The sequence below is a fragment of the Schistocerca cancellata genome, chromosome 7 (genome assembly GCF_023864275.1).
Source record: "Schistocerca cancellata isolate TAMUIC-IGC-003103 chromosome 7, iqSchCanc2.1, whole genome shotgun sequence".
In the NCBI taxonomy this organism is placed as follows: Eukaryota; Metazoa; Arthropoda; class Insecta; order Orthoptera; family Acrididae; genus Schistocerca; species Schistocerca cancellata.
In genome coordinates, this window is record NC_064632.1 from 395092531 (window position 1) to 395236709 (window position 144179).

Here is a 144179-nt window from a genome sequence, read left to right on the forward strand (position 1 = left end):
TAAAAGTGAACGGGGCTATTCAAGGGAAGATGTGTTGGAAACAATAAGTAAGTGTAAGTCTTCTTTCCTAATGCACTGGAACATAAACGGCCTAAATGCAACATATCCTCATGACAAAACGACAAAAATTGACAAGCTGCAAATTATTCTTTCACAAGGAAGAAATACCAAAGTTGTTAGCCTAAATGAACACTGGCTCATGAAAGAGTCAATCACACTTTTAAATAAGTTAGAAAACTTGAGGATAGCAAGTTGTTTTTGTAGGCAAAATAGTACTCGTGGAGGCTCCTGTATACTGATTAACAATTCATTGGAATATAAAGAAAGAGGAGATTTTAAATTTCTAAATGAAGAGCTTGTATTTAAAAGTTGTTGTGTAGCACTAGAACAACAGAATATCATCATCATCTCCGTATACAGAATTCCAGGTAGTGAGGTAAATACCTTTTTCTTAGATAAATTCCAGTGTCTCCTAAATAAACTCACTAAAGAAAATAGGAAAAATATTGTAATTGTTGTTGATTTTAACATAGGTACAGCAAGCAAAATAAGCATGTCAACTAAGTTTATTGACAATTCAAGAATATGGCTTTAGACTAAATTTCACTGACTTCACTAGAGTAAATGAGCGAACAGCAACAAGCATAAACAATATTTTAACAAATTATACATTTGAAGACACTGCCAAATTCTCTTGAACCTAGGTATCTCAGATCACTCTGTTCTGCTTATAGAATTAAACTTACAAAAAATAAATAGCAAAAAAAAGTTCACATAAGAAAACATAAAGTTGTTCTCTTAGAGATTAAATGACATAGACTGGCATTACAACAAGAAAACTCATCTGCAGAAAATTTTGGTAAGTTTTTAAACAGCTCTTTACATCCACCCATAGCTTGCGCAAGGAGGGCAATAAATAAACTTAAAGTGGATTACCTTCACCATAAAAATATCTAGCAGTAGAAAGAGAGAGATACGTGCTGAGCTGAAATCAAATAAGAGTTCTGAGTCCATAAACTATGTTAAAGCATATAAGAAACTACACTCCTGGAAATGGAAAAAAGAACACATTGACACCGGTGTGTCAGACCCACCATACTTGCTCCGGACACTGCGAGAGGGCTGTACAAGCAATGATCACACGCACGGCACAGCGGACACACCAGGAACCGCAGTGTTGGCCGTCGAATGGCGCTAGCTGCGCAGCATTTGTGCACCGCCGCCGTCAGTGTCAGCCAGTTTGCCATGGCATACGGAGCTCCATCGCAGTCTTTAACACTGGTAGCATGCCACGACAGTGTGGACGTGAACCGTATGTGCAGTTGACGGACTTTGAGCGAGGGCGTATAGTGGGCATGTGGGAGGCCGGGTGGACGTACCGCCGAATTGCTCAACACGTGGGGCGTGAGGTCTCCACAGTACATCAATGTTGTCGCCAGTGGTCGGCGGAAGGTGCACGTGCCCGTCGACCTGGGACCGGACCGCAGCGACGCACGGATGCACGCCAAGACCGTAGGATCCTACGCAGTGCCGTAGGGGACCGCACCGCCACTTCCCAGCAAATTAGGGACACTGTTGATCCTGGGGTATCGGCGAGGACCATTCACAACCGTCTCCATGAAGCTGGGCTACGGTCCCGCACACCGTTAGGCCGTCTTTCGCTCACGCCCCAACATCGTGCAGCCTGCCTCCAGTGGTGTCGCGACAGGCGTGAATGGAGGGACGAATGGAGACGTGTCGTCTTCAGCGATGAGAGTCGCTTCTGCCTTGGTGCCAATGATGGTCGTATGCGTGTTTGGCGCCGTGCAGGTGAGCGCCACAATCAGGACTGCATACGACCGAGGCACACAGGGCCAACACCCGGCATCATGGTGTGGGGAGCGATCTCCTACACTGGCCGTACACCACTGGTGATCGTCGAGGGGACACTGAATAGTGCACGGTACATCCAAACCATCATCGAACCCATCGTTCTACCATTCCTAGACCGGCAAGGGAACTTGCTGTTCCATCAGGACAATGCATGTCCGCATGTATCCCGTGCCACCCAACGTGCTCTAGAAGGTGTAAGTCAACTACCTTGGCCAGCAAGATCTCCGGATCTGTCCCCCATTGAGCATGTTTGGGACTGGATGAAGTGTCGTCTCACGCGGTCTGCACGTCCAGCACGAACGCTGGTCCAACCGAGGCGCCAGGTGGAAATGGCATGGCAAGCCGTTCCACAGGACTACATCCAGCATCTCTACGATCGTCTCCATGGGAGAATAGCAGCCTGCATTTCTGCGAAAGGTGGATATACACTGTACTAGTGCCGACATTGTGCATGCTCTGTTGCCTGTGTCTATGTGCCTGTGGTTCTGTCAGTGTGATCATGTGATGTATCTGACCCCAGGAATGTGTCAATAAAGTTTCCCCTTCCTGGGACAGTGAATTCACGGTGTTCTTATTTCAATTTCCAGGAGTGTATTTAAGAAGGTTGCAAAAGCAGCAAAGGAAATGGCAAACACTAAATTCATTAAAAAACACACAAATAAATCCCAGGCTGTATGGACAGTAGTCAAGTCTGAACTTGGAATCAAACCTAGCAACCAGGAAATCTCAAAAAAGGTAAAAAACAAAATAATTGTACATCCTGCTCAGATATCAGAAAATTTTAAAAAATTCTTCATAAATGTAGCAAAAACTGATGTTGATGTGGACTCTTATCAAGATAATGTACATTTGTTTGACTCAAGTCAGAGCAAGAAAGAGAGCCTAATTAAATATAACAAAGTAGCAGTAAAAGATGTAGAAAAAGCTGTACTAACCCTAAAAAATAAAAATTCAGGGGGATGGGATGAAATACCTGCCAAAGTCATTAAAGCAGCTACAAATACAATAGCACACCCAGTACACAAAATAATTAGTCAATTTCTTGAAGAAGGGTACTTTCCAGAATTTCCAAAATGTGCAGAAGTCAAAGCAGTATTAAGAAAGGCTCCAAAGATGATATGGGAAATTACCGTCCAATTTCCCTTCTTACTGTGTTTTCTAAGATATATGAAATTATTGTTGCAATTCAAATTCAAAATTTCTGCTACAAATACAATGTAATCTCAAAAAATTAATTTGGATTCCAGAAAGGCAAAAGTACAATTCATGCAATCAATGAATTTGTGACTAAAGTTAGTTCCACTTTGGACAAGTTACAAAAAGCTGTGGGAATCTTCTCTGACTTATCCAAAACATTTGACTGTGTGAATCACTCCTTAATGTTATATAAAATGAAAAAAAAAATAGAATTATGGGTAGTGCCTTACAGTAGTGTGGTAGTCATATCTAATGGAGAGAAAGCAAAGGGCTGTCATAACATCAAGCAAGGGGATATTCTCCTCAAAGTGGAGAAGCATCTCACAGGGAGTACCACAAGGCTCAATTCTGGGCCCAATCCTCTTTCTTTTTTATGTAAATGACTTACCCATAAATATAAATTATCATTCAGTTTTATTTGCTGATGACACATTGGTACTGGTAGAAAATAAAAACACAGAATAAATTCCTGAAAATGTTATAGAAACTCTAGAAAACCTAGATGTTTGGTTCCATCTAAATGGCCCAAAGCTAAATATTTCAAAAACACAGCTGATGCAATTTAAGACAAAACAATATTGAATAAATAATATTCACATTATGCACAGAAGCCAGGAGCTGAATGAAGCAGAGCATGTTAAATTCTTAGGAATGCAGTTGGACAGAAACCTATCGTGGTCCTCACACATAGATTATCTAAAAAGTAAACTAAATGGCCCGGTGTTTGCAATGACTATCTTAGACTTCAGTTTATGAAGCGGTGACCAACTATTCTTAGTGACATACAGCAATAGGATTGGAGGAGGAGAATTTGCGCGTCTTCTGGTAGGAGAATGTATGGAGGGCGGGGAATTTTGCCATTGGTGTATGGACGTGCTGACGCATTATTATTCATCTACATCCACGTCTACATGGTTACTCTACAATTCACATTTAAGTGCCTGGCAGAGGGTTCATTGAACCATTTTCATACTACTTCTCTATCATTCCACTCTCGAATGGTGCGTGGGAAAAGGAACACCTAAATCTTTCCGTTTGAGCTCTGATTTCAATTATTTTATTATGATGATCATTTCTCCCAATGTAGATGGGTGTCAACAAAATATTTTCACCTTCAGAAGAGAAAGTTGGTGATTGAAATTTCGTAAATAGATCTCGCCCCAAAGAAAACTGCCTTTGTTTCAGTGACTGCCACCCCAGCTCATGTAGCATATCAGTGACACACTCACCCCTATTGCTTGATAAGATGAAATGAGCTGCCCTTCTTTGCACTATTTCGATGTCCTCGTCAATCCTACCTGGTAAGGATCCCACCCCGCACAGCAATATTACAGCAGAGGACGGACAATTGTAATGTACGTGGTCTCTTTAGTGGGTTTGTCGCATCTTCTAAGTGTTCTGCCAACAAAGCGCAGTCTTTGTTTTGCCTTCCCCACAGTATTATCTATGTGGGCTTTCCAATTTAAGTTGCTCATAATTATAATTCTTAGACATTTAGTTGAACTGACAGCCCTTAGATTTGTGCGATTTATCTTATACCCAAAATTTATCAGATTTCTTTTGGTGCCTAGGTGGATGACCTTGCACTTTTCTTTGTTTACAGCCAATTGCCACTTTTTGCACCATACAGAAATTCTCTGTAGATAATTTTGTAACTGGAATTGATCATTTGATGATTTTACTAGACGGTAAATTACAGCGTCATTTGCAAACAATCTAAGGGGGCTGCTCAGATTATCACCTAAATCATTTATTATGTAAATCAGGAACAGCAGAGGGCCTATGACACTACCTTGTGGAATGCCAGATATCACTTCTATTCTACTTGATGATTTACTGTCTATTACTACGAACTGTAACCTCTCTGAGAGGAAATCACGAATCCAGTCACACAACTGAGACGATACTTCATTTGCACACATTTTTATTAATAGTCACTTGTGAGGAATGGTATCAAAAGCTTTCTGGAAATCTAGGAATATGGAATCAATCTGAGATCCCTTGTCGACAGCACTTGTTACTTCATGGGTTGCACAATAACGATATTTTCTAAATCCTTGTTAATTATGTATCAATAAGTCATTTTCTTCAAGGTGATTCATACTGTTTGAGTGCAGCATATGCTCCAAAATCCTACTGCAAATTGAGGTCAGTGATATGGTCTGTAATTCAATGGGTTACTCCTATTTCCTTTCCTGAATATTGATGTGGCCTGTGCTACTTTCCAGTCTTTAGGAACAGACCTTTTGTCAAGTGTGCGGTTGTATATGATTGCTAAGAAAGGCACTATTGTATCTGCATACTCTGAAAGGAACTTGATTGGTATTCCATCTGGACCAGAAGATTTGCCTTTCTTAACTGATTTGAGTTGTTTCGCAACACATAAGATATCTACTTTTATGTCACCCATGCTAACAGCTTTTCTGCTTTCAAATTCTGGAATATTGACTTTGTGTTCTTTTGTGAAGGAATTACGGAAAACTGTATTTAGTAACTCCGGTGTAGTGACACCATCATTGGTATCATTTCCATCGCTATTGCGTAGTGACAGTATTGACTATTTTTGGCACTGGTGTACTTTACTTATGACCAGAATCTCTTTGGGTTTTCTACGATATTTTGAGACATTGGTTCATTGTGGAAACTATTAAATGCCTCTTGCATTGACATCCGCACTAAATTTTGAGCTTCCATGAATCTTAGCCAATCTTGGGGACGGTAGAATCATGACAAAAATATTAACTTTGCAGAAAAAAATTATCAGAAACATATGCAGTCCAAAGCCAAGAGAATCTTGTTCATAAGAGATCTTAAGAGACTAAGTGTTTCCTCATTGTATCTGTATGAAATAATTCTTTGCACAAGTAATAACCCTAGACTCTTTTTGTCAAATAATTTCCAGCATAGTTACAAAACTAGAAACAAAGAAAGCTTCATGCTACTTACACACAGACTTAATCTTTTTGCACAGCTCCACAATATATGGGAATGGAAGTATACAATAAACTAAAAGACACAAATTTTAGAAAGGTCCAAACTGAGGCAGTAAAAAGAGAATTGTATAGCACCCTGGTGCAGAAATGGTTTTACTCTGTTGATGAATTTTTTAATGATCTCACCATCTGAGCAGGATAAAAACAATGATAATAAATACTATTCAGATTTTATTGTGATTATATAAAAATATTGTATTTCATGTATAATTTATCATAGTTACAAGCTGACAAGTCTCCTGTACATAAAATCAATTATTTATCATTATGAGACAATAAAATTCTGATTCTGATACACAGGAAGACTAGAGAACTGATCTGACAGATTCTCACAGAAAAAAAACATCTTAATTGAAGTTGCTTGATTAAATATCTGATCTTTCAGAAGTATGTACTGGAGTTTGACAAAGAGGTGGTCTCTCCCCACATCTGTTTAACATTGTATTAGACAAAGTCATAAGAGAATGAGAGAAAGAAATTTTAGGTATAACCATCAGGATTTCAGGACGAGAATCAAAATGAAGTGCCTGACTTTTTCTTATGATCTAGCTATCTTCACTAAGGCTAGTGAGGAAACAGGGAATGCCATATAGAAGTTACATGAGCATCAAACAAAGGCCTGCAAATATCATATTAGAAGATTCATTTTATGGAAAATGTAGATAAAAGTATCAGAAGATTCACACTACAAATTAAATATGGGACAATTTCATATGTGCCTTCTTTTCAATATTTCAGAGAAATCAAAGCACCACCTGGGCTAAACAGTAAAGCCAGTTTAGAAAGAGCCATCAAATTCTAGAAAGCATGCAGAATAACATGGAATAACTACAACAAACGAATGATATCCCGTAATGTGAAACTTGGGCATTACAAGACAACTGTCTTGCCTGAAGTACTATATGCCTCAGAAACTACATCTCTAGGAGAGCATTAAAAAATTAATGAAATTGCAAATGGAGAGTGAAAAATTATAAGAAAAATTTAGGTCCCACTAATACAAATGGCATGTGGATTAAAGGAAATACTACACATCTATACAAAGCAGTGGACAAGTTCTCTGATGCAATATGTAGAAGATGGTTGAAATTGTATGGACACATCTGCAGAATAGGCACCACTAGCTTAACAAGAAAACTGCTTAATATAAAAAATTCAAAAAAAGGTAAAAATCACTTGGTTAGAAGAAGTTAAGCAGGACTTATGAAAAGTGAATGCCGCAGAAGATAACATCAGGGAATACACTAACACTTTGGAATCCTAAGTTGCAAATCACACAAGAGGGAGGGGGGGGGGGGGGGGGGGGGGAGGCACACTGAAAAATAGTGGACACAAGAACACAAGAAACAATACAGGAAATTCATTAAGAGATTTTGGAAAGAGGATAAGAAAGAGATGCTGTCAGATCAAGCTAAAAAGTTTGAACATACTCTTCAACTGGGTGTAACAAAGAAAGAAGAAGAATACTAGAAGGAGAAATGATTTTACAACCCACCACTCACCCTTAGTGTGACACAGAAAGGAGAGAGGCACTCGTCCATAAAAATCTTTGACAATCTACCTGGTGATATAAATATTTTAAGGGATAATAAAATTACAGTCAACATGAATGGAAGTAATATCTGCTTGACAACTCCTATACTACAGAAGAATTTCTGAACAGAGTGTGTATGTGTATGTGTATGTTTAAGAGAGGGACACATTGAATATACTTTCAAGATGGACCCAAGTCTCACTTAGGCACTGGTCCATAGCTGTAGGCATAATATCTCCTGAACTATGTGTTGTGCAACGACATAATTTAGCAGCTACATTCAGTAGTACAAGTGTTTATTTTTTCTGCAAAATTTGGTACAAATAGATTTAGTAGTGAAGAAATGATAAATTAAAAAGAAAAAAAAGAAGAAGAAAGAGAGAGAGAGAAGTGCAAGTAGGACTCACCTTCTGAGGGTTCCGTACAAACTTAATTACATATATAGGTAGCTCATCTGTATGTTTTGATGAGTGAGTTTGCAAGTATCAAGACAAATACCATAAATGATCAAATCTTTTGATTTCAATGACTGCTGAGGGACCATAGCCATGAATCTCAACTTGATATCTCTACCCATTTTTGAGAAAAATAGGTCTTGACAAATACCTAGTACCTTCTGACTTCACTGACTTAGGGGATTAAATTTCTTACACAACAATGGGACCATGGACCGTAGTATTTGACATTAACCTGGTTTTAACTGAGGGAAAGATGGACAACAAATGGCAAAAATATTTTTTAATGTGATATAATTACAAATCAACATTTTTCAGATTTTTTCCTTTACTTATCCTGTGAAACCTTGCTTTTTGCCAAATTTCAAGACACTAGGTCAGTGGAAAGTAAACTATAGTTACATATACCAATGAGTGTACCTGCATTATTATATTAGTGTGTGACACATAGCTAAGGAGATATGACTCATAAACATTGAGAAAATAGCTTTTCCATAACACTGAGTACAAATTACTAAGACCATACTTATCCAGTGTTTGAGAATAAGAGCACTTAGCAACTTCCAAAAAATTTTAAACATATGTAATCCAAAACTTTTTAAAGCTATTTCTCGCTTACATGTGTAACATCAAGTATTTATCACATAAATTAACTCATCTGTAAAGTAACCAGAAGCTTGAAACTGTTTTATGCATGGTAGTTTGATTCTTTAAATAAACAGGGCTTTGCTGGCATTGATAGATAATGTGAGGGTACAGTTGAACACATAATTTAAACTTTTTAAATTTATTTTTTAAATTTTTTAAAATTTTGTGGGACCACAGTAATCTATTAACGGAATGTAAATTAAGTGAATAAAACTTAAATGAATTAATTATGTTCTTAGAAGAGGAGTTTGTGGCACAACTTGGCTACAGGGTGGCGCACGAAATGTGTTACCATTTTGTTTTTGAATATAAACTTTATCGTCAATACAATCTGAAAGGAACATATACTACAATGAAGAGCCATCCGTGGAGATTTGTTCTAACTCAGCACATGCTCAATATGTCCACCATTTCGTTTCCTAACTTCCTTCAAATGAACACTGAAGTTACTGATTAACCTACGGCACAAGTCTTCCGTAATTTCACTGCAAGCTTGAAGAATAAGTCTTCTGAGCTCCATTAAATCACATGGACGTTTTGGGAAAACTTTTTCCTTTAGGTACCCCCAAAGAAAAAAGTCACATGGATTGAGGTCTGGACTATCGGGGGGCCAATTTTGTCCGTCACTGAAGCGACCTGGATATTTGAGTGAAATGATCCACATGTCGAAATGCTTGTGTAAAAACTCCAACACAATGTTTGCGGTATGTGGCCTTGCTCAATCTTGCATGAACCACTGCGTGTTGAAGGGCCAGGCAGCAGCAAGAAGCTGTGGAATGAAGCTATTGTGAAGCATGCTCAAATAACGCTTGCTGTTCACAGTTTCTTCAAAGAAAAAGGGTCCATTAAGTCCGTGACTGGAAATTGCTGCTCACACTGTAATCCTCAGAGCATAATGTTGTTGTTCATGAAGCACTTGTGGGTTTTCAGTGGCCCAAAAGCATACATTTTGTTTGTTAACCACACCATCTAAATGAAAATGCGCCTCGTCTGAAAACCAAACGTTGTTGAGAGTTTCTTCCCTATCCACCGCCCACTGAGCAAACAGTAGTCTCTGCTGCTTGTGTTCTTCAGTGAGCTTCAGTGCACAGATCATCTTGTATGAGTACATATGGAGGTCGCTTTTAAGAATGCGTTGAATGGAGCGTCTAGATATTCCCAGTTGCACTGCTGCCTTTCTACACGATTTCCCGGGACTTCTCTGTACAGCAACTCATACCACTTCGATATTCTCCGGTGAACAAACAAGCTCAGGCTGAGGTCGCTTCGCTTCCAATACTGTTCCTTCCTGTACAAATTTATCGTACAACCTGTGGATGGTCTTCTTGCAAGGGACCCATTGTGTGTTAAACTGTTGTCGAAAATGCCTCTGACTCACAACAACGTTTTTCATTTCATGAAAAAGTAACACAATTGCCGATTGTTGCTGTGTTGTCAGTTCTCCATTGTCAGCCATTGTGCTTACTAGTCTCCTAGTGGCAGTATCATGAATTACACTTCATTTCATAACTCATTTGTTTTTCCAAGCTCTGCTGGTACTGCTGTAGAGATCCCAGCGGGATATCTAATGTGCGTCATAAATTGTGAAAGGAACAATTGGTAACAAATTTCGTGTGCCACCCTGTAGAAGAAGGGATCGGTTGGTAGGACATGTTCTGAGGCATCGAGGGATCACCAATTTAGTATTGGAGGGCAGTGTGGAGGGTAAAAATCATAGAGGGAGGCCAAGAAATGAATATACAAAGCAGATTCAGAAGGATGTAGGTTGTAGTAGGTACTGGGAGATGAAGAAGCTTGCACAGGATAGAGTAGCATGGAGAGCTGCATCAAACCAGTCTCAGGACTGAAGAACACAGCAACAACAGTGATCTTCAGTCTGAAGGCTGATCGATTGTAGCTCTCCAAACTGGTCCACCTTGTGCAAATCCTTGCATAACTACACTGCAACGTACAACCACTTGCACATACTCATTGTGTTCGAGACTTGGCTTCCGTCACAAATTTTAACTTCCTACACTTCCCAAAGTTAAATTTGTAAACTCTGTCCACAGGCCATGGCTGGCCAATTGGTACCAGCCTACTGCCATCTCATTGTCTGCCAATGGCATTATTGGTTGGGTGTATGGTGGGAGTTGGGATCAGCACACTGCCCTCCTAGCCACTGTCATTTTTGTGACTTGGAGCCATTACTACATGGTCAGGTACCTTCTCAACTGGCATCACTAGGCTGAGTGCACCCTGTTTCAATACTCCTATTAAGGAAATATCCCTGACAGTACAGGGGATTGTACCCACATCCTCCTCATGGCAGTTAGCCACACTCACCACTCAGCTATGGAGGTGGACCTTCTCTCAGTTACCAAATTAATTATCCCTTGATATCTCAAAGTGTATCATATCAAACTATCCCTTCATTGATCAGGTTGTTCCATAAAGCTCTTTTCACTCAGGATAGACACAAAATCTTGACTCACCCCAATAGTATAAGTGTATATGCCTCCATGCTCCATAGACGATGAAGAGATCTGGTTGGCCAGTTGATCTGAGAAGACTCACAGACATAACTGCCTCAATAACAGTAACATATCAAATAATGTGCTAACCAATGTGTTCATTGTCATTAGAAAGAATGTGAGTATCACAGATAAAAGTCCCCATTCTACATACACAAAGCCTTGGATGGAATCACAGGGTCAATGAAATCAATCAAGTAACTATGAAAAGGAATACTCCTAGTTGAGACAAATAGAGCAACAAAGCTCTACGGTTAAAAAATGCACAGGGAATATGCTATAACCATGGCGCTACACATTTCATTTAATTACTATAAAAGTTTCATATGGGGTACTGGTGGAAGTAAAGCTGTGAGGACTGGTTGTGAGTTGTGTTAAGGTAGCATAGTTGGTAGAGCACTTGCCTGTGAAAGACAAAGATCTTGAGTTCAAGTCGCAGTCAGTCACACAGTTTTCATGTGCCAGGAATGCCCAGTCTTTTCTGAAAAGAAAAAATTCCAGAGAATTAAGATCACTCAGCATATGCCATACAGTGGGACAAAAAAGATTTGTAACACAACACTGGATCATATAATAATGAAATCATTTGGCTCAGCAACTGAATGACCCACTGCTGAAACTGATGTGGGCACAAAAAGAGATACCACAGCTATTGTCTCCAACACCTACACTTATCAATGTAATTGTGGAGCTGCCCCCGTCAACAATACAACAGTGAAGGCACAACCAAGATATTGACTATGAAAGAACCACTGCTTTTCAGGCAAGCATTTCCCCTCAGCAAATTAACAGCCAAATTCACAATCAATCTTAAAGTGAAACTAAGCCTCTTGACTACCCAAAAATTGTCACAAAGTAGACACCTAGAAAAAGGAACTGCCAAACCCAGAAGATCAGCCTCAAACCATCTGACTACACATCATTTGTATTTGACTGATGATCTACAAGATTACTTTTCAAATAATGAATTATGGATATTGATGTCTGCTCCAGTGAATCCAATTAAACCCAACTCTAAATGAGATATCAATCCATGGTTAAAGGGCCACAGGCATCAATACACAAGCTGCTGCAATCTTTATCCATCTCTTGGGCAAAAGTAGAATACCCCTCCCAAGAACCAAAAACCATGTGGTGTGAGGAAGAAAAAAATGTAAAACAAACACTGACTTGGCAACTACAATGTCTCCAGCTACAACTCGTCCTAAATGTGAATATGAATATGAATTTTGACAGTGCATCACCCACCAAGATGGTGCAAGAACAACAGTAAGGGGCAGTCAGATGAAAATGAGACAGATGGAGAAAAAGTAAGTAAACCAAATATTATTTCAAAAGCGATCAACATAACTGTTAATACATTTATCCTACTGTGAGACAAGATGGTCAGTACCACCATGGAAAAATGTCTGCAGTTATCTATGGAACCATGATCGTACCCAGGCAAGCAACTCTTCATCTAAGGCAAATTGAGAGCCGTGACTGTCTTTCTTCAGGCTCACATGTTGCCAAGATTCATTTGACTACACTGCAAAAGTTTTGCTGGGAAGCCCTTACACATCCTCCAGACAGTCCTGATCCCTCCCCATGTGATTTCCGTATTTTTGGAGCCCCAAAGACAGACATTCATGGCCTTTGATTTGTTTTGGATGAAGAGGTGTATGCCTGGATACAATCATGGTTCTGTAGGTAAACAACATTTTTGCATCAAGTAAATGATCACCTCTCTCATGGGGGGGGGGGGGGGGGGGGTAAATGTATTAACAATTATGGCATTTACTTTTGAAATAATAATTATATTGTAATTATAATACTGCTACAGTGAAACTGCAATGGCTATTTCTACCATCTAGTTTAGTCTTACCACTTATCTAAATGTCTGCAGCCAATCTGATTATAGTCACTGCACTACAGGAAACTGTTTTTCCCAGATGATTGTTACCCTATCATCAGAAACTGCAATGCATACCATGAGAACCATGCAAATACAGACAGAGCATCTAGAGGAGTATGTTCATTAGCAGGTGCAGCTTGTAATTATAGGCTCTAAGGTGAAGCTGCCCTGAAATATATATTAAAATAAGTTTCTGAATAATGTATTACAGAATTTAAATTTCAGAATGTGTTTCACATATTTTGCACACTGATTGACCAGTATTATGTAACTACTGGTCAATCTTTTTGGAACTGTTGATATGTGATGTCATCTGGTGTTTTTCAAACAGGTAGTAGGTAGTATTAAGGCTGCAACTAGAAATGCTGCTTAGCTCTATGTAGCAGAGGTTTGGTGGCATGGCTTGCTGGGAGTACAGCTCTTATGAGCATCCCAAAGACTCTGGTGTTTCAGCTGAAGAGTCTCCTACCAACCTGCACACAATATTCACATTCCACTGGTTACATCAAAAGGGAATGAACCGGGTTGCTAGAAATTCACTATCAAATCTCTGTCTCTTTCCAGAGAATACATGTTTGGCTAGAGTGTGATATTGTCCCCTCCCCCCCTCCCGAAATTTTGGCTGTGGTGACAGACTGATACATAGCGTAGCCCATCTAGGTTAGTTCTGATCGATAAATGTTCTGCCTTCTCCAATATAGAAACCATGAGTCACACCTGTTCATTAGTATGTGTTCAGTGAAGAATTGCCCTTAAGTACTAAAGTAGAAGCAGTTGCGGCACAGCTACCAGTTACCTGTCAAGGTAACAGTGCAAAATTTATCTGCCACTAGACAAGGAGCTCTCCCTCCAAAATGTTATTGACCTAGTAGACCAGCTACCATCACCAATGCTACTATTAAGATACCTCCACAACACCACAAAATCAGCCCACTGCAGCACCACACATGGCACATATTCCAGTTAACAAATCAACAGCTTTCTGCCCAGTTTACTATGCTAGAATACCTATGAAGACCTATGCAAAAGTGATTATTTCCCAGTGATTTCCCTACCCTTCTCAACTTCCAACAAGTAAAATGCTCACCATGCTGGATATTCTGAAAGTTAAACTGACCAGTCTTTAGCTTCAAAGTAAAACTTATTGCTGATCTTTTAACTAGAACAGACAGTCAATACAGAATGTCACGAAATATATTTTACGTATTGCAGAAAAGACAGATACTTCCTTTTTGGGTTCCCCTTACTGGAAACTTGTACCTTGTGGATAGGTGGTCAGAAGACATTGTAGTCACTGTCAGGGAACACGGATTAGCATTTCAACAACAAGAATGTCATTCCTCCACAACTAAGCCAATTTTAAAAGAATGTCAGGAATGTCACATTACCTAGTAAAAAAGAAAAAGAAGAGTCGTTGGGAACAGTATGTATCATCAGTGAGTGTTCATATTTCATCATGTATATGGCAAGCTACATCAGATCAGAGGCCACCAGCTTCCCACAATCACAGTGTGAATCTCCACCAACAGCAAAATATCACCAATTTGTCTTGACATTGCCAAACACCTCACCCTGAATTTTGTCAGAATGTCTGCATTCAGCAGTTATCTTCCTACATTCTTACGTCATAGGGTCACATTGGAATCTATCAACATTTCATTTTGCTCACAACATGTAGCGCAGTACAGTGACCCATTCAGCAGATGAGAGCTTCTCAGTACACTAACTCAGCACAGACATATATCACCAGGGACAGATAGGATCCACAATCAGATTATAAAACACCTTAACAAAAAGAGGAAAACTCACATTCTCAAAATTTTGAACCATGTATGGCAAAAGGAGAAAATCAAATTCCAGTGACAAGAAATTACCAGCATCCCCATCCTGAAACTGGAAGATCCACACCTTTTGCACAGTTATAGACCAATCAGTCTGACAAACAGACGGTGCAAGCTATTGGAAGAAAGATAAACTAACCCCAACTCATGTGGGCTCCTAGCCCTGTACTACTGTGGCTTCTTTTAATTCTGATCTACTATCTAGCGCATTTGAACTGCACAGTTAGAGATGATTTTGTACATTAATCACAGTGTGCCTGGATTTGCACAAAGAATGTGAAACCACCTGGTGCCACTACATCCTGACCACACTCCATAGACAGCATTTCAGGGTCACCTGTCAACCTTTATCAAGAACTTCTTATTTATATGATTGTTCCATGTACATATTAGAGCAAGCCTCAGCAAACATCACACATAGGAGAACACAGGTCCCTAGGGATCAGTCTCGAGTGTTGCACTCCATCATGATCAAACGCCCAACACCCTCAATGGTCACCATTATCTCACCAGTACAATTTGTAGATGACTTCTGCGTACACTATAGTGCCACATCAATGTACATTGCTGAACGCTAGCTCCAGAGAGCCATTTGAAAGGCACAAACAAGACTGGGTCCAGAAACATGGTTTCAAATTCTCTGCATAAAAAATCCAGTTTATGCATTTCTGTTGGCTGAGAACAGCTCTTCCTCACACTGAACTAACTAGAACTGTCTGAACAACGCTACTACTGTGTCTTCTCTTTGGTAGCAAACTGCAATGCTATGCCAACTGAAAATAAACCTGCTTGATGAAACTCAGCGCACTGCAGTTCCTCAGCCTCACCGACTTGGGGAGGGGGGATGGGGACAGATACATATTTCTCTTATGATGTTATAAGTTGCTAGTTCTGTCATGCATAGACTCTAGGTGCATAACATATGGATCACAGCTGTGTTGGTATTATGCTGCTTGACCCTGTCCACCACATCATGGATTGATGACTGGAGCTTTTTGCACAAGCTTCATCAACAGTTTTCTAGCAGAGGCTGGAGTATCAGCACTAAAAGTCAGGTGACAGGAACTAATGTTATTCAGTACTGTTCCATACTATAAGTGCAGGCTATTTACAAACTGAGCAGACAAAACAGATTGAGTACAACTGAAACCTCTGAGAAACAACCTCTGGAGGTATGTGGAAGAAGATCTCTTTCTGCTATATCTCCAAAACAAGTTACTCAGTCTATGATATGTCTAGATTTGTCCCACAGGTCAAAGAAGAATACCAATCTAATGACCTTCCATTGACAGTTTTGCTCAGTTCTCAGTGATTACCCCAACTCAGAAACTATCTACACTGATGGCTCCAGGATTGACCAGCAAGTGGATTTTTCTTTTGCTTGCAGTGGTGAGTCTGAACAATACTCTTTACCAAATGCATGTAGTGTGTGCCACATAAACACTCAGGAGAGTATGAGCTTCTTAATAAGATGTGAATCAATGCACAGTTTACGAACTATTGACCTATGTTACACACATAACGTTCTTGCATACATCATTCAGGACCAGCTAGCACAGCTTCATGATGTTGACCTTCATGTCAAATTCATTTGGAATAGGCCAAGCAATCTAATCTATTGGAACCCCTCCATTGATGTACAATCCAAATTAATACACCCAATCCTAAAAGGAATGCCAAATCACAATACCTAGCAAGAACTCATCCTTGGGAACAGTCAACAAATTCTGCTTGTAGTGGTCACCAGCTACCCTCTCCTGCCCCTCTCTCCTCCCCTTAGTCCATAGTCCACCATGTGCTACTACCACAACACATCAGAAAGCCAGACATCATACTTATTGTCCTAGACATTGGTCTACTTCAGTATCACCACAACAGATGGTCTTCTGTAATGGCAAACAAAGTATTTTTTTCCTCCGCATCATCAATAGCTTTTTGAACATTAAGTCATCAAAGGGAGCAATGAAAGTGCAGTTTGGTCCCACAAAACAACTGTCATTATCATCATCATCATCATGAGTTTATGAAGAGTTTGAAAAATGTAAGCTGGGATCACAAAAAAATTAAGGGAGAAGTAAATTTAAATGTGATGGCGGACTGAAGTTTTGTACTAGTTAAGAGGAAGAAAAGAAAAATAAGAGAATGTGGATTAGAGGAAAAGAAAGAAAGGTGAGCAACATAGTGAAATTTTGCAGAGAGTACATTCTAATTGATGCTAATACTTGGTTTAAGAATTATGAAATAAGGTTGTTGTGTACTTGGAAGAGACATAGCGACACCACAAGGCTTCAGATGGGTTCTATAATAGTTGATCAAAGGTTTTCAATGTCATTAGCCACATTTAGGCATTGAAATGAATGAATGATGACAGGTGCAAATTTTGGCAGACTGGGACATGAACCCAGATCTCCCACGTAACATGAGCTGTCGTTTTAACTACCTTGGCCATCCAAGCACTGTTCCCTCTGTTACACAAATTTCCAGCGTCTTACTATTAGCATAGTATCACCTACCTGTGAAACTCGTATATACATGGTGCAATGACTGAAGATCCTTTTTGTGCTTCTCTGCATGTCGCAATGAAGGGAGATGACCTAAGATGCATCCATTCAGTGTGGATTCACATCAAGCCTGATCTGTGCTGGGAATCTGAAACTGAGTAAGATTTTCAGGAGAAGATGTGGACTCTGGCCATAATTTATTAGTTACAAAATTCAGATTAAAGCTTAAAAAATTGCATAAAGTTATGAAATTAACTAAAGGTAACTGGATATGTTGAAATAACCAAATACTGTTTGGAGTTTCAAAGGCAGCATTAGGCAATGACTGACTGAAATAGTTGAGAGAAATACAATGTCAGATAAATAGAAATGAAAGAAGAGGAACTGCAGACAAGATCTAATAGGAATCCTTATTGCGAAGCTTATTTTAATTGATGAAAGAAGAAAATATAAAAAGGCTACAGATTAAGAAGACAAATAAAAATACAGATGTCTAAGAACGAGATTGATGATAAGTGCAAAATTGAAGAGCAGGAATGGTTAGAGGAGAAGCACAAAACTCTGGAATCATGCATGACTGTAGACAGTATAGATGCCATTATGGGTAAGTTGAAGAATCCTTTGGTGAAAAGAGAAGGAAACATCAGTGGATCTCTTATGAGGAAAATCATGTTCCTTTGTATAGCAAACAGAAGATCCTTTTGGAGAGGAGAAGAAACACAGAAAGAGCACAGTTGTTCTGGATAAAAGTCAAAAATTTGCAGAGATCGTGAGAGAAAACCAAAATGGCCAAGAAGGGAAAATAGCCAAGAAGGGATTTGGGCTTTGGAAACTTTTCAAAACCAAGAAAACATTAGGGAAAATACCTCCTCACAGCTGTTGTTGGAAGTGGGGAACACATTACTGCCAAATAAAACAGAAACAGCTATCTTGTTGTACCTTATAATCAGTAAGAATGTAATCTTGCCAGTGCGTGTTCATGAAATTACAAGTATGATAGAAATATGTGTAGGAGGCAGTATGGAGATAACAACAGAACAAGAACAGAACAGAGGAGCGAATATGGCAGACACTAACATGACTAATGGCAGGCATATTGTTTATAACTAAGAAAAATCATCAACCCAGTGCAAATATATAGTGAATGCAAAAACACAATCAAACTGTCAAGACTAGAAGAGGATAATACTGTAATGGTAACTTTCAGGCATGTCTTGAGAATTGCTCATCTATACAGCAAAAGAATAACCTTCCCATCTCCAGAATTCACTGACAGAATTCAGCTAAAAGCAAGAACTTTACCAACAGAAATATGTGACATTTGGGATCTGTGAAGAGAAATTTCCATTGGATGTTGTAAATTATTGGAGCTCAGTCTTGTCTATAGTTATAGTGTTCAAATTCCAGGCCAAACTATTTTTATTGCAGATTATCAATGCCCCAGTGTGATGTATGCAATAGCCATAGATGAATGAGTTAAAAATAACTCAGAAAATAGACATGAGTTTTGCATCTGTAACACAGGACTGTAGGAAAATCATAGATTGTCTGTATCCAGGGGCTCAAGACAAGAAAAGAGAAAATGCCATTCAGGCTAGCAACTGCACATGTGATAAAGGAGGGTCAGACCCTATGGCAGCAATTATAGTTTTTATGACATACACTGAAATAATGAAAATTAGTTGGCTCTGTGCCAGTCATGCTGTAACTATAGAAGTAATGGACCAGGCTGGACATTTCACAAATACATATTTGCAGTATTGTCACAAGGGACAAATATAATCAGAGAAACTAAATGCTGAAACTGCTGTAGGTAAAAGCACAAATCAACTAGCAACAAAAGAAAAATAACTGCTTAGGTTCAGGAAAGAAACAAATGACAACCATTTAGAGCTGTAAGATTTAATACAGGAACTAGATTTACAAATTGTCAACATACCTCTAAACCCTCCCACACTTCACAACAAAGCTGCTGCCTCAGATGTTGACTTAATCCTAGACAGTTGTGAAATGCCCATAGGAAGGATATGCCATGGACAGTGGGAGAAAGTCTTACAGTCAGTGACTATAACCTTCTGTTGCACAACCACAGAAAATTCCACCAGAAAATAATTGGTGCCAAAGAATATGAGAGGCAACTATGAATTTATAGAAATACCAGACAAATATACAAAGACTTATGGAAGCACAGGAAGGGACAATGATGTGAATATTTTGTTAAAGAATGCCTTAACCAGTGGATAAGACCATGGGTGACCTTATATTTTGTCACCAGGTTATATGGTGTTCCACAAACATTAAAAATTTGTATTTGTAATGTTTGTGGAACACCATTTAACCTGGTGACAGAAAATATAAGGTAATCAGTGGTCTTATCTACTGTGAGAAACAGTGGAATTTGTAAACAGTGCTTTAGTGTCATCATTATCTCCATAGAAAAATATGTCATGGAAATTTTGATGAATATTGTGTGTGAATTTGAGACTTTATGATTACCTGAAGTATTACCAGAAGTCTAAGAAATGAAAAGATGTGGATAAAAATTCTAGAACTCACTGGGGATAGAACCCTAGACATTTTGATCTGTATACCACTTTATTATATTAGATATTACTCCACTTTGGGGGATTTAAATTGTTTTGAGGATGTGGTGATATGTACTCTGGGAGCCAAAGCATGTTTTGAATTTGACACTTGTCTCTCTGTTTTCACTTGTTGTCTGGAACTAGGTGATAGTCTTGCTTGTTCACAAGTACAACAAATTTAGTGAACCCAAATATTCCTGAGCCAGTCGTGAAGAGTGGCAATTGCTGAAGAATTGTCCATGAAAGGTAGTTAGCAAGGTCAAGACCTAGTGTGGCAAGAACTTTTAATTTTTATGTAATTGGATTGAACTTCTCTAATTTTTTGAACATTCTCCAAACTTTGAAACAACACAGATCACTTTTTTATTAAAATAATATTAGCATTGTCAGTAATTGTATTATAGCTACATTAATTAGTAAATATGATACAGATTTCCAGAATTAAATTTTCACTCCACAGCAGAGTGTGCACTGATGTGAAAATTCCTAGCATATTAAAAATGTATGCTAGTCAGACTTGGAATGGGACCTTTATCTTTTGTGGGCAAGTGATCTACCAACTGAGCTGTCCAAGAATGATTCCTGACCCTGCTCGCAGCTTTACTTGCACCAGTACCTCATCTCCTACCTACCAAGCTTCACAGGTGTTTTTCTGCAAAACTTGCGTGACTAACATACATGGAAAAAAGAATATTGCAGAGACTTCGCTAGGCTAGAGCCTGGGGATTGTTTCAGAATGAAGTTTTCACTCTTGTGTTGGAGTGTGTTCTGATTTGAAACTCCATGATACTTACTGATGAGAATGTATACAGAAAAGATTATAATTTGGATGATACTGTGTTTGCCAGGCTATTTTTATAATAAGATCAATTGCCAATTTTAGGATATAAAAATCAGTAACATAAAAAGTCTTACATATTTTCATCAATGACATAGCACAGTGAGGTAAAATGATTCATTTCTCTTAAAAACACGTATTACATGTAACATCTGTTTAAGCGATTAGTATTGCTTCGTAATAGAGTTAGCATTTAGAGAAATTTGTTATTAAATTTATGTATTATTGATATGTCATGAAGAATATGGTTTTAGAAGAAAAAATAATTTGAAATGAAATAATTATGTATCAGTACTCTGCCATACAACTTTGTTACTCTAGGAAACAAAACGTTGGGTAGAAAATTAAGTTGATTTTTGTTGTTGATCACTAGTTGTATATAATAGGCAAGCTTTTAAATAATGGAATAAAGTAAGCAAATACAGATTTGTACTTTGTGGGTATGCAACAAAATATAAATTTTAATTATGTAAACATAGCTGTTATATAAACATCTTAATGTCTAAGTTTGATGTGTTACCTGCAACATATAACTATCCAACTAAATTCCCCTGTAATTTGCTTGTAAATGGCTAAGGTGTAATGTAAGTTACATTACTGTTTCTATCTCCACATTTAACATGAGTCAAAAACTGGAATAGGACTTTATTTTGTGACAGTTAACTGTGTACATTATTGCATTTGCTGCCTCCACCAAATTTCATTTGAGAGGATAATATAATAAAATCTCAACTTTGAAGTGTGTGCTTTTTACATCTGTATTTTTTTAAACAAGAAAACACAATTTGGCTGTCATTTTGTAACAGGGCTGGCTGCCACAGTGCGGGTCCTGTATTAGACAGTCAAAATGTATGGAATAGTAGAGAAGATCTGTCTAATATGGCAGCTTACAACAAGAGAAAAAATATAAGAAAATCTGTTCGCTGCCAGTCAATGCCAGCCACATCAAATGTTACAAGTTGCCAGGTAAATAAATAGACAGTAATCAAATCATGAATAATATTTCAGTGTGTATATATTGCTGGTGTGTATTTAGCATGCCCTTTTAAAGAAATTTGGGATAGTATTTATCATGAATATAGATCAAAGAAAAAAGATCAAATTACATGAAGCATAGTGGGCAGTCAACTTAATCAAACTAGTATACATGCCACATCTACATCTCTTTATCACAAATAATAATTTAATTTGTTGTCAGATGGAAGCTTTCATTCTACTTTTTGTGTTATTGTCACCACATGTCACAGAATTATGAAGAAATTTCAAGAAAAGTTTATCTTGTTTAGCAGTGTTTTTGTTCTGCCTACCTGTGACACAACATCTCCACTATATGGTCAGTAGTACTCTACCCTTGTCATAATATTGTCTTTATTCTATCCTGGATTTTCCACTGTTTGATTTTACCTTTGATTCATTTATTCATACATCATGTACTGTGAATCCAATCATGAAAGAGAGTCTCCAGGGATGTGGAACAAGACAAATTGTAAATTAGCAGGCAGAAGAAGACAATGTTGGCAACTTATATAATATATACTAACATCAGATTATGACTAATGCTAGTCTGCTCGCACAGACAACTGTGGGAGTTACTTCTAGATCATTTTATATATGTAATTTGGGAGATAAAACTATTTTTTTTCGAGAGCAACTGCTGTTTCCCTTAAACTACTCAGCTGCTGTTCTTTATTTAATACTTCAAAACAAAGCCTTATTCAATTTTCCACTGCCCACTGCCTGAAATGTGTACTGCATTTACTCGAATCTAAGCCGCATTCGAATCTAAGCCGCATCTGAAAAATGAGACTCGAAATAAAGGAAAAAAAAAATTTCCCGTATCTAAGCTGCGCCTGAAATTTGAGTCTGATAAGTGCCGTTCTCTTTGTTATAGATGTTTACGTCACTCCAAGCTGAAAATGCATTCGGCCCTATTGCACTGTGTCATGCATTGTTTGTTGCATTCTGATAATGAGCGTTTACGACCTGTCGCCTCTCACGGCATGGCTTGCTTTTGTGCATGCTAACGCTGTTTACAATAAATAAATAAATAAATAAATTTTAAAAAAAAGGGAGAGGAATCGTCTAATTAGCGAAACAATGGCAAGAGACTGCTATTTGTTGTTACTTACACTGCTGCTTTCTTTGATAATGATCAACAAGAACCAAATAATAGACTGCGTATGATAGAAGATGTTCTGAACGAGAGTCTAGTGAAAATTTTTTTCTGTTTGAAAATCTTTGCAGACGCCTCTGTAGTACATTACATTCTGCACATTAATTAGAGTCATCTTAGATTTAAAAATCTAGTTAATTGCCGTGCTTCATTTCTGACTGTATCACTATTAGGCATAAGAATAATATGAAAATGAACATGACATGATATGTATATTCTTCCACGTTTGCTGTTGTCACGCTCTAGTTTCATAGTTTATTAGGCAGTCAGGATTTAAATGAGATAGCAGCACACAAAGAATACATGGCAAAATGTTTATATTCGTGTTATTCTTATGGTGAAGAGAATACTGCATGTGATTCACAATTCATAAAAGTTCCTATTACCAACCATGTCTTCTCTTAGGTAGGAAAAAATTCAGAACGTAGAGTTGGCCATATTGACAAACATCCCAAACGGTTTTGCCAGTCGGATTTTCGTAGTACATTGAAATGCTGCTACATTCGAAGATGAACAATATGGAATATGTATTTACTTCGTTGGATAATGTATGAAAATGCAGTGGTTGAAACTCGGGGTGGAGAAAAAAAGCTCGTTTTCCACCTTTTTTTAAATTTATTTACTGACGCAGAGGTTTTGGCGCCAGTATTAATCTTTGTGCCTGCAAAGCATGCCTGTGTAGTGCTACATATATTCGACGGCAGAAGTTAGTTGTGGCGGCACCTACCAACATTTTTCAGAACTTCACTTACTTTGCACTCGATTCTAAGCCGCAGGCGGTTTTTTGGATTAAAAAAAAGAAAAAAAAAAAAAAAAGAAAAAAGAAAAAAGTGCGGCTTAGATTCGAGTAAATACGGTACACTGGCATCTTCTTTTCAAGGTTTAGCCTGTTGCCTGTTCCAGATTCACAAACAAAATCATCCTCATCTATTTTGAGGTCTTCCAGTATCTCTTTTCCCATTTGTCTTGTAGTTCAGGATTCTTCTGGGGAATTCTGTCACCTGACATTCTCATGAGGTGTTGTAAACTTGAAACAAAAAGGTCTCACTGACACTACTTCCTGAGGCTCATGTAGAGGCAGTACATGCTCAATTGCTGCACCATCTGCAAAGGCTTAATGATTCATATGTGTGTGAGCACTGGAGCAACTAATTTTTTGTCTGGGGAGCTAATGGTGGTGAATTATGAAATTTCTGGATACGTGAGTCTAATGGATTGTCTTCAGTGGCTTAGGAAAAATTAACTGAATTTAATGAAATACTCATGAATTTAACATCATCTCTTTCAAAGCTGCTATCTTCAGGGAACTAAATATCATGTGCCTTCATTTTATGCTTATTAATGCTCTAAATTGCCCTTGATGTTTTCTTGGAAGATTTGACTTATTGTGTTTAGTACATGGTTGCAGCCTCCATGATGGCATACTGAAGAATTCTGCAACATTGTTTGTAGTATTCCTTTAAGTCATAATTAGAGCTAGCTCTCTCTATTAAATAAGTCTCTGTGTACCAGGCCCAAGGTTTATTGATCTTAGGTGTTAGCGACCATTTCTTTGAACTTCCACTGTAATTGCCCTGATATGTTGCAGATGAAAACTGGATTCATAGTGTATAAGAGGTACCCAATAAGTAATGCAACACATCTTTTTTTTCTCAGCCAGTTTCAATAGGAAATATGTGGAATTTGTTGTGGAAAATCATGAAATATTCCTAGTTCAGCCCCTATAGTTGTATGAAGTTCAAATAGGTGGTGGCACTATACATAGTCTTCAAAATTGGCGTCTGTAATTGAGGTGTGTCCCAGGTGGAGAGCTGTCATTGAGTTTCTTTTGGTGGAGCATCACAAATATTTATAGACATTTTCTATGGAGACCTGGCGGTGTCGAAAAGCATTCTAGGTCACTGGGTGAGGCATGTGTCATCATTTCAAGGTCACGCAAACATGTCTGATGTCCCATGTGCCAGCCATCTGCACATATCTGTGACTCCTGCAGTGGCAGAACATCCGGACTCTCTCATTCAAGGTTATTGACATATCACAATCTAACACCTTGCTGCACAATTAGACATCTCTGTTGGTAGGCTAACACAGTCATCCACCTTTTGGGGTACTCAAAGGAGTGTGCTTGCTGGCTTCTTCACCACCTAACAGAAGACCTTAAAGAGCAACAAAGGACCATTTGTTGTGTGTAATTGCTTGTATGTTACAAGGCTTATTGTGACATTTTTTGTTGAACATCATCACAGGTGATGGAACATGCATTCATTACTTTGAAGTGGAAACAAAACAGCAATCCAAGGAATAGTGCCACAGCCACTCTCCTCTGAAGGAAAAGTTCTAACCCACACCCTACATTAGTAAAGTCATGCCGACAGCCTTCTGGGACTCTGAAGGGGTTATTCTGTTTGATGCCATCCCTCATCATGCAACAATCAACTGGGAAGTGTTTGTGCTATCCTTAGCAGATTGGCATTCCATGATAGTGCAAGGCCTTACACAAGTCTGTGCAACCAAGAGCAGCTCACAAAACTTCATTGGACTGTTCTTCCTCATCCACCCTGCAGCCTAGATATTGCACCTTCTGACTTTCTTGTGGTTGGTCCAATGAAAGATGCACTCTGCAGGGAGCAGTACATGGATGATGGGAGTTACTAATGCAGCAAGACATCGGCTGCAACATCAACCGGTAGAGTTGTTCCGTGTGGCCCTCCCAATAAAGTGGTGTAAGGCCATTGCATTTAATGAAGATTATGTTGAAAAATAAAATTCTGCAGACAAAAGAGTAAGGAATAATATGGTGTATCAGAATCCTGAATAAAACCAACCTGCTTTCAGAATAAAAATGTATTGCATTACTTATTGAATGCTCTTCATAATAAGAATATTTTTAGGGTAGAATTAAACTGGACATATTCTTCACAGAGTTCTTGCCATGTTAAATTTGACCTCCATTGTCTTTGTCAGGAGATATTTCAATAGGCTGTGCCTAATAGCTCACTGAAATATCTCGTGACAGCAATGATGAAGAAAGTCATTGAAAGCCTGAGACTGATTAGTATGACATGGCAAGAACTCTTACTAAATGAACCTGTTATGAAACATGCTGCTCTTCTCTGGATCTTCTTTGTTTCATCTGTTAGTCCTATCTGTAAGGATCTCATACTGAGAAGCAGTATTCAAGTGATGATTGAATGAGTATTTTGTAAGCTACTTCCTTTGTTGATGGATTACATTCCTAAGGATCCCTGCCGTGAATCACAGCCTGCCATCTGCTTTACTTGCAGTTGATTTGATGTGGTTATTCCACTTCATATCACTTTATACACTTACTCCTGGATATTTTATGCAAGTAACTGCTTCCAGTGATGTTCTGCAATTGTGTAATCATACAATAAAGGGTCCCCCTGCCTATGTATTTGAAATACATTATATTTGTTTATTTTGAGGGTCAATTGCCACTCCCTGCACCAAGTGTCGATCCTCTGCAGGTATTTCTACATATTGCTACAATTTTCTAGCCTTGTGACCTCCTTTTGTACAACAGCATCATTCACAAAAAGCATAATGGCATTTCCAATGTTAGCTACCAAATCATTTGTGTATAGTTTGAAAAGTAATGATTCTGTAACACTCCCCTGGGGCAATCCTGAAGTTACTTTTGTATCTGGAGACTTCTGTCTGTTCAGAGTGACCTTCTGTGTTATGTTTGCTGGAAACTCTTCAAGTCAGTCACACAGTTGTAGATTGTTCATTAGGTGGCAGTGTGGAAATGTATTGAATGTCATCCAGAAGTCAAGGAACATAGCATCTACCTGGGAAACTTTATGTAGTGCTTTCTGGGTCTCGTGCATGAACACAATGAGCCATATTTCACATGATCATTGTTTTCAGCACCCATGTTGGTTCCTAAAGAGACTTTTGGCCTTCAGAACTGTCATAATATGTGAGCATAAAATGTGTTCCAAAATGCTGTAAATGGCTGATGTTAGAGATATAGACCTGTAGTTCAGAGCATGTGATTGATAACCCTTCTTGGAAATGGGAATAACATGTGCTTTTTTCCATTCTTGAGGACATACTCTATGTAGAATCATATTGGTATTCTATAAGGTCCAGTGGCCTTCCCCCTGTTGAGCAGTTTAGTTGCTTTTCTATCTGATTGTCACTTATTTCAGTGTCAGTCATTTTGTCCTTTGTGAAATGAATTAATGGAGGCACTGCAGTGTGATCTTTGTCTGTGAAACAGTTTTAGAGAAAGACATTTAATGTGAATATTTCAACCTTTTCTGTGTTGTCCTCTGTCTCAGTGCCACTGTGAGCTAGAGAGTGTCTGGACAAACCACTTTGATCTATTTAGTGAGTTAACATAGGACCAAAACCTGTTAGGATTGTGTGTCAAGTTGGTAGATAGAATTTTACTTTTGAATTTGCTGGACACTTCATGCATGGCTTTCCTTGTGCTAAAGTTGGCTTCCTGTAATTTTTTCTTCTTCCTGTGTGTGTGTGTGAGGTTTTTGCTACATTTCAATTTGCAGTGAGCTCTCTTTGCTTTTGTAGCAGTTTTCTAACAAGGCTGTTGTACCATGTGTGTGTGTGTGTGTGAGGTTTTTGCTACATTTCAATTTGCAGTGAGCTCTCTTTGCTTTTGTAGCAGTTTTCTAACAAGGCTGTTGAACCATGGCGGGTATTTTCCATCCTTCACAACTTTGCTTAGCACTTACCTGTCTGCCACTTTCTGTGTGTAGGGCATGCTTGACCTTGTCATGGGAACCCTACAAATATCCACTAGATAGCAGAGGTTGAGATATTTGCATCTGATACTGTCATAGAATCATCCAAGCCTCTGGTTTAAACTTTCTACTTTGGTCCAAACCAGAGGAACATGATTGGTTCTGGGAATGATACTGGAAAAAGATAGCTCTGCTTGACCCCCATAAATAGAATAGACATAAGGTTTTTTTCCTGAAATTCCCACTATTTTCCTGAGGGTCACTCCATCAATTGCTGAACACTGGAGCTCTCTGTGACAAACAGACCCATCCCCTGTACTTGTCTAAACCTCTCAGGGTGATTGTCCACTGTCCCAACAGGCAAAGCATCCCATGCTGATCAGATGTACCTTCTTCAACAGGTGATACTTCAAACATGTTTTTAAGATGTAAGGGGACAACCTTGTGGCTGGTATCCAGTTTTTCCTTGTGCTCACAGATTCACGACCCCACCAGTGTTTGCCAATCACAATCAGGTAAATGTTGACCAGCCGGTATGTGCAGGTTGAAGCAATAGCATCAGGGATTCCAGGGAATGCTAAAGGCTCCAGAGATGCTAAAGCATTCATCTCAGATGCCCCTATGTCACTGCAGCTCAGGGCAGCAGTCTGAAGCATGATAACTGTCACCAACCCCAGCTTCCAGCTGTTTATGGTCAACAGCCAATTCCCCATGCATCCTTACACAATGAGTGCATTCCCTATCCAAGTGTAATCAATTATTGCCTGAACCACAGGCAATATAACCATAACCTAGGATACTGAACTCACTCAACACAAGTGACTGAAAAATTCATGCATTACAACAGAAATGAATAGAAATACAAAATACTGCTAAAAATGGATACTGTTCACTTCTGCTTGGGAGCCAGTAAGAATAACACCAAACTAAATGAAGTACACAGTCTGTGTACAAACAATAAGGTAGTGCTACTGCTGCTCACTCCATTCTCTAAGGAGGCTGGAGCTCTACTCTAACCAGCAAACCACTGTGATGTGTGCGACAAAGGTTAGTTCCCATTGTACCACTTATTAAGTTGTCTTCTTGTTCTATTCACATACGAAGTGTGGCAAGAATGACTGCTTAAATGCCTCTATACATATGGTAATTATTTGGGTCTTGTCTTCACAATCCTTATGGGGAAATAATAGGAGTCAGGTGTATATCCATAGATTTTTCACTTAATACCAGTCTTTGAAACTTGGTTAGTGTGCTTGAGGGCCACAGTTGGTATCCATTTTTATAAGCATGTAAGTTCATATTTTCCAGCATTTCCATGGTGCTCTCCTGTGCGTGAAACAAATTTGTGACCATTCATGCTGTCCTTCTTTGTTTACCTTCAGTATCTCTAGTTAATTATACTTGGCAAGGGTCCCACACAGTTGAGCAGTATTCTAGGATAGGTCACATAAAAAATTTTTAAGCAATCTCATGAGTTGATTGATTACATTTTCCCAGTATACTACCAATGAAATGAAGTCTTATCATCTGCTTCACCTGTGATTAACACTTGTATATTTGTATGATGTGACTGATAAAGAGTCATTGATATTTTCATCATGGTATATTACATTTTTGCATGTTTTGAAGTGCACAATTTTACATGTCTGAATGTTTGAAGCAAGTTGCCAATCTTTGCACGACTTGGAAATCTTATCAAGATATAACTGAATTTTTGTCCAGTGTTTTTCAAACAGTACCTCATTAAAGACAACTGCATTATCTGCAAAAAGCCTGAGATTTCTATTAATATTTTCTGTGAGGACTTTGATTTACGACTTGAGCACATCCCTTAAACATACCTGTAGCTGCTTTTACATCTGTCAATGACTTTTTATCCAAGTTAACATGCTGCATCCTCCCTATCATGGAATCTTCAATCCATTCAAAAATTTTGATATCCCTGATGACAGTACTTTTGTTAAAAAATGTTGGTCTGATACTGAATAAAATACTTTTTGAAAATCAGGAAATAGTACAGGTATATGATTGTCCTGATCCATGGCTTTCAGAATGTCGTGTGACAAAAGGGCAAGTTGAGTTGTGTGTAATCAATTTTTTGGTATCCAATCTGGTTGATGTAGAGATCAATGTGCTTGAGATACCTCATAATGTGCAAATAAATAGAGGTGCTGTGCAAAGGAATTTATAACATCAGTAGGCAGATCATTTCCAGAAAGAGGGGGGCACACACACACACACACACACACAAACACACACACACACACACACACACACACACACAGTGTAAACACATCAGAAGTTATTTTTTGTATGTCCATCCTTTTGACTGGAGGTCTGGGGGACTACGGCTGTTCACTATTGTAAAACAGTGAAATACCTACAGCCATCCTTGTGCTGTCATTTATTGTGGAGCTACCAGTTCTGGCACTTCACTGCACCATCTTTAGGCCTTAGTTAATTTTAAAGGGGTTATCATGATCCGTATATATGATGCATCAGTGGCCAATATAACTTGTTTACACAGAATATATCTGACTGTGAGGTCATCTCTCCACCCGTCAACAGTTGACGGAGTAGATTTGTTGATTCAACACCAAACCTAACCTCATTTAACAATAATAAATCTGACAGAGGAACATGAGTGAAGAGAGAGACAGCATCCGAACTTGTAAACGTATCAGAGTCATTCAGATGCATTCCCTGTAATCAATGTAAGAAAGCTGCCAAGTTCTTAATGTGATGCTCAAACTAATATACTAGTGGGTTATACAGGATAGCACAGTGTTTTGTTGCATGATATGTCAGAGCACCAGTGCTACTCACAATCAGTCTAAGAGGCATCCCTTCCTTTTGGGCCTTTGGAAGGCTATATGTGCTAGGGGACAGCACAATAAGAATTAATACTCTAGAACAGGAACTTTTCTCCAGGAGACTGTCAGTCATTTCCATAATTTGTTTTGTTGGGCTAGCACTGATCCTGCGATATGCTGAATCAAATAGTAAACACTGATCTTTTGAACATAATCCTACCTGTTCAACACAACTGTAACATTGTCCGTGTCCATGGGTAAAATGTTCCACTCATAAGTGAATGTAATGCAGCCCTTTAATGTTCCTGTCTAGTTTTATTTTTGTAATTTGTGTTTATTGTTGTGGTGAATTAAATATAATTGGATATTTTTTGTTATTGATAATTTTTCTTTTAATTTAACTCAGTTTAGTTTTGAATTTGCTGTTTAGTGATTAGTGCTCAAGAATCAGTTTATTTATCTTCTTATCAATCTAGTTCTGTTCAAGACTCAATTTATTTAGCTTTTTACCATTCTAGCATTTTTGGCATTGTAGTTTTAATTTAAACAATTATATCATATTGTTCAGTTGCTAGAGTAAGATTATTATCTTTTTATATTTTTTTGAGGGTAGATTGTTTCCTACTTTACTTTTCATTCTAGGTTGAAGTTATCACATGAATGGATACAGACTGATGTCTTTTCAATTTTTTGTACTGTAATTGCTGGTTTGCCATAGTTATTACTTGTATTTAAGTTTATGACTTTCGTGATATATTTAATTTCCTTTATTATCTGATTTTGATACTTATCATCTTATATTTTCATAATTTTAGCATTTTTAGTAAAGACACCAATATTTTTAGTTCATCTTTGATTTCCCAAGGTTCTTGTAGAGGCTCCAATTTCTCGTAGTCTAATCCTTGCCAGTGTTTTACTGAAACTAGGTGGATATGGTACTTTTCATGTAATTAAGTTTATTTTTTATTTGAATGTAAAGTTTAATTGCTTTGTTTGTCTTTAGGTGTACTAGGTGGTTAATTGTTAGAATTATTTGTTTAAAAAATTATTTGTTTAAGGTTGATTTAAAGCCTTTAATTGCTTGTTCTTCTGTTACTCATATGAGGATGGTTACTGTTAGTTTAATAACTATAAATTGGTAGGTCTCTACAGACTCACTGTCTTTAATAGTTGGTTATGGTTTCTGTTCTTCTGGTTTATTTTGTTTATTAAATATGATTTATGAATGTATGGGTGGATAAAAAATCTACTACCATGTGATGGCAGGAGAAAACACATATAAAAGTTAAGAAAATGTGCAAGCCTTCAGAGCTACTGGCTCTTGTGCAAGCTTTCAGAGCTTGTGGCTCCATCTTCTGGCAGAAGGGTTGAAGGAAACGAAGAGAAATAACCAAAAAGGACTGGTGAGATTTAGGATATGGGGCGAGTTACAGAAAAGTCATCAAGAACCCTGGCTCAGGGGAGACTTACCGGATGGGATGAGAAGGGAAGACTCCTGTCCATTATGTGTTCCCTGACCTAGCGTTCTGGGTGGCTTCTCTGTAACTTTCCCCATTCCCTAAACCTCACCAGCCCTTTCCCATTATCCCTCTTCCTTTACCTTCAACCCTTCTGTCAGAGGAAGGAGCCACTAACTCTAAAGCTTGCACATTTCCTTAACTTTTATATGTATTTCCTTTTGCAGCCACGTGATGAGTAGATTTTTTTATCAACTCAATTACATTATATTTTCAAAAATGGATTATTTTCATTGATTTTTGAACGTTGTGGTAGATGAAGTTTATTGGTTAATAAGGATCCAATTAATCTAGTGTAGCACTTTGATGGTTCCTTTTGAGATAATTAACTATAGATACTCCCTATTCTTTAAATTTAGCAGGTAAATTAGGTTTATTAAATAGATTTATACCATGATCTTCTTTTAGATTTGTAGTATTAATTTCTTTTAGAGCTGTTTGTACATTGTATATGTATTCTTGGTCTCAACATATTTCTTATTATGGTGGTATATATTCTTCTCTTGGTTATTTGCATGAATATCATCTTTTATTTTTTAAACATTCTTAGTTTGAAATGTGAATTTTTCTTCATTTTATTTTGTTTATGTATTTTAATAAAAGTATTGTCTTGTGGGATGATATGAAGTTCTTCATCTTAGACTGGTGTTTATTTTATGTTTGTTGATTAAATTTTTCTTTGTTTTTGCGTTGAACTCTAATCTTTAGTTTATGTATTTATAGAGTTTTTGCTGAATGGGAACTTCTTAAATTTGAGGATTTTAAAGTGGTAATGACTTTAATTTTACACTGGATATCTCTTATTTTTATATCTTTTCTCAAACACTGAAGTGCCAAAGAATCTGGTATAGGCATGTGTATTCATATACAGAGGTATGTAACAGAGTTTATATGACACGGGATAACTGGGAGATCCAGAAAAACCCAGGAATTTTTTCATCTGGGAGAAAACTAGGAAAAACACAGGAATTTTTTAGGATCGCTGGAATTTTTTGTTTTAGATTTCAGTTAAATTTTTGTAATTTTGACTGGTAATAAACAATACTCTAACAAAGGATATCACTGTACCCCACTCCTGCAGAATAATACTGCAGCATTAAAGTATGAATGCAGAAAAAAAAGGTGCCATATCCAACAACAAAACACAGTGCTCATACAAGTGTCGGCCACCAGCAAAATGTGTCAAAGGCTTTAGGGAGACTATGGAATGCTTCATAACAACAAATTGCCTCTGGTGAGTGTTGTATACGTTAGATTCGTTTGAGCAGTTGTGAACAGGCTCATGCATGTGCGCAGTTGAGTCGGGCATGTGTTGCATCTTCTCCCACTTCTGGCTACAGAACTGTAGCTGTTAGCTGTATAAGCAGTAGCAGCAAGCAGCAAGATGCTACTTGGAAAAATTTTACTGGAACGCGCAACCTACTAGATTCACTGGGGGAAAACCGAGTTATCTGCCCTGTGTGGCAATTACAGGGAGGGGGGGGGGGTCGGGTCGGTCGCCAAATTCATATTCTTGAGGAAAAAAGACCTTGTCTCACAAAGCGCCTAATATCCAGCACATGTTGGTCTATCAATCATTCTTATGATTTTGAAACACGTCCCTGTTGCTGTTTGATCATATTCTGAGTTTATTTCTGGATTAATCATAAGTTGATTTTTGGATGCATGCATGTCTCTGCCAGGGAATCTCCATCACATCTAGAAATAAACTTTCCTGCAGACAGAAGGGGACGGGGCTATACGAGCTCAGTGGAATAAAGGCGAACAGGTGAATGCTGATTGCTGTTTGTTTATGTGTTGACTGGGTTTGTGAATGATCAGCGTTGTTATAATTACCAGCAAAGTCCATAGATTCAGACTACCAGAGTGGGAATAAATGACTAACAGGAATAAAAAATAAGAAAGATTACATATTATCTTCTCGGTGCATCCAAGAAAATGAAATTTTGACAGAAAATTTTTGGCCAAACCACTACACTAGTAAGGGGCAGTTGTACAGACACTGGTAACAGCTGCCTAAGTTGTATTCTTGGAGTAGTGCAGAAAATGTGTTGTACAAACACCTAATAATGCCTAACTGGAGAATATGACACTGACAGCAATAGTTACAGGATTAATGAAGACAAGATTTTTTGTTAGAATGAGGAAGCAGAAGAAATGGGGACATCACACAAAGTATGGAAGAATATGATGATTTCAAATTTATATAAAAATTTCATACTACTATTTTTGGATATCATGCTCGAGAAACTGGAGCATATGAATGAAAAGTGAAACTATTTCCAAACATACAGCTTTTTGCTTGCAGTAGGCCTAACAGGCATTTGATATTGGTACTTCATGAATTATATTCTATTGTGTTATAAAAACGACCCTTTGTACCAAAACAGTCTAATTTATTTGGAATTTATTACAATTTGCTACAATAGTAGATTGACCTATTTCATTTTATCTAGCAGAAAATTGCAAACTACATGTAAACAGATTGAGAAACCACACTATACTCCATTCACCGAAACAAGAGACGTACTGTAAACACGGCAAGGCGCGTGACCACAGCGCTGCTGTCGAGGGGTGTACAAGGCTGGGGCACCAGAAATTAAAAAATGAAAGTCATGTTTTTTATAATTTGGCACCTGAACATGATAAAGTGATCCGAGAACTACCTTCCGACACCTTTATTTACATTACATTAAAATTTATTGTCACTCAAAAAGAGAAATATTTAAGCTTTCAGGAAAAGTTGTTTTTTCGCGTTACTCTATATTCATGTGTGTTGCACAGCAAAATAATTTTATAATTGCCTTCAGTGCTATATGTTGATGACGTCTGCAAATTTTCTGCCCAATAGAGTCAGTAATAGTGAAGCAATGAATTAAAATCTCACGTCTGATATAGAACTTTTACCAAATCATCATCTGAAATATAGTAAGCGACAAACTTTTTCCCTTTAAATTCTTTTGTGGGGTTGTAAGCGAGAAAAGTTTCAGAAGTTATGAATTTAATTTTGTAGTTTGTTCGAATGTGATGGGTGCAACCGTTTGTCTTTTATGAACAATACATTGTGTGGTTCGCAGGCGCGGCGCTCAGTCAGTGTGGCCGCCTCAGTTGCAGGTGTGAGCTCGTTAGTGGGTGTTGTACAGCGACGATTTCAGCATATCTTATGTTCATCTGTAAAGACGCTTGAAAGACTAGTTGTTGATTATTAGAGTAAGTATATGTGTTTGTAGTCATGCTGAGCATTCACTGTTTATGTGTGCATCCAATAGCATCACATGGTTTCTTATTTTATATATTCACTTATTTCATTAGCATCACATACGGCTGTCCTTATTAAGTCATCCACGGATTCAGCGAGCAAGGTCGACGTGTCAGTTTTGAGTCCACCAAAGAAGCGAGCAAAAAAGAAATCATTAAGTTCTGAGAAGCACATGGTGCTTAATGTGTATAAAACGGAACTTTTACATCCAGAGCAGTCGATGAGTGATATTGTTTCGAAAACAGCTGCAGCTACAGGTGTTGGACGTTCTTCAGTGTATCGTGTGATAAGTGAGTACAAGGCCACACACTCTTTGAAGTCTACCAAGAAAGGAAAATTACGACAAACTTTCTGAAAATGTTGATGACTTCGATAGAAATGTGATACAAAGGAAAGTACATGAATTTTTTTTTCGTAACGAATTGCCATCAATTGACAAAGTGGTTACAGTCATGAATGAAGATGCAGATCTGGCCAATTTTCAGAGAACTACATTTTAAAAGTTATTGAGAGAAATGAATTTCATATATGTCTGGCGTGCACGCGATAGCATGCTAATAGACAGGGATGACATCTTCTTATGGAGGCGGCGTTATCTTCGAACCATTAAATGGTTGCGAGATGAAGGCAGACCCATATACTATTTGGACGAGACGTGGGTTAACGCAGGACATACCTGAAGTTATGTCTGGGTAGATGACACTATAAATTCCTCAAAACGAGCGTTTCTGTCCGGGTTATCCACCGGAAGCAAGGGCCCATCAGGTAAAGGGAAACGTCTGATTATCGCACACATTGGCAGCAAAGCAGGGTTCGTTGAAGGATGTTTGTGGACTTTCGAATCCAAAAAAAGTGGAGATTATCATGAGGAGATGTGCGCCGAAACCTCCGAGAAGTGGTTTCAAGATGTTCTTCCTTGGCTTCAGGAAAATGCAGTTATTGTTCTTGATAACGCGCCGTACCATTCTCGGAGAAAAGAAAAAGTTCCCAATGCGAATTCCAATAAGCATGAAATATCAGAGTGGCTAAAATCTAAAAACATCCATTTCAAAGATGGTATGTTGAAGAAAGAACTTTTAGATATAGTTAAAAGTCACAGAACAGCGCACAATGAATACGCAATAGATGAAATGGCGAATAATGCAGGGAAAACAGTTCTCATAATTCCTCCGTACCACTGTGAATTAAACACCATCGAGTTAGTGTGGGCCAGAATCAAAGGCAATGTTGCAGTGAAAAACAAAACATACAAAATGCCGGAAGTAAAAGTACTGCTAGAAGAAGCAGTAAGAACAGTGACTGCAGAGGATTCGAACAAATGCGTCCTCCATGTCGTAGAAAAAGTGCAAACTCAAATGTGGAAATTAGACTGCATTATAGAGGAGAGAGAGGAGCGGTTTGTTATAAATCTCAATGAAAACAGTTCAAGTTCGACAGAGTGAACCTTGTTTCGTCCTTTCTCATTATTATTACTGGTATTGTTATTAAAATTAACAATTAATTGTGTTTTAATGGAGCGTTTTGTTAGCAACCTGAATGAAAATAAATCTGCTTCAACAGAATGAACTCAGTTTAACATTATTTTAACATTATTGTTAAATTTATTTCGTACATTGTTGCTCAGGTTTCTCACGGTCTGCTGTGACAGCTCGGCAGCCAGCCGAACGCCGCCAGCTGCAAAGCATGCGCCAAGGATTTTCCATACCCCTACGTATCACGTGAACACCGAATGCTTTCTCTGGAAACGAGCATAGTCGCTCACGTGACACTGTTTATGTTTCGTCCCAGCTCTCGGTGAATAGACTTTAGTCTTGGATATTATTTGTATTATGTTTTCCAGTATTAGACAATGCCATTTCGTTTTTTCATGTAGCAAAACGTTTGACAAACTTTGATTATGTAATAGCTTCATTTGCAGAAAGGAAAGCATGTTATATAAAGCTGTAGCAAGATTAGAGAGAAAAAATGCTAGGACTTAGGGATTGAAGAAATTTGTACTGTCTTGCTTTTTTGCTTGTCTCATGTCTGCTTGTTTTATGTATTCTGTATTTAATTTTATATCACACAAGAAAACAATTTATTAGGTAATAGGCAATAAGGAGTGCAAATTTTAATTTCCACTGTCCTGAATATAGTTTGATGGCATCCATTACAAAATATTACACATTTGAATTCCACAGAGTGAAGTACAGTGACGTGTGATAGAAGAAAGCTATGTGAAGAGACGTAGCATTGCACTTTGGCACACTTCAGATCAAATAACACATCTTACATTTCTTTGAACACGTTTGTTTTTTATATCAGACTCTTCAGAAAGATGTGCACTACAAAATGAACATATTTTTGAAAAGTCGATTTTTTTAAATTTTTGGCATCCTACCTCAAATGCTCTAGGGAGAGGGGGTGAGGGGGGGAGGAGGCACCAGTATCTATATCATTGACACGGGGCTGATGCACAGAGCAGTTTGAGTTGTAGTGGGAAGGTGGATAGTCTCCATGTGCCCTGTGTTTACGTTTAGTGATTTCGCTGTTTCTTCTTCATTTATTGCTCTCACATCAAATGAAAACAAAACGGATTTCTGTGGCCGGTAGCTGTTAAGTGAATTAAAATACATTCATATAATTATGGAAGGTTAAAATATGTTATTAGTTTCAGATTTTATTTACACCATACTGATAGTCAAGCATTAATCGCCTTGCAGAACAGTGAAGTTATTTTTGTCAGTTTGCTAAAGAAATTTGGCTTTTATTCATCTTCTGCTGAGGCAGTCAATTTATTTGAAGTGAAGTGTTTAATTCCACACTATTAGCTAGTTTCCTCTGTTCACTGCATATAAAAAGTGCCTGTTTTCATCTTCTAACATGTGTGGCATTATGCCATGATAAATAACCAAAGATAAGATAATACAGGTAGTCCAAGAAAATTTACATCCAAATCAGGATACATGAAATGCACTCTCAGCCGAATTATGAATTGTAGCATGGTTCATGATATTCCAGTGCTCTTGGAGTATCCTCTGATGTCTTGTTTCTCTTACGACATAATGTAAGCCCTCATAATGTTTTACACATAACAAACATATGGGCTTCCTGCGTCATTGTAGCTGTGCAAGCGCAGTGTTGGCTGTTATCTGGTACTCTCTGGCAATTGCTGGTACAAATCTATTTATAACAGGTCGCAGGAAAATGTTGTGAATATCTGTTTGAAAAGCATTACTTTCAAAGTAAATTTCCTTTTACGCAAAATGAAGTATGTGTGAGAATGTACGATGAATTTCTTAAATCACAGTGCGTTTGACTCTCATTTAAAAATCAACTCTTTGAGGACGACCATGAAGAAAAATTTTGAGACAGGGCAGACATTTATGTCATTATTAACAATTTTACTGGCACATTTGTATGATGTATCTTAAAGTGTAACAGGTGCAAAAAAGATCAACATTATGTTTGAAAGCTTAGCTTCCTTTGAAGCTTATTAATCTTCGCAACCAATATTATATGTGGAAGCTTTGCTTTTCTTGTAGTGACACTATGTATGTTAATTTAAACCATTAACTTTTCATATATTTGTGTGTGTGTGCACTACTTAACAGTGATATTGCTATTGGCTGACTACATCACGTGTCCTGTGCTCTGAATATCTGCTGTCATCAGCTGGCGTATCATGTGAATGAGCTTGGAATGGCTTACAAAAGTGCATCACAATCTCGATTTCAACGCTTCCGAAAGTAACATGTGGTGTTTGGTGGAATTCGAATTTATACTTCCGTAATACAAAAATATGCAGCTTACATGTTGCTGATCATCAAAGATCTCTCCAATACATATGCTTTTTTTAAATTTTAATTTTTTTTTTTTTAACTGAGTTTCATTTTCTAAAGGGTGGGAAATTCTACACCAGTGCATAAAACCATAATCATTCAAAGGATTGATAAGTTTTACAGTTCTGAGGAAAAGTATGTTACTTAACACAGAAAAAGTGTATTTTCACCTGGGAGAAAGTGCATTTTTAACCGGGAGATCCGAGAATTTATTTTTCTTGTCTGCATATACACCCTGTGTAAACAGGCAGAGTACAGTACGGTGTCAATGCCTATATAAGACAATAAGTGTCTGGCACAGTTGTTAGACCAGTTACTGCTGCTACAATGGCAAGTTATCAAGATTTAAGTGAGTTTTAATGTGGTATTATAGTCGGTGCACGAGCAATGGGACACAGCATCTCTGAGGTAGCGATGAAGTGGGAATTTTCCTGTATGACCATTTCACGAGTGCACCGTGAATGTCAGGAATCTGGTAAAACATCAAATCTCTGACATTGCTGTCACCAGAAAAAGATTCTGCAAGAATGGGACCAACAAAGACTGAAGTGAATTGTTCAACATGATAGAAGTGTAACCCTTCCGCAAATTGCTGCAGATATCAATGCTGGGGCATCAACAAGTGTCATCAAGTGAACCATTCAACAAAACATCATCGATTTGGGCATCATCGATTTGGGCTTTCGGAGCCGAAGACCCACTCATGTACCCTTGATGACTCCACGACAAAAAGCTTTGCACCTCACCTGGGCACATCAACAATGACATTGGAGTGTTGATGACTGGAAACGTGTTGCCTGGTTGGATAAGTCTTGTTTCAAATTATATCTAGTGGATGGACGTGTACAAGTGCGGAGACAACCTCATGAATCCATGGACCCTGCATGTCAGCAGGGGACTGTGCATGCTGGTGGAGGCTCTGTAATGGTATGGGGCATATGCAGTTGGAGTGATATGGGGCGCCTAATATGTTTAGATATGACTCTGACAGGTGACACATATGTAAGCATCCTGTCTGATCACTTGCATCCATTCATACCCATCATGCATTCCGATGGACTTGGGCAATTCCAGCAGGACAGTGCAACACCCCACATGTCTAGAATTGCTAAAGAATGGTTCCAGGGGCACTCTTCTGAATTTAAACACTTCTGCTGGCCACCAGACTCCCCAGACATCAACATTATTGAGCATATCTGGGATGCCTTCCAACATGCTGTTCAGAAGATATCTCCATCCGCTCGTACTCTTATGGATTTATGGGAAACCCTGCAAGATTCATAGTGTCGGTTCCTTCCAGCACTACTTCAGACATTAGTCAAGTCCATGTCATGTCATGTTACAGCACTTTAGGATGCTCGTGGGAGTCCTATACGATATTAAGTGTCTTTCTATAGGTTTTTTAATTATTACTCCAAATTCAGTAGTTTTATTGGTTTGGGATGGTTTATGATTAGTTTACTATTGTTCAACTATTTAATATCAGAATGTAAAGCCTTACAGTGCAGGTCTATTTATTGCTTTGTCAGATTCTGTTGGTCTGTTCTGTGAACATTTTTGAGGAGTGTAAAATTCTGGGTGGTTGTAATTAAACAGATGGTGTTCTGAGTGCTGTGGTGCATCACAGGATGTGTGTGTGGAGTATGCTGAAGAAATAATAGTTTCACTTTCTGCCAGCAGGTGAAAATATGGCACTATAAGCAGTCAGAATGTGGTGTGGATGCAGGAATAGGGGAGGAACAATCAAACATATGAACACAGTGGTTCATGGAATGTTCATTAGGATATGGTCACAAGTTACAACTTGTTTTCTAAATGGTCTCCTGAGTCAGCAATAACATCGTAAATAGTCATCGTATGGTAGCCTTCAGATCAGTGACTACAGTTGTATTCTTTCAACACTAGAGTCATGTTGCACAAGGATGTGCCTGTAAAGTGCAGATGTCAGTGTATACCTAACAGACCTGCAAGATGACAGCTACACGAAGAAAGTTGAACAGAAAATGAAGGCTCTTGTGAAACCACACCGCATAGTTACATAACTGGAGAACAGTGAATGTTCATCTACATCCATGTCTACGTGATTACTCTGCTATTCACAGTTAAGTGCCTGGCAGAGTGTTCAGTGAACCACCTTCAAGCTATCTCTCTACCATTTCACTCTCGAACGCCGCACAGGGATAACGAGCACTTAAATTTTTCTGTGCAAGCCCTGATTTCTCTTATTTTATCGTGATGATCATTTCTCCCTATGTAGGTGGGTGCCAACAGAATGTTTTTGCAATTGGAGGAGAAAACTGATGGTTAAAATTTCATGAGAAGATCCTGTCGCAACAAAAAATGCCTTTGTTTTAATGATTGCCACTCCAGTTCACTTATCATGTCTGTGGCACTATCAGCCCTATTTTGTGATAATACAAAATGAGCTGCCCTTCTTTGAAATTTTTCAATATCATCTGTCTGTCCCACCTGATACGGATCCCACATCCCATAGCAATACTCCAGAATAGGGTGACCAAGCGTAGTGTAAGCAGTCTCTTTAGTAGATCTGTTGCATCTTCTAAGTGTTCTGCCAGTGAATCATAGTCTTTGGTTTGCTCTACCTACAACATTATCTGTGTGATCGTTCCAACTTAGGTTATTTGTAATTGTAATCCCTAAGTATTTAGTTGAATTTACAGCCTTCAGATTTGTGTGACTTATCGTGTAATCAAAATTTAGTGGATTTCTTTCAGTACTCATGTGATTAACTTCACAGTTTTCTTTATTCAGGGTCAAATGCCACTTTCTGCACCACACAGATATCTTATCTAAATCATTTTGGTCATCTGATGACTTTACAAGACGGTAAATGACGGCATCATCCGTAAATAATCTAAGAGGGCTACTCAGATTGTCTCCCATGTCATTAATATACACCAGGAACAATATAGGGCCTATAACACTTCCTTGGGGAATGCCAGATATTACTTCTATTTTACTCTATGACTTTCTGTCTATAACTATGAACTGTGACATTTCTGACAGGAAATCACGAATCCAGTCGAACAACTGATATTCCTTAGGCACACAGTTTGGTTAGTAGACACTTGTGAGGCACAGTGCCTTTTGAAAATCTAAAAATATGGAGTCAATTTGACATCCCCTGTCGATAGCACTCATTGCTTCATGAGTAAAAGGAGCTAGTTGTGTTTCACAAGAACGATATTTTCTGAATCCATGCTGACTGTATGTCAATAAATCATTTTCTTTGAGGTAATTCATAATGTTCAAACACATTATATTTTCCAAACCCCTAGTGCAAATCAACATGAGTGATATGGGCCTGTAATTCAGCGAATTACTCCTATTTCCCTTTTTGGGTATTGGTGTGACTTGAGCAACTTTCCAGTCTTTAGGTACAGAACTTTCTATGAGTGAGTGGTTGTATATAATTGCTAAATATGGAGCTATTGCGTTTGTGTACTCTGAAAGGAACCTGAGTGGTATACCATCTGGACCGAGAGCCTTGTCTTTATTAAGTGATTTAAGCTGCTTTGCTACACCGAGGATATCTACTTCTATGTTTCTCATCATTGCAGTTGTTCTTGATTGGAATTTGGGAATATTTACTTCATCTTCTTTGGTGAAGAAGTTTCGGAAAACTGTTTTTAATAACTCTGCTTTGGTGGCACTGTCATGTTCCCACATATCATGTGGCAAAGTAGAGCCCCGTACACAGCAGTTCTGTCCACTCACGGCACCATGCAGAATAAAATGCACCTTGTCCCTCCTAAGAATATTTCCTGGCCACATGTCTTCCATATTCATTCATGACAAAAAATGAAGGGCAAAGAGTCATGGAGTTCTAGCCTATCTTCGGACTTTGTTTGGTGCACATTTTGAATCTTTTAGGGATGCCAATGTAAAAGGCACCACAGAATCTTTTGAACTATTGACCAGGGGAGAGAGACAATTCCCATGACACAGCTCAAACATTGGCTGTATAATATTAGGCATGTGCTGCACAGTCAGTAGTAGCTACATCAAATTCATCAACTGCCATTGGAAGGGGTCACCTGACTCTCCCTGCTGCACCACATAATTCATCTGTTTTTTCTAATTTCTTGACTGCATTCTTTAACCAATTTTTTGCAATGGGGCTCCTTCACAACTGTTTTTGTTAATTATGTTTCTGCAATGGAGTGCTTCAATTGCTCCCAACCTGATTAACCAGCTGTACCAGCTACTTAGGAGTAAGCTATGCATTTGCCCTGTTGTTCACAGGTTCCCTGTGTTTCATTTCTCAAATCATTCAGGACAATGAAGAGGTGACACAATGTTATCATACACTTATGATATGTATCTACTATCACACAATGAGAGAAACAGAAATGTCCCCACTTAAATGTTATCAGGATGATCCTGCAGGATTCCCAGTGCTCCTTCAAGCTTGCAAAACACATATTGACCCAAATCTTCATTTTATGATTGTTCTAGTTTCTGTTGACATTTTCCATGTTGTTTTCCTCTTTAAGTTGTTATTAAAACTGTCATGAGACTGATACTGTGCAAGTGGTTGCTTTCCATTTCTAGTAAATTTGGTATTAGCCTTTAAACAATAGAAAATCTAGGATGGAATAACAATTTGAAATGGATAGATCACTATTCACCACATAGAGGAGACTTGGAGTGGCAGACAGGCACATGAAAAATATACTGGGCCGCATGTGTGAATGTGCACAAGTGTCCTTTGCCTTCATCCAATGAAGGGTTTAGTCCGATAGCTGATACTATCTAGCAGTTTTTTTTTTTTTTTTTTTTCAGTGTGTCTGTCTGCCACCAAACATGCCTTATATGTGGTGAGTAGCAATATATCCATTTTATAATGTTGACATTAGCCTTCAGTTGTATTAAATAAACCTCAGTGATGGAAAATGTAAATCAGGACAGAATTCACCATAATCGTATAATGTAAATGTTTTGCTGGCATATGCATTTTTCACACATTCTTATGTGATTATAATGCTAGATTATGAGAAAAATTGTAAATTTTGATACAAGTTTGATTAATGAAAATAGAGGAAAATCTAGTTATAGTGTGCTTCTTGTCTCTCTACTTCAGCATAATTATGTCTTGCTTAGTCTAATTTCATTCATAAAATTGTTCAGTCAGTGGAAGCTCTTTATTTACAGTAACATCATTATTAGTTCTGATCATAATATGCTCACTGCAACACATCCTCCATCACGATCACTCAATGGAACTGGAGTTCTATTTTTAGTCTCACTACATGTTTAGGATTAAACATAGACAGGCAAACAAAGTATGAGTGAAACTTAAATGTTTCTGACATCCAACTAATATCTTAGACACAATTTGCTTATGGATGTTGCAGATCAACAAAAGAAGAGGAAGAGAAAGAAACAGAAAACAACAGGTAATTTCAATTACATTAACTTATTCTTTAAAATACGTGATATTGTAATGCCATGTAACTACTATTAATTTTTACATTCTTGATTTTTGTTTTTTTAAAATACATAATTCTCTGAAATATTTTGGAGCTGACAATTGTGTAACTTATTTCAACAAGTATAATTTTTTACAAAATAATTGTAGATAAGTGTCATCCTGCAGACATCTATTTAAGGATCTAGGGATCGTCACAGTTACCTCACACTATATATATTCACTTATGAAATTTGTTGTTAATAATCCAACCCAGTTTAAAAGTAATAGCAGTGTGCATAGCTATAACACCAGGAGAAAGGATGATCTTCACTATGCAGGGTTAAATCTGACTTTGGCACAGAAAGGGGTAAATTATGCTGCCACAAAAGTCTTTGGTCACCTACCAAACAACATCAAAAGCCTGACAGATAGCCAACCAACATTTAAAAATAAATTAAAAGAATTTCTAGATGACAACTCCTTCTACTCACTGGCTGAATTTTTAGATATAAATTAAGGGAGGGGAAAAAAACCAACTTAAACATTAGTGTCATGCAATATTTTGTATAATGTAATATCTTGTACAGACATCTTTTATTAACCTGACACGTTCCACATCATTACGAAGTGTCGTATTCATGATCTATGGAACAAGTATTAATCTAATCTAAGAGTGAAGGAAAGTATTCTTTTTTGGTAATGTTGAGTAAGGTCTCATATGAGAGTAAGAAGACTTTTTGTCTTCATTTTTCCTTAAAGTTTCATATTTGGTTATATTATCTGTACACATATTTTCTGTTTACAAAGGTGACACTATTTTGTGGATTGACTGACTTCTCGTTTTCACTCTGAAATTGTCGATGAAAAATATGTTCTCACAAGATGATATTTTTTAGAACAAGACTGGAAAAATGTATACTTACAGGGTGTAGTGGAAAACATTGGGATCTGAACAATGCTGAATGAAGACAACTCATACACATATTCAGCCATGTCAGCTGCTCCTTTCCTTTACCCGGTGATGTAGCCTCTCTTTTCTCCTCCCTTCAGTTTGAAGGAGCTTGTTTTTCAGCCTGAGCCTACATAATTTTTGTAACACAAGCATACCTTTTTTGCATACAGTTAATGTGTCCTTATGGAAAGATATATTGAATGAGACACAGCTTGGTTAGCTTAACTTTTTACATTAAGGTGTATGATGCACATTAGTTTTTGATACTGAAGGAGATAGTTTAATTCTATATTATGTAATTTGTTTAGTGAAGGTAGTTTTATTTATTTTCTTTGTATGTTTCTAAAGCTTCAGCAATAGAATTTCAGTTACAAACAGTTATGCTTAATTGGTATAATAGCACTTGTATCTTAATTATATGGGCCAGTTTTTCTTTGGAAGGAATGTTAGGATCCAACATCTTGCTGATAATGAGCCCATTAGAGACAGACCATCAGTTCATATAGCATAAGGATGAGGAAGAAAATGGAGCAAAGCCTTTTTTAAAAAAAAACATCCTTGCATTTATCTTGGATTATTTAAGAAACCATGAAAGAACTACATAGGAGAGACTGGATAGGGGTTTGAACCCTGCTCCTTGCATTTACGTGGAGTGGGATTTAATTCCTGACCAGTCATCTAAATAAAGGCTTTTCATGGTTCTCTTAAGTAAACTAAGGTGAATGGCAGAATGGTTTCTATGTAAAGGAAACAACAGACTTCTTTTTATGACCTGCCTTATCTGGGCTTATGCTCCATATCTAATGACCTAGTCATTGACGGTACCCTGAATTCTAATCTTCCATCCATTCTTCCTTTTGAAATAATACATACATATGTGTAATGCCAAATGGAAATAAATTAATGCATAGTTTAGGCATAAATACATGTGACTCAGCATCTCCACTGTATGGTGAGTAGCAACTATCCTTTTCAAATATTGTTATAATGTCATTGTTTCTCATACCTTTATGAAATGTAAAAATACAGTTGACATCAAGTAAAGGTTATTTTGAGTGCCACTAAGAATGGTTTTAATGGATGTGGTACATCCTTGTGTTTCTGTGAATGGAGAATAATAAGGGAATCAGCATCAGAGTGACAGTTGGTATTTTTCCTATACAAAGCTCATAGAATCGTCTGAGGACAAAGTCACATGAAATCACAGATAGAAACCTGATATTTATCCACTGGTCCTTCAAATCAAGCCCTTTTAAAAGCTTTCTAGAAGTTCTGGTACCAATTTTGTATGAAATTGGCAAACACATAGCTGTTTGATATACCTGGTCATGCCAGTTTCACAGACATGAATAACGTAACCACATATTTACTGTATTTGTTACTTAAAATGCATTTTTTTTTCCTGTTTAGGATATGGTCGATCATATTGAGAACAAAGTGCGTGAACTAAGTGCAGAAAGACAGAAGAGGGAGGCTGCCCTGTCTCAAGAGAAAGAAGAAATGCACATGAAACCTTATGGGTAGTGTACTGGTACTAGAGCGGAGGGCTCATATTTCATAAGTCAGAAATTTTATGACTGTTTGCTTTCAATGTATTACTTAACAGTCTGTGTGCTGCCATCATTTTAGCACTTGTCTTCAATCAGTTACATTATGTTCTATGTATCTCATCAGATGCCTTTTCTCTAGTCATTTGTAAAAAGAATTGCAACATATTTCTTAAAGTAAGGACTCATTTTCTGAGATGTTTCAAGTTCCTGGATTATGTTATATATGTATACTTTGCAAAAATCAGTGCTTTATTTGAACTTAATCTCTGATGTTTCCATAGAACAGAAGGGCATTCAGGGAAACTACAGTATTTGCCTCATTTGCAGTAGCAATTAACCTTTTCTAGCATATCATCATCATCATCTTCATTATATATGTAAATGTGTCACCAGACAATTTACAGTTGAAATTTGTCCTCCATGATGACTTATTCCTTGTGCTTCTTCTAGCAAGGTATTTCTTCCCTCAGATCACTCAATATACCATATCTTATACCTCTTGTTTTTTTTGCTACTATTTTTCCTTCAGTGATGATTATCATCATGTACCCCTACAATTGTAACTGCGTAACAATTTTGGGATCAGACTGACACTTGAGCCATAAACTTCCTGGGTATACCTAGGAGAAAGTACCTGTCCAATCTGCGACACTAGGATTGTGGGCAATGGTTACAGTGCCACGTAGCTATTGCTTTGGCATGATATTGCTGATTGTGAGAGCCTTGAGTCAGAGTGAGTGAGATCAGGGCAGTTGATCTGCAATGAAACAGATAAAACGATCACACAGTAGTACATACACTGAACCTGCTGTCTCATTAGACTGGGATAAACACATTAATACACATAATTACAATCGCATGATCTTCCCATTCTTATCAACTACCAACTCAGTGGGAAGAGAGACAAGTGAAGAGAACTGGAGTCATGTAATTTGTCCAGTGCCTGGCTCATTCAAAGACTGATGAATAATTTGTTATGGCTACAAAACATAAGGATATGTTTGCTGAATTTTCAGCTTTAGAGAAGCTGAAGAGTAGGTCTCTATTAATCTCAGAGATACTTTGATCTTGCAGTAAATGAAGAGATGTACCAGACTCCTTTACTTCTCACAGAAGATTGAAAATGTGTCAGGGGCTCATATTTCATTGGAATATAACGGTACAAACCAATAAGATAACAGTACAAACCAGTAAGGATCTGCACAATGACTTAAGTGTGCTGATGTATTCACTGTGTTCCTTGGATCCAGTGAGAATGAAGAATAATAGAGTAGGTACAGGCATCTTTATTGTTGTCTTTGAGATGAATAGCCTTCATGAAAAGTTAGGTAGTATACTGATGTTGTGTTAAACACTACATGTCTCCACCTGTGAAGTGCTTCAAGTGCCCAAGGTTTCTGTGTATGTCATCCTACTGCACCAACAATCCTATCTGAGGGACGCGAGGAAGGGCAACACACAAAGGAATGTCATGTGAACAGAATATGTATGAACAGTCCAGAACAACACTTCTGTAATTTGCCAACCTGCAATGTATTCTAAAAAGAGAAGAAGAATATAAAATACTTGTCCACCTGTCATATAAAGGTGCTAGAAAGAAATATGGAAGACACCACCCAGTTGATATGGTGTCATGCTTCAGGGGCCAGTTATAAAACATTCACTATATACTACTCTGACAAAACATTTTCTGTGCCAAACCAAAGCCACTCAATGAGCGAGACTGCCCACTTAAGGAAAAAGTTAAAGGAAAAAGTTATCTCCCTATCCTCTCCTCACCCTTCAGCCCCCAAACATCCAGCAACAGTCAAACTTTTCTCAACCCTGTACCTTATCCAGCATCTCCAGGAAAGCAAACAAATACCACAGTACTCTATGCTGAGAATGATCATGTCTGTGACCTGGCATCAACCAGTTGGAGGAAGAATACCCGGCTGCAGAGTGTAGAGCAGATAACTCATCTTTGTTCCTAAAACAAAGCCAGGAAAACCCTCCCAGGAACTGAAGCTTCATAGGGAAAACAAGAAAAATCCAAAAGTGAACAAAGGTGAAACATGACTTGGTAACCCTAGTTGCCCCTTATCCCACTCCGCTCAGGTATGAGGCTATGCATATAGAAGGCATGTCACTTCACACGCAGATGTAACTTGAACATCAGTTGACACTCTCCCAAGAAGTTTAAGGTAAAACTTCTTTTTCAATGTTAAAACAGTAGAACTGTAATGTCCTTTACTGCTGCCTAGATGAGCACCACATACTGAACACTACTTATCCAGTTGTGTTTGTTGAGAAACTAGGCAGTTATAATATCACTAAGGATCTATAAGAAAATGCTAATGAACAGATCATCTGGGGGGTTTGTGCTGTGGTACATTATGGTATCTGTGTGGTGCAAGTGCTCCTAAACACCATAGTAAAAGCAGCTGCAGTCCATGCACAGATTCCCAACAGTATAACAATATGGAGATTAATCGCAAGATATAATGGGCCTCATGCAACAACTTCCGCCCAGCCTTCTTGCTAGTGAAGGTATTTGATGCTCACAATCTACTGTGGGTTGGTGCAGATAAGTCCAGAAGGGGTCAGATTGTAGACAGAACTCAGTGTGTACATACTCAGTACTGGAGCTGTAACTCATTTCAGCACAGCTCAAGGCATGTATGAGGTAGAATACAAAGTTTTCGGGACTGGTGCTGCCATCTGGAAAGTAGGAGTAGTAGATCTTTGCACTGCTAGGTGGCGAAAGCTGCATATCTGATGAGTCAGAGTATGGATGGCATTCAGCTGGGAGGATGGGTTGTGTGTCCACAGTGATTTGCATAATACTCTGTGTTTGGTGAGTGGCAATTTTACAGTGTGTTGAAGTGTGCACGGACCTTCGTCAGACTGCATCTGATGACCCAGCCTTCTTGTCATGGGTTATCATCAACGACGAGAGCTGGATTTATGGTTATGACCCAGAGACAAAGCAACAATCATCCCAGTGGAAGAGCTTGGGCTCTCCAAGACCCTTTAAGCGAGACAGGTGAAGAGTATGATCATTGTTTTCTTTGATGCCAAGGGATTTGTGCACAAAGAATTCATCCCACCCAACCAAACAGTGAATTTTGCGTACTACTGTGATGTTTTGTGACATCTCCATGAAAACGTGCAGCAGTGACGACCCGAATTTTGGCATCAAGGGAACTGGCTGCTGCCTCATGGCAACATGTCCTGTCACATGTCCTTACTCATCAGGAGCTTTTTGGCACAAAACAACATGGCAGTTGTACCCCACCCACTGTACTCACCAGATTTGGCACCTTGCGACTTTGCGCTATTCCCAAAACTGAAACTCACATTGAAAGACCGTTGGTTCAACACTCTAGAAAGGAGGATTCAAGAAGCATCGCTGGCGTTGCTAAACACTCTCAAAAAACAGGACTTCCAGAAATGTTTGACCAGTGGCAGAAGTGCTGGGACCGGTGTGTATGTGCAGATGGGAACTACTTCGAGGGTGATGGTGACCATTAGTCCAAAGGTAAGGTTTTCAACAGATGGCAACACCAGTCCCCCAAAATTTTGGATAGCACCTCGTACATCTGACAGTTTGTAATACAAACCTTGCTCACACATTCCAGTGGAACAGCACAATCACCTATGTTATAGCCATTATTTTCCATTATTCTCTCCCTTCTAATTACTAACTATCAAAAGACCCAAGTGGTCAGCATTCAGCGTCAAGTAGTATTTGAAGTTAACCAAAAGAATGTAAACAATCATACACACTACAGAAGTAAGAATACACAACTCATCAGGGTAGCTTCATTGGAAACTTGTTTCACTATGGTCAGAACAGATTGCTGAAACCAACAAACTGGACATGTGAGTGCTTTAATGGTTTATGGGTCATCCTTCCTTGGCAAACCTAATTACCATTAAAATATTCTATGTGAAGGCTCACTTTTTAATAAGACAGGGAAAAAATAAATCTTGGAAACAGTAAAAGTCATCAGTCAGAGCCCACACTACATCTTCAGATGTACAGGCTAAACTGCATCTGAGATTACTTCCAAGCCTCAATCCAAAACTTACCTCTCTGACTGTTTTGTGTCTGAGTCAGAACATTCATCAGCATGAGATTGGAGTTATCCTATGACTTCTGCCTACATTACTGGTCCACATCAGTGCCTGCAGCCAAATTCTTGCTCCAGGGAGCCATTTCAAAACCCTGAGATTGGGTCCTGTGTGGTGGTTCCAATTCTCCTCTCTAAATACCCACATCATGCACTTCCTGCACCTCAAATTTTACCTAGCTAATCAAGTATTAAGCATGATGGAGCAATTTCACTTCCTAGGTTTTCTTTTAGTTGAGAAGTTAACATTGTTACCATACAAACACCAGTTAAAGGTTAGCAGTGGGAAAAGATGCAACACACTGATTCCTCATTGATACATTTAGGGGAGCTGATTGTACATTCTTTTATGATTCTGTGAATCCTTAGTACAGGGTGGGCAAAATAAAGCTGTCCCAGAAAATAAACTGACAGAAAAAATCACAACACCAAAAAAATAATTAATGTAGGTTAATGAAATTTTGGGAATACATTTGTCTGTGTAACATAATTAAGTGATTAACGTTGAAAGATCAGAGGTTAATGTAAGCTTGAGACAAGCAATTGCAAATGTGAAGAGCTGGTACATTAATAACATGTGTAACCACCAGAATATTACATGCAAGCATGCAAATGGGCATGCATTATGTTGTACAGGTGCCAGATGTTAAGTTTATGGGATGGACATCCATGCCTGTTGCATCTGATCAGTCAATACAGGGATGGTTAATATTGTTTGTGGATGATGCTTGAGTTGTCTTCTGATGATGTCCACTATGTGTTCGATTTGGAGACATATCTGATGATCGAGCAGGCCAAGGCAACGTGTCAACACTCTATAGAGCATGGTGGATTACAACAGAGGTATGTGTGCAAGTGTTATCCTGTGGGAAAACAGCACATGGAATGCTTTTCATGAATGTCAGCATAATTGGTCATCTGTACATCAGACTGATGTACAGTTTTGCAATCAGAATGCACGGGATAACCATGAGAGTGCTTCTGCTGTCATAAAAAATCACACCCCAGACCATAACTCCATGTGTAAGTCCAGTGTGTCTGTCACAGAGACAGGTTGGTTGCAGCCCCTCAACTGGTCTCCTCATAACCTAAACAAAGCCGTTAGCAGCACCGAGGAAGAATCGGCTTTCACCAGAAAATGCAAAAGATCTCTACTCTGGCCTCCAAGAGCTCTTGCTTGACGCCACTGAAGTCACAAATGACGATGGTTTGGGGTCGGTGGAATGCAAGCTATGGGTTGTCTGTCTTGGAGCTGTCTTTAAAGTAACCCACTTGTACGGGGCAGACCAAGGAGAAGGTACCTGGATTCGGTTGAGAATGATTCTGAAGTAATAGGTTTAACATCAGAAGAGGCACCAATGTTAGCACTGAATAGGGGATCATGGAGGAATTTTATAAGGGGGCTATGCTCCAGACTGAACGCTGAAAGGCATAATCAGTCTTAAATGATGATGATGATTTGTAATAGTTCTTTCTGTCTCTGTGGTGCCAAATGCTGCTCAGATTGCTGCTGCAGATGTAGTACAATGCACCAGAGCCATACACCAAATGTGATTGTGTTCCGTCTCAGTGCCTCATGACCATCCAGAGCTCAGTCTTCTTATGACTGTACATTCTTGTGACCACTGCTGCCAGAAATCATGTACAGTCTTTCTGCAATATCCAAGAAGGAACATCCAGCTGCTAGTAACCCTGTTACATGATGTCATTCAAACTCTGTGAGGAGTTGACAATGGCATCTTTGCCACCTCAAAGGTGTTCTTGAGTAACATCAACTCACCATGCCCACTCTCAGAGGTAATTAACGGTCATGACCATTACAGTGTGTATTTAACGGTAACCTGATATGTAACCTCGTAGTGGTGCTACTAGAACTGCTCTCATGTGACTGCTGCAAAATTTGAAGTGACATCATCTTTCAGATGTAAAAACACTTTTATGTCATACAGCTTCTTCTTGGTGCTGCAAAACAATTTTCTGTCAGTGTATTTGTAAGACTTAATGTGGAATTGACCCTTGCTAACGAACAGGAGAACTGCCCATCACAGGAAATAAATAACTGTTTGGATATTTTCTGCAAGACAGAGCAACATCTCACAATATTCGGTGATGAGAGGGCAACAAGCAGAGGCTGTGCAATCTATTGATCACCTTGATTGCCTGATCTCTCTCCCTGTGATTTTTACCTATGGGGACAATTGTGGGTCAGGATTATCCCTCACACAGTGGAAGAGTTACAATGTAACATTAAAAACACTATTGCTACTATCCCTCAGTCAGAGGTGCTACTTGGTGTCCCACAGTTTGAAATGTGGAACTCATCGCTGGCCTGGGTGGCTGAGCGATTCTAGGCGCTACACTCTGGAACCGCGCGACCGCTACGGTCGCAGGATCAAATCCTGCCTCAGGCATGGATGTGTGTGATGTCCTTAGGTTAGTTAGGTTTAAGTAGTTCTAAGTTATAGGGGGCTACTGACCTCATAAGTTAAGTCCCAGTTAAGTCCCATAGTGCTCAGAGCCATTTGAATTGAACTCATCCCTGCATCAGTGTCATGGTGACCATTTCCAAAATCTTTTTTGATGTTAATTCACAAATGGCAGTTTTATTGTAAATATTTATGAGACCAGTTTTATTTTGGCCACTCCATTATCCTCTTTAGATTATGGATGCATGACACATGGATACATACACCACTTGCATTAAACTCACTACAATGTGTACGCTGTCTTCCCTACTACCATCCTTAGGTGATCATTCCATTTCATATTGCTTGCAGTGCTATGCCTAGATATTTCATTGGTGTGACTGTGTCAAATAGCACACTACTAATGCTATATTCAATTATTTTTCCTACTCATCTGCAGTAACTTACATTTTTGTACATTTAGAGCAAGTTGCCATTTTTCACACCATCTAGAAATTCTGTCCAAGTCAATGACACCTTCCTGTACACAAAAGCATCATCAGCAAACAGCTGCTGGGCTTGTCTGTCAGATAATTTATGTATATAGAGAATAAGAGCAGTGCTTTCATACTTTCCTGGAACACTCATGTCAATCCCCTTGTCCCTGATGAACTTTGCTGTCAAGGACGACACATTGGATTTTATTACTTAAGAAGTCTTTGAGGCACTCACTTATTTGGGGACCCAGAGCATGTGCTCAGACCTTCATTAACAGTCTGGAGTGGGGCACCGTGTCAGATGCTTTTTGGATACCTAGGAACCTGGAACCTGGAAATCTAGGAACCTGTCTGTTGCCCTCCATCCTCGGTTTGCAGGATAGCATGCGAGATAAGGGCAAGTTGAGTTTCACATGAGTAATGCTTTTTAAATTCTTGCTGATTTGTGGACAGAAGCTTCTATGTTTCAAGGAAGTTTGTTATATTTGAACTCAGAAATCTGCAGCAAATGAATGTTATGGATATTGGACTGTAATTATGCAGGTCCATTCTTTTACCCTTGTTATACACAGGAATCTGCACTTTTTCTCAGTTATTTAGGACTTTTCCCTGGGCGAGAGATTGATGATAAAAGCAAGCTAAGAAATGGGCCAGTGCCATAGAGTACTCTATGTAAAATCGAATTGGGATTTTATCCAGACCTAGTGACTTATTTGTTTTCAACTCTTCCAGTTGCTTCTCTGTGCGAGGGATGCCTGTTACTATGTCCTCGATATGAGAATCTATGTAATGGTCAAATGATGGTACATTTTAATGATCCTCTTGAGAGAATGATTTCTTAAACACAAAATTTGTAACTTTAACTTTCCTTTTCTTTGTATTTACTGTCAGTACACTCACTAACATTCTGCTCCTTGCTCCCTCTCATACATTGATACCCCTGGGATGTGCTAGGTGGAACTATGTGCAGTATACAAAATGTTTGGGGAAAAAAGAAATGGAGATGAGAGAAAACAGCCTTGAAAAAATGTAGTTCACCACAGCCAGTCATCTGTAAAGGAGTCACCTAATTCTGTCTTCAAATTCAAGGCCATGTTAACATTACATCAAGGAAAGCCTTTAATTCTTCTAATGAAACGTCTCTCCATGAGTGCGAAATTGAGTGTTTTGTAAGTGGAGTGACTTTTGGTATTTTTTCTTTAACATGCATATTTATAGTATTCACAATTTCACTAACAAAACTGTCAGTGAAGAAGAGTTGGGTATATTAAAGTCAGAAATTGGTCAAACACCATGATGAATGGTGAAACCTTCTAGTATGACAGAAAAAAGAAACGTCATGAGATCACTATGGTTATCACAATAAACCTTCCAGGTTTTTGCTAGAGGTTGTGTCTCTTTTTCCACTCCACCAGGACTTATATCAGTGCACATGGTGGGTGTTTCTTCCCAGTCATGTTCATCACTAAATTCTCCTTCATCCTCAATATATTCAAGAAGCCACCAGGCAATGTCATAATCACTCATATGTTTTCTACCTGCCTTTATCTTACTAGAAACATTCAAACACAACACACTTTGAGCTGTCAAATCTTTATACTATGAGATCCCATCCTTGCTAATTGAGCTGCAGTCAGAAACCTCTGTCAAATTCTGTCAGCAGTCTCCGGCTTGTGGCCAGCTGTTTTGTTTTAAATATAATGTTGGGCAATTTATAATTCAGGAGATGAGTATTAAATAAAGGGTTGATAGAATCACATTGATAGAATCACATCAAAGAAGTAATGTAATGAAATGGTGGGATACTATTGATGGTGACTGTTGGATCTTCTGCCCAAATTGTAACATCATCTCATAATCTCCAAGTAAATAATAGCTTGCCTGAAAGATTTTCCTCTCTCCTTGATCATGGCAGAAATGGAGAATGAAAACCATGGCAGGTGTTTCACCTAGTCTGTATTGTAGAACTAGGGACAGTGGGAGAACCACATACAAGTAACAGAGAGGAAGAGAACATTTTTTGTCACCCTTTGCTTAGAAATGGCCTTGAGAGAGAGTGGCTGATCCAGCCAAAAAGCAATACAATGGGACACACACCCTCTGTTCCTCAGCTCACAATACCACCAACACCCAGAGGACCAGCAAAACAGCTGATGACAACACCCCTAATGTGATAATATGCTGAATACGAGTATGTGCATATCAAAGCAAGATGAAAATTATGTGTGTTTCATTTCATGATAAGGGGTTAGTGACTACGTTGAGTACATTCTTTGGTTTTCAAACCCAATTTCTCACTGATTATAGGAAGAAAGAGCCTATGCAGTTCCTGAAAACCACTGTTTTTGTGGAATACTTGAAGTTTATGGGCGGAGTGGACAGGGCTGATCAATAATGTGCTTGCTGTGGTTTCACAAGACAGTCATGCAAGTGCTGGAAAAAAATTTTCTTCTGCCTGATTGGGTTGGGTTGCTGTGGGGGAGGAGACCAGACAGCAAGGTCATCGGTCTCATCAGATTAAGGAAGGACGGGAAGGAAGTCGGCCGTGCCCTTTCAAAGGAACCATCCCAGCATTTGCTTGGTGTGATGTAGGGAAATCACAGAAAACCTAAATCAGGATGGCCAGACACGGGATTGAACCGTTGTTCACCTGAATGCGAGTCCAGTGTGCTAACCACTGTGCCAACTCTCTCGGTCCTGCCTGATTGAAATTGCTGTAGTGAACAATTACATTCCATACTCAATAGACAAAAAGAAATGGGGAGAGTGGCTGCAGACTCATCTTTCCTATAGAAGAAATGTAGACAGACATTTAATCAGCCAAGTGAGAGATACAAATTCAAAAGAAGAGAGAAAGGTGATCATCGTCTGACACTGAGGAGAGGCTAAATGGGAAGATGCATTTTATAATGGGGGAGGGGGGGGAGGCTTACAGGGTTAGCAGCAAACATAGGAAGAAAGGAGGAAGTCTGGAATTCCCCCAGGAGAAAGTTTTAAGGAGTATCATACAGAAAAAAATGTAGACGGCTGTAAACAAAAAAATGATGTAATTTCAGAAAATAGTGTAAAAGAAAATAAAGTTGTCCAGTGGCTAAATATAGCATTTTATTTTTTTTAAAGAGTAGAATAACAACCTCTAATCTCTTAAATCTTTTATTCATATAAAAAGAATATAAGTAGGATAGAATGCATTGTATAGAAAAATTGGATTGGAAATGGTTATGGCCGCCCCAAATTGTGTGAAATATCAACGAAGTGTCTCACGTTTATAATAGGACATACTTTCCTGACATTGTTGTCAAGTTGTGCCAAGCACTGACTGAAAATTCAGTTAATGTAAAACTCTTTCAGTTATTGGTCTCACACTGATTATATACTTTTCTAATTTTCTTCCACAAATTATTATTGTTCCTCTCTTATTCCTTCCACATGCTTTGCTCACCATCTGGAAGGCTCCAGATGTTTATCCTTGCCGTCATACTTCATTGAGTCAAAATGACGTTAAGAATATGCTCATCAATTAACAACTTTATAGTTTTCATTTATCCGTCTCTGTTCATTACAGTCATATTCCAAGCACCTAATTTCAGATTGTTTTAATTACTTTCTTTATTTGTGACCAGAAGTTTCTTTATCTGAACACGGATTGCACAACCATAGTGCCAATTCAGTATGTAATGGTGGCCATGCTCTGGAATTATTTCTGTTATCACAAAAAACCATTTGCTATGGTTGTAGTTGGTGGGATTAGGGATATCCTGATGAATGTGTTATCCCATCATCCTATGAATTCTTATTCCATTTACCATATCTGGCTCTTCGACATCTAGAACAATTTCTCACCCCTAAGACAAGAAATAGCCCTCCTTCTTTTCAAGATAAGGTGGACTGTTTATCCCAGCAATCATTTAATCACTACCTAAATTGGCTTCCTTATGTGTTGCCAAATGTTTACCACTCAGTGGTGTGGGCTAAAATTTTATCTTCTATAGGAATGGGACATTAAAGGTATTACCAGTCCTCTGAAATATGTGTCTGATCTAGTGTTCATTATTCCTTCAATAGTATTTTGATCATTTGTGTCTTTCATTTGCTTTTTAGGAGAAATGTTACATACTACACAGCATCAGCTTAAAGCATTTTGATAGGGATGCAGTTACCTATAAAAGCTGTTTAAATGAGTAATGGAAGAAACAAAAAACTGTGTAGTCTCCTTCAAGTACTCTATTTTTAACTGAAATGCAATTATGCAAATGGTATAGAAATAATATATGAAGTCATGTACAAGGAATTATTTTAAGAAGTGTGATGTGAAGTTAAAGCAATTTATCCTTAGTTGAGTTAACATACCTTGTACACAGTGGTATACACTGATATACAAGCTTCATAGAATTGATATTATTGAAATGATATACTTGTTACAAAATGGTATACAGAACATAAGCTTGTTGCCCTTGTGTTTCATGCCTTCGACTTTCAGTGTTCCTCAGTAGGAAGGCTAATCACAATAATGTCATACTCTGAAACACAGAAAAAGTGCATATCATTGTGAGTATGGGTGATTCTCTAAAACTGAATGTATTTTGTGTGAGAAAGTAATGTCAAGCTTATGAGCCATTATTTTTCATAAAGGGTACTGTCACTGTGCTAGCCTACATGGAAATGTTAACAGAAAAGTTTATGCTGCAAGTATTGTAAGATCTCCCTAATTCTCTCTTAGGGAATATTGATGTTCCTGCTCATTTTCTTGAAAATGTTTGTGAATAATTGGTTGCCAACACTAGAACACTGATTCAGCTGTGCTTGGAACAGAGGTACACAGATACTGCTTTGGCCTCTCCAATCTTCTGATTTTACACCATGATTTCACTTTGTGGAACACATGGGGAATGTTGTGTATGTCCCCTTGCTATTTCAGTAACTGAATGCTGTGAAGTACCACACTTCACATGGGCTCGACATAATGTTATTCCACAGAAATTCATCTGAGGGGGGTTCTAAGTTCCACATTAACAGGCAGAAGCAATCACTGCAGGCAATTCCCATAATGTTTACAAATGACAAATTATAATTAATGCTAGTCTATTGAGTCGGATAATTACAGCTACTTTGGAAAAGGCAATTTTCTTTTTCTTAAAGTACTCAGCTTCTGTTTTCATGTAATACTTCAAAGAAAGCATTTATGTAAAATGAAGGAAAGGCAACCACTCATCTACAGCTGATGGAAGTGTGGCTTGTAGAAACATGCAACATGAAACAGTATTGCTCCTTCTCTAGTACATACAGTCACACACACAATCCCACAGACATTCAAACACACACAGCCACAGAAAAGATGAGACTGACTATTGATTATTGATAGCGGTTGCATGAACAGGTGGAATTGGGTAGAGGTTATAGAAGGCTGCACAAAATGAGGAGGGGGTAGTGGGATAGAGTTGAGGCAGGTCTTCAGGCAGAACTAGCACTCCTGAAAGAAAGGTTTGAAGGAGAGCTTCTGTAAAGTTTGGAAGGTAGGAGATGAGGTACTGGCAGAAGTAAAGCTGTGAGGACAGGGCGAGAGTTGTGCTTGGGTAGCTCAGTTGGTAGAGCACTTGCCTGCAAAAGGCAAAGGTCCCGAGTTCGAGTCTCGGTCCGGCACACAGTTTTAATCTGCCAGGAAGTTTCATACCATATGTAATGTTTCTCCATTCCAAATTTAGTCTCATTTCTATGATATCATTTGTAAAGTCAGACAAAGCATTTGTTGAAAGACTTTTGTCAAAAACACTTTCTGTACTCCATTACACAATGTCTTCTAAAAATTTTTTGGGAGTGGACAAAGGAGTAGATAGTTCCAATTCAAGGACACTTCCTCATATCAGCTTTTAAAGATCAATATTACTGCTGCATATTTCAATATTTCAAAAACACACACTTACTGACTGACTGATTGAGTTTAATTGAGTTTGGACTCTGTCCCATGAACACAAGATTTCAGTAGGTTAAAAGATAACCATAACCATATTCTTTTCAGTGATCTAATGATTTTTTATGTCCTCTGTGACGGTTGAATTGTCAAAACTGATGTCTACAAAAGAAATATGCGGTACCTGTCTAAGTAGATCTAATGACCCTGCTATCAGTGGTCCATTTGAAGCCCTTGTGTGTTCTGCTACTCTTAGAACAAAATAATTGAATTAATTTGTCAGTGATTTGAATCTAACATCATCTGTCTTGAAGCAATGTTATCAGATATTCTCGTATCATCTGCTTTACAGGTTTTATTCATTTTCAGCTTAATGATGCTTCAAACTGCCTTTGATTTGTTGACAGAATCATCTGTTTGTTGTTTGCTGTGAATGGATTTTCTTCTTTGATGGTAATGTGAACAATTTTGCAGGACTGTTGAGGTTTACTTTTCCTCTGCTTTGAATAAACCTGTAACTCCACTGTACAAGATACATGTTCTACATGTGTTATTAATACTTTCTTTTGGCTCTCACAGTAACTCTCCTTCCCACATTTGTAAAGGAAAACTGGATCAATTAATGCTGTAAGAATATTTATAGTAAATATTATATTTTTCATAAAGTATGTACTTTCTCTAAGAAGCTGTAGTTGTTGCTCAAATTCATGCAGTATACATCTGCACTCTTAAGAAAATTGTCATTGTCTACTTATATGACTGCCTGTATGATGGATTTGTTAGTTTCCATGTAAAATGCATTTTGTGCTGTAGAAGAGTTCTTCGTGCAAAATAAATGGAAGTTTCTGCAGAAACGCTAAATTCACAACTACTCTCTCACTCTCTTTTTTCAAGCATTTCAGTTTGAGAGTATTAAGTAATGTGCAACAAATTAAAAATGATGAAAAAATAAACTACAGTACAGTATTTATATGTAAATAAATCTGAAGTGAATTGAAACTTTCAAACTGTGAAATCTTTGCATATGTATTTTGTAAATTTTAAGCTCTAATGTTTCTACTTGGCAGGTCATAAGAATGGTGTGTATGACATCCTGATGTCCTGAAACAGAATTATTTAGGGAGTAATTTCAGTATTTTTTTAAAGATTGTTTTAAGGATAGTCATGTTGTGCTGCAAACACACACACACACACACACACACACACACACACACACACACACACACACTGCTAGCCATTACAATTTCAACACCAGGAAGGATAAAAAGTAATAAAATCTTACATATTTGACATTTACAGAATAGGAAGAATTTAGTACACAGGGCTACCACCTCTGGAGCACACAGCAATTCAAAACCAGCTGGGTTTCGAGTCACACTGAACTTGGGAGACAGGTGCATGGATGTTGTTCCATACTGCTCCAACTTTGTGCTACAGTTCATCAGTCATAGTGGCTGGCAAATAGTGGCATACCAGTCTCTCAGCAACCAACAACCAAATGTTTTAAATGGATGAGAGGCCTGGAAAACATCCTGGCCATGGCATCAGTGAAACTCTTCTGTATTGATATAGGTCAGGACAGCATTGGCAACCTGCCATCTTGCATTATGTTACTAATCAAAAATGTCACAGAGACCTCAAAGGTGGGACACAGGCCACAAATTTTAGAATGTCATAAATGTAAAGGCTGCTTTCCACATTAGCAACTACGCAAAAAAGAGATAAACATTTTGTATATTCAGTAGCACCTCTTGCCAGCTGCTGTGCCCATATGATGATAATAAGTTCAATCTGGTGACATTAATTCTCATCTGAGCCTTTATACATGTATACATGCATCATGATGCTTTACAGAGAATTAGGTCCTGTCTAAAAAACATGACACGGCCCATTCCTGCTTCTGGTGTTGTCATGAAGAGCACCACTGTCAGCATGCTGGTGATGCATAGTGCTCCAGACGTTTTGACACTGTCCATGTGGATACTTGTTTGCTATAAACAATTGACTCAGAGTTACATGGCGTAGTTATGTGATCCTTCATGTCTGAGCAAACAATATGAATGTTCTACCTGGCTCTAGTCTGGTTGGTGAATTGAAATCCTGCAGTATATTGGGTATGGCTGTCACTGATCCACTGATTCCATTTTCACATGACAGTCATGAGATCTGAACCAAATCGTGAAGCAGTTAACTGCAGACTCGATAGGCCAAGATTCTACCACTCCTGAACCGTGACACTGACATTTCTTCTTCTTGCACTAGACATAAAACAATCTGCTCAAAAACAACCAACATGTGATTTTTAAGTGAGAAATCCAGTGCATGAAATTCCACATAGGAAGAATATAGATGGTGTTACTCCTACCTGCTTTGTGGGGTTCTACTGAAATTTGCCTACCTAAGTGTGTAATACAATTCATGCCAATTTGAAGTTCGCTGTATGAACCTCTGTGCTGTTCCAATTGTAATGGCCTACAGTGTACAAGTATTTTTTTTAAAATTTTCATTGTTTTGCTATCATAAAGACTTCTTGAGTTGTAGAAGACATTTTGACTTATTTTGTTGCTTATGTAGCACTAACAGTAAAACATAGTTTGGCTAAAATGTGACTAGTTTGCCATCTGTTTCATTGGTTTCAACTATATTATCATTATTATCATGCCAGAAAAGTGCCATTCTGGGTTCTACAACCAACAAGACTCATTGCCACTGAGAGCATACGCCGTGCTCAGGAGCGGAAAGAAGCAATCAAACTACGACTAGAAACAAAGAGGCTGCAGCAGGAACAACAGGCTGCTGCTGAACAAATGAGGTAATGACATGTTGAGACATGATTACTTTTATTTTTTAGTAATTTATTTGAATTAATTTACTCCACTTCAGTTATAGCAAGTTATTATATTTTCAAATCCACATTCATTCTCTCATTTTTGACTTGGGATGCACTGTCTAAAATAGAGTTGTGGTAAAGATACACAATTTTCATTTAGAATGAGGTGACGTCAAATCCCTATACAGACATATTAAGTTTTCGTTGGTTTCATAAATACTGAGATGATTTCTGTAAAAAAAAAAAAAAAAAAAAAAAAAATAAAAATAAAACATAGATAATTTCCTTCCCCTTTGTTTTGCAATGAACCTCATTCCTAATTGTTGTTGATGGTATGTTAATCTTTAATCTACCTTTTTATTTGTAGTGGAAGAGTCTGAACATTTTTTTTATCATCTTCAGTACTTCAAAATAATTGATTGTACTACTTTACATAGCTGTATGTCCTTACAATGAGATTGTTAAATGAAATGCACTGTATTTATCTCAACATTATTATATTAAGTACTACTTTTGGCAAGGCAATATGCTATTTTACTGTCGATTCCAACACTTTTCCCAATAAGGCAGCACGCACCTGTCACTTAGAGAACATACTGCTAGTAACTATAACAAATAATTTTCCTTTAATCTAGCTTGGCTTCACTCATATATTCATATCATGGTCAAAGTCACTTTAGCACAGTGGTTTTCAAGCTTTTTGATTGTAGGGCTCCCTGAACATAAGGACCTGCAGCTCTTTTTTTCAAAAGACACCTGACTCAAAAATCTGGGGAGTAAATAAACTTAAGTTTAGAAAAAAATAAGTAAGAGTTATTATTTCTTTAGTAGCTGTTGACATAACACATTTAATGTTGTTACATCTTATTCTTGCAACAAAATTGATGAGAACGATGATCATCAGTTCTTCAAATCTTGGCACAGATTAGGAAATTGTGAGTCACATCTCTTTCTCCAATCTGTGTTTTGTACTGAAATTAAATTTTCACTCTGCGGCAGAGTAGGTATTGACATGAAACTTCCTGGCAGATTAAAACTGTGTTCTGGACCAAGATGAAATGAAATAAGACTGTAACTCAGGACCTTTGCCTTTTGTGGGCAAATGCTGTACTAACTGAGCTAACCAAGCACAAACTCACAACATGTCCACACAGGCTTATTTGTATTTTGTACTGACAACTGACAGTGCTGCAAAATGTGCCTCACGAAATAGGATGTTGCAAAAGGTATCAAAACTCAAGGGGCTAGTTATTTATTTGGAGATATTTCTGTTTCACCCAACTTCAGAACTCAAACAGTGATGAGGAAATGAACTTTGACTACAATGTGAAGAAATATTAATAAATTGTTCTTGTTCTTCACTGGTAAGTACTGATGAAAGTTCTGTAATGAAAGGATGCTTGATCCAGTTGCATTGATCAGCTTCTTCTGTAAAGTGTTTCAGAAAGTAATCACTGAATTCAGTTAAATGATCAACAGATGAACATTTCAGTTATATGTGAATGTAGTCATTTCCGGTGTATACTATTGATGAGAAGCTCTTGTGTTTCCAGAAAGGTGGCAATGTTAAGATACTGCTACATTTTGAGGAATGTTATACTCATTGCCTTCTAACAAATTGTGCGGATATTGTAATGCTTATACTAGTTGTGCCCCCTCTCCACCTGCCAGTGGCCAGACAGCTAGTCACTGTCCAGTTGGCAGTGGGGAAGGAAGTGAGGTTGCAGTGGTTGAGGTAGTGGGTGCATGGGAGGCTCCCTTCGAATCCATGTTTTGGTATTCCAGATATGTCTTGGATGCTGGACAGTGCTGGGAGCACTCTCAACATATTTCTGCTAGCACAGATTTCTATGCTGAACTGAGTTGGTATGCTTTGTCCTTAGTGACCATATTCTTATGAAACCTTATATTTATTATATAGCCAGTTTCTCAGCATAGCATCTTGGTGTTATGAAAATCAAAAGTGAGGTCTTCCTTTATACTCTGCTCTACTGTCACTGATTTCCCTTGTGTCCCATTCATACATGCCTGAAGTGATGTGCTCCTTGCAGTGTTTCAAAATTTAGTGATGCATTTGCCTGACCTATTGTGGTCTCATTCACAAGATACACTATATATCCAAGGCACATTCAGTTTCAGTGAGTCCTTTGCAGAGCTGATGTACTCTTTTGCCTTAGGAAGTGGGCAGAAAGTGGTTTTTATGGTGGATTTTTCAAGCAACCTTGCAATTTTGCCTTAGAGTGGTCCCAAATAAGGAAGGGAAGTGAGTCTCATTGTCTTCTTCCTCTTCTCCATGGTTTCTGCATCTTTTCTCCTATAGAAAGCCCTAGTACTTTGTGCTTCATTGAGCCCATTTTTGTGAAGTCCATCCTTCAACTGTTGTAATTTGGGTGGGAGACTTTCCTTGTCACAAATGATGCATGTCCTATGTACCAGTGTGGTTAGCACTGTCTACTGTTGCAGTGGATGGTGGCACTTCATTGAATGCAGATACAGCCTCTGCTGTTTTCTTCCGTTGTACTGCATGGTTTAGTGTATCATCTGCTTTCTTCTTTATTAATATGTCAAAGACAGGGAGACAACCATTTTCCTCTATTCCCATGGTGAATGAAATGTTTTGATGGATGCTGTTGAGGTAGTCCAAAACTTATCCAGTACCTCTCTGCCATGCTCACACACCACAGAAGTAAAAAATGGATCAAATGGCTCTGAGCACTATGGCACTTAACATCTATGGTCATCAATCCCCTAGAACTTAGAACTACTTAAACCTAACTAACCTAAGGACATCACACAACACCCAGTCATCACGAGGCAGAGAAAATCCCTGACCCTGCCAGGAATCGAACCCGGGAACCCAGGCGTGGGAAGCGATAACGCTACCGCATGACCATGAGCTGCGGACACCACAGAAGTAGTCTCAACATAGCAGAAGAAGTGCTTTGGTTCATGGCAAGCAGTTTGAAGGGCCGGCCACCTCCTCGAAGTGTTCTATGTAAAGCTTTCCAATCCTAGGACCAGTGGGGGTCCTGTGGACACACCATCTATCTGTTCATAAAACTCTTCATTCCATTTGAAGTAGGTGGTCCTTAGTGCATGTTAAAAAAGTTTAACTATTTGTGGCTCAAAATGTTGAGTAAGGAGCGCTAGAGAAACTTGCAGAGGTACTTTTGAGAAGAGCAATACAGCACCAAAGCTTATGAGCAGGTCATCCCCTTGTTGTTGCAAGTTCTTATTTATTTCCATAACATTGGATGCGTTTTGCATGTGGTGACAGCAGTGTCTGATGAGGAGTTTTAAAAGCATCAATAGATATTTGACCAGCTCATAATTGTGTGAGTTGACGATGTCTAGTATTGTCGGCAGAGCGATACTTCCTTCTGGATTTTGGGAAGTCCATACATGTGTAGTATTATTTGTGCCATAGGATACAGCCACTTATTAACTTCCCCTGGTAGGTTGCGTTCTTCACAAGAAAGACAATTTTCCTGGTCACTGTCAAGTTTCAGTCCTTGAGCTAGCTTGATCCTTTATCAGGTTTAGCATAATACCTTGCTTTATTGTTGTATGGAAATTCAAGTTGCATCTTTTAATATGTGTATTCAACCTTATTATATGTAGCTATCATGGCTGCTTCTTCTGTCTGTATGTGGTAAGTATTACTGGCAGCTTAATTTATGTAAAATTACTGCATGTTATAAAATAGTTTACCTGTTTCTTTACTGATTTTATAAAATGACAAGTATGTGCATAATAATTATTTGCTGTAAATGAATCTGTGCTTTCTGTTCACAGAGCTTGCATTCATTGTATTGCTTGCCTGTGATTGTTTCACTTACAAAAAAATGAGCAGTCTAAAACATAATTTTGATATTATCACAGAAACAATTTAACTTTCTTTCTTTTAAGTTGCATTTTTTCCAGTCACAGCCTTCTAAATTTGTTTCATATGTCCCTTTCACTGAATCCATGACTGAAGATCGTAAAATCAGGCTGTTGTTCAATATAAATTAAAGATGGAGAAAGTTTAGGCACAAGGGGAGAAGTCTGTAAGCGTAATAAATACACGTGTGTGTCAGAGAAAGCAGATACAAATTGTCAATGCTGCTACCAAAATGCTTAACCATTCCTTTATGGTGCCCAGTGCTATTTCCTGAATTATTATTGAGATAATTTCATGAAATATCTATCTTTTCAACTGAATCTTCTTGGGATCTGTGATGTAATTCATTTGAATGCATTCCTCCAAATCGTGGAGTACTTGTCCAACATATTACTACTATTTGTTAAACTATTTTGTACACACATGACAATTCTAGATCATATGTTAACTAGTTATATCGAGCTCAGAACAGATAGCTGTAGAAGGAACTAGCACAGAAACAATCAACTGAAATGAAGTATATGAGACAAAGGATGTACATTTTAAATTTACTGCATCTTTAAGTAAATTTATTTGCCTTAAAAAGCTGTTTTTCAAGTGAAAACTGTGAACTTTTCAATAACAAAAGCCATTAGAGTACCATGTGGCAGAAAGAGACAACTATACAAACTAGCCAGGGTAAATACAGATTGAAACTGCTTTTATATTTTAGAAGATATTTTTAGCGATTGAGAAGAAATGCAATAAAATAAAAACCTTACAAGTAATTCCACAGATTAAAAATTGTGAAAATAAAACAAAGCAATAACAAATTGTAATTATTAGATCATCTTGTTATCAGAAAGACTTTTCTACTTCTCTTTTAACTAACTAGACAGTTCATGACACCAAACATATAGCAGGCCTCTTTAACAATTACTTTCTAAATGTAACTGAGAAACTCGGCATTGTAAGCTCAAAAGATAAAGCTTTGTAGTACCTGTCTGTCAATTAGTATCACAAGCATCCAATCAATTTGAGATCATTACAACTTCACCCTGGTCTACCAGGAAAATAATTTACTCTCTCTTAAAATACTGTACCCAGCCATATACTTAATGCATCACTTTCATGAGATAGCTTTCCAGAAAAAGTATGCCATAATTTAATAGTTCTTTAACAAAGATAATAGAACTGATATTAATAACTATTGATGAATTTCAGTATTAACTTCCTTCTCCAAAGTTTTATGAAAGGTAATGTATTTAATATGGTTGATCATATCAGCAACTTTAAGATTCTAATCAATTTTTCTTAGGCAGTTAAGGTTTATGATCTTTGAGATACAATAAGTAAGTGTTTCACTTGATATTTAACAAATAGGAAGTAAATGTGTATGTAACTCCCATGATACATCTTCTTCTGAACTGTGACAAATTGATTCAATTGTGGGACTTAGCCCTTGCTAAGTGTTAATGGCGTGCCATCTTACAGTTATAAAGCAGAAATAGTGATCTTTGCTGATGATGTGAGCATCATAATAAGCCCAACAGATGTGCAACTACAGAAGGAACAGTAAATGAAGTAGTCAGAAGTATTATTGACTGGTTCTCAGTGCATGGCTTATCCTCATTAAATTTAACTCAAGCAAGATATACCATCGTCAATAACAATATTGCATGGGGGAAAAAAATATATAAAACTGATTGCTCAAAAGCCTTTAATGTGCGTATTTGTCAGTGCTTGAATTTGAAATCACTTGCCAAAGAGCTTATCAAATGGTTAAGCTCAGCAACACATACTTTAAGTGTTACTGCTGATTTTGGTCAGAAAAGCATTAGAAAATTAGTTTACTTTGCATACTATCATTAATTCACGCCAAAAGGGATAATTTTTTGGGCAATTCCTTACACTGATATGAAGTATTCATTGCACAGAATTGCGTTGCAAGAATAAATACACTCCTGGAAATGGAAAAAAGAACACATTGACACCGGTGTGTCAGACCCACCATACTTGCTCCGGACACTGCGAGAGGGCTGTACAAGCAATGATCACACGCACGGCACAGTGGACACACCAGGAACTGCGGTGTTGGCCGTCGAATGGCGCTAGCTGCGCAGCATTTGTGCACCGCCGCTGTCAGTGTCAGCCAGTTTGCCGTGGCATACGGAGCTCCATCGCAGTCTTTAACACTGGTAGCATGCCGCGACAGCGTGGACGTGAACCGTATGTGCAGTTGACGGACTTTGAGCGAGGGCGTATAGTGGGCATGCGGAAGACCGGGTGGACGTACCGCCGAATTGCTCAACACGTGGGGCGTGAGGTCTCCACAGTACATCGATGTTGTCGCCAGTGGTCGGCGGAAGGTGCACGTGCCCGTCGACCTGGGACCGGACCGCAGCGACGCACGGATGCACGCCAAGACCGTAGGATCCTACGCAGTGCCGTAGGGGACCGCACCGCCACTTCCCAGCAAATTAGGGACACTGTTGCTCCTGGAGTATCGGCGAGGACCATTCGCAACCGTCTCCATGAAGCTGGGCTATGGTCCCGCACACTGTTAGGCCGTCTTCCGCTCACGCCCCAACATCGTGCAGCCCGCCTCCAGTGGTGTCGCGACAGGCGTGAATGGAGGGACGAATGGAGACATGTCGTCTTCAGCGATGAGAGTCGCTTCTGCCTTGGTGCCAATGATGGTCGTATGCGTGTTTGGCGCCGTGCAGGTGAGCGCCACAATCAGGACTGCATACGACTGAGGCACACAGGGCCAACACCCGGCATCATGGTGTCGGGAGCGATCTCCTACACTGGCCGTACACCACTGGTGATCGTCGAGGGGACACTGAATAGTGCACGGTACATCCAAACCGTCATCGAACCCATCGTTCTACCATTCCTAGACCGGCAAGGGAACTTGCTGTTCCAACAGGACAATGCACGTCCGCACGTATCCCGTGCCACCCAACGTGCTCTAGAAGGTGTAAGTCAACTACCCTGGCCAGCAAGATCTCTGGATCTGTCCCCCATTGAGCATGTTTGGGACTGGATGAAGCGTCGTCTCACGCGGTCTGCACGTCCAGCACGAATGCTGGTCCAACTGAGGTGCCAGGTGGAAATGGCATGGCAAGCCATTCCACAGGACTACATCCAGCATCTCTACGATCATCTCCATGGGAGAACAGCAGCCTGCATTGCTGCGAAAGGTGGATATACACTGTACTAGTGCCGACATTGTGCATGCTCTGTTGCCTGTGTCTATGTGCCTGTGGTTCTGTCAGTGTAATCATGTAATGTATCTGACCCCAGGAATGTGTCAATAAAGTTTCCCCTTCCTGGGACAATGAACTCACGGTGTTCTTATTTCAATTTCCAGGAGTGTACAAGCTCAGTTACACCTAGAGTATCAGTAACTGGAGGGGACCCTATCTTGGGATGAAATAGGTGCATTGCACCCAGGCACTGGCACCAGGGCGGCACCAAAGGCTGAGTGTATGATCAGTCACTAAGCTAATTATTAATTTGTAAGCAAAACTAATAAGTTGATAATTGTATTACTTATGGGTGTCAGATCCCTGTCATATGAGTGGCAGGCTTCTAAACACTCAGGAATCACTTTTTTAAATGGGCACTCATCATATTGACATTGTTTCCAAGTAGACTAACGAATTTATTTTTTGTTACTGTTGAACTACTGTTGAACACTGTCTCTGTATTGAAATTAAAGCAGTTGTGAAGGATTTTGTGAATACCGCAACCTGTAAGTTAGATTTTCTTTAAATAAGAGATAGTCCACAAAGTAAGTTCCATTTGGTTATATAAAACAAACGTGTACAGATACAGAAAAAAATATTTATTGTACTAAAATATACAACTGCAAACCACTTTTCTACATAGCTTCTGAAATTTTGTAGGCACTTGTCATAGTGTGGTGCAAGTTTTTGTATTCCTTCTTCATAAAAGGCTGCCACCTGTGTATTCAACCATGTGGTAACATGTTCTTTCAGCTTGTCATCATTGTTGAAGTGTTGACCACTAAGGACAGATTTTAGGTGTAAGAAGAGATGAAAGTTGCTGTATGGAGGATGATCAAATGCATACCAGTAAAATTCCTGTAAGAGTTGTTTGGTCATGTTCATCACGTGAGGTCGAGCAATATCATGGGGGAACAACAACAACAACAACAACAACAACTCTTTTTGACAGTAATCCTCGGCGCTTGTTCTGTATTGCATGGCGCAATTTCTTAATGGTCTCGCAGTAACCATATGCATTTGCATTGATTGTTTGACCTCGTGGTAAGAAATCAATCAGCAAAATGCCTTTTCTGTACCAACAAATGTTGCACATGGCTTTTTGAGGTGTCAAGATTTGCTTAGGCTTAACCTTCATTGGTGATAAAGTGTGCCTCCATTCCATTGATTGCTGTTTTGTTTCAGGGTTGTTGTATGATACCCAAGTTTCATCCCCTGTAACTATCCAAGAAAGAAAACCATCGCCTTCTTCATTGTAGCATGTCAAAAACTGAAGTGCACTGCCCATCTGTTGTTTTTACTGTGCTTCAGTAAGAATTTTGTGTACCCAGTGTGAGCAAAGTTTTCAAAATTTCACTATATCTGTAACAATTTCATGAATTAGTGATTGTGAGATTTGCTGAACTTCCATAGCAAGGTCACTAAGTGTAAACTTACAGTTGTGCTTAATCATATCTTCAATTGTGTGAACCAGTTCATCATTAATCACAGACGGATGTTCACTTTGTTCTTCATTGTGCACTTGATCACATCCTTCATTCAACAGTCTAACCCATCTTCTAACCAGTGAATCATTCATAGCATTTTGTCCCTAAACCTCGCAGATTTACCGATGATTTTTTGTTTTGTTTTTTGTTTAATATTCTTTGCATTTAGGAAACGAATCAAAGATCTGATTTCACATGCAGCGGTATTTTCAATTATGGCTGATGTTATAAAGAAGCACTACAAAGCACATATGGGCAGCAGTGATCTGAAAATGGCATACATGTCTTGAGTCAGAGTAACTGCCACACGTGCTCGGAACTGCGATTTATGGATAGAAATAGAAATGGAACTTAGTTTGTGGATGGCCCTTGTATATTTGTTATTTTTGAAATTAAACAACTAATTATACATTTTAGTGTTGTATGTGTGATTGAACAGGATTTGCTTTTGTATAAATCCTAAAATCCTTTGTTCACTGATGTTAAAGACTAAACTGAGATTACAATAATTTGATTCAAAGAAATGAAGAAAATTTTTCTGCAGTAGTGGACAGCACGCACATATTACATATAGATTGCATGCTGACTTAACAATGAATATCAGGTTTTTGTGTATGATTAATTCAAAATATTGTATAATATAATGCTACAAATTATTTTTAATTTCTTTTGTAATAAAGAACATAATTTTTTATATTGTTCCTCACACGTTTACTAGTCACTACTGGCTGTGAATATGAACACACCAAATAAGTTTCAAATGAAAATATGAACATAAATTGCAAGCTACTGTTGCTGATTTTGGGTTTAAGGAGATTAAACATCTGAGGTCATCAGGCTCCTGTTCACCTTCACCCCCCCCCCTCCTCCCCCTCTCCAAGGACAGAATTGATGAACGCCATCTGTCTGCCATAGAGTAAATTCTTATACACGTGTGTATCTGAAGTGGCACATGGGTCTTAGCCCAGTTTTTGTCTATTGGGATGTGGAAACCACTTAAAAACCACATCCAGGTTGGTCGGCATATTGGTGGTTGTTGTAAATATGCCAAGTGGGCTTGAACTGGAGCCAGCATATCTCTCCATCCCAGAACTGGGTGCTTTATGCTAACAGCTTTCTAGGTGGGGTCATAAACTGCATATTTTTCTACATATGGCTTATAGACAAACAATTTCAAAAGAATTTCAAAAGTAAATAGTCTACTTTCATAATTTTCATTCACTCATTTATTGATCATGTTCTCCACACCTCAGGAGGTTTGAGGAACACCTCAAGGCACTCATTAAGAACAGAGAAGTGACTCTTAGAAACATGGTCTCCATACTGTATTAGCAATACGTCACCATTCTACACAGTATTAGTAGTACATATGCCAGCTAAATGTAAACTAGTAACTTAGCAAGAAAGCAATTACCATAAAGCAACTACTGTGAAAAAAGCTACCGCTTCCTCAGTTGCAGTAAATAGTTGCTGTTCTATTGTTAGTGTAATACTGACTTATACATTTGTGTTATTCAAGGAAATTAGTTAACTGCATCTGCAACAACAGGTCTATTTGCAGTATATTGCTACTTGACATGACTTTGCAATGAACGTTGATATTTGTTATGTAGTTAAGAGTAGTTTTCAGTCCTTGGGCCTGGTCAGATAATTTGTAGATGCGGATAATAATGTTTGTTCTTAATTTTCGTTTGTGTCAGCAAGGATTTATGATTGCTTTCTTTATGTTTGATGGGAACTTGATGGTGTCCTTTACACCAGAATATATAACTTCACACACACTCAGATCCAGTACTAGAACTTGAGGTTGTAATGTTCCTACACTCTGTGATTAGTTGTATTCCTGTGATACAATCTGTCAATATAACCTTCTGTTTTTTGTTATCCATAGAAGAGGGATGCCATTAGTAACATAACATTTCAGTTTGCCAAATAGAATTTTATTGTTCACATTACACAGGCATTGGCAGCACCACAAAATATACCTGTGGAATAATTTACCTTTTTTTTACCTCTTCACTTAACACTTCTGGGCTGAGATGCCATGGTCCATACATAAAACGCTCCCCTGACGTTTCGCCTTCTGCAGTTGGAGGTGAAACGTCAGGGGAGAGTTTTATGTACGGACCACGGTATCTCAGCCCAGAAGTGTTAAGTGATGGCAACACCTGCTGTGAGAGCCTTCGTTTTCTTTACCTCTTTCTCAAAGTCATTTGTGAGGCTTTGTACAGATTCCATTATGGATAATTCTTTAGAAAACCTGAACTGTGAAGATAGTTAAAAAATTATGCTCGGAAATGTGCTAGTGTTCTATCATATGTTTCTTCCTAAAAAACTTGAAAAGATGAAAGAAGGAAATGGGTTTCTAATTAGAGATAATATATTTATCTTCATTTTTTAGATTGGCATTGCTTCAATGTATTTAAATTTCTCAGGAAATAGGCCCCAAGTCATTGATTGATTACAGCATAGACTTTCAGTTGTCTTACCAAGCCAGTACAGGATTTTAATGCTAATACTCTGTTAGAAATACCACAATTGTCAGCAGTACTAACCCTTTTTAGTGACGTAATGAATTTTATAATTTCTTTAGGTATTGTATTTTTGAAAGTAATGCTAATTGGTGGCGCAAGTAGTGTCAGCTGAAGTAAAGCTAACACAATTGTATAGTAGGTTATTAGCAGATGCAATACTTGCTAACACAGGAATTCAGTACTTGTATTTTATTCATCTCATAACATATGTTTTACAGGCCATCTGTCCTATTGTACAGGAGACAGTTAAAGTTTTATCTTATACTAAATTGTGTAACACTATTCTCATGAATAAAGTATTATGCCTAACAGAATAATTTTATTAAATTGTGTTTCCATGAACTTTAATGAGAGGGATTAATTTTGGAATGAACCTCTAATGAATGTATTAATTTTTTTTCTTTGGTGAGAAGTTTTCAGCAAAAAAAAATGTTAATTTCAAATATGTGCAGTGAAGAGGTAGGTAATATTATCAGCTTCTTGAATAATGAACAACACAATTTTCTCTGAGTGTCAGCACACATGTTCTTAATGATCATTTTGCAATAACAAGATTTGTAATATGTGCCTTGAATAACCCCCTTCCCTGCCCCACCCTCTCCACCATCCAAGATTAAACTGTATCTAATTGTAGACTCAAAGAAATGTGATATAACAGTTTTTTGCTATTCATGACTGTTATCCTAGATTGTATGTGCACTGGAACAGCAAGTCTGTTTCGCTTAGTAGATAAATAATGTATGTGTATCTACTAGTTTAAAGTTCTAATGTACCAATTAAACTTCTTCCTTAACTTTATTTTGACTACTGTCACTAATTTTTGACTTGTGTAAACACAGCCTTTCAAATGTTAAATTTAAGACCAGTTTCTTGAAACTATGCTTCTTGATTTTTTATTTGTTTATGACACCAACAGAAATGTTGTGTTTTCATTTTCAATGAGTACCAGATTACCATATGAAAAATGACTGGTTTGTACTGATAGGCGATTTATGTGAAAGAGAAACAGGATTGATTCTAAAATTGAGACTTATGGGACTCATTTGGAAATTGTACTCCTTTCATATGCAAACTTTTTAGTATTAAATGTCATGATTACTCTTTGTTTTCTGTTTATCAAATGAGATTGGAGCTACTGCAGAGCACTGCATCTGATGCCATTTCTGTCTAGTTTATAAGCAGTATGAAGTGCTTCTGTGGATCAAATGATTTTATAAGGCCACAGAAGATACCTGCAACTTCATTTCTTTTGTCCAGTTATGAGCTGATATTTCAATGAATTTTTTCAATTGTATTCATAGCATTTTTCCCTTTTTGGAATCAGTATATTGATGTCTGAGGAAACATTGTATTTTGAAATATTTTTTTGAGTATTTTCAAACATTTTGAATAATATTCTAAGGATAGAGACATGTCTTTTTGTTAATATTTCGCATCTGCATACTTAAGTACCTTTTGGTTATTCTCATGATTAATTGATTATGCAGCTCTGCATTTTAAAATCTTTTTAACAATGTTTTGGTATTGAATAATGGTTTTTATACTTTTGGAACATTGAAGGCGAGCATTTAAACAGTTCCTCACCATCAAGTAAGATTTTCTTGGAAATGAGGACAATGATTTATGCTTCCACTTCCATTCATAGATATACATCATATGTTGGTAGGCATATTATTTTTTTACAAATTAGTTCAGAACTGTCAATAATTTAGAGTAAACAATGGAAAAATAAACCAATAAGTGACAGTTCCAGGTTTTAACTGTTTAAGGAAGAAATGTTTTACAATTAGCTGTTTAACCATGATCTTCTTTAAGGGTAGTGTCTCTTTTCATAATTTCCAGTTGTATATGTCTTGCATATATATTTGAAGGCATTACCATTATTATTGATTGCATGTGCAAACTGGGGCATAATACCTAATTTAATGTGCATTGGAGGAAATATTTTGGAATATTTCACAAGTGGCTCATGTTTTACATTGCGGAGCCAGCAGACAGAGATCTTCAGAGTGGCCTTCTTTCAATTGCTCACCCTGTGCATGACTGCTCCATTCACACAAGAAACAAGAGTGTTTGGTGTAACATTTATAAGCCCAGTAACAGGCTTATCATCCTTAACATTACCACATGCAGCAAATGCTTAACAGTTTTATAAGTTTCTTTCATGTGAATGGAAGGGGCAACAGAAATAGGCCCAAGAAGATTTACCTTGTGTAGTAACACACTTTTTAAGCTTGACTGTGAGGAGTCAACAAAAGGTCTCCGCAGAGAGATCTGATGGCCTCTCTGTGTAGACCGATTTCACACCGAGCAAACCATGGACTCACGCTCAGAGAAGAAAGATACAATGTGCTGTTCCCTTTTTCTGTACCATGCAAGAGTAGCTCTGCATGTAAGAAAATTTTTGGATTTGAATCTTGATCCTAACACTTTTGCACTTTCTTTTGATGAGTCTGTTCATGGAACAAGTCATTAAGTTCTGGCTCTGTAAATGGCTCTGGTAAGGTGGCACTATCACTGGACCCAAAGTCTTTTATGAAGTCTTTGATATTTATTCATTATTTAAACACAATATATGTCCCACAAATAAAAAAAAATAAAAAAACACACACACACATCAGCACTACTTAAATAACCACACAAACCCATGATTATTGCTCGACTGCAGTCAGAAAATTTCATTAATGGACTTCACTTCTTCTTCTTCTGCATATATAAATAACACACTGTCATAATGCAACTTCCTGAAAGAACTAAAAGTATATCAAGCTGTTGTGAAACAAAATATCAGGCTATGATGAAATCCTACAACAAATTTAAATATATCAAGAGGCTGTGCAATAAAATACCATGTTGCTGCAAATTTCTTAAACACATATTTATAAAATTTACAATTACTACAAAACCTGATATGGTAGATATGATGTCTTGTGTTTTTGAACTAAAAAAAATTATTCATCATTTGACATAGATGCCATTCTGAGATGTGATATTAAAGACAGAAAATTTGCTATTATATAATGCACAGTTTTAAACACTTTGGTGGGTATTCCATCTAATCCTGTAGAGTTTTCATTTTTGAAGGAAAGACTAGGATTTTGTACATCCTGGTGGGAACATAGCTAAATGCCAGATGGGTATCACTATTATGGTCCAGGCCATTGAAACTTACTGTTTTGATATAGACCACTGCCTTAGATTTTGCTGCATTTATGAGAAATTTGTTGAAGCATTATTATATTTGTACAGGGTTCACAATAGTAGTATTTTTTTTATTTTATTCTTGAAATTTCTTGGCAGTTAACTGGTGAACCATATTCTGATTTAATATCAGACCATGTTACCTTTGACTTGTGCCTGTGTCCTAAAATAAATTTATGATCTGAGATTGTTTGGCAACCTTCACAACCTTTTTAAATACAGATGTGTAATGTCTCACATAGTCAATAAAGTCTGGGTTGTTAATGTGTTTCAGTTCTTTATGTAACTCTTTTTTTCTCTCACTAGATGTTTTTATGTCTGGAGTAATCTGTTTAGTTTACCTTTGGCTTTTTTATGCCAGGTCCTAGGTGGTAATTCATTGAATACCTCTAGAAAAATTCCTAGAACTGATCATAGTTGTCAGCAATTGACATACTATGATCTATGAGTAATTTTGATGCATTTATCTTATCATGGAACAGTTTCAAACTGTTTCTGCAAATTTTCCTCTTATATAACCTTTCATTTCATTTATATCTAAAAAGAAAGATGATGAGAATTACCAAACAAAAGCGCTGGTAGGTCGATAGACACACAAACAAACACAAACATACATACAAAATTCAAGCTTTTGCAATAAACGGTTGCTTCGTCAGGAAAGAGGGAAGGAGAGGGAAAGACGAAAGGATGTGGGTTTTAAGGGAGAGGGTAAGGAGTCATTCCAATCCCGGGAACGGAAAGACTTACCTTAGGGGGAAAAAATGACAGGTATACACTCGCGCGCGCGCGCGCACACACACACACACACACACACACACACACACACACACACACACACACATATCCATCTGCATATCCACAGACACAAGGTATTTATTCCTGACAACTGAATAAACAATGCAGAATGCTTATAAATTCGTAAGTCACAGAACTTGTTTTTAATCATGTACTTTGTTAACATTATGGCTGTGCAGTTAGTATAATGGGCATTATCTCTTATCAGTTCGCAAAAGTTTAGTTCAAAACCAGGGACCTGGGTTAAGTCAATGAACATTTTTTAGCCACTGTTATGACATCACACATTAAAATCAACTTTAATTGTAACATTTTTTGTTCTTTCTTTCTTAAGTTTTTCTGCAAAATCGGAGTTTGGAGAAGAAAATTTTACTTGTTGTTCTCCCTAAAATACTATGACTATTGTATTGATATCTTTTAGCTAAATGCAACACCTTTTGAAAAACCACTTGTGACATTAAGACCAGTGAGCTCACTAAGCAGTTATGTTCAAAACAGAGTTTTTGGGTTGAGCATTGTGTGACTTGGTGAGTTGCCATTTAGTGGTCGGCTAGTGAGTGGACACTGGGCAGTGTGCCTGAGTCATTGGAGTTATTGAAGCAAACTACGTATGTAGGTAGGGAGTTGCTAGGCTGGCTGCAGCAGCTTAGCTTAAACTGAGAATGTTCACTGTAAACACTGAAGCTACTTCCAGATGTGCTGTGAAAAATCTAAATACAGTAATGAACTCAAGTTAGAGGTGTGACCTCAGTAAAATTATTACCATCTGTATAAAATCATAATTAACAATGTTATTACCATTTATATTAAAAATTGTTTACAAAATGCAGACAGGCAACATACACTTATGACATAAAGTTGGATAGGGCTTGATGTCAGCTAGAGAATGGTGTTGTTTAAATTATTGTTAAAAACAAATTGTTATAAATAATTTGTTAGATAGGTCACAGCATAGTACCAAAACAAAGATTTCTCCATATGTACAAAATGGTTGTCTTCAGCATCAGTGATTTGTACCACAATCATGATGTTATTTAATAAGAATTTTGATACATAACATAATGTTTCTAAGTTTGTCATTTGAATAGCGTAGGGCTGCACTTTAGGAAAGCTGTCCATTTGACCAGGTACTGCTGTTCCATTTGTGGTGTATAATATTTAAATAAAGCTAGTTATTTAGTTACAGCATGTATAAAATTGCATAAAATCAATGTCAGACTGCAAATCGACTAAAAGTATATGTTGTGTGTTTGCAATCCTGTAATTAAGTGTAATTTTAGAAATGTAGTCAATTTGTGAGTTGCTACATTGAGTAAAGCAGTTGGCCACATGACCAAGCTTTTAAATAGATAGACAGAGTAGGGATCATTATCTTTTGGTCATCTTCTCTTGGCAAGATTTGTGTGGCCAGAGAGCCACTTGAGCTCAGAAATATTTTGATGTGCACCAGTTTGGAACTTAAAAATATCTTGATGTATACCACTTTGGGACTTAGGAATATTGCGGGATTCTAAGTGCTAGTGGGCTTAAACTCATAGTTGGGCTATTAGTGACAGAAATTTTCAGTCATAGTGAGTTTGTTACTGTTGATGAACTTCAGGACTGTGGTGCAGTTCTGGTGATTTGATGTATGATTCCATGCCTTAGTTTACACTCATTACAGCCTGTGAAGACACTGCTTGCTCTGAAAAGTCACTCACTTTCATTTCTTGTTTATATATTGCTTGCTCTGAAAAGCCACTCACTTTCATTTCTTGTTTATATATTGTGTTCAATAACAATGTGAATGAGGTCACCATTCAGAATAAATTTGTACCTGATTTTAATAAATCAGTAGTCAAAATTAATCTTTTAGTTGGAGCCCACGTTATTATACTTTAGTATAATAATCTTCATGACATACCTTTAATATCTGAAGGTAGCTAGGGTAAAATACAAGGAGTGAAAGGCTATTTAAAACTTATCTAGAACCAAGACAGGAGCCAAAGGGCATGACGAAGGAGTGAGACAGGATTGTAGCCTTTCCCTGATGTTATTCAACATGTACAATGACCAAGCAGTAAAGGAAACAAAAGAAAAATTTGAGGCTTGCTGATGATACTGTAATACTGTCAGAGACAGCAAAGGGCTTGGAAGAGAAGCTGAATGGAATGGACAGTGTCTTGAATGGAGGAAAGAAGATAAAAATCAACAAAAGCAAAACAAGTATAATGGAATGTAGTTGAATTAAATCAGGTGATGCTGAGGGGATTAGATTAGGAAACAAGACATTTAAAGCAGCAAATAAGTTTTGCTATTTGAGCAGTAAAATAACTGATAATGGCCAAAGTAGAGAGAATATGAAATGTGGGCTGGCAATGGCAGAAGAAGCATTTCTGGTGATTTGATGTATGATTCCATGCCTTAGTTTACACTCATTACAGCCTGTGAAGACACTGCTTGCTCTGAAAAGTCACTCACTTTCATTTCTTGTTTATATACATTTTTGTTAAAATTGAATATATGTTTCAGTGTTAGGAAGTCTTTTCTGAAAGTATGTATGTATGGAAGTGAAACATGGACATTAAACATTTTAGACAAGAAGAGACTACAAGCTTTCAATATGTGGTGCTACAGAAGAATGCTGAAGATCAGCTGGGTAATCACAGAACTAATGAGGGACTGAAGACCACATCAACAAAATTTTCAATTTATTTATTAATTTATTTGTTTAACTCACTGATATGTCTATACTAAATTAATGTACCTCATGACTGATCCATGTTTCCATAAGGGGTTAAAGCAACAGTCCACGTTTACACCTCTCCTGTTCAGATGAGCCATATGCAAATTTAAGGTCATACACTTGGTCTTTTGTTATTAGGTAGCAATAAATTGGTCTCAGCTAGTGATTAATTTCTTATTAAATTGTTACTGTTCCCCAATAGCACACTCCTCATTCAAGCTGTCAAAATCTTTTTTTTGGTTGTAACTTCACCGAGCACCCAGAAGCACCAAAAAAACTATTTGGGATCACTTCCTTCTTCTTCTTCTTCTTCTTAAAATTCATGCTTGCTTATTTTTCCATTTGTGCAGTTTTCTCTACACTTTTTTTGATTCTAGGATACTGGAACTTTTGTTTAATGTCACTTGGTAATAATGACATGCTATTACTCTATTTTCTACTAGTTAACTTCATAGGCCTTTAGTGTATTTTGCAATGAATATGACATGAATGACTATAGTTATCTTGTATTTTCGGTATATTATTACATACAATGTTTTTTTTTTTTTTTTATTTTGTAACTCTTTCACAAAGTATTACATCTTTGTTTTCCTAGAACAGCTCATGTTTTTACTCACACATGTACTTAATTTCTCATTCATTCCTGAATTTTTTATTAAAATGTGAGATAACACAGACATAGTATTGTCCACAGCATTGACCTTGGCATAAAAAAGTATCAGGTCATGAAACACTGTGCACGAGAGATACTTTATTTTATGGCCATATTTATAGAATAGACAATAATAAGCTCATTAAAATACTACTCAAAATTATTCATTCAAAGCAGTTTGAAATCAGCTTGTTAGAGGAAACAAGAGAATATTTATGAGACATGACCTTAATAGTAGAATACTAGTAATGAAACACAAATTGATGGCAAAGCTAAAAGCAGAATGTTAAGAAATGGTCAGAAGAATAGTAGAAAAAATAGTGAATTCATGAAGAAATGGGAGGATGTGAAGGCACACAGGATTAAGCACATTACCAAGTTTGAACTGATCTCCAAGAAAATAAAATGAAAAATGAACAAGCATGTTCCCTGTCTGTCAGTCTTGTTCCATGCTTTCAAATGATACTTGCTATGTAGACAACTGTTTTCTCCCAGTGATATTGCTGATTTTATTTCTGAGGGTGTTTTGTGAAGAAATCTGAAATTTTTACTTGTGAATATAGAGATAAATGTTATTATCTGTGGTTATCTGAACAACAGTGAAACATGTAAGCAGTGACTTAACTATAGACATTTAGATATAAAGCTTTTCCTATTCTTATTTAGCAGACTAAAGGGGGAAAATTGGTGTTAATTTGGGAGATAGTTCAAAACTCTTGTTTCTAAGAGGAATAATATGGAGATTGTAACATTAATATCTGATTTTTTTAACAAAAATTTGCTGCTTGACCTTTACAAGAACATATTCATTTTGCAAGTAATTTAATTTGTAATAATAACCCAGAAAGCATTATCAAGAGTTAATATTTGATCAGATAGTAAAATAAAATAATGTTAATACTTAACTACAATGCCCAGTAAAGAGGCCCTGGCTTCATTAGCATAAATTTATACCCTGATGACTTTTATTGTGATTTTCAATTTACCAAAAGAAGGTAAAATATTTGACACAAATCGAGTTGTTGACAGATTTGATTTTCAGTGTAAAATTTCATACAAGGTCATGTGGAAAAGTAATACCTCTGATTTTTTAAAGTGACAATTCTTAAAGCTTTTTAAATAAAACAAAAGAAAGTTATTATCATTGTACATCTTTATTTTTGATGTCTACAGATCTATATATTTCTCAACATAGTCATCCTGGCAACAAACACAAATCATCCAACAAGAGACCAGTTTGTTGGTATCCTTGTTGTAGAATGTCTGGCTTTGTTGTCAGAGCCAGAACTTCACCTCCACTACCACCACTTTATCACTATCAAAGTGAAGTCCTGTAAGCTGTTTGTAAAGTTTTGGAAACATGACACACAAATGGGGTGTAGTTTGGACTGTGCGGAGCATGATCAATGACAGTGAATTCAAGGTGTTGGACCATTGTGATGTTGCAGCATATGTGTGTGGCCATGCTAAAGGAGAGGTTACCCCATGTGTGGCCAAACTCTTCAAATTTGAATTTTGATTACAACATACTCTGTCTCAAGCACCAGTATAGTAACATTACATACTGCCATGTTACACTCTGCAACTTGGATCCCTCTAGTGGCAGACAGCTGCAAGTATATGGACATGAAGAATGAAGATGTAGAATGTTAATAACATTAGTCTTATTTAAAAAGCATGGAGAGTTATGACATAAAAAAATTTGGAGGCATTACTTTTCAGCATGCCCTCATAAAATAGATCACTCTACAATTTGGAGCCCTTTGTGGCAGATGACTGCAAATATGTAGACATAAAGAATAAAGATGAATGTTAATAACATTAGTTTCATTTAAAAAGTTTAGAGAGCTATCATATAAAAGCAATTATAGGCTTTACTTTTTGGAATGCTCTCATAAAATAGGTCTTTTTAACATTAATGTACAAATATGCAAATTACTGCTAAGGTGCTTAAGTGTTTTAACTACTTCATTTGAAAAAACTTCGGTGTTATACTAACATTATTTGCAGCATCACATCAATTTATTAATCATTTAACAATCATTATGTATAGGACTGTGTACAATTTCGGTAGTCAGACTGAATATTACTAAGTACTTTTGTAGAACATCCTAACCATTCATTTTACATGAGAACAACTGCACCACATAAGTCCGACTACTTCTTCTCTAAATATGACAATCTTGCTTCAGCCAATCCCCAACTTAAAAATATGCCTTGTAAAATATTAAAATTTTATGCATTTTACAACAGCATGCTTTTATTTTTGATAGGCACAAAATTCATAATTCTTTCATACAATATTGAATAATGAGACAAAAGTGTGAAATATGGTCACATAATAGTAATAACAATAATAATAACACAATAAAAGTATTAAGTTCTTTACTAATTAGATGTATCATGTAGTATAAGAAGTCTGAGTCTGTTACATTACTACATACAAAATAATTGTATTGATTGTGAACAAGATTTTCATACTGCATTTTTTGTCTCACTCCAGCTTGTAATTTCCTTTAAAAGTCTGAGGCACAGTTGTCCACAGAGTTGATACAGTGTGTAACCTGTTTAGGTTGGAGGCTGAAAGAGAAAGAGTGCATTCTCTGCATGAACTGGTGTGGACACAATATAAACGGAAAGTTTCCCGTCGACTCTTGCTGGATCCACTACGTGCTCTTGTTGCTGAAAGTCGTCAGAAACAAGCTGAAGCCTGTGTTTTTGCTTCTCGTCTGTTGCTTAGGAAGTACTGGAAGGCATGGAGACAAATTACATTTGAGAAACTGAATGTGCTTTCAGAAGTAGTGCGCCGAATTAGGATGAGGCGTGCTTTTCAGGCGTTTCTTGAGGTAATTATTTTCTGCACAATTTTTGCTCATATTCAAGTATCAGTTTACTTCTAAATTTTAGCCTCTCTTACAAAGTGAATGGGATTGCACTGAATAGAATGTTTGTTTTTGTATGTAAGTGTAAAATATGAGAGGTGTTACATCATTGAATCTATTGTATTCTAATAGTAATATTTTAGTGTTTCAAAATACACCAGTATTTCAAAAATAAAGTGCATTCATTCACAATATTAATTTAGCTTTGAAGGAATAATTACTCATTCTGTAGTCATGCACAGATACACAGACTCTGTACCGCTAATGATTGGATCAGGAAACACGGCAGTGATTTTACTTAACAGTGATTTTACTTCAAACCTTCGCAGTCTCTGGTTCTCAGTTCGGTTATCACAGCTGGGTGGCATAGTAGAGATTAATGACACGCAGTAGTGCAACATATTTGTGGAAAGACAAATGTAATACATTTTACAGGCTAAACAATGCTTAACATGACGCAAGGTTGCCGCATTTTCTGAAATGACTTTGAGCTATAATACTTGCAAGGAGAGGTCCCCAGCAGTGGAATTGACTTTTTGAAACAGTCTGATGGTGATGTAGGTTAAGGTCCAAAGAATCACACCCTGCAGCCATTCACCCTGGAAGGCCCTCATTGGTAAGCAATAATAATAATAATAATAATAATAATAATAATAATAATAATAATAATAAACCCCGTGGAGGCCCAGGAAAAGAATAGGCCTCCGGTATGTTCTGCCAGTCGTAAAAGGCGATGAAAAGAACAAACCACTAATAGGGCTAACCCCCCCCCCCCCCCCTTTTAGTGTGATTAGTTGGTTCAGGACAGAACTAATGAAGCCTCAGACAATCACTGTCATGGTCGGGGATGACGCTTGAACCCTGTGCCCGTCCACAATGGTAACAACACTGCTAGCCACACGGAAAATGATTTAAATCCAAATAGAGGTGTTTTGCAGGATATTCTTCCTGAAACCACCCTAGAAGGAAAACAAAGACAGATGATGAGATGGTCAGATGAAGTTAACCGACACCTCATGTTCTGTTATTACCAAGCAACAAAATTAGGAACCAACACAACTGGATACAGATCACAAGTATACACAACATTTATTACCAGATACCCAGAATTAAAATTTTTAACAGAACAACGACTAGCTGATCAGATCAGTGTAATAACAAAAAATAACAGGATACCACAGTCAGAATTAGAAAACATCAAACAACAAGTACAACAAATACTGGAGCACAATAATGTGCAATCAGAAGAAGAAGAAAAGACAGTAATGGACTCAAACATCCCAGAGCAAACAAACCAAGAACAACAGGCATCAATTACACAATCAGAGGAAAACAAAATCTTAAAACAGCCACCAGAACAAGCACAAATAGAACACAAAATGACACACATGTTAGATATAGAACAAAAATTTCAGCTGACATATATAGAATACAAAGACAAAAATACAGACATTAGACCATTATTGCATAGACCACCAAATAACCCACAACGAAACAACAATAACAACTATCAATACAATCATACACAACAAAATAAATGAAAATACAACTATGGAAGAGTTACAACTACTGGTTTATATAGGAGCACTCACTACACTAAATATACACACTAGGCAGAGATCAGAACCAACCAACACACAGAAGAAACCCACAAAACCAGCATGGCAACACAGGCTGCAGATCAGAATAGAAAAGCTGAGAAAAGACATTGGACAGCTAACACAATTTATAAGAAATGAAATATCAGAGAAAAAACAAAAAAGGTTAGGTAAAATCTCGCAACAAGAAGCGATAGAGCAATTAGATGAAAAGAAGCAAAAATTACAAGCATTGGCCAAACGACTTAGAAGATACAAAAAAAGTGAAAATAGAAAGAAACAAAACCAAACATTCAACACAAATCAAAAGAGATTTTACCAGACAATAGATAACACACACATTGAAATAGACAATCCACCAAACATAACAGACATGGAACACTTCTGGAGCAACATATGGTCAAACCCGGTACAACATAACAGACATGCACGGTGGATACAAGCAAAAACAGACACATACAAGATGATACCACAAATATCTGAAGTGATAATTTTGCAACATGAAGTCACCTGAGCAATTAATTCTATGCACAATTGGAAAGCCCTTGGAAAAGATAAAATAGCAAATTTTTGGCTAAAGAAGTTCACCTCAACACATTCACATCTAACTAAATTATTTAACAATTACATTGCAGACCCATACACATTCCCTGATACACTTACACATGGAATAACTTATGTGAAACCTAAAGATCAAGCAGACACAGCAAATCCAGCAAAATATCACCCCATAACATGCCTACCAACAATATACAAAATATAACTTCAGTCATTACACAGAAATTAATGACACATACAACACAGAACAAAATTATAAATGAAGAACAAAAAGGCTGTTGCAAAGGAGCACAAGGATGTAAAGAGCAACTGATAATAGATGCAGAGGTGACATATCAAACTAAAACCAAACAAAGGTCACTACACTACGCATACATTGATTACCAAAAAGCTTTTGATAGTGTACCCCACTCATGGTTACTACAAATATTGGAAATATACAAAGTAGATCCTAAATTGGTACAGTTCCTAAACATAGTAATGAAAAATTGGAAAACCACTCGTAATATCCAAACAAATTCAAATATCATCACATCACAGCCAATACAGATTAAGCGTGGAATATACCAAGGAGACTCATTAAGTCCTTTCTGGTTCTGCCTTGCTCTGAACACACTATCCAACATGCTAAACAATACAAATTATGGATGAAATATTACTGGAACATACCAACACAAAATCACACATTTGCTATACATGGATGATCTAAAACTACTGGCAGCAACAAATTAACAACTCAACCAGTTATTAAAGATAACCGAAGTATTCAGCAATGATATAAATATGGCTTTTGGAACAGACAAATGTAAGAAAAATAGCATAGTCAAGGGAAAAAAAACACTAAACAAGAAGATTACATATTGGATAACCACAGCGACTGCATAGGAGCGATGGAAAAAACAGATGCCTATAAATATCTAGGATACAGACAAAAAATAGGAATAGATAATACAAATATTAAAGAAGAACTAAAAGAAAAATATAGACAAAGACTAACAAAAATACTGAAAACAGAATTGACAGCACAAAACAAGACAAAAGCTATAAATACTTATGCTATACCAGTATTGACCTACTCATTTGGAGTAGTGAAATGGAGTAACTCAGACCTAGAAGCACTCAATGCACTTACACAATCACAATGCCACAAATGTAGAATACATCACATACATTCAGCAACAAAAAGATTCACATTAAGCAGAAAGGAAGGAGGAAGGGGATTTATCGACATAAAAAACCTACATTATGGACAGGTACACAATTTAAGAAAATTCTTTATAGAACGAGCAGAAACTAGCAAAATACACAAAGCAATCATTCACATAAATACATCGGCTACACCATTGCAATTTCATAACCATTTCTACAACCATTTAGATCACATAACATCAACAGATACAAAGAAAGTAAATTGGAAAAAGAAAACACTGCATGGCAAGCACCCGTATCATCTAACACAGCCACACATTGATCAAGTCACATCCAACACATGGCTAAGAAAAGGCAATATATACAGTGAGACAGAAGGATTCATGATTGCAATACGGGATCAAACAATAAACACCAGATATTACAGCAAGCATATTATTAAAGATCCCAATACTACAACAGATAAATGCAGACTTTGCAAACAACAAATAGAAACAGTAGATCACATCACAAGCAGATGTACAATACTAGCAAATACAGAACACACCAGAAGACATGACAATGTAGCAAAAATAATACATCAACAACTTGCCATACAACATAAACTAATAAAACAACACATTCCCACATACAAGTATGCACCACAAAATGTACTGGAGAATGATGAATACAAATTACACTGGAAGAGTACCATTGTAACAGATAAAACAACACCACATAACAAACCTGACATCATACTCACCAATAAAAAGAAGAAATTAACCCAACTAATCGAAATATCCATACCCAATACAACAAATATACAGAAGAAAACAGGAGAAAAAATTGAAAAATACATCCAACTGGCTGAGGAAGTGAAGGACATGTGGCATCAGGATAAAGTTGACATTATACCAATTATACTATCAACTACAGGAGTCATACCACACAGTATCCACCAGTACATCAACACAACACAGCCACATCCAAACGTATATATACAACTACAGAAATCTGTAATTATTGATTCATGTTCAATTACCCGAAAGTTCCTAAATGCAATGTAACATATACCGTACAGTTAAAAGGAAGTCACGCTTGATCAAGGTCCGCGTCGCTTTCCATTTTTAACCAGACATAACGTCTGAGAAAGCAAAGAAATAATAATAATAATAATATTTTTAAAATCTTTATCGAAATGACTCTGATCACTATTTTTATTCACTTAGTTGGTTTACACACTTTTTTATTTATACTCCATTGTCATGCTATCTTAATCAGTATACTAACTTCCTCAGTTGCTGTTATTTTTTATTGCTATCTTTCTTCTTCCACTTGGGTTCTTTGTGTATGTGTTTTTAATTATTTCTGTTTATTTATCATGATGTTTAAGTGTTTGAAAATGCTGATCTGTCAGTTAAAAAACAAGAGATGAAATAATCTATTTATATTGACTGTGCAATGGTGTCAACAATATATTTTTCATTACAAGATCTAGATATTTTTTGATAGCAATTGTCATACAAACATTCAAAATATAAATTATTATTGGAATATAGACAAAATAACACAGATGATGATTTGGGCAAAAGCAGGGATTATAAGTAAAACAAAATTCAAGCAAAATAAGAAAGAGAAATAATGAACGTAATAACATGAATGAAGATGAAAGATGACAAAAGAGAAGAAATTAAACCAAGGTTAACATATTACAATTATTAAAATCACACGAACAATGACTCCAAGTAGAAAAAGGCTTATAGGAAGAAAAAATGAGAGCAAATGAAGTATTTCGTATGCTGGCAAATATGATGTGACAAAGGAAAAGAGAAAAATTTACATTTAAACCATTTCATCATCATCAGCCAATTCAATCATTAAATGACGTGGCCTCTTTGAGTTGTGGATTCAGGTAGGCTTTCAGCAATTCTCTCCAAGTGGAACTGTCTTGGGCAGTTCTCTGCCAGGTGCTACCAGCGATCTCCTTATATCTTTGTCCGATCTGCCTGGTGGTCTGCCTCTAGGCCTCTGATGCTCTCTCGGACTCCACTCCAGTACTAGCTTTGTCCATCTGCTGTCTTATCTTCTCACGACATGGCCAGCCCAATGCCATTTCAAGGACCCTACTGTCTCTCAGATGTTCTTCACCTTCATCACAGACCAGATGTCATCTACCCTTTTCCTGTCCTTCTTGTATAGCCCAGTATTGATCTTTCCATGGCTCTGTGCTGTCCTAAGTTTCCATTTTGTAAATGAGTGTCCGTCTCTCACAACCATATGTCAGCACAGGAAGAATGATCAAATAAGGCATTCTTCAGATTTACTGGCATTTTTGATCTGAATACTGTTGAATACCTCCCAAAACTTGATGCGCTGATAGATTTCTGGCCTTACATCTCCCTTCATATTTATAATCTGGCCAAGGTAGATATATTCACTGACCTCTTCTAATGGACTGTCCTTGACTTTCACATCTCCACCTGTTGGACATTACTTTTGTTTTGGAAAGCCATATAACTGTATCCGTGAATCAATCGTCCTGCAACATCCAGTTATATGGCTCCTTCCGTGTATAGCGATTTTACGACTATGACGTGTGGGGCCGGAGATGGCATCAGTGTAATGCCGAAACTGGTAGCACATAGAAGTTCATAAAATAAAATAAATTTCTACAATACATATGGCTGTTGGTAAATTATTGCATCAAGAAGTTTCTGCACAAGAGTTAAGGAAGTCCTATCGAAATGCAGGTTTGATTTCTCCCGGCCATTAACTGAGTGAAAGCTGCTTATTCTTGGGAATAGGCTAATATTGTTAACAAGAAAAGACAGTAAGGAATATATATATTGAGAGGCAAATGTCAAAATAACCAGACTCATGAACAGGGGTTGACAAGAGGTTCGTGAACCTACACCATTTATTGCCTGAACCACCCATTTCTGAGCCATGGATATCCTTTTAGAAAGGGAAGAGTTACCCCAAAATGTACTACCATATGACATAAGCAAATGAAAATAAGCAAAGTAGACTACTTTTTGTGTTGAACGATCACTCACTTCAGATATCGTTTGAATAGTAAAAATGACAGCATTAAGTTTTTGAACAAGATCCTGAATGTGGGCTTTCCACGACAAGTTTACTATCTATCTGAACACCTAGAAATGTGAACTGTTCAGTTCCACTAATCATATTCCCATTCTGTGAAATTAAAACGTCAGGTTTTGTTGAATTGTGTCTTAGAAACTGTAAAGACTGAGACTTACTCGGATTTAATGTTACTTTATTTTCTACAAGCCATGAACTTAGGTCAGGAACTGTACTATTTGAAACTAAACAATTTTTGTATGCAACATCTTTTACTACCAAGCTAGTGTCATCAGCAAATAGAAATATTTTAGCATTACTTGTAATACTATAGGGCATACGATTTATATAAATAAGGAACAGGCGTGGCCTCCACAATGATGCCCGAGGCACGAGGCACTCCTCACTTGACCATACCCCACTCAGACCCCACATCACAGCTATTCTCAACATTGTGAATAATGACCTTTTTCTGTCAGTTGTTAAAGTAAGAGGTGAACCAGTTCTGACTACTCCCCGTATTCTGTAAAGGTCCAACTTCTGGAGCAATGTTTTGGGATCAACACAATCAAATGCCTTAGTCAAATCAAAAAACATGTCTAGTGTTAAAAACCTGTTGTTTAACCCATCCAGTACCTCACAGAGAAAAGAATATAGGATTTTCAGTAGTTAAATAACTTCTAAAGCCGAACTGTAAATTTGATAACAAATCGTGTGATACAAAATGATCAATTATACTTACAGCCTTTCCAATAACTGTAGCCATAACTGATGGCATAGAATTAGGTCTACAATTGTGTACATTAGCCCTTTTTCCCTTTTTATGAAGTGGCCATACTACTGAATATTTAATCGTTCAGGAAACTGACCAGTCCTAAAGGAAAAAATCACAAATATGGCTAAATACAGGGCTAACATGGGCAGCACAGTACTTTAATATTCTGCTAGGCACTCCATCATAACCATGAGAGTCCTTAGTCTTCAGTGATGTGATTATTGACTCAATGTCCCCCTTGTCTGTATCAAAGAGGAGTATTTCAGACATCAATCTCTGAAAGGTATATGCGAAGAAAGTTATATGATTCCTTTTAGAAACTAAATTTTTATTTAATTCACCAGCAATGCTCAGAAAATGATTGTTAAATACTGTACATATATCTGATTTATCAGTAACAGAAATATTTTTACTATGGGCTGACTTTATATCGTCGGCCTTGTGCTTCTGACCAAACACTTCCTTCACAACTGACCATATGGTTGTAATTTTATCCTGTGAATTAGCTATTCTATTTGCATACCACATACTTTTTGCCTTCCTAATAATGTTTTTAAGCACCTTGCAGCACTGTTTGTAATGGGCTACTGTAGCTTGAATGTGACTACTTGTAACATTTTGAGATAATTCCCACTTTGTTCTACACGATATCCTTATCCCACTATTAAGCCAACCGGGCTGCCTGTTACTGCTAGTACCCCATTTAGAACATTCTAATGGAAAGCAACTCTCAAAGAGCATGAGAAATGTGTTAAGGAAAGCATTTTACTTATCGCTTATGTTATCAGCATTATAAACATCCTGCCACTCTTGTTCCTTGACAAGGTTTAAAAAACTCTCTATTGCTGTTGGATTAACTTACCTAAATAGTTTGTAATTACGAGTGACATTGTTTGAATACAAAAGCCTTTTAGTGTTAAAATTTGTGCATCATGGTCTGAAAGGCCATTCACCCTTTTACTAACAGAATGCCCATCTAGTAATCAAGAATGAATTAAAATAATGTCTATGGCTGTGCTAGTCTTCCTTTGCACCCTCGTTAGGAACAACACAATCTGCCATATGAATTTAGGAGATCTACCAACATCTTTTTTTCTGCACCATCATATACAAAATTTATATTGCAGTCACCACATAAATTAATTTCTGGTACTTACTACAAAGTGAATCAAAAGCCATTTGCAGCTTGAGCAGAAATGCTCTGAAGTAAGAGTTAGGGGACCTATAAACAACAATAATTAGAAGTTTAGTTTCGCTAAATCCAACTGCCCCTGCACAACATTCAAATATCTGTTCAGTGCAGTGCCATGATACGTCTGTGGACTCAAATGGAATACTGTTTTTACGTACATAGCCATTCCCCCACCCCGCAAGGAACTCCTTGTAAAACAGCCAGCTAATCTGTATCCTGGTAAAGGAAGTCTCTGAATTGTCAGGTTATTTAAGTGGTGCTCTGATATACCAATAATATCAGAGTCAACATCTACAAGCAGTTCACTAACTTTATCTCTAATACTTCTTACATTTTGATGAAATATGCTAATTCCTTCTCTACTTGGAAACATGACATCCTCTGAAGGTGAGCCATTAGTTAGAGGGACTTCCTTTAAGCAGGTACACCTATCAGCTGACTTTAATCTAAAAAAGGTGCACTTCTAACACCAACTACTGCAGGAATTTTTCCATGAGTGATCCCACCACCACCTACTACACTGTCTCCTGTAAGCTTTGCCAGCCTCCCCTTTCCATACCTATTGAGGTGGAGGCCCTGCCTAGTGGAAACAGCAGCCACATTTGTTGTGCAACACAAAACATTATAGTTAAGAATAAAGTGCGTACTCCACTTTGGAGAGCATGTTGTTGACTGCCTTCAGTGTGTCCTGCGTGCCATCAGTTTTTCCATTTAACAATGAGGTGACTATGTAATGTGCTTCATGTGTGTGTGTTGTTAGTGGAAGTGTGGAAGTAGGACTCATATTAACATTTGATCTTTCTGATAGAAAAACATGAATCCAGTCGTACAACTGAGATGATACTCCATAGTCACCCAGGCTGATTAAAAGTCATTTGTGAGGGTTCAAAAGCCTTCTGGAAATTAGAATGGAATTCATTTGGTGATTGAAATTTCATGAAATGATCTTGCTACAATGAAAACCATATTTGTTTCAATGATTGCCACCCCAGCTCACTTATCATATCGGTGAAATTCTCTTGCCTCTTTTATGATAAAACAAAACAAGCTCCCCTTATTTTGGATTTTTTCAATATCCTCCATCAATCCTATCTGATAAGAATCCCATACCACACACCAGTACTCTAGCAGTGAATGGGCAAGCTTAGTGCAGGCAGTCTCTTTATTAGACCTGTTGCATCTTCTAAGTTTTCTGGAAATAAAATTCATTCTTTGTTTTTCCATCCCCATAGCATATGTGATACTCCTAATTTAAGTGGTTCACAATTGTAATTGCTAGGTGTTTAGTTGACTTGATAGCCTTTAAATTAGTGTGGTTTATTGTGGAACCAAAATTTAATGGGTTTCTTTTAGTACTCATGGATGGCCTCACATTTTCATTACAGGGCTATTACAAATGATTCAAGCGATTTCATGAATACACTGTAGCTCCATTCATTGACATATGGTCACGACACACTACAGATATGTAGAAAAACTCAAAGTTTTGTTCGGCTGAAGCCGCACTTCAGGTTTCTGCCGCCAGAGCACTCGAGAGCGCAGTGAGACAAAATGGCGACAGGAGCCGAGAAAGCGTATGTCGTGCTTGAAATGCACTCATATCAGTCAGTCATAACAGTGCAACGACACTTCAGGACGAAGTTCAACAAAGATCCACCAACTGCTAACTCCATTCGGCGATGGTATGCGCAGTTTAAAGCTTCTGGATGCCTCTGTAAGGGGAAATCAACGGGTCGGCCTGCAGTGAGCGAAGAAACGGTTGAACGCGTGCAGGCAAGTTTCACGCGTAGCCCGCGGAAGTCGACGAATAAAGCAAGCAGGGAGCTAAACGTACCACAGCCGACGGTTTGGAAAATCTTACGGAAGAGGCATTTCTTAAACAGGAGATTGGAAAACTGATGGATCGGTCGTGGTGGAGATCATGATCAGCAATTCATGTCATGGCCTCCACGCTCTCTCGACTTAACCCCATGCGATTTCTTTCTGCGGGGTTATGTGAAAGATTCAGTGTTTAGCCCTCCTCTACCAAGAAACGTGCCAGGACTGCGAGCTCGCATCAACGATGCTTTCGAACTCATTGATGGGGACATGCTGCGCTGAGTGTGGGAGGAACCTGATTATCGGCTTGATGTCTGCCGAATCACTAAAGGGGCACATATCGAACATTTGTGAATGCCTAAAAAAACTTTGAGTTTTTGTATGTGTGTGCAAAGCATTGTGAAAATATCTCAAATAATAAAGTTATTGTAGAGCTGTGAAATCGCTTCAATCATTTGTAATAACCCCGTATTTTGAGTCAACTTCAACTTTTTGCACCATAGAGATATAGTGTCCGATGTCATTTTGCAATTGGTTTTGATCTTTAGATGACTGTTACATGGTAGATGACAGCATCATCTACAGAAAGACTTGGGGGCTGCTCAAACTGTCTCCTAAATTGTTTATATAGATTAGGAACAGCAGAGGTCCTATAACACTTTCTTGAGGTATACAAGTGTCACTTTGCTCTACTTAATGACTCTATTATTAGAAACTGTGGCCTTTCTGGTAGGAAATCACAAGTCCATTCACATAACTAAAATGATGCTCCATAGGCATGCGCTTTGAATATGCATCTGTTGTGAGGAATGGTGTCAGAAGCCTTCTGTATATCTAGAAGTATGGAATCAATTTAGGTTCCCTGTTGATAGCACTCATTACTTTGTATGAATAAAGAGCTAGTTATGTTTAAAAACAATGATATTTTCTAAACCATGCTGAGTATGCATCAATACACCATTTGTTTTGGAGGTAATTCATAATGTTCGAGCAGAGTATATGATCCAAAATCCTGTTGCAAATTGACATCAGTGATATGGGTCTCTAACTCATTGAATTACACCTATTTCCTTTCTTAAGTATTGGTGTGACTTTTGCAACTTGTCACTCTTTAGGTACAGATCTTTTGATGAATGAGCAGTTATTTAAGACTGGTAGGTATGGAGCTACTGTATCAGAATATTCTGAACAGAATCTAGTTGGTATACAACCTGGACTGGAGGTCTTGCCTTTAGTAAGTAATTTGAGCTTCTTCACTATACTGAGTTATCTACTTCTAAGGGATGTGTGGATGATGTGGCGTATTCTACACCTTATTTTAGATCTATATGACAATGCTGTGCTGATTATATTTATATGTTTTGACAATGCCATTATGGCCTTATCACTTTCAGACATGGTGTAAAAAAGATCTGAGGATGGTCATACGGACTGAAACTGGTCATCGTGTAAAGAACTGATATTGTGATCAAAGACTGGAATAAAAAACATGTGACAGTATTGGATCACTGTTTGTGTATGCGACTATGTCACAGTTGGTGAAAGAAACAATCCATCACCATTGATATTTTAACTAAGCTTACCTCTGGTTGTAGGCAGCTTTTGGTACCTATAACTTTTTGAACTTCAGCGCTTTCTGTTGCACTTGGAGCTATGGCAGTTTAGGTCTAAAATAATGATTGCTGCTACATCTACCCTTGTCCTGTGTTTGTCCTGCACCTATTGAAACTGAAGCCTTTTCTGTATTTTCCCAAGACACCAGAACCTAAAAATCCACCCAGTCCATTCCACACATCCCTTGCTACCTGTGCAGAAACCTCCAGTATGTAGTGAATCCATGATGTATTAAGCAGAACCTGAAACTCCACCATTCTACGGTACAAGTCGAGTAATCTGCAGCCTATACAGTCTCAGAATCATGTGGGTATCTGATTCAGACCCTCCACTCGGCTCTGTACCAGAGGTCCACAATCAGCCCTATTGATGATGCTACAGATTGTGAATCCTGATTTATCTCACAAGTGAGACTGATAATTTTTAGCAATTCAGATAGCCTCCTAAAATCAGATAGAATCTTTTCTCATCCAAAGCAACACACATCATTAATTTTAACATGAGCCACCAGCTGCCATTCACTATACTCTTGTGTTCTTTGTGGCATCAAGAAGTACCTGTTCCACATCTGGAATGACTCCTCCCATTATACTTACAGAATGCATACTGGATTTCTTCCCTTCTGTGGTAGCCACTTCCCTAAGGGACTCCACTACACACTTAACATTGGAGCTCCAACTACCTGGAATTCCCACTCTCCCTCCCTCTCCCTGTGACTGACTAAATCTTGCAGGCTGAGAGGCTTCCTCTGAAACAGGACAAGTGACTACATCTGGCACAGAAAATCTTTTTCTGACTGCCACACTTTGAACCAATCTCCCACTCGACCACAGGTGAGGGATCAACCTTGGTGTGGGCAGTAACTGGGTGGGCCACATTAGCACACCAATCAGGGAATACGTGGGACATAAAAAGGGGTCATGTGACTCTTTTGTGCCCAACATTGTACATGTAGCATAGGTATTTACAAGTGTCCAATCCTCCCATTGTGTAATTGTAAAAAGTCACAGTTTTTTTGCATGCACCTGCATCTTCGAGTATGAGGGTTGAAACTTAAATAGTGGCAACTATTTATTTACAAGCGATATGAAAGAGTTACATGTTTGCACCTGTTACTGTCCTTCAAAGTAGTCATCAGCGTTGTGTAGACCCCATCACCAGTGATGTGGAAGGCGTAGTATACCGATAGCAGAGCCTGCTCTGTTGATGGTGCGAATGGAGCTGTCTGCTGCCTGTCGAATCTCTGGAACAGTTCTGAAGCGAATGCCACGAACTGGTTCCTTCATCTTCAGAAAGAATCAAGTGCACAGTATTACTGTTTGTTTTTGGAGAATAACTTGTGACCAGCTTTGCAAAAGAAGCGGCAAAACTTTCTGTGCAACCCACCCATCATTTTGCACGACAATGTGCGGACACATACAGCTCAAGCTGTGGCTGCTCTTTTTGGTCAATGGGACTGGTAAGTACTGCACCATCCACCATACTCCGAGGACTTAGGTCCTTCTGACTTTGATTTGATAATGAAGATGAAGGAACCACTTCGTGGCATTTGCTTCCAGAGATTTGACAGGCAGTAAACCGCTCCATTCACACCATCAACAGAACACGCTCTGCTACACAATACTATGCCTTCCACATCGCTGGCAATGGGTTCTACACAATGCTGGGGACTACACTGAAATGAAATGATCGTACGGCATTGTTGGCCGGGAGACCCCATGCGGGGTGTTTGGCTGCTGAAATTGCAAGTCCTTTTTAGCTGACGCCACTTCGGCAACTTGCAAGTCAATGATGATGAAAGACACAGAACACCCAGTCATCATGAGGCAGAGAAAATCCCTGACCCCACCAGGAATCAAACCCGGGACCTCGTGTGCAGGAAGCGAGAACTACTCTGAAGGACAGGAACAGGTGCAAACATGTAACTCTTTTGTATTGGCTGTGAATAAATAGTTGCTTCATTTAAGTTCCAACCCTTATATGTTGGCATCACTTTGCATTCATTATATTAGAACTAAATGGTGAGACTTCCTCAAAATGTAAAACACAATACATATTTTTCTCATAAAATGAGGTAAACTTGAACTCATAATCTAAGCGTTTATTGAGAAGAAGTTCATCAGGAATTTCAATGTTTATTTTTGAGTAATGTTCCCACTAAAGTCAGATTAAATTCAATAAATATTCTGGCTTGTAATTAGACTGCCTGAAAAAACCATTAGACTGCTTTCATGCATATACCTCAAATGTGTACAAATAGAAATTTCTATATTCTACTGTAGAAACTTCTTTTCAGTCTGTATTTCTTTGGATTCTTAGGCAAATACTGTGTAAATGAGCAATGCCTTCAAAATGAAATGATTAAGTCATCAGCTGTCTGATATTCTATAGTAGTATCTGCTTTCATGTTTTTTTTTTTTTTTCAGATAAGCGTCTAAAGTTCATGAGTTGCAAACAGTAGGCAGATACCTTCATCTCACTATCTTGTAGCCCTTCTTAATCCATAAATACCAAGTGACATGACTATTTGACATCTCAGTTCATTAAATAATCAACCTCTATTGCCTTTTTTTTTAAGTTGGGCTACTTTGGCTAAACAGCTGCCTGTTTCTTTTGGCTATTATTCAGTCACTGTTTCAGTGCCAGACGTGAGTGTAATATCTGAATAAATAACCTTATCATGTTCATTCTGATAAACAGCTTGCAGTTTCATCACTATCACCATCAAAAAGTAATTCTGCCCCCCACCCCCACCCCCCAAAAGAGAAATGCATTATCAGGTTCCTCACAACTAAAATTGTACATGAAATCATTTGTAAATAATTCCATTTTCTTATATAAAAACATATAAATATTTTATTCAATCTTGTTACAGAAAACACACGTTTGCATCTCATGAGATGCACAGATATTATAATTTAAAGCAAAACAATAATACCAACAATAGCTCTGATTACACTATTCCAAATATGTAGACAGTAAAAGAAAATACATTGCTGTACAAAGTTTCAAAACAGGCAAAAGGAAATTCTCTCAGATCATTTTGATCTAACACAAATACTTGTCTTTGCACTACATAATTAAAAAATTTAAAACAGTTCACGAAAGAGTGCGGCATTCAAGAATGTGCTGTTGCAGTTACTTGATTTAGCAAATGTAACAGGTGTGTATTTTTTGGTAAACACATATGACTGATTAGAGAATCTGATCTTGAAGGAAACTATAATTTAATACATTTACACTAAAACTTACGATGAGATACACATATTGTGGAAAAACACTTTTCACTCAGTAGACCCTAAACTGGATCCTCTTTTCCAACCACAAATTCAATGTTTTATGATCACAGTACATTCATTAATAAAAGATTGGTTTTATTTATTTTACAGCATGACAACTTTCACAGTGAAACCAAATCGTAAAATCAGCTTAGTGATTGATAACCTATATTAACAATTCCCCCTGAAGAAAAAGATATATATAGATATCAAACCTTAGATTAATGATGTCATTGTCTCAAGTTCTGTGTGAGACTAACTTTTGTTTACATACAATTTTAATGGTAAAATGTATGTTTGCAAAAGGGTCATGCCCAGTCCACAAGCTTGTGGGAAATGTTGATCCTCTAAAAGCATTGGTTGATATGGAAGCTATACACTTTATTAACACTCAGTGAGAGACACATTAAACACTATAACAGAACTCACTTGAACAATACATGCCAGTCCAAAGGCATGAAGACAGAGAGCATGGAAATGAAGACAAGTTACATTTCGGTGCTTCCGCTCAAAAATTGTGTTACTACACAAGAAGCTGTTTGAGAGGCCAATGTAGATTAGTCTGGTGATGGTATAGTCTTGGCAGCAGCTGCATTTGGTGATTTAGCCTGTGGGTGCTGATAGGGGACTTGGCCCAAAGTGTAGCTCTCTTGAAGATGGTAAGCACGTTTGTAAATTCCAAGGACACTGTACTATAGCTTGTGGTCTAGACGCTGCCTCTGGATCATGGGGTCGTGGGTTTGATTCCTGGCAGGGTCGGGGAGTTTCTCAGCCTGGGGACTGGGTTTTTGTGTTGTCCTCATCATTTCATCATCATTCAACAAAGTGGTGAGCCTGAACAGCAAAAGGGTTGGTAATGTGTACGGGTGCTGATAACCAAGTAGTTGAGTGCCTTACAAACCAAATATCATCATCAAGAACACTGTAGAGGGCTTACTGTAAACCCATGTCATAACAGTGTGTTGGCACCAGTGAAGGATAAAGACCTTATGTTTGCAATGGAGCTTTGACAGAGTCAGTGCATAACATAACTTGAGAACACATATATAGTTCCCTGTGTATAAACATATTAGGGCCCATGTTCCTGAATGCCAGAGATGGATGAAATTTGGAGAGGTGCTGCCTCACTTGTTGCAATGAAATGGAGAGACTTACAGTGGGTGGTCATGTTACTGTTCAAAAAATTCCAGAGAAAGTCTTGAGTGATCCACTGTGCACGAACTCCACTGCAGAAGTTCCAATATGAGATTTAATTGCTGCATCTAGTGGTAGGGCAGATAGGCACAGATAGCTATGGCACATTAGGGAAGATTTTGAAGATTAGATTTACTTTCATTCCAATTGATCCATAGTGAGGAGGTCCTCCAGGTTGTAGAAATGCAAAATGCTATTGTTTCACCATCCCGTTTTGGATAATAGCTTGTGGTATGGCGGTGTATAGTCACATGCATTTGCCAACTCATAGAACAAACTGGACTCAGATTGATGTCCTTGGTTAGATGTGACATTGGTGGGACATCCAGACTGAGAGATCCAATTGTTTAGGAAAGACTGCAACTCAATTTCTACTGAAATGTCCATAATATCCACTGCTTCCACCCAGCTGGGAGTCCTTCAGTAGCCAAAAGATGTATTTAAAATCTTGTACAGGAGTGAGGTCCAATGAAGTTGGTATGTATGTTTGCAAAACACTGTGTAGGTTCATTGAAAGACCCAGAATGTTTTCAGACATGATGCTCCACTTTAGCCATTTGGCAAGCCAACCAAGTCTTTATCCAGACATGTTTGCTGCCTGGTCATATGTATGCATCAGTCACCATACATATTGGACAGTTGACCCCAGAATGTACGAGTCCATGGCTAGAATCAAAAACTTGTTTCTGAAAAATCGTACTGGAATATTGTTTCATTGTAAGTTTCTTTAGCTGCAACCCAGTAGTTTGGCCCCTGATAATTTCGTATCAGTGTCCTGCACCATTGCTAGCTACATGGAAACCATACTAATTCCGGAAAAATATTCAGCTGCAGCATTAGTGGCCCTCCTTACATGGCAGATGTTAGTAGTAAATTGACTGGTGAATTCCAAGTGGCAGAATTTTCTTGGTGATAAGGATTCACACAGTGTTTTGAAAGTGAACTAAATAGTTTTTGATCAGTGGAAACTGTGAAAATGCATGCCTTCACTTACAGCCAGAAGTGCTTAATGGCTTCATAAACAACTAACAATCCTCTGTCAGAGGCACTCCCTTAAATTTGTGACTTGGACAGTGAAGTGCTACCCCTATCACTACCTGGCTAGTGTCTACCACAGTGACGAGGGGAGCAGAATGGACAGAGTGCACTAAATAGATGGCAATGCTTGCACTGGATATGGCTGTATCAAACTCTTGTAAAATTTTTGGAGACCAAGTGATGTGACATTGTCCTCTTGAATTTAGTCCTTATGATGTGCCAGTGAGGGGCACCTGTGAGGCTGCTGTACGAGGAAGATGACGTGTAGAAGTTTGCCATGTCCATAAAATGGCATATCTGTTGGAAGATATCTGAAATAGGTACAGACTGAATCACATCAACTTTATGCTGTAAAGGCATGATGCTAGAAGGGTTAATCAAATGGCCTAAGAATTCCACTTTTCTCTGCATGAGAACACGTGTCTGTCCTTGTCCATCTGCAACATGTTCTTTGAAAGTCTAACAGAAATAATTTGTTAATGTATGCCATCTTCTGATGGAAATATTTAGAAAAGTAACTCATCGTCCAAATATGCAAAACACTAGGGCAAACTATGGAGCACTTGAAGGCACCACAGGAAACTGATAGTATGCCTTCTTAAAATAGATCATGCTGTATATCCATGCACCTGTGAATGCTTCTCTAAAGTCTTGTATATTGCATATTGGGTAATAGTCTGGAGTTGAAAGTGCATTCAAAGTATGATAGTCACCACAGTCACCAGGATCTGTCCTTTTTCCTTACCAAGTGTAAGGATGATGCTCATGGTCTGTCAGAACAGCTAATAATACCTGTCTTTCTTCACTGCAGCATATTTTTCTGGTCTTAACTTGCGAACTTTAAAGGTTACCTGTGGTCTTGGAGTAGTTGGAGTGTGATGGCTAGTGTTGCGTGTGATACTAGAGAGCAGTGCAGATTTTTGTTTAATATCTGTCGAGGTAGCTGAAGAGATAAATTGGAAGAAATATTTTCACCTAAACTCCTTATTTCAGTTTGAACCTTCTCAAAGTATTTGATTCTTTTCCAGATACAAGAACTGTATTTTCTTTAGCAATGTTTGTCTTCACCTGTCTAAGGGCCATTAACTCATCAGGTATTTGTAATTTGCTGTAAGTGCACACTACTGTATGAAGTTCCTCTCTTGATGAATCTTTGGTGTTGACAGCCAAGCCCATAGAATCCAGGTCACTTTTCACTACACCTGTAGCAGAGGTGCAATTCAAAACATGAGGGCTGTTTGAAGAAATTGCATGTCAGTAAACAATCTTATTGTTTATGCAGATTTGAGCCTTGTGGAAGGAAATGTCAGTGTAAAAGTGGTGCAGGAAATCAGTGCCAAGAAGTGGCTTGGTGACATTGGCAGTCAAGAAAATCCACTGAAGTTATTTCTGGAAACCCAATTTCACCACTTTGATGCATTTACCAAAAGTAGGAATTTTGAATTATTAGCTATGATGAGCCTGGATGTAACTGAAGGTTGCTTTTCTAATCTTGCCAGCAAGACACTCACATTGATCCAGAATTGATTGAATATGTTCCTGGACATACAAGTGATGTGATCTACCAAGACTGTTAATAACAGGCTGTCAATTTGGCATTCCTGAGAAATCTACGTAGCCGATACTGGGAAGGAATCTGTCTTCTTGTGTTGAAATGGCCGAAGCTCTTCAGTTCAGAGCAACAGGTTGACAGGTCATGCCTATTCCCATTTGCTGTTGTTGTTTGGGAGGCTGTTAGGAGCTGTACATTTTCTTACTGATTGTCCACATTCAAAAGGATATAAATACCAGTTATGTCGTTGTATGTTGACCTCATGTTGGGAGTTGTGCCAGCTGCTGTGCTGTGTGCTTTCATGAATTGGCAGTGTTTCTGTAGTTTGCCTTAATTGTTGCTGAAACTGCTCAAGTTGCATGGGAATGAGCAGATTCATTTAGATAGTGGGAGCTGCTGCACTCTAGCTGCAGGCAAAGTAACTAAACCTGCAGTGCCATTACCAGTTTGTGGACCCTCACTGGCATCATCACGCAACAAAATATTACTTATTTGGCCAGTTCTGAGTAACTGAGAATCTATGTCCATGGCGTTATTTGAAATCACAAGAGTTTTAATAGCAAAAGGTAAGTTATTGAACCACACTTGTTTTAACATCACCTTGGAAACTTTAGATTCAATGACTGGTGTCCTTAGATCACACAATAATTCAGACAGAGATGTATCACCAATAAACTCATTCTCTAAAACTTTTTGAATACCTGGTTTAATATCCCTACCAGCAAATGTTGAGATGTAGGCAATTGAGCTGGCATGGGTAGAACAGTGGAGCAGTTCAGACACGAGCAGTTCAGACACCTGCCATAGAAGATGCGCATGTCATGTCATATAGGCAGACCCACTGACAGAAGTGTATACTTATGAGCAGCAGTAAATAGAGTAGGCCAGTGCTCCTGCAGCATTAAACCATTGTGGACCTAGCCTAGCATTTTGTGTCGAGTGCTGTCATGTGCTTAGTCATTAGTCACCAGCCGTGTGTTGAGCATATTGCTGTGCATGTCTCTACATGGGTTAGGACACTTTGTTTCCCATGGCTCAGTTCACATGGCAGCTTCACAGGGTTTTGTTCCCCCGTTGTTACTGAGTCACCATTGGCCTGTGCTGCACCTGTGCTGACTGTGTTGACTAGTGGCATTGTCATACCTTCTGCAGATACTAACCGCAGGTCTCTTAATCTGTGAATGCTGTGGAGCACGTGGTCTTTCAAGAGTGTGTTATTGTAATTAGACAGCATATTATGAACAATGTCTGACAATAACAAAGAGATTAAGTGCCTAAAGCATTAATTGTCAGAATGAATTGTAGTTTGTCATCACATACACCATAGGCAGCAAATGAAAGTTTTAATAGTATCCTCACACTTGATGTGTTTCTTGTGATTCATGGCTTTCTGTGGGGTCACCACTTGTGAAAACATCAATCCACAGTAAGTACCAGAAATACTGGTTGTTATTGAAGCCACAGACTTTAATACACAGTGAGATTTACATGAAACACTCAACAAAAATCTCTCAAATGAAACATGCCACCCCAAAAGGCAAGAAAACAGTGAGCCTAAAAGCAAAGATATTTTACAGTTCATTGTTTCATTGATATATTCCGACTAATTGTGTCACCACAAGCTCCACAGTTGTCTGCCAACTCCGATAGGTGTCAAGGATGAAACATCAGTTTTGTCACTCTCACAAAGCTGCTACCTGGTGTGGACAGCAAACCCCCTCTTTATTCTTCCTTGTTGCCATGGACCAAGTGTATCATTTATTGATTTTCTCCTTCAGAGTATTGCTACACATAAATATCACTGGCATAAAGAATTACTGTCACTTTCATAATATCATCACGGAAGCTACTGTTTACTTGTGTAGGATCTCATTCACTGAAGAGAAGAGGAGACATTTCCAGCTTATCCCGTGTCTGAGTCTTTTTCAAATGATATAAGAACATGTCTAACACTACTACTTCTACTACCACCACACACACACACCACCACCACCACCACCACCACCACCACCATAAAAACCCATCTCAGAAAACAGCAAAAGAAGAGATGTACTCTAAGTATACTGATTACTCTAATTTTTGTTAGACACTTCATAATGAACTATGTTGGGAAAGATCCCGGAATGTGACTATATTTGAGTCCATGGTCTTGTGGAAATATTAATTAAATAATAAAATATTCGTGGGATTCCAGAGGTATTAAGTGGCTTCATTTTCTTGTGCTTTCATTGTGTACTCCAGCTGACAATGAGTGAACAGTAATCAACCAATAATTTGTAGAAATTTAACCACCGATGCATCTTTAAGGCTGAGAATACTTTTGTTAAAGTAAATTCATAGTGGAGATAAAAATATAGAGAGCTGTCATATCATAATATGTTTTTTCTAATTACTATTTCTCAAAATCCTTTTATATGAAGAATCCTAATTAGTTAAATTACTAAAAATAAAATAAAAATAAAACTCCTGACTTAAAATACACACACCATAAAAAGTTTTGCATCACCTCAGTTCTGAGAGTTCCGGAACTTGTACAGAAAATTGGAATAGAGATCAACAGAAAGGTCATTTCTGCCCTTTTTATTGCTCATGAAAACCACACATTGCATGCTGTACCACCATACAGCGAGACCTTCAGAGGTGATGGTCCAGATTGCTGTACACACCAGCACTTCTAATACCCAGTAGCACGTCCTCTTGCATTTATGCATACCTGTATTCGCTGTAGCATACTATCCACAAGTTCATCAAGGTATTTGGTCACATAGCTTACAACATGGTTCTTGGCCCTGATCTGGTGATACCATCCTGCCCACTCTGGCTATTACTGCTGCACAGTGCAGGTTTTACTGAGTGTGGCTACCCTATCTCACAATCCTTTTGTGTATGTGTTGATACAACCTACATGTTACCCACACTGCACTCACTGGCCATTGATAGTTAATACAATGCTCTACTGCAGCTTAGTTACAAATTCCTAGAAGTTTCACTTAAAACTAAGTTGCGATGCTACAATGTTGTTCCTTGCTTTTGTCCTTGTCCCACTGTCCCATTCCTTATTACAATTGGCATAGACTCAGCTTTGGTATGTGGGAAGGGCCTGAGGGGCCAGTTTTGTTTGCACAATATAACCTATTGAGTCAAATGGCCTTGTACTAAATCACATGTTGTGGTGTTTTGGGTATGCAGAAGGAAAGAGCATTTCACTAAGCAGTGTAGAGAGAGCGCATAGTTTCAGTGAGGAAGGCCATGGGTGCTGGGGAAGTATAAGTCAGTGTAGATAGTAGACAATTGTAGGCATGGTTTGTTGTGAATAGTGCTGATATGTAGATTAGGAGTTCTCCAAAGGGTTGATATAAGTAGAAACATGGTCTGATGTTCATAGAGTGTCTGAGTTGTGTAGGCAGCTTTTTGTTTCTTTTTCCTTTCTGTGCAACATGCCTACTCTGTTATATAGTAAGATAGCTCTAAACTGTGATATAGCACTGACAAAGTGAAACATAGCTCAGCATTGCAACAGTATCATTTTATGGTTCGAGTTTTTTATCTTTGTATCGTATCACACTGGCTCAAAGCAGTGTATCTAGGTGCTGGGATCCGTAGATGCAAGATGATTATTAATCTTCATGTCACCATTAAACCGTTCCAGGTCCCTTGAGTACAGTGGGCATAATAGCAGAAAATCCACCTAGGATAATTGTCTGAACCAGTGTGATGCATGGTGCAAGGACATTCAAGTATTAGGGACTTACGACTAAGAAGAAACATCAAGTATTTTTGAGTAATATTAAGAAACACAGGTTGTAGCTGGGGGACAGCACCTGTGGTTAAAGACTATGGTCAAGAGACTGCAGGGCTCATAAAACACAATACACTGAATAGGTCTCTCATTAATGAGCAGTAAAGTTTAGGGTTTAAGTGATGTTTCTCTGGCTCTTATGGGTGTTAAAATGTGAGTGTCTCTACCATGGATTACTTTACTGTTGTGAATAGTTCAGGTTAAGTGTAAGAGTTTCATAATGTTGCAGGATGTTGTCCAGATCCCTACTCTCCTCTCCTGCTAAACAGGCAGGTTGAAGACAAATACATTACGCCATGTGTCATGACTTAATAAGAATAGAGGCACACTGTGCCTAATATGTGTGGGAAAATAGAGTTGTATATACTATAGCATCATGTAATTGTAATACGTTTACAGATTTGGTAGCAGACTAGAATTCATAAGTGGGGAGTAATTGTTGCAGCGTCAGCTTGAGTGGGCAATGACAGTTACAGAACAATGCCTGGGGCAGTACATTCCAGGCATACACTACAACAAGTGGGGCCTCTTGTCACAACAAGGCTTACTAGATGAGTATATCTGGGCCTCCAGCCCAGTGGGAGATCACTTGCACTGAGGACTTGTCTCTCGTTACTTGACATTAGATCTGTCGTGTCCTGATGTTATGCTGGATTTCTAATATGTCTGCCACTGGCACTGTGCTGTGCTTGAACTTCAGTCCTGACTACAGCTCCAGCATTAGCACTGATGTAGCCTCCATTCCCACCACCAGCTTCCACAGTCCTCATCTGCTACTTGTATCTTGTACCTGATGTTAGACCTGTCCTGTCCTGACCTTGTACTGGTATTCTGACATATCTACATCTACATAATTACTTTGCAATTCACTTTTAAGGGCCTGGCAGAGGGTTCATTGAACCACCTTCAAGCTATTTCTCTTGTCTCAGTTATGTGACTGGGTTCGTGACTTCCTGTCAGCGAGGTCTACATCTACATCTACATCTACATTTATACTCTGCAAGCCACCCAACGGTGTGTGGCAGAGGGCACTTTACGTGCCACTGTCATTACCTCCCTTTTCTGTTCCAGTCGCATATGGTTCGCGGGAAGAACGACTGTCTGAAAGCCTCCGTGCACCCTCGTATCTCTCTAATTTTACATTCGTGATCTCCTCGGGAGGTATAAGTAGGGGGAAGCAATATATTCGATACCTCATCCAGAAATGCACCCTCTCGAAACCTGGCGAGCAAGCTACACCACGATACGGAGCGCCTCTCTTGCAGAGTCTGCCACTTGAGTTTGCTAAACATCTCCGTAATGCTATCACGGTTACCAAATAACCCTGTGACAAAACGCGCCGCTCTTCTTTGGATCTTCTCTATCTCCTCCGTCAACCCGACCTGGTACGGATCCCACACTGATGAGCAATACTCAAGTATAGGTCGAACGAGTGTTTTGTAAGCCATCTCCTTTGTTGATGATCTACATTTTCTAAGGACTCTCCCAATGAATCTCAACCTGGTACTTGCCTTACCAACAATTAATTTTATATGATCATTCCACTTCAAATCGTTCCGCACGCATACTCCCAGATATTTTACAGAAGTAACTGCTACCAGTGTTTCTTCCGCTATCATATAATCATACAATAAAGGATCCTTCTTTCTATGTATTCGCAATACATTACATTTGTCTATGTTAAAGGTCAGTTGCCACTCCCTGCACCAAGTGCCTATCCGCTGCAGTTCTTCCTGCATTTCACAAAAATTTTCTAATGATGCAACTTCTCTGTATACCACAGCATCATCCGCGAAACGCCGCATGGAACTTCCGACACTATCTACTAGGTCATTTATATATATTGTGAAAAGCAATGGTCCCATAACACTCCCCTGTGGCACGCCAGAGGTTACTTTAATGTCTGTAAACGTCTCTCCATTGAGAACAACATGCTGTGTTCTGTTTGCTAAAAACTCTTCAATCCAGCCACACAGCTGGTCTGATATTCCGTAGACTCTTACTTTGTTTATCGGGTGACAGTGCGGAACTGTATCGAATGCCTTCCGGAAGTCAAGGAAAATGGCATCTACCTGGGAGCCTGTATCTAATATTTTCTGAGTCTCATGAACAAATAAAGCCAGTTGGGTCTCTCACGATCGCTGTTTCCGGAATCCATGTTGATTCCTACAGAGTAGATTCTGGGTTTCCAGAAACGACATGATACGCGAGCAAAAAACATGTTCTAAATTCTACAACAAATCGACGCCAGAGATATAGGTCTATAGTTTTGCGCATCTGCTCGACGACCATTCTTGAAGACTGGGACTACCTGTGCTCTTTTCCAATCATTTGGAACCTTCTGTTCCTCTAGAGACTTGCGGTACACGGCTGTTAGAAGGGGGGCAAGTTCTTTTGAATACTCTATGTAGAATGGAATTGGTATCCTGTCAGGTCCAGTGGACTTTCCTCTGTTGAGTGATTCCAGTTGCTTTTCTATTCCTTGGACACTTATTTCGATGTCAGCCATTTTTTCGTTTGTGCGAGGATTTAGAGAAGGAAGTGCAGTGCGGTCTTCCTCTGTGAAACAGCTTTGGAAAAAGGTAAATTGCAAAACGATTTAGAAAAGATATCTGAATGGTGCGAAAATGTGAGGTAATCCACATGAGTTCCAGAAGGAGTCTGTTAAACTTCAGTTACATGATAAATCAGTCAGATATAAAGGCCGTAAATTCAACTAAATACCTAGGAACTACAATTACGAAGAACTTAAATTGGAAGGAACACATAGAAAATGTTGTGGGGAAGGCTAACCAAAGACTGTGTTTTATTGGCAGGACACTTAGAAAATGTAACAGATCTACTAAGGTGACTGCCTACACTACACTTGTCCATCCTCTTTTAGAATACTGCTGTGGGGTGTGGGGTCCTTACCAGATATGACTGATGGAGTACGTCGAAAAAGTTCAAAGAAGGGCAGCACATTTTGTATTATTGCAAAATATGGAAGAGAGTGTCACTGAAATGATATGGGATTTGTGCTGGACATCATTAAAAGAAAGGCGTTTTACATACTGACAGAAACTTCTCACGAAATTCCAATAACCAACTTTCTCCTCCGAATGCAAAAATATTTTGTTGACAGCGACCTGCATAGGGAAAAATGATCAGCATGATAAAATAAGGGAAATCAGAGCTGTAATGGAAAGATATAGGTGTTTGTTCTTTCCGCGCACTACACAAGAATGGAATAATAGAGAATTGTGAAGGTGGTTCGGAGAACCCTCTGCCAGGGATTTAAATGTGATTTGCAGAGTATCCATGTAGATGTAGATTTCTCTACCATTCCCTTCTTGAATAGTGTGTGGGGAAAAATGAACATTTAAAACTTTCTGCGTGAGCTCTGATTTCTCTTATTTTATTGTGGTGATCTTTCCTTCCTATGTAGATGTGTATCAACGAAATATTTTCACATTCTGAGGAGGAATTTGGTGACTGAAATTTCATGAAAAGATCCTGCATCATGAATCCCACTGCAGTTCACATATTTCCATGCTGCTCTCTCGTGTTTCCTGATGTACAAAACTAGGTGCCCCTCCTTGAACTTTTTCAATGTTCTCCATCGATCCTATCTGATGTGGATCCCACACCAATATTCCAGAAGAGGACATGCAAGCATAGTGTAGACAGTCTCTCTAGATAGATCTGTTGCATTTTCTCAGTGTTCTGCCAGTAAATCACAGTCGTTGGTTTTCTTTCCCCACAACATAATCTACATGATCGTTCCAATGTAAGTTATTCATAATTATAATCCCTAAGTAATTAGTTGAATTTATAACCTTTAGATTTGTGTGATTTATTGTGTAGTCAAAATTTAGTGGATTCATTTTGGTACTCACGTGGATGACTTCACACTTTCCATTATTTAGAGTCAGTTGCCACTTTTCACACCATACATATATGTTGTCTAAATCATTTTGCAATTTGTTTTATCATCTGATGATTTTATAAGATGTTAAATGACAGCATCCTCTACAAACAATCTCAGAGGGGCGTTCAGATTGTCTTCTAAATTACATCCTTGGGGGATTAGAGATATTACTTCTGTTTTACTTTATGACTTTACCATCAATTACAATGAACTATGGCCTCCATGATGGGAAATCATGAATCCAGTTGCTCAACCGAGACAATAGTCCATAGGCATGCAATTTTATTAGAAGTTGCTTGTGAGCTATGTTGTCAAAAGCCCTATGGAAATCTAAAAATATGGAATCAATTTGAGATCACCTGTTAATAGCACTCATTACTTCTTGAGAATAAAGAGCTAGGTGTGTTTTGCAAAAATGATATTTTGTGAATGTATGTTGGTTGCTTGCCAATAAATCATTTTCTTCAGGATAACTCAGTAACACAGTATATGCTCCAAAAAACTGCTGGAAATCAACATTAGTGGATATAGGTTTGTAAGTCAGTGTATTACTCCTTATTCCTTTCTTGGGTATTGGTGTGACTTGTGCAGCTTTCCAGCCTTCAGGTATGGACCTTTCAACGAGTGATTGGATGTGTATGATTGTTAAATATGGAGCTATGGTATCAGCATACTCAGAGGATCCTGAGTGGTATACAAAAAGGACTGGAGGCCTTGCCTTTGTCAAGTAATTTAAATTTCTTTGCTGCACTGAGGATATCCACTTCTTTGTTACTCGTTTTGGTAGTTGTTCTTGGTTCAAATTCTGGAATATTTACTTTGTCTTCTTTGGTGAAGGAATTTTGGAAAACCATGTTTAGTAAATCTGCTTTAGTGACACAACACCATCGTTACTTCACAGTGAGGGTATTGATTGTGTCTTTCTGCAGGTTTGTTTTACATACAACCAGAATCTGCCAGATTTTGAGACAGAGTTTCATTGTGGAATGTATTAAAAGCATCTTAGCATCTTGCATTGAAGTTTGTGCTACATTTCAACCTTCTCTCTACCACCATCTCTGTGTTTTTCTTCATCTTTGGTCCTTACCGACTCCAGCCTCAGCACTGATTCAGTCTCCATGCCAAAGGAGTCTTCAACAGTCACAGCTGCTACTAAACACACCCATGGGTCTACTAGCACCAGCTATTCTGATGTTCCCAGATGTTGGTTCAAAAGGCTCTGAGCACTATGGGACTTAATGTCTGTGGTCATCAGTCCCCTAGAACTTAGAACTACTTAAACCTAACTAACCTAAGGACACCACACACATTCATGCCCGAGGCAGGATTCGAACATGTGACCGTAGCGGTCACGCGGTTTCAGACTGAAGCGCCTAGAACTGCACGGCCACACCGGCCGGCTTCCCAGATGTTGTACTATGACCACTCTAGCGGGCTCATTCGGCATGTGCCATTGTCTATGGAGAGCTTGGGTTCAACCTGAGCTGAGGCAAACTTGGCTAGCCATCTGGCACTGCCGACAACAGTTGCAGCTGGTTGCTTCTCTGCTGAGCAGGATGTGTTGACACCTCATACCACCAGCATTGCAGTTGATGCGTACATCATCCTCACAATTGCTGGTCTTGGGTGCTGCATGATTTTGTTGTATGGAATGCATTGCCAACAAAAGTTGTTTAACTTAGGAGAGCATTCTCTGGCTTGCTGTCACAAGAGGCTGGTCATTACACATTCCCTCAGGTCATCAATACTCAGCACCCTGACTGCCATCGCTCTATCCTAGGGTGACTATGTAGTGGCCAGCAATTCGGATCGCCATACCATATAGTGTCCTTCCTCACAACTGTCACGTCTATTTCGCTGGATTATGGAACTCCTGTTTATAATAGCTAGGAATTGTCTCACCTGGCAACATTTGCTGTCAGTTGTAAGTGATATACAGTTGGACATTTTGTGTGGTCAGGATTGATAGAGCATCATAATAAGCATTATAAAAAGCAAACTTGGTTTAACAAGTGTTACGAATTGTATCATCATGGTTATTAAGTCATTTTTATTATCATTTACTTTGATTGTACTGAACATGTAGTTAGAAATGTAACTTACCATTTCAGACCTTGGTCCGCAAATGTGTCAGGAAGGAAACACATTCCAACTATCTGGGCAAAAGTGCAAGGCTTAGGCCAATGATATTTGGCAGCAAACAGCACTTAAAATGTGATTCCCCACAAGTTACCTATTGACTACACACAGTGAGTGAATAGGAGGCAGATTTGTTATAAGCAGGTCATGGTGATGAAAAAAATTTGTTAAGGTGCCTGATTGACATTTTGACATACATAATATTTTTGTTTGGTTATGTCTTCATGTTCCTCAACTTGTTTCTTTGCAGTTCGTTCCACCTTTTTCTGTCCTCTCTCCACCACTACCAGTGCTTGATTTTTTAAATTTACAGTCAAGCTTTCTCTGTGTATCCTGTTTAGCATCTTGGCTTCTGTATCTATACATTACATTAATAGGACTGTGAGGCCAACCTGTTTGTAATTAAATACTTGATTTTTGATCCGCTGAGTGCCTCTTGTTTCTGTATTCACCTAGGAGTCTAGTTCTTTTCTTTCTTTCCCATTTCATAACTTTTACTTTTTCTTAGTAAATTAAGGAAATTAACCAGTATTTCTAAAATGGAGATGCAATTTTTTGTTTTAGTGTATTATCTGTGATAACATCTTCTCCATGAACTTAAATGGTTTAAATTTTTATTTCATTCTTAAAGCCATAGATACTGTGACAACAAAAGAGAATGGAAAGGGTGAAATGAAAGAAAGAAAGACAGACATTTAGAGTAGTAGCAAGAAACGAATGGTTACTACAAGTATTAAGTGTTTCTAATAAATTTCTCTTAAGTTTCATACAAAAAATGTCATAAGTTAACAATCAAGTAAAAATGATAGAAAATTAATAACCAGTTGTCTTTCTGTTAGATTAAAACTGACAGCAGGAGGCAGCATCAAGTAGCAGAAGATTTTTATGATGTATGGATATTGACAAGACAGGCATTTCTAAGGTGGAGGAGCTTTGTAAAAGAACAGTTGGCTCATGAAGCAACTGTAATGCAAATGGCATTAGAGCATTATAATAGGTATGCAAACAGTATTATGTATACATCTACGACTCTCTGATTTGATGATTGTTCGCGTTTGTGTAAAAGTATACAGAAATTTCTTTAAATGTTCGTAACTGTAGTATGTTACACCATTTTTCACACCATTCCTAAGTATAATTGATTTTAATTTTCATTATAGAACACTGCTTTGCCGCTACTTCAGGCAATGGTACAAGGTGCGAGATGAAAAGAAACGTAAAGAACGGCTTGAAGGGTGGCGTATACGTGTACGTGAAATACTTCCAGACTTCATGCCTCCTGATACAGACTAGGGCTACAGGGCTTACATATTACATAAAATAATACACGTAACAAAATGTGTTTTATGTTACAGTCTGTAAATATACACCTTTACTGTTTCAATTAAGCAACAGCTGGTGTGAATTGATCTTTCATACTGAAGGAAAATGGAATCACTGTTAATTATTTGAAAAATCCTTTGATTGTTCTTCTTTTGTAAGAGCAGATTCTACTCTTTCTTTTTGTTTGTAATATTGTGTAGAACTAAGCATATAAAATGTAGGAGAGAGAGGATTTTAAAAAAATCTCATTGCACACAGTTATTGCTTTGTTTTAGACATGCAGACACTGCACTAAAGTATTTATCCTTATAATGTTAGTAATTGAAAAAATATTTACTTATGTGTTCCAGGGATAGTGTACATGCAATATTATAATGGTGCCCTTTGTATCAGTTTTATTAAGCTGTTTATTTAGTCTTAGTGTTACACCAGTTCACAATGAGATTTATCAGTCTCATAGAGGATAATTTCTTTGTTAAATTCAAGCAGTTTGTTGCTGTTGTGAGCAACAATACTGTGATTTGAGCTATGTTGTTCTTTACTGATTACTATTTAAAAAAGTATGTCATTGTGGAATCTTCAAAAATACAGTGTGTGAATAAATGAATGAATGGATGAATAAATAAATAAGTAAATAAATAAATAAATAAAAATGCAACCACAACATCACAGAGATTGCTCTGGAGGTGATGAAATGTATAACTCAGATTAACACAGTGTAGTAAGTAGATGTACTAGATATGAGGTGTGTTCAAAATGTAAGGTGACTTTATATTTTTATGAAAACTTTTTTATTTATTTATCAATATTCATGTTGTCCCCTTCAAAGTAATTCGCCTCAGATGCAATACTCTTGTGCCAACACTTCTTCCAATCCATGAAGCACTTCTCATAAGCACTTTTTGGTTCAGCCTTGAGTATTCCAGCAATGCAATTTTTATTTCCTCAAATGTTGAACATCTTCATCCTTTCATAGCTCTCTTCAGTTTTGGGAACTGGAAAAAGTTGCAGGGGGCCAAATACAGTGAATATAGTGGCTGAGGCATGATTGTCATGTTGTTTTTGACCAAAAAAATCTCTTACAAGCAACAATGAATGAGAAGGTGCATTGTCGTGATGCAAAAGCCATGAATTGTTTTTTCACAATTAATGCTTCTTTCAAACAGCACATAACATCAAGGTAATACTCCTTAATGACCGTACGACCTTGAGGAAAAAATTCATGATGCCTTATGCAATGATAACTGAAAAAAATAGAGCAAAACTTTGATATTTGATAGAACTTTGTGTGCTTCATTGGTCTTGGCTCTATGGGATGCTTCCATTGGGACTACTGGGCTTTGGTTTTGACATCATAACCATAATTCCATCTTTTGTCGCCAGTTATGGCCTTTTTGAGCAAATCAGTATCATCATTGATGTCATTCGAGAGCTTCTGAACGATGCTCATGTGATGGTTCTGATCAAAATTGAGAAGTTTTGGAACAAATTTTGCTGACACACATCTCATGCCCAAAAAATCCATAAAAATTGCATGAGATGAGTCAACCAATATGCCAACATCCTCAGAAACTTCTGTTACAGTAATTAGATGATTTTTCAGAACAATTTTCTTCACAGCTTCATCGTTAACACCTGTTGTTGATGTGCTGTGGCACCCAAAGCGAGGTTCGTCATTGACGTCTTCTCGGCCATCTTGGAAGAGCTTGTACCACTTGTAATTTTTTTTTACTTAGAGAAGACTCGCCGTATGCCATGTCAAGATTTGAAGTGCTTTAGAGCACTTGATTCCATTTTTCACACAAAATTTGATGCAAATTCTTTGCTCCATTTTTATAATAATGAAACATTGCTGAGCACACTAGAACATGTCTAACCTTTCTATCTGTCAAAAACAAGCAAAGTATGTTGTATGTGTGAAACTGAACATAAGGTTCTGGACATGTGTACCAACATAACAAAACAAAAAATTGATAATCGAATGTACATTGCCTGTGCAATTTGACAAGTAACCTTACTTTTTGAACATCCCTCGTAGGTCAACTAAATTTTGACCTTAAATCCTAAGGATGTACATCCTAAGGATCTACTATTAATTGTCACTTATTTAGTTTTCATTTAAATTCCTGATTTATGTTTCTAGGATAGGAGAGTAGTTTACTGGGTTATCACAATTACATTATTCATGGCTGGGGGCCTCAGAAGTTCTTTATCTCATGCAGATGCCAATGTCTTGCATTCTGCACCATAACTACATGAGTTGTATACATCCTCGGCATATTGTTGAAGATTGTATTGTTGTGGGTGAGCAACTATGTTTATACACATCCTTCCACAGTTTATGTTTATGTGAAAAATATATAAATAATGAAATTCTGGTAATATGTGTTATAGATGTTGCTTGTCGAACTTAGAAATGGAAAAAAATCTTGAATGATCATATCCAACTTGGTGGTTTCAGAAGACTATGATTATTTACGTGAGAAAGAGAGTGAAAATTTTGTTGCAAATGGAGAAGACTGAATTGTCCACAAAGAAACTAAAGCAGAAATTTTTTGTTAGTCCAGTTAGGTGTTACAGGGAAATCTGCAGGAAAGGTAATAAAGAAAGATGCAAGGTGTGACATAAGCCATATAAGACAGGATTCCATGTTCCCAAGGGCTTCACAGAATTTCTTACTATTCTTACTAGAATAACATTTTGTAAAAATATTTGAGGTGTACACCTCACATCAAACAAAGGATAAAATGTCATGTGAATGTCCATTGATGGGGCAAAAACATGATCACTGCCCATAACTGTCTGGTGGCATAACAGGCATATGACATGGTAAGTAAAGTATATAGAATGTTTGGAAATTCCTGTTACAAACTCCAAGGACTTGTACAGGGGAGTGAGCACATAATATTGTGAACAGGAACCCATGTCCAGGAATGTACCATTTCTGTTTTGTAACAGTTTCAGTTCAGATGTTTGACTCATCCACTTCTGCCCGAGGAACAGAATTTGGCGTGACACAATATAATTATTAGGTAGCAATTTGAAAGGAAACATAGTGAAACATCCATTTATCACTTAAGCACCTTTATTTATATTAATTTACAAGACTCCACTATAGACAGAGGAAGATCTGCTGGCATGAGTTCTGGCTGCTGCACTAAAGGTGGGATGGAGCATGTGTACCAGAACACATTTTGTAGGTACAATGTCTGTAACAATGTTGGTGGTTGTCTCATCGAACCACTATTGTAATGCATCCATACTGTTTAGTATGTAGTATGCTGGGTTCTTTTTTGTTTTTGAATAATGTAAACACTTAGTATAAACAAATGTGCTTAAGTGATAGGTGGATGTATCATTATGTTTCCTTTCGAATTGTTATCTATTAACTGTACTGGGTCATGCCTAATTCAGTTCCTCAAGCAGAAGTGGGTGAGTTAAACATCTGAATTGAGACTGTCATGGAATGAAAACAATACATTTCCAGACATGCATTTGTATTCAAAATATTATGTACTCATTTCCTTCTACAAGTCCTAGAAGTTTGTAACGGAAATTTCTGAACACCCTGCATAAGCAGAGCAGAGGTGAATGGGGAGCCGTGTGGAGTGGCCGCATGTTTAGAGGCGCCATGTCTTTGATTGCGTGGCTCCTCCTGTCAGAGGTTCGAGTCCTCCTTCAGGCATGGGTGTGTGTGTTGTTCTTAGCATAAGTTAGCTTAAGTAGTGTGTAAGTCTAGGGACTGATGACCTTAGCAGTTTGGCCCCTTAGGCTTACACACACATTTGTGAATGGGTATCATTCGACAGAGTGCCAACAATATGGGAAAAATTGGAAGCTCAGGAATATCAGGGAATTTCATGCAAATAGGACATATCATGGAAATATCATGGAATTTCATAAAGTATCAGGGAATGTTTTTAATTTCATACTTTGTATTACAAATAAGTTCAGTTTCTGAGAAGAACCACTTGTATAAGTTTTTTCAAGAAAAAAGTCCCTGTTACCTCCATGCATCATTTATACCGTCATTTATATCATTAGGTAAATGTCAAATCATTATTTTTTTACTTTTATCTATTTTTTTATATCAGGCTATTGCATTCAGCATTGCAGCATACTTTCAAAGCCATTAGTTGAGTGATCCAGATATAAAGTTTTGGATGGAAGAAGTTAGCAATGATTCTAAGAGCACAAAATGCAAGCTTTGCAATGTTACATTTTCTGCAAGTAATGGGATGTCAAAAATCATGCTAAGTGATTAAAATGTATTAGCAAAGTTAAAACCCACAAAAATACCACTCTTCTTTAGAGTTTTTGAACTCATCTGCAACATACTAGTACTGATACAATGAAATGTGATTAGACAATGAAACATGATTCTTCAGAAAAATTAACCATTTCTCATCCAGTCATAAATGAAGAAAATGAACTGCAAATTCTGAAATCACAAAGTACTGTCATCTTCTTTCTTCTCAAAGAAGTAAGCCATGCAGAAATACTTTGGTAAATTCAGACACTGATGACTTACAAGTCAACACACTCAACTGAAAGTGACCTACAATTATTTAACCCCTTAATACCTGAATAAATTTCTAGATGAAAGACCAAGATCAAAAACTGTAGCATGTCAGAGGTACCTGAAACACTGAGGAGACTGCAGCACATGTCAGAAGTGTTGGTAGCTTCGTGTAGAATCAGCACATACCGGCACTGGCACTCAAACACAGTTAACCTTCCATTTATTAGCACAGCATTGGTATGATGAGAATACATGACGCTCAGCACTCAGGTGTTAAACAGATGTTCAGTGATAGTGAAATAGTCAGAAGAATGGAACTGCAGGAAACCAAAATTGCATACTCAGTTCTTTATTGGATTGTCCCTTATTATAAAGATAACAGTGAGGAAATCCATTAGTTCTTGTAACGATTTTGCTATATGATTTGGTGAGTCACTCAATAAAGTTTGTCAAGAAACTTAAATGGATACAAATATCAGATTTTGGAGCAATAAGAAAAACAAAGTTTTTACTCGGTACTTAACATATACTTTTCTTCATCATACAAGATCTAAGCTGCTTCTGTTGCTCAAGGAATGCTTCTACCTCTTACATGCCTCAATAAAATTTTACAAATCTCAGTGGATGGACAGAATGTTCATAAGTTTTTCAAAGATCAGAAATCTGAGCTGCAGTCTACTAAAGAAATCAGTTATACCTGATATTTCTTGTTGCCCCCATACCAGTGATCGTGTCCAGATGTGCTAACATTCAGGTGAATGGCTGCTTGAAACATATATTGTGCCAGAGATGAAATCATCAAAGGCGTTTGTTAAGTTTTGGGAACAGATGAAAATCGGATGGGATCAAGTCAGGATGGTATGGAGGATGATCAATGTCAGTAAATTCACGCCACTGTTAAAGCGCTCATGTGTGATCTGGCATTGTATGCTGGCAGAAGGGGTGCTCCATGTGTAGACAAACAATTTGAATATGTGACTGTAGGCTTTCCCGGCGTAAACTATTGATAAAGGTTTCTCGGGTCTCCAGCCGGGTGGTAGCGTTGATATCTCGCGATGTTTCGGGAAGTGTCATACTACCCATCCTCTGGCGAAGTGTCGAGATTCGCGGAGAGCGGGCTATTTATATGCGCGGTCACCCCCCTCCACTAGACCTCGGGTGGCTGCGGTGGACCAGCGGCGTGCGCGCGGTGGTGGGGATGGCGGGCGCCCCCGGCGGTCGCGTTCGGTTCTCAGTGTAATCATTCTGTTTGCGTCCGCGGCGGAGGACATTGACGGGCGTGCTCCCGACGGATTGCCGCTATCGCCGGGTTCCATGCTGCGCTGAGTCGGTATCCCTCGTCTCTGTTGACCAGATTCTCGTGAATCCTTATTTCTATGGATTCTTTGACCACGCTTTCCCAAAAGCCAGATGCTCGGCACAGTACCTTTGTGTTTTCGAAGTTGAAGGTGTGTTCTTCATTGATGCTGTGTTCCGCTATGGCTGATTTTTCTGTGTGACCTAGTCGCACACATGTGATATGTTCTTTGCAGCGTTTAGATATGCAGCGCTGTGTTTGCCCAATGTATTGCTTTCCGCATTCGCATGGTACACTGTATACTCCTGGTGTGTTAAGGTTCAGCGCGTCTTTGGCAGAACCTAGGAGCTCCCTCGTCTTCGGTGGTGGTCGGAGAATGGTTTTGATCTTGTATTTTCCCAGAAGTCGTGCAATTTTGGCCGAGAGCGGACCCACGTACGGAAGGAAAGCGAGTCGTTTATCTTCTTCTTCTCCTTCATTATTTTCTTCTGGGGTTCTCACTGCTTCTTTCTTTCTTTTAAGCGCTCTGTTAATCGCGTTCTACTGTAGCCATTTTGTTGGAAGACTTCTCTCAGGTGTTGCAGCTCGGATGGTAGGCTGTCTTTGTCGCAGACGGCGCGCGCCCTATGTACCAGGGTGGTCAGTACTGTTTGTCTTTGTGCTGGATGGTGGCAGATTGTTGCATGAAGGTATAGATCCGTATGTGTCTTCTTCCTATGTACTGCATGGCCTAATGATCCATCTGCCTTCCTCTTAATTAAAATATCAAGGAAGGGGAGGCATCCATTTCCTTCCATTTCCATTGTAAATTTTATGTTCGGATGGATGCTGTTGAGGTGTTCAAGAAACTCATCTAGTGCCTGTTTGCCATGTCCCCACATGACAAAGGTGTCGTCGACATAGCGGAAGAAGTGCTTCGGTTTCTGTCTGGCAGTTTGAAGGGCCACCTCCTCGAAATGTTCCATATAGAGGTTCACAATCGCAGGAGCCAATGGGGATCCCATCGCCACACCGTCGATCTGCTCGAAGATTTCCCCGTTGCACTGAAAGTACGTGGTTGTTAGTGCATGTTCGAAGAGGCTGACTGTTTGTGGTTCAAAGTGCTGGGTTAAAAGTGCCAAGGAGTCTTGAAGAGGCACTTTCGTGAAAAGCGACGTCACGTCGAAGCTCACGAGTAGGTCCTCTCTTTGCAGTCGCATGTCCCTGAGTATTTTTACGAATTCGGCTGAGTTTCTCACATGGTGGCTGCAGTGTCCCACAAGGGGTTTGAGCAGTGTCGCTAGGTATTTAGCAAGTTCGTAACTGTGAGAGTTGATGGAGTCCACAATCGGTCTCAGAGGTACCCCTTCCTTATGGATCTTGGGGAGTCCATAGAGGCGTGGTATCGCTGGAGCTCTGGGGTACAGTCGCTTCTTCATGTGCTCTGGTAAGTCCGATTTTGTAGTGGCTTTCGGCACGGCAGTCGCCGTTTGGTGCTGGAAATGATCAGTATGTCTGTTACCATGTATTGCTATTACACCAACATCGTGGGCAGAATGCAAGGCAAATATCTTTGTACTCGAAACAGGTTACCACATCAAGCAGTATTTTGTCGACATGCCGGAGTGTCCCCCCCCCCCCCTCCACCCCCCCACCCCCCCCTCAATCCTTATATTTCGAAATTTTCTGTATGTGAAATGTACCGTCGTTTTTCATAGTTATAGCGCTTCGGAACACACAAATAAACAACAACTTCATAATAGAAATCGTCCCAGAAAAGAATCATCGACGTGTATGTCGGTTGGCTCAGCGAATGTTCGTGTAGTTCTTTCATTGCGTTAATACTAAATTCTCTGTAGAATAATTACAACTTACATGTACGCTTTTTCACAGTTCAGTGACAGTAATCAACACTGAGTCACACATAAACTTAACTGCCAACCTAGATGCATCTCTGAGATTCAAAATAAACTTGAAAATATGGATCGATGAATTAGATTTTTTGATAGAATCTTCTAAGGAAAACACGTGGATCACTCTGAACTAGAATACAATAGAGAAAGCTCTTTCTTCATCGTACACCAGCCGCATACGGCCTCCCACGTAATGATTTTGATTTTGTTACTATTGCATCGTGCAGTTATGAGGGAAATTTCAACTTGTCAGCTGGGAGACTCAGATAATTAAAATATGTGCGCGTTACAGGAATTTGTGTTAAGATTGTTCTAACGTTTTTTTTAATTAGCCTACTTGCAGATCCCATGGTAGTTAACGTATAGGAAACCAGCGACCGTAAGCTTGTTACAGCATCAATGACGAAAAATTGTAAAAAGAATGTTAGGTAAGTTAAGAAAACATTTCTACTTAATAAGTGCGATAGGAAGCAGATTGCAGTTTATCTGAGCAGACACCGCCACACTTTAATAGCAGGAGACAAAGATGTGATGCACGCAGTTCAAGAATATTATACAATACCTTTAGATATGCGATGAAGAGTCAGGTTGTCCAGTAAATGACAGACCAGTTGTGATTCCTTTGCCGCGTCCGAATGGTGCTACGAAAGCAGAGAGAACATTTAACTGAAGTTAAAGGCCGGATGACAAAGCTGAGAGAAACCAAAATGAACGTAATGCGAGCAATGCAGGAAGTGTTAAGTGTATTCCACGTACATTTTTGACCTACAGAGCTAATGAAATATCCTGAGCTGATACTGCTGCAGCCACAAGCTTCGCCTGGTTGCCGCGCTACAGAACCGCGGAAGGTTACCGCCAGTCACCACAAGGGCCTGTAGGCACAAATTATCAATCAAACACTGGCGGGTTCGTGGCAAAGTGCATATCAGCATTGCTGCCAACCGAAAACATGCCGTTCTGTTGTCAAACTCTCACAGCCGCCACGGCAAAGGATTGTGCCCGCTTCGCCAACAGGTGTCGTTTGTTTCGCTGCTGGGGGCGCGACATTTGCGGGAATTACTTCGCGCACGCCAATCACTTTTCCACCAATCAGTTTGTTGAGCCAGGCAGTTCCGTTGCACTTGGTCTTGGTATCTGCCGATTGTTATTGGCTATTGTGATTGTGTTCGACTGCCGTTGGAGATTTGTTAAGTGTAGTCTTATACTATTACACACTCTTTAGTGGTTGAAGTCCAACACAGGCATGTTTAAGTCAAGTGTTAGTGTATTTGACACGAATAAGAGGAGACGGTTATTCTGTATCAGTTATCAGTCATGAAGATCATTATTTGTGTTCATCTAATCTAGCTAATTTGCTCCATCTGTAGACATTATTTGTGACTCACTTATTTTATTTAATTAAGTGTTTGTTTTAATTTTACCTTGGAATCTTATCTAGAATTGTGAGATCCCAGGACACGACAGTTTTAATCTTATGTGAAATCATTTAATTGAGCAAAGTCATCTGTACTGTCACTCAGTGATGATACAGTCTTTGAAATGTAAGGCCGAAATATTGAGTCTGGTCTTGGGTAGTTCTTTCTCCACTTTTACTCCTTTCTCGCATCACACAAATGGTGAACGGACAGGTGCTGAACGCAGAATCCATAATCCATGTATATAAAAAGGATGTACGTGTGTATGTATGTATAATAGTATATATATATATGTTCCCCATATTTTCCTAAACCGCTGGACCGATTTAGTCTAAACTTGGTACACGTATCACCTACCGCTCTGGGGTAAGAATCACCTACGTATCAATACAGTGGGGGTGGGAATGAAAAGGTAGTGTAGCCACAACACACGGGTACTCATACTTCACTCATACAGCATTTGAGAACTGAGAGCACTTTGTGACTTGACATTACATATAATTTCAAATCTTTAAGAAACTTTTTCTCGCTGACAACCCCGACAAAATGATGAAAGGAAGAAAGTGTATTGCTTACTAAATTTTTGCAGTTCATGCAGTGAAATTGATGTATGAAGCATGATGTTTTAATTTGTTACTCGTTTGTTACTAACTGTATTGGCAACACATTTTACAGACAGTATTCAGTTAAACCACAGAATGTACCAGCAAAATTATACCACTGTACGGCACGTAGTTCATGAGATATGATGTCATAAACGCTCAGTTGCATCAAAACAGCTGCATCATCCACCAAGTTTTAATTAATTGCTTCTTTAGTACTAACCCTATAACACATTTTGCAGACAGTAGACACACATACCACTGCATGTACCTGCAAAAGTATATGATTGTACAACACATAATTCAAGAGATATGACGTCATAAACATTGAACAGCTGCAAATGAAACTGCAGGCTGAAATCCAGTAAAGAGGCAGGTGAAAAAATGTACAAATACTAGTGAAATATTTTAAACAGATGTGAAACGTACAGAGTCCGCCAGAAAAATGTATAAGGAACTTTAAGGAACGAAAAGTATTACTTATGTGTTTATTTTACATTTAATAATTGATCACACATGTGGTATAACCATCCGTTTAGCACATAGGTTACTTTAAATGTTCAAAATGTTCGCCGTTGGCAGCTATTCACATAACGGAACAACGAGCAGTCGCCGCAACTACGTCAGTCAATGTTACAGTGGATATCGCTGCACATGTCACTGTAATCTCCTGGCGAAGTTCCTCCTCCTCCTCCAGTGTGCGTGGCTTACGTCGATAGACATTATCTTTCATAGTTCCCCACAAGTAAAAGTCCATAGGTGTTAAATCGCGACCGTGGAGGGAACTCAATGTGACCTCTTCATTCAGTCGCCGGCCGTGGTGGCCAAGCGGTTAAAGGCGCTACAATCTGGAACCGCGCGGGCGCTACGGTCGCAGGTTCGAATCCTGCCTCGGGCATGGATGTGTGTGATGTCCTTAGGTTAGTTAGGTTTAAGTAGTTCTAAGTTCTAGGGGACTGATGACCTTAGAAGTTAAGTCCCATAGTGCTCAGAGCCATTTGAACCATTTTTTTTCTTCATTCAGTCCATGGCCCCGGAAAACTGTCATCCAGAAAAGCTAGTATGGCTAGATGGTAGTGTGGTGATGCCCCATTCTGTTGGTAGAAGAGCTCTTCATCAGCTCCATAAAGCGCACATATACAGGACAAAATTGACATCCATAATATTTCCAGGTACACTTCTGCAGTGACAGTTGCATCAAAGAAAAAAGGGTCCTTCTGAGCCCCTAGATGAGAGTCCACATCACATACGAACCCCTGGTAGATTGACCACTTTATCCACATAAACATGCGGATTTTCCAGTGCCCGGTAAACAGTTAAGTTTAAATTGCGCCTCGTCACTTCACACTACCATCGTCACAAATTGTTCGTCATCAGTTACCATCTTCATACATTTGTATTGCTAAACCCCACTTCAAGTGCACATTGCGTAGCATACTTCTGTGGAGAATTAACAAACATTTTCAACACGAGAGCCGGCGAAGCAGGACTTGTAGCTGTACACTGTCTTAAAGTGCACATTGCGTAGCATACTTCTGAGGAGAATTAACAAACATTTTTGTGAATATCACAAGTTCTTCCATGCAATTCAAACTTGTCAATGATGCATTTAATTGTTAGGCGGGTTGGCAGTTCTGTTTCAGACTCCACTGACATTGCACTTCAATGGTATTACCAAGTTAGAAAAACCAATTCACAACACATTTTCGTTTCTCGAATGTCAAGTGTGCTCCAGCCATCTTGTTTTCTCAATACCGAGATGAAAGTACTAACATTTATTGAGCCAAAGACCATACTATAACACACTCGGAACTCAAATCGAACGACAATATCGATATCTCGATAGAGCCTGACAAAGAGTGTATACATTTTCCTGGCGGATTTTGTATTTTACATGTGCCTATGTGGGCAAAGCGGCACAGATGAAAAAGCTCATCCTGACACCTAGACCCATCACAGTCAAATTTGGTATATGTATTACGATCTGGAAAGAATACTGTGGGGGTAGGAGCCACCAGCTTCCTCCTAGAGTGGGTGTGATAATGTGTAGAGAGAAGGGGGGAGGAGTAGAACGACAGACGGAGAGGAGAAAGGAAAAGATGGACACATATAGGAGGAGGAGATGGACACAGAGAGAGGAGGAAGAAATGGACAGAGAGAGGGGAGAGAAGAGAGAGACAGACAGAGGGGATGGAGAAGATGGACTGAGGGGAGAGGAGCAGATGGACGAAGAGGCAGAGAGGAGATGAAGGACACAGAGAGGGGGTAGAATAGATGGACAGAGAGGGGGGAAACAGGATACAGGCAGACAGAGACAGGAAAGAGGGAGATGAACTGATAGAAGATTGAAATAATTACATTCCCAGGCAACGCTGGGTATTCAGCTAGTAGAAAATAAACTAAAAGCATTAAACAGAGGACCGATAGCTGGATATTACGGAATATGTTACATACCCAGCAATGATGGGTACTCATGTAGTAGAAAATAAACTAAAAGCGTTCAACTGAGGAATAACGGCTGGGTATATTTATGTATACCGAAAATATCCTCTGTAGGGGGAAGTATCAAGGCAGCTGATAAGTCAGCTGTCTTGTGAAACTTAACTTTCTCTGTCCATCAAGAAGATATAGAAGGTAACAGATAATTGCACCCAGATGGATGTTGTGTTTCTTGACTTCCGGAAGGTTTTCGATACATTTCAGTTGCCTAGCTATTAAAAGTAGGTGTTGGACATCGCACAATGTATGATCAATAACTGGAAACAGTAACAATTGTTAAATACATGATCCAGTCGCATTAATGTGACTACAGCCTATGTTTGATGTCAACGTGCAATAAGCATTCAGAAACGGCAGGTGACCACACCAGCAGTGGAAGGTATACAAAGGGTGTCGGCGAGACGCGGAAAACAGTAAAGTCGTTATCGTAATGCAGAAACGGGGCGATTTATCTGGTGGTCAAAAGGGCATGATCATTGGCCTTTGGGCCAAGGGTGGAAGCATTTCTGATATGGCTAAATTTGTAAACGGTTCGTGTGCCGCCATGGTTAAAGTATACGACACATGGCAAAATGGCACTATTCAAAACCGGCACAAAGACAACAGTTGTGGTGCACTACGGGCCATAGCTGACAGGGATGAGCGATAGCTGCAGAGGTGTGTGTGAACGAATAAACGTGAAACTGTTGAGCACTTGACTGTCCAGATGAACCAATGGGCTGCCAATAGTGTCTCTTCAATTACCGTTTAACAGACATTGCTGTATATGGGCCTCTGCAGCAAGCACTTGCTTCAGGCGTCCGTGAAGACTGCTGTTCATTGGCGACAAAGGCTGGAATGTGCCACGCCAATACCACTACTGGACGTCCGTAAATCGTGACAGGCAACCCTTTTAAGATGACTAACGTTTTATGCTCCATCGGACAGATCGCCTTTTGCGTGTAATGCTATGCAACAGTCGTCATCAGAAGGGTTCAAGCCGGAAGAGGAGGAGGAGGGAGCGTTATGGTCAGGGAAATGTTTTCGTGGCGTTCCCTGGGTGATCTCGTCATTCTGGAAATCACAATGGATCATAAAGTATGTGTATATTGTTGGAGGCTATATGGATCGTCAGCACGATGGCATCTACCAGCAGGACAGTGCAACATATCACACAGCTTACAGAGTATGTGGTTTGTTCAAAGAGAACTGGCATAAGTTTACCGTACTCCCATGGCCCCCCCAAACACCCTCATCCCCGCCTGCCCTGGATTTAGACCCAATCGAGAATCTGTAGGACCAACTCGATTGGACTGCTCATGCGACGGATACACACCACTGAAACCTTGTGCTTCTGACCATGCCACTGGAGTCAGGATGCCTCCACGTCCCAGTCTGTACCTTCCAGAACTGACTCTCTTCCTGCACATCTGCACCTCAAAAAGTGGTTAATCAGCCTTTTTTAAATAGGTGGTCCCATTAATGTGACTGGGCTGTGCAAGTTGGACGATGCGTCCATGTCGACCTGAATGGCTACATAAAACTGGTTACTGGAAAAAAAAAACAGATGTCAGACACTTTTGTCGGATGAAGTCTAAGGAAATGCACTTCACTCATGAAAGACATACTAGTACCTTAACAAAACTTCTTTTCATCGCTTGTCGAGTATTGGTCGTCAGTTTGAGACCCTTATAACATAAGATAAGTAGAGGAAGTAAAGACAATCCGTAGAAACGCAACACGTTTAGTCATTGTTTCGTTTAGGAAGTGCGAGATAGTTGCAGGTATGCTCAGCAAGCTCCAGTGGCAGTAGCTGCAGGAGAGTCATTCCACATCACCAATAGGTTTACTACTGCAATTCCAAGTGCGTACCTTCCAAGAAGGGTCAGTCACCAGACAACTTCGACCCACAAACATTTCCTGACATGGTCGGACGTCAATGTAACTTCTTATACGTTCACACGATCGACAGGTATGTAAATAATTATAGCTGCATTTCTCTGTGACAGCTAGAACAGCCACTAGGATGCGTTAGTGTTGTTCATCATTAGAGTTGTTACCAAGCCTGGTAGGGTTATGTAAGGGGAGTGAACAGTATGAGATGTTGAGCGATCACTTTGGAGGAATGGAGATGCTAAGTACTCCAGTGAGGAAGTGTTATCAGTGCCTGACACGGTTTTCAAAGGACCTCATTGTGGGTCTCCATTTGGAATTCTGTTCGAATCTTGAAGAATCTAGATTTTTGGGGCATTTGAATGTGACAGCATGGCTATGTGATCACAACTGTGCAGACCACCTCAAGCAAGGTTCGTCATATTGTGCAGCAAATACATAGCAACCCCTCCAGATCCGTGACTTTATCTGAGAAAAAGTAACGGACTCCCTGAAACATTCTGTGTGAGCGTGCACCTCTGGTTGGAGACTAGTAGCAGCCGGACTAGTGAATGACGGTGCCACATATGGGCTGACACTGACACGACGACACAAACGACTGCGTTTGGAATGGTGCTGTGACTGGGAAGCATGAACTGCTAGTGAATGGCGTTGCGTTATTGAGTTCAGCAATGAATCGTGGTTTTGCACAATCTCTCACTACCTTCATCACGAGTGTTGCGGCAATCAGGGGAGAAGTCCCATTCTACCAGTGTTGTGGAGACGTATGGTGGTGTTACACCTGACTCCTGACATCATGGTATTGGGAGCCATCTGGTATTAGAGTAGGTGTCACAGCTTGTAGTGACTGAGGCTACTCTGACAATATAACGGTACTTTATCGTCACCATCCACCATCATATGTTACCTCTTATGTGACAATATCATGGTATCATTTTTCAGCAGGGTAATACTCGTGGTCACATGGTATATGCCCCTATAAACTGTCTACGTGTTGTTGAGGTATGCCTGTGGCCAGGAACATCCCCAGTTTTGCCCACTATGGAACACAGAGGGGACTAGCTCGGATGTCGACTCTCTCTCAACGTCTGGATGTCCGCCCCCAGTAGCTGAGTGATCAGCGCAACAGAAGAATGTCAGTCGAAAGGGCCCGGGTTCGATTCCCGGCTGGGTCGGAGATTTTCTCCATTCAGGGACTGGGTGTTGTGTTGTCCTAATTATCATCGTTTCACCCCCATCGACGCGCAAAACGCCGAAGTGGCGTCAAATCGAAAGACTTGCACCAGGCGAACGGTCTACCCGACGGGAGGCCCTCGTCACACGATATTATTATAACGTCTGCATCCAGGATATCAATGACCAGTTACAACGGATGTGGGTCGGCTTGCTTTAGTATAGGATGCAACGGGTCTGTGACATTTTTTCCCATTCGAATCAGTGCATGCATCCAGGCCAGAGGGGATGCAACTTCATGCTGATAACTGGGTTCCTACTGCCAAGTTATTTGCAAAGTTGACTCGATTTTGTAATCACTAAAATAACATAATCTATCCTTTCATCCCGTGAAGTTTCATTTCGCTTCCTCCTCCTTATCTGGATGATTTACTTATATTTGTCAGGCAGTGTATATCTCGTGAACTACACTACTGGCCATTAAAATTACTACACCACGAAGATGACGTGCTACAGACGCGAAATTTAACCAACAGGAATAAGATGCAGTGATACACAAATGATTAGCTTTTCAGAGCATTCACACAAGGTTGGCGCCGGTGGCGACACCTACAACGTGCTGACATGAGGAAAGTTTCCAACCGGTTTCTCATACACAAACAGCAGTTGACCGGCGTTGCCTGGTGAAACGTTGTGATGCCTCGTGTAAGGAGGACAAATGCGTACCATCACGTTTCCGAGTTTGATAAAGGTCGGATTGTAGCCTGTCGCGATTGCGGTTTATTTTATGGCGACATTGCTGCTCGCGTTGGTCGAGATCCAATGACTGTTAGCAGAATATGGAATCGGTGGATTCAGGAGGGTAATACGGAACGCCGTGCTGGATCCCAACGGCCTCGTATCACTAGAAATCGAGATGAAAGGCATCTTATCCGCATGGCTGTAACGGATCGTGCAGCCACGTCTCTATCCCTGAGACAACAGATGGGGACGTTTACAAGACAACACCCATCTGCACGAACAGTTCGACGACGTTGGCAGCAGCATGGACTATCAGCTCGGAGACCATGGCTATGGTTACCCTTGACGCTGCGTCACAGACAGGAGCGCCTGCGATGGTGTACTCAACGACGTCATGGGTGCACGAATGGCAAAACGTCATTTTTTCGGATGACTCCAAGTTCTGTTTACAGCAGCGTGATGGTCGCATCCGTGTTTGGCGACATCGCGGTGAACGCACCATGGAAGCATGTATTCGTCATCGCCATACTGGCGTATCACCCGACATGATGGTATGGGGTGCCATTGGTTACACGTCTCGGTCACCTCTTGTTCGCATTGACGGCAGTTTGAACAGTGGACGTTACATTTCAGATGTGTTACGACCCGTGGCTCTACCCTTCATTCGATCGCTGCGAAACCCTACATTTCAGCAAGATAATGCACGACCGCCTGTTGTGGGTCCTGTACGGGTCTTTCTGGATACAGAAAATGTTCGACTGCTGCCTTGGCCAGCACATTCTCCAGATCTCTCACCAATTGAAAACGTCTGGTCAATGGTGGCCGAGCAACTGGCTCGTCACAATACGCCAGTCACTACCCTTGATGATCTGTGGTATCGTGTTGAAGCTGCATGGGCAGCTGTACCTGTACACGCCATCCAAGTTCTGTTTGACTCAATGCCCAGGTGTATCAAGGCCGTTATTACGGCCAGAGGTGGTTGTTCTGGGTACTGATTTCTCAGGATCTATGCACCCAAACTGCGTGAAAATGTAATCACATGTCAGTTCTAGTATAATATATTTGTCCAATGAATACCCGTTTATCATCTGCATTTCTTCTTGGTGTAGCAATTTTAATGGCCAGTAGTGTAGCTACGACGATAAAATTAGAGAAATTACAGTTCTTAGGTTACTTACTGTTGTGTCTATACAAGACAGTCTAGACACAGGGTGAGGTTACCGATAGGCACGCGTACACACACGCCGTCCTGCGTTAAGTCTGAAACAGGATACTTCATAAATGCTATAAAGAAAAGAACGGAGCTTCTCGTATACTCAACTTTATTCTCCTGTGTGGTACATCTCCATGGTGAATACAAGTAAGACTCTCTCCAGATATGGTTAACTGCGCCTTGCTAGGTCGTAGCTATGGACTTAGCTGAAGGCTATTCTAACTGTCTCTCGGCAAATGAGAGGAAGGCCTCGTACGTCTAGTCGCTAGCAATGTCGTCCGTACAACTGGGGCGAGTGCTAGTCCGTCTTTCTAGACCTGCCATGTGGTGGCGCTAGGTCTGCAAGTACTGATGGCGGCGACACGCGGGTCCGACATGTACTAATGGACCGCGGCCGATTTAAGCTACCACCTAGCAAGTGTGGTGTCTGGCGGTGACACCACACTTACTGAAAGTCCATCATCGCATGCACCATTTGCAAATGGAACATGAAAGGTGAGAAATGATAGACATATGCGAATTTTTATTTTATTGGTATGTGATCCATACGCTTGAAAGGTGGAAAGTCCTTTGGGCTTGCCTTTCTTTGATTGTAATTATTCAATTCATGAAGATGTATGAAATTAGGATACTTGTATCGAGCTGTGATGTCAACATGATCGATAAACTGCTTGTTAAGGAGGTGTGACAGTGGCTGTGTACTAAGTTCATTGGTAGTTTATGAGGAGGAATTAGAGGTGATAGGACTGCGTTTATGTTTCGTTGGGCAGTTACAGCTGCAGATAGGCGAAGGAAAGCTCGTTGGGTGTAGATCGTGAAGAAGGCCACTTCACTGCCGTTAGTTCGTACAACAAGGAGGGATGCGGATGCAGGTATGACGGATGGGCATGAGAGCCCCAGTTACCACTCTGACGCAGGGGAACTGGTGTACATGTTACGAGCAGCGGGGGGTACTCTCAAGGCTAAGGGAGAGAGGAGCTCTTAGCAGTCCACAGTACAATGTCCCATGGGCTCTAAACTGAATTTTTACAACTTGTTTAGACGAATTGTGATGGCCGGTGCCTTGATAGTTGTACCTGGCTGTGGAGAGAGCATTCCTCTGAATCTCTAGGTATCCACATAATGTTTCTTATGGACCTTCCTGCCGAGATCCGTATCTCCTAGGGTTGTGAAAATCATTTCGTAACGGTAATAACATCGCTCGGTATTTTCTCTCTCTCTCCCTTCTCTTTTTTTTCCGAGTCACGCAGACACCCTTGCCTAGCTGCTTCTTGTGTGTGTGGAGAAACAGTTACTGGATTGGAACGCCGACCATGACTTCATTTGATAAAGCGGTGACCAGCTATTCTTAGTGACGTATAGCGGTAGGATTGGAGGAGGAAAATTTGCGCGTCTTCTGGAAGAAGAATGTATGGAGGGCGGAGAATTTTGCCGTTGGTGTATGAAAGTGCTGACGCATAATTACTGGTCGATTTAGCTATTTGGGAGTACCTCACGTGAATGTTTTTGGAAAAATCACGGTAAAGAGGCACAGAGAAGATTCGCGCAGAGATCGTGGTGTGAGTAAGATTGCGGCATAGACCAAGGAAGGTATGGATCACGTTGACGGGCAAGGGCAGTGATATGAATTAGAGCAAGGATTCGGGACTTGGACATGGAGAGCGGGACAGAGGTCCACCATTCGAGTTGACGCTGGTGTATGCTGAGCATTGCGCAGCTCCGGCACAGTGGGAATTTTTAAGGTGAATTTTCACCATTCACAATGAGCGCTTCCAAACAGCAGCAAACGCTGTCCAGTTTGCTTTTCATGGTAGTTTGCAGCTATGCAGTTCACAATCACTGTCAACGAATTAGTTTTTACAGGAGGCATACGCATTTATTTATTTCATTCATTGACGTGGGACTTGATAGGAATTAGTTTGAAATAATATACATTGTATCAACTTTAGCTTCACTGCTAAGGTCCACAGTCAGTTATATACTTTCAAACTTTCTGTTGAGTAACATTATACAATAGTGTAACTGAAGGATGCTTCTATGCTATAGGGTATTTCGGGGCAGAATTTCTGTAGAGGTACCCACATACAGTCCAATAAGTAGACATTTTGTATAAATTGTTGTTCCCTGGAAGGACACAGAACTTTTTGAACCTTTTGTGACGTAGTCAGACCAATATTATTGAATTAATACTGTGTATAAGCCAATGCCTGGCAGGATCGGGCTTCGCTACGTGCATTAATTTACAGTCACTTAAATTCAATCTAATTATCAGTTAATTTTTTTCATGTGACAGGATTGTGAACATTGTGATCTGCCGTAGTTATAGTTACTGACATGAATTTAGTAAGCTATGTGTTTTTTCTTTTCTAGCTGCCTTTTGTGTGTGTCAGTTGATGTGCGTTTGACGCACCAGGGGTAGTTGTTTATGCCGTCGATAATAGTGTTGCTCATTTTTGGAGGGGTTATTTTTTGAAGTATATTTGTGTCGAGATAGTGTAGGCTTTTCAGTTGGTGTGTTATTGTTTTGCAAGGATAGGAGGTAATTGACTCAGTTCGTATAACAATATGCAAGGGGGTCAAGCAAATGCAAACGAGAAGTAGGCCACGATTAGTGTGCGGAAAGAATTTAAATAGAATTTTGGTAATATGGATCAGGAACAAAGTAGGAAAGTAGAGGAGTCCAGACGTGATGAAGCTTCAGCAAAGAATAATTATAGGTTTGTTTCGCCACAAAGTCTATGAAGCACGATGAGTTCCCTCGTGTCTACTCCGGAATTAGCCAAAAATAAGAATACACAGAAGGATGGTATCTAAAAATTTTCAAAGACGAAAGAAGAGATAAAGTAGGAAGAAAGTAAAGAAGGAAAGGAATTCAAGAAGGAATTGATGATAGACATAACCGAGATTAAAGACGAGATGTCGAAAGTTAAGAAAATGACACTAGAGGCGAAGTACTTAGCAGTAGACACGAAGAAAGACGCAATAGTAGTTAGGATCAAAGCATTAGGAGCCGGCAAAGAGGTTCAAATGCTTCAGATGGCTCTGAGCGCTATGGGACTTAACTTCTGAGGTCATCAGTCCCCTAGAGCTGAGAACTACTTAAACCTGACTAACCTAAGGATGTCACACACATCCATGTCCGAGGCAGGATTCGAACCTGCGACCGTAGCGGTCGTGCGGTTCTAGATTGTAGCGCCTAGAACCGCTCGGCCACCGCGGCTGGCCCGGGAAAGAGTATCTCGTAGTGAATAGACACGGAAAACAGGCCAGAAATGCCGTCAGTCAAACGAAGAAGGTTTTCATCACATTACAGAAACGGGTGAAGAAGAAGTTAAGGATATAGCTGAGGATACAGCAAAAATTTTCAGAGGATAGATCAATTAGAACAGCAGCGAGAAGATGTGACAGAATTCCGGAGTGGTCAGTCATTGAATAGTGCACTGCAGACAGAAATAATTAAAAAGACATCAAAGACATACGAGATTTCGTAAAACATATGACAGTTGATGTGTGAAGAAGCAGAGAGAGTACAATGATAGTATACTATGAGTAGAGCAAGAAGTCTGTAGCGGTGGTTCACCAGCCGTTTGTGGCCGAGCGGTTCTAGGCGCTTCAGTCCGGAACCGCGCTGCTGCTATGGTTTCAGGTCCGAATCCTGCCTCGGGCGTGGATGTATGTGTTGTCCTTATGTTAGTTAGGTTTAAATAGGTCTAGGTCTAGGGGACTGATGACCTCAGATGTTAAGTCCCATAGTGCTCAGAGCCATTTTCTAGTGGTGGTTCGAATTCCAACACAACGGAGCTGGTATACACAGTTCGTCGACCAGCTGTTGCGTGCCCACCACAGCTGAGCACACTGCCAGCCACATGATGTGGCTCTGAACCCAAGCGATCACATAACTGCGTGCCACTCTGGACGTATGTCTCATACATTAATGATGAAGATAGTACAGGAAGATGAAGCACTAATTTGCGCAGTCAATTCATCCCTCACAGGGAAGTAAATCGAGTATCAGAAATGAGGGAAAGATCGAGCACAAATAATGACTTGGGAATCGGCCATAAACATTTTACCTCCATTCATAATTTCCAGAACTATCATGACAATGGCAATACATTACATCTAGAACCTAGGGTAGCTTAATTTGACAGCCCTTTTAGATACAAAACTGGAATTTATATTTGGACACATGGAAGGATTGGTCACGGTGAAAATGCAAGGCATTGTGGTCACCCGCGGAACGTAAAAAAGAATTTAGGGATGATTTCCCTGCTAGCTACTGGTCATGTGAGATGCAGGACAGAATAAAACAGGAGATCATAATGTGTAGGGACCTGGAATCATTGAGCTTCAGAAGACATGTGAAAGTACTTGAATCATTAGTGAAAAAACGAAATGTGCAGCGCTAGAGAACCGATCCGTTTCTGCTACATGAAGTTACCGCTCAACTAGCAATAGGTGCTTGCAGGAAGATGTGGAGATAACATTGAACCCTTCAAAAGCGTCCTTATAGAGCTAGTGTTTTGCATACACAGCACACTACATGCGAGAGAATAGAAGGAATCACAAGGATAACTTCTGTGGGCTTTCAAATGGAAACATCGTTAGGAGGCACAACAATAGAAATGGATCATACGTAGAACACGGTTATAGATGACCACAAACAGAAGTACCACCACCTGAGAGAAGAAACAACTAGAACAATTCTGATGAGGTGAATAACAATTGGCGTTTTAAGCGAAATTGGAGAGAACCACATAAGAGACCTCAGCAGACAGAAGTCATATACGTGTGTCCACTGAATCTGTCGAATGAGCACCATCATGGGAACCCGTTACATAACTGACAAACTGCAGACACACACGCGACCCAAATTGGAATAGGCCGAATAAACTTGCTGGAATATGAAGACATAGGTCAACTAGTGTTAGAAGAGAAAAAGAAAATACCATGACAAGATCTAAATCTCTTTAAAGAGAGCACATAGGCAATTTTAGGTTGGAAGGGATTTTCGACAGCTGCCGCCACGTCTCTGTGATATTAGAATGACCACATCAGATGTGTTTAGAAATTCATTGCTGCCTGCTTCTGTCACTGAAGAAAACAACGACTGCAGGCGCATTATTTGTGAAACATACAGAGGTACAACTTCCAACTTACATGGAATTCAAGTGTCAAACCCATACGTTATAAACAAGCTTCCTTGACACGCTACATTTGGCGTGGAGTTCCTGCATGAATAACAGGCGGTATTATACATGGGTAGGGGTGAAGTGATACTACAGAAAGATGCTGACATCCACTTACAGTACAGAGAGCACCCTATTATAGTATAACAATCTTCTGCTGTTTGCTGATAACGCTGTAGTGAATGGGAAGATGTCGTTGTTCAGTGGCTGTAGGAGAATAATACAAGATGACTTAGAAGTCTAAGTTAATGCGGATAAGAAAAAAATAAATAAATAAAAAGAAATCCCGTAATGTATGAGTCATCATCACTAGTCGTTTTACTCATTGCTGAATGTCGTGACCTCATTTCCTCATTCATTTTTACGTAGTTGAAACTTCAGACAGATGTCTCCATCCACAGCGATCTATTGCCTTTCTTAATATAATGTGAAGAGGCAGGCGGCTGGTAATCTTCTTCGCTTGATCCAACCATCTGTTTGCTGCTCTCCCAGGTGGTATTCTGCCCTCAATTTTTCCCTGCACGATGGTCTTCTCTAAATTATCCCCTTTCTTTTTCAAAATATGCCCAAGGAACTGAAGGTATCTTTGGCTGACACGAGAACATAACCTTCTTGTGATTTTAAGTTTTCTGTTATTGAAACATTTGTTCTTCGTTGTGTCCACGGTACCCGTAGCATCCTCCGCCAGCTCCTCATCTCGAAGGCATCAATGCGGCTCTTATAACTACCTTTCACGGTCCAGGTCTCGTGTTGCATAAGAATACAGGACACACCAATGCGTCTACCAAGAGCATCTTCGTTGTCATTGCCCGATTGTGCCATATCTTAGTCAGTTTGACCATTGCAGCTCGGCCAAGAATGATTCTTCCTCTTATCTCGTTATCACACTTTCCTGTGCAATTGATCAGAGAGCCTAGATATACGTAATCGCTCACTATCTCCAGATTCCTTAAGCATCCTGTAAGTTGGTTTTGATCGATGCCTTGGCGATTTATAACCATTAGTTTTTTTCATGTTTATCTCTAAGCCAAGACTTACATCATTCACTCTTGCCAACAGATTACCAAGTTCTTCCTTACTTCCTGCTATGAGTGTAGTGTCATCTACGATGCCTGAATTGTTGATTTTCCTGCCGCCAACTGAAATCCCACCGTCCCAGCCATCCAGCGCTTTGGTTCAAATGGCTCTGAGCACTATGGGACTTTACTGCTGTGGTCATCAGTCCCCTAGAACTTAGAACTACTTAAACCTAACTAACCTAAGGACATCACACACATCCATGCCCGAGGCAGGATTCGAACCTGCGACTGTAGCGGTCGCGCGATTCCAGACTGTAGCGCCTAGAACCGCTCGGCCACTTCGGCCGGCTCCAGCGCTTTCCTGGTTCAAATGGCTCTGAGCACTATGGGACTTAACTTCTGAGGTCATTAGTCCCCTAGACTTAGAACTACTTAAACCGAACTTCCCTAAGGACATCACGCACATCCATGCCCGAGGCAGGATTCGAACCTGCGACCGTAGCGGTCGCGCGGTTCCAGACTGTAGCTCCTAGAACCGTTCGGCCACTCCGGCCTGCAGCGCTTTCCTGATTACACACTCTGCATAGATATTGTAGAGCTGAGATGACAGTATGCAACCTTGTCTGACGCCATTTGTCACATCGAAAAATTCCGAGTATTCATCATCTACTTTTATGGTTGCGGTATGGCTATTATAAAGACCTTTCAGTAAGGATACCAGGTGTTTTGGAACCCCAGACTCGTTAAGCACATGTTTGAGTACAGTATTAATAATGCGTTGCTTCACACTGTCACATCGATTAAATATCTAAGCATGACGTTTCAAAGCAACATGAAATGCAACAAGCATGTAAGGACTGTTGTAGGGAGGGCAAATGGTCGACTTCGGTTTTCTTTCTTTGGAGAATTTTAGGAAAGTGTAGGTCATCTGTAATGGAGGCCATGTATAGAACACTAGCGAGGCCCGTTCTTGAGTACTGCTAGAGTGTTTGGGATCCACACTGGGTCAGATTAAAGGAACACATCGAAGCAATGCTGAGGCGGGCTGCTAGATTTGTTACCAGTGGTTCGATTCGATCAACACATAATTATTTCAGATGTGCTTTGGGAACTCAAATGGGAATCCTTGAAGGAAGACGACTTTCTTTTTGAGGAACGCTTTTGAGAAAATTTAGAGTCAGCATTTGAAGCTGACTGCAGAGCGATCTACTGCCACCAATGTACGTTTCGCGTAAGGACCGCAGTGATAAGATGAGAGAATGTAGGACTTATACGGAGGCATATACAGAGTCATTATTCCCTCTCTGTATTTGCAAGTGGAACAGGGAGGGAAACGGCTAGTGATGGTGGAAGGTAATCTCCGCCACGCACCATATGACTGCTTGCGGAGTATGAATGTAGATGTACTCGTAGATGTAAATGTAATGTAGATCATTTTTTCTTCTAGCGTTGTACTTGTGAATGTCTCTGTTCAGTATTCCCAGTTGCTTAAAGAGACGCCTGCAAGATGTGCGTGTGTGAACCCTACGCATAATTCTAATTACTTTCTTTACCTCAATCGATACTTTTTGCCCAAGTGAGAAGTTATCCCATTATATTATATTACAATATACCAGTGAATGAAAATATACAACATATGTTAATTTACTGACTTCTGTGTATCCAAAGTTGACAATTATTCTTACGGCAAAAGCAGCCAAACCTGAAGAATTTGGTAGGTCTACTTAGGGCCGTACCGAGGGGCTAGCGAGATAAGTCCCGAGCAAGGGCTCAGGCACAGAGGGATCGGAAACAGTGATAGGAAAAAAGATAAAAGAAAGATCAGAAATACCACACAGTCGCTAAAACTTGACCTCATTGATATAATCAATGAGTTTACATCACTCTAAGCGAAAATATAGAAAGTAAAATTATAACAAAAACCCAATTAGTGTCGAGAAATATTTTCTTACCTCTTAATTATAGCCATTTTTCTTTTCATTATAATTAATTATTTATGCAGTATTAATAATTTATGAGGAAAAAGTAAAATCTTTTTTATTATTCGTCATACTACAATCAACGTATAGTAGCTCCCATATACAGTAAGATATTGATTTTGTTTTACTATGATATTTTAGAAAATTTGTACAATCTGTGACTTATTTGCTAGAACGATACATTTAATGTGTTGCGTGCATTTTTCATCAGATGCAGCTTTGGCTGTTCTGCCAGGTGCGCAAGATCACCTCTGACCTACGGCTCTGCATCTGTTACATCGTAAGTTTTCATCAACGTGCACATCTAAAAATTCAGAGCTTTCTGCCGTGTTTATTATTTCTTGTTCGTATACGAGAGTAAAAGGAGGTGGGGCATTTTTGACAGTACAAAACACTACTTAGTAAAATTTTAGATCCTGTTCTTTCCTTTCGAATCACACTGGAGGTTCAGAATAATTTGCTGTCGATAAATTGGATGACATGTCACGTGAAGAGAACACTTCTTAATAAAATTTTCAATCATTTCGAAACACACCGGACGTTCAGAATAATTTGCTACTGATAACTCAGATGACGTATCACTTGAAGAGAAGTATTACTCCTAGTTTGAAATCGAAAATGCGTCTGGAGATCTAACTTTGGAAATTTTCTGTAAGTCGGAGCGGTTATAACTTGAATAGCGGCGGAGGTAGGTGCGAAAAATTTCCATAGGAGCCGGTGCGCGGCGCGACCGGGTATTGGTGATGAACAGCGCCGAGGCGCCGGAGATTGACCTTCGCCATTAGGAAAGCGCCGGGGGAGGCGGTCCATCCGGCCTATATTCCGCGCGGCCCATCACCGGCGAGACGTCTTCGGCAACCTCCGGAGCTCGCTGGCGCTCCGCGATGAAAAGTGATACGCGGCGCTGCGCGGAGCGAGGCAGATGAACCGCCGCACTTTATGGCGCCTTTATGCTGAGCGCAACCAGGGGAAAAGAATGGCTTTAATAAGGCGGCTCACGGCGAAAAAACACGACGCCTGAAAGATGGATGGCTTTTGTGGTCCACCGGCTGAGGGCGCGGCAGGGGGGAGGGGGTATCAGTGGGGCTGAGGTGGAGCGCAGTCCCGGACACAGTGTAGCTACATTCGTCTAGCAGCCTTTGGTGCACTGCTGGGACCACAAGCTCACTTCTTCCTGTCTTTCTTCTTCTTTTTCGGTTTTAGCTTTTAGTTCATTCAGTTCGTTAGACATAGTACCAGTATCGGAAACTACTCATCCTTGAATACATTCATCTATATCTGAATCTACTTACGTATTTCGGAACCCAGTGTAGAGTACGTGGCCGTAGGTATTTCATACAACTATAATCAATTTCCTTATTTTTGTGTTTTCCTTTTTCTTTCACAAATCTTTCATTCCTTCCTTCTGAGAGTTGGGCAGGCTCTTGTAGACCAAGTAGGTCGAAAGCGCGGTAGAGGGGCTTACGGTGTGGATATTTGGGAGGGAATTTCCAGTTTCAGCCTTCACCTGACCAGGGGAACCACCTGAAAGCCTTGATCAGAACATGAGAACAGTATCTATTTTTAATTAATTTCTGGAAATGTCTGTCGTACCAAGAAAAAAACTAAAACTTTTGTAATGTTTTTGTTTATGTATGTATGTGCACTGTCCAGTCACATTAATGTGACCACCTGTCAAAAGTCTGAATAGCCATACAATGATTACGTTAATATGGGTACTCACTGAGCGATGCCTAAGATTACGCAATGTTGGGCAATATGTTGCCACTAGATTGTGTGAGAGAAAAGGTAAATAAACTGGGCGACAGAGAGCATCCTCTGTCGCGTTCCTCGTGACGTGGCATTACATTATCCATGTAAGAAAATGGCCATTGGTCGACCCCAGAAGGCAAAACACACACACACACACACACACACGCACACACACACTCACACTCACACTTACATTGATGAGCCACAACATTATGACCAATGCCCACGGCGAGGTTGAATGCATCCTGGTGGTGCTGCACGCGCGTGACGCAGTAAGGAAAGAATGTAAGCGGAAGATAGACGAATGGCCATCATTATAGAAGATACGGGCCGCAAATGAGGAAATCCACTTATGTAAGCGCGTTTTAGAAAGGACTTATTGATGTGTCGCTGCGGCTGGAAACGAGGATCTTTGAAACGGCAAAATTGGTCGCCTGGTGACGTACTACTGTCGTGTGGACCTATGGAAAGTGGTTGACAGATCGTGAAATAACGAGTAGTCCATATGGTATTGGGCGACCACGTCTCACCACAAAACGTAGAGGTCCGATGATCCCCCTCTATGTAATCTAAGATTGGAAGCGATCTGTGGCAGATCTGGCGACAGAGTACAATGCTGATGGAGGCACAACTGTTTCGGAGCACACCGTTCAAAGGCTGTTGTTAAAGATGGAGATCCACGTCACACGAACCCTGCGTGTTTCTGTGTTGACCTCACGATGTTTTCAGTTATGACTGCATTGGGCACAGCATCACTGAATTTTCAATAGGAACGCGCTGTCTATCAAACGAATCGCATTTCTGGTTACATCAGGTCGATGGTTGGTTTCTCACATGCCATCATTCAGGCGAATAGCTGCACGAAACGTGCACTGAGCCACAGATGAATTATGCTATGGGGTACACTGAGTTGGGTTTCCATGGGATCTGTGGAGGTAATCGAAGGTATCATGACAGCAGTGAACTACGTGTACATTATTGCAGACCCCTGAATCGCTTTATACTTGACGTCTTCCTCTACGGTGATGACATCTTCCAGTAGGATAACAGTCCGTGTTGTGAGGTCAGAATCATGCTACAGTGATTTGAGGGGCATTATAGTGAACTCACACTGATGTCTTGGCCAGCAAATGTGCCTGATCTGTACCTACTGCGACAGATATCGGGCACCAGCTGCGTGCTCATAAACAGCCATTCCATACGCCGTGGGACTTGCTTGACCCGTGCGTAGACATCTTGTGCCACATACTTCTGGAATCCTGTCAAGGACTTGTAGACTCCTGTTGTACTATGTTTGAAAAGTGGAACAACATGCTATGAACTAATGAACTAGATGGTCATAATGTTTTGGCTCATCGATGTGCTGCATGCCCGTAAACCACCATCCCATAATTTTCGAGAATTGCTTGACCTGTGCCTAGAGATCTCGTGTCACATACTTGTGGAGTCCTGTCAAGGACTTGCAGAATCCTTTTGCACTGTGTTTGAGAAGTGGAGCGACACGCTATTAAACAGGTAGTCATACTGTCTTGTCGGTATATACACTCCTGGAAATGGAAAAAAGAACACATTGACACCGGTGTGTCAGACCCACCATACTTGCTCCGGACACTGCGAGAGGGCTGTACAAGCAATGATCACACGCACGGCACAGCGGACACACCAGGAACCGCGGTGTTGGCCGTCGAATGGCGCTAGCTGCGCAGCATTTGTGCACCGCCGCCGTCAGTGTCAGCCAGTTTGCCGTGGCATACGGAGCTCCATCGCAGTCTTTAACACTGGTAGCATGCCGCGACAGCGTGGACGTGAACCGTATGTGCAGTTGACGGACTTTGAGCGAGGGCGTATAGTGGGCATGCGGGAGGCCGGGTGGACGTACCGCCGAATTGCTCAACACGTGGGGCGTGAGGTCTCCACAGTACATCGATGTTGTCGCCAGTGGTCGGCGGAAGGTGCACGTGCCCGTCGACCTGGGACCGGACCGCAGCGACGCACGGATGCACGCCAAGACCGTAGGATCCTACGCAGTGCCGTAGGGGACCGTACCGCCACTTCCCAGCAAATTAGGGACACTGTTGCTCCTGGGGTATCGGCGAGGACCATTCGCAACCGTCTCCATGAAGCTGGGTTACGGTCCCGCACACCGTTAGGCCGTCTTCCGCTCACGCCCCAACATCGTGCAGCCCGCCTCCAGTGGTGTCGCGACAGGCGTGAATGGAGGGACGAATGGAGACGTGTCGTCTTCAGCGATGAGAGTCGCTTCTGCCTTGGTGCCAATGATGGTCGTATGCGTGTTTGGCGCCGTGCAGGTGAGCGCCACAATCAGGACTGCATACGACCGAGGCACACAGGGCCAACACCCGGCATCATGGTGTGGGGAGCGATCTCCTACCCTGGCCGTACACCACTGGTGATCGTCGAGGGGACACTGAATAGTGCACGGTACATCCAAACCGTCATCGAACCCATCGTTCTACCATTCCTAGACCGGCAAGGGAACTTGCTGTTCCAACAGGACAATGCACGTCCGCATGTATCCCGTGCCACCCAACGTGCTCTAGAAGGTGTAAGTCAACTACCCTGGCCAGCAAGATCTCCGGATCTGTCCCCCATTGAGCATGTTTGGGACTGGATGAAGCGTCGTCTCACGCGGTCTGCACGTCCAGCACGAACGCTGGTCCAACTGAGGCGCCAGGTGGAAATGGCATGGCAAGCCGTTCCACAGGACTACATCCAGCATCTCTACG

The 144179-nt window shown here is 39.1% G+C and overlaps 1 protein-coding gene across 1 annotated transcript; it reads left to right on the forward strand.

The window, feature by feature from the left end:
- The first annotated feature begins 21681 nt into the window (after positions 1-21681).
- Positions 21682-114865, forward strand: LOC126092290 (uncharacterized). The gene is made up of 7 exons (XM_049907809.1): positions 21682-21837; positions 44563-44604; positions 46981-47090; positions 62711-62857; positions 83958-84231; positions 113784-113941; positions 114105-114865. The coding sequence occupies exons 1-7, from the start codon at positions 21751-21753 to the stop codon at positions 114235-114237; spliced, it is 951 nt and encodes a 316-aa protein (XP_049763766.1). The 5' UTR covers positions 21682-21750; the 3' UTR covers positions 114238-114865.
- Positions 114866-144179: the final 29314 nt, after the last annotated feature.

Coding starts and splice junctions, on each gene's coding strand:
- LOC126092290 (XM_049907809.1), top strand. CDS start 21,751: ATGGCAGCTTACAACAAGAGAAAAAATATAAGAAAATCTGTTCGCTGC. Junction 21,838..44,562: donor CAAATGTTACAAGTTGCCAG/GTAAATAAATAG, acceptor TGGATGTTGCAG/ATCAACAAAAGAAGAGGAAG. Junction 47,091..62,710: donor ATGCACATGAAACCTTATGG/GTAGTGTACTGG, acceptor TTATCATGCCAG/AAAAGTGCCATTCTGGGTTC.